Source organism: Guyanagaster necrorhizus, assembly GCF_019112545.1.
Source record: "Guyanagaster necrorhizus MCA 3950 unplaced genomic scaffold BT62scaffold_19, whole genome shotgun sequence".
NCBI classification, from domain to species: Eukaryota; Fungi; Basidiomycota; class Agaricomycetes; order Agaricales; family Physalacriaceae; genus Guyanagaster; species Guyanagaster necrorhizus.
Window position 1 is genome coordinate 12,411 of NW_025064898.1, and position 138,719 is coordinate 151,129.

A 138,719-nucleotide genomic window follows, 5' to 3' on the forward strand; every position below is an offset into this window, starting at 1 on the left:
TCTACTGGCTAATGATTCTCAGTTACTAGCATATTCTAGTGTGTTATGCAGAATTTGCAAATTATAGGGCTGGACATGTAGCCTGCATATCACCAGGATGGAAGGTTCTGAGTGGAAGCCGACTCCAGTGAAGGCACAATTGGAGCCATACTTTCACAGGAACAGGACAACAAGTGGCAACCAGTCGCCTTTATGTCAAAGGCACTCATGGTAACAGAGCACAACTATGAAATCTACAATAAAGAACTCCTTGCTATAATGCTCGCCCTTGCTGAATGGCGGCATTACCTCATTGGAGCCAATCAAACCTTCGAGATCTGGACAGATCATCAGAACCTTCAATACTTCCATCAACCCCAAAAGCTAAATCGCAGACAAGCCAGATGGGTCATGGAACTATCACAGTATGATTATACACTCCATCATAAGGCTGGAGTGGCAAACAAGAAAGCCGATCTTCTCAGCCGCAGGGTGGATCACAACCAGGGAGAAGATGACAACAAAGAGGTCGTATTATTACGGCTGGAGCACTTCCAGGCAATGATTATGCCAACGGAAGAAGAGATGCATGAACACATCAAAAGCGCCACTTGGGATCCCCACAAGTGAGATCAAAGAATCGCCCCATCACTCAACCATGAGCACGAGCTAAAGAAAGAAGGGGGATTGATCCGTTATGATGAACGAATCTACATTCCGAGGGATCAAAGGCTTTGAGGTGATATCATCGCTATCTGCCATGATCATGTGACTGCTGGACATCCTGAGATCACAAAAACCAAAGAACTGGTCTTGAAGAAATATTGGTGGCTAAAAATGGACTATGATATCACCCAATATATCAAGGCATGCGAGGTTTGTCAGTGTGGCAAGACTTCAATACAACTCTGAGCAGCCCCATTACACCCAAATGAGGTCCCTTTATCACTATGGACCCACATTTCGGTAGATATGATAACCAAGCTTCTCAAAAGTGATGGCTATAATGCTATCATCATCATAGTTGATCACTTCTCTAAGGTGATCATTCCGATCGCCTGCTCAACAGAATTAACATCTGAGGGATGGGCAAAAGTACTGTGGGATGAGGTCTATGCAAAGTACAGCATGCCTCAAGTAGTAATTTCGGACAGAGGACCACAATTCGTCTCCAAATTCTTGGATGATTTATACTGACTCCTCAATATCAAACGAAATGCTTCAATGGCATATCACCTACAGACAGACAGCTAAACAGAACAGGCCAACCAGGAAATAGAAAAGTACCTATGACTTTTTGTCAATTACTGACAGGATGACTGGACAGAATGGCTAGCGTTGGCTGCATTCCAATACAATAACAGAATTCACTCGGCAATGAGTAAAACACCATTCTTTGTGAATTATGAACAAAATCCACCAGTTGCACAAGTGGAATGGCCACACACTATAATGCCCACCTCAACGAACTTTGCAACAATGATGACAAAGATCCACAAGGACACCAAAAAGGCCCTTGAACAAACTGCTTCAACAATAAAGAAGCAGTATGACAAGCACCGATGCCCATCACATGAATATTCAGTCAATGACAAGATATGGCTGGATACGACAAACCTCCATCTCTCTAGACCAAAGCAGAAACTGTCAGACAAACAAACAGGCCCCTTCAAAGTGTTACATAAAATCGGAAACTCTGCATACAGGTTGCAGATCCTCATAACCTGGAAAATTCATAATGTCTTTAACGAAACATTATTGACATCATATGTGGTGTCAGCCTTTCCAAACCAAGAAAAGCCACCACCACCTCCACCAGACCTCATTGACAATGAAGAACACTATGAAATCGATGAGGTTCTAAACCACAGAACTCATAAGGTTTGAGCACATAGCAGAGACATGAAAACAACTGTTGACTATCTAGTCAGCTGGAAAGGATATGGACCAGAATCAAACCAATGGGTCAATGAAAAATATATGAATGCGGAGGACACCATCCAAGACTATGAACACAGAATCAATACATTAGATGTGAAGGGGGTCATGTTCAACATTATGTCAAAAACATCATCCGACAAGAGGTCAAAGTCAGCAATCATGGGGAATGTCTCAATGACAACAGGAAGAGAGATGAGATCTAGTCAGATATACATCAACCAATCTTCCTCCAGCAGAGAACATGTTAACAAGGACGATGAAGATGACTCTGCGACAAGCGAGCTACAAATAATGGAGATGGTGACACCTTTGACTCGTTGGAAGCCTACATGGCAAGTGCTGATGGGTCCAGCAGATCGGCCACCTCCTTCTGGCGAGGAGGACTTACCCTAACTTAACCATCAGGATGATGATCTTAAGAAGAGGGTAATGTTACAATTTTTCCTATTTTTTCCTATTTTTCTTTTTCTTTCTCTCAGAAATGACCCCTATTTCACTTAGTCAGGGGGCTTAGGCCAGCACTTAGAACCATGGGAATGCTTAGCTCAGCAACCTAAGTTGGTCATTCTCCTGTTGCATTGCTGTGTGCTGTGAAGGGAGAGACAATATCTCTTTGGTCGCCAACTGGCAGTGCAACGACCACAGCACAACAGCAAGACAACAGCTTTTGTGGAGAGCCTGGCAATGGTGGGGGGAACAGCTCTACAGCAGACAATATCTTTTGTGAATGTTTATTTATAGCACAATAACAGAACAGTATATAAGTAGTATAGCTCTTGCTGTAATACCCCAGCTTCGAGCTAAAGTTTATTCTCTACCATCCTATCTTGAGCGACTTGCAATGCCTTGACCACACATCTCTGTTAACACATCAGTGAACTCAGTCAGACATACCCGAAGTGCGAGGTACCGAACTGTTTATCACGTGTTAATAGTCACATAGAGTTTGGGCTTAACAAGAACATGCCAATTGAGTGGGCTTGAGTGCACACATAGAGTCCAGCAGAGTGTGTGGGCATCGATGAAGCTATTGGCAATGTCACCCTTGAGTCAGAGCCCAAGGATCTGGATGGACAGAACAGAGTTCTGTCAGAAAAGCAAACTGGAGTGTCCTTTAGAGTGTCATCTGATGGATGAGATAGGGAGGAGTTGAAGTGAGTGTGAAGTGTAGATGGCTTATCCAAGTTGATATTTGAACTGAGTAGTTATGATGATATACATGGCTTTATATACTAATGGTAGCTAACTCTGAGTCAGGTTCCATTGGGTTCTAGTGTCAATATTCACTACCAAGTTCAGAGTCTAGATATTACAATATGAAATATGAATGTGAAATATGTTAGACCCAAGTTGCACATGATTATAAACACATGATAAACTGACATCACTTCACACTTTGAGTAGAATGTCAGAGTTCACTGTATGTGAATGATAGTCTTTGTAGTAACAAGGCTATAGAAACTGGCTTGAGTGGAAATGATGTAGAATAAACTTTAGCTTGAAGCTGGAGTTATACCAGTGAGAGTGAGCTTCTTAAATACTGTATATCATAAGCTAATAATACTTCTACCTATTGTGTCTTTCTGTGTTCATTACGCTCTTTGTTCTTGGGCATCATTACTGTACATAAAAAGGTGATTGTGCATCATCAGGCAATGTCATTGCATTAAAAGACAATGATGGACTCAGCTAGTTGTGATAATGTAAGCTTCATTCCACAGTCTTAAGCACTTACCCCTAGTGCCCTGACTAAGTATGAATAGGGGTTAGGTCGAAGAATAAAAGGAAGAATAAAAGGAAAAATCATAACATTACCCTCTCCTTAAGACCATTGTCCTAATGGCTTAATTTAGAGATAATTTGTAGTCTCATATAGCATCATTGGTGTTCATATACTTTTTGTTAACCCACTGGTTGGATTCAGATCTGTAACCCTTCCAACTGACAAGATAGTCCACAGTGGTTGTCATGCTGCCCCCTTTTACTCTGATTTTTTGAAGTTTGTGATATAAGACTTGGTCAACTTTATAGTGTTCTTTATCATTGATTAGATCAGATGGCAGCAGGGGCAGGCACTCCTGATTGAGAAACACCAATGTGATATAGAGGGATAGTAATAATTCATTAAAGACATTGTGGATTTTTCAGGTAGGTGGTAAATAAAGTTTATAAGTGCTAGCCCTGACTTTGAAGGTTATTATAAAGGGGCCAATGCATTTGTTAGCCAGTTTGCACTTTGGGCAAGGTAAATGGAGGTTGGTGGTATCCAGCCAGACTTTATTATTTGGTGTGTAATTATGTGCTGGCTGGCAATGCTTGTTGTAATGCTGTTTCATGGTTGTTGCAGCACATTCAAGCACTGTCTTGGTTTTAGTGTGAATTTTTGTCATAGTAGAGACAAAGTCTATGGATGTGGGGGTTGTCATATGATAATGTTCAGTTTGTGTAACATGTGGATGGTGGCCATGATTAATGAAGAAGGGAGTCTTCTCTGTCACAGAATATACTCGGTTATTGTGTTGAAAGGTGGCAAGGGCCAGCCACTCCATCCGGTCATCCTGTCAGTAATTGATGAATAAACAAAGGTATTTTTCTATCTCCTGATTGGCATGTTCTGTCTGTCTGTCTGTTTGTGGATAATATGTGGTTGATGCATTGCATTTAATGTTTAATAGGCAGTACAAGTCATTGAGGAACTTGGAGACAAATTGAAGTCCCCTATTTGAGATGACTACCTGTAGCATCTCATATTTGGTGTAGACCTTGTTGTGGAGGATCTTTGCCCATCCTTCTGAAGTCAGCTCTGTTGAGCATATGATCAGAATGATCACCTTTGAGAATCAGTTGACAATAACAATGATAGCATCATAGCCATTACAGTCTGAAAGTCCAGTAATCATATCAATGGAAATGTGAGTTCATGGTGATGATGGAACCTCATTTGGATGTAATAGTGCTGCATGGGCCTGGATTAATAATTTCCCTCATTGACAGACTTCACATGCTTTGATATAAGCAGTGATATCATTATTCATTTTAGGTCATCAGTATTCCTGCAGAATCAGTTCCTTCATTTTGGCAATGCCAGAGTGTCTAGTGATTGCATGGTCATGACAGGTGGCAATGATCTTGCCATATAGTCTTTGATCATGCAGAATATAAATTTGCCTATCATAGCAAATTAGACCCTCATCCTTTGTCATGCCATGCTTGTAGTTGAGAGAAGGGGCCACCTGCTGATCCCACTTGTGGCTGTCTCTAGTGGCACTTTTAATGTACTCATGAATCTCCTCTTCTGTTGGCATTATCATGGCTCAGAAGTGTTCAGACTATAGGAGTGTGACACTTTCATTATTGGTCCCCTCTTGATTGTGATCTGCCCATCGGCTTAGAAGGTCAGCCTTCTTGTTTGCCATGCTGGCCTTGTAGTGAAGAGTGTATTGATATTGGCTGAGTTTGGTGACCTATCTGGCCTGTCAGCAATTCAGTTTTTAAGACTGATGGAAATAGTGGAGATTTTGATGATCTGTCTAAATCTCAAAGACTTCTATGGCCTCAATCAAATAATGCTGCCACTCTTCTAGGGCAAGTATGATGGCAAGTAGTTCCTTATCATAGATTTCATAATTCTGCTCTGTAACCATAAGCACTTTAGAGAGGAATGCAACCAGTCACCACTTCTTATCTTGCTTCTGAGAGAGCACTGCACTGATCACGCCCTTGCTGGAGTCAGCTTCAACCCAGAATTTTCCTTCCTGAGTGGGAATAGTGAGAACAACATCCTTGGCTAGTCATCATTTCAGGTCATTGAATGCAGTCTGTTGGGAGAGGCCTCAGAGCCAAGAAGCATGGTCAGTTAGCTGAGTCATCAGCCAGACTATCTTGCTGTAGTTCTGTATAAATTGCCAGTAGAAGTTTGTGAACCCAAGGAAAGATTGTAATTCCTTTTTCTTGGCAGATTTGAGCCACTCTGTTACTTCTGCCATCTTGATGAGGTCCATGTGGATACTTCCCTTGCTGATAATAACTCTGAAGTATTCAGTTTCAAGCACTTTGAATTTGCACTTCTCTGCTTTGAGGAATAGTTTGTGTTTCCTCATGAGAGTTAATACCTGTCGAATCAGCTTTCAGTGTTTCTCCTTCATTTTTGATATAATCAGAATGTCATCAAGATAGATCATGATCTTTCCCATGGTGATGAGATCTTTGAAGATGTCATTCATCATCCATTGAAAAGTCATGGAGGAGTTGGTGAGACTGAAAAACATCACAGTTAGTTTGAACAATCCTCAATTGGTTCTGAATGCTGCCTTCCACTCATCCCCCTTTTTTATTTGGATGTTGTTGTACCCCTATTGGACATCAAGCTTAGTGTAATATTTGGCACCATAGAGTTTATTCATCAGTTCTGAGATTAAAGGGAGAGAGTATTGATTTTTGATGGTCATTTTATTAAGCTTTTAGTAGTCCTAGACTGGCTGAAGCTTTCCATCCTTCTTTTTAATAAAGAAGAACAGCGATGCCATAGGAGATTTGGATAGTTGGATCCATCTGCTGGATAAGTTTTTGTCTAAAAACTTATTGAGTTTCTGCTGTTTGTTATTGCCAAGGGGGTAAGTTTTGCAGTCCAGATTGGCATTGGCATTTGAGATTAGCTCAATAGCATGATCTCAGGGTTTTAGCTATGGCAATTCATCAAAACACTCTTTTTTGAACAGGTCCCAGAAGTCTCATGCTTATTCAGGCACTATTTCCTTGAATGTCTTCTTCTCTTTGTGCTCATTGGCCCTGGCAGCTAAATCATTAGCATGGTGGATGGTCCAAATGTGAATCTCATATTGCAGATTGATGGTGAGGATGGTTTCTCCATCCTTCATCTCCTTGTCCCATCGATCTTCTGAATCTTCATTGGGCAATTCAAAAGAAAGTTTTTGACATTGGCATCTAGCAAATGTGATTCTTCTGGTCTTCTAATTGATCAGTGGGTTGTGGTGTATGGGCCAGTTGTGACTAAGGAAGATTTCCTTGGTTCTGAGATCTGTTACTGCTAAGTTGATTCATTCAGAGTGATCTTTGATGGTGAGTTAGAACTCAATGAACTCAGTGATTGACTCAGCTTGATTTTTGGTTCCATCCACATTATATACCAGAATGGGGGCCACTGTGGCCTGGGTTGAGAGTTTATGCTTGTTGATAAAAGCTTGATTAATAAAGCTTCTGGTGCATCTGCTGTCAATTAAAGCAGTTACTGTGTGCACTGCTTGGGATGTGAGAGTTTTGATTTGGACTTTAGTAATGAGGTCCCATCCTAGGACCTTAGTTCGATGGATAAATTTTCATGGCCTGCAGAGTTCATCGAGCCACTCAAGGGCCTGGCATCATGTTGCCTACTTTATCCTTTCAATTACTTCATCAACCACTTCCTTGGTCTGTGTTTGATGGACTCAGTTTTGAAGAATGGCTGCTGCTGCAGCCCTATCTTTTGTGTTTTTAATGACTCTCCAGGTCCACTCAGTGTCAAAGGGTTTGAGCCAAGTAGTGAGGCTCTCTGCCCTGGTTTGGCCCTTAGGCATTTGAGGTTTTTGCTTAGGCAATTCTTTGATGTGTAGGCTAGTTCAGAGTATATTCGAATGCTTAGAGGACATATGTGTAACTACAAAGATACTATCAGTCCAACTAGCAGCTGGAGGTTGCATACCGTTAATTTCTTTGGCCAGCTCAGTGGAATTGCTCACTGACTGGCCCTGTCTTTTACCTCCTCAACCTTCATTTAATTTTCTAGTTCTTTCTCTTCTTTCTGTAAGTCCATGATCTGGGCTCAGATGTCTTCATGAGTTCACTTCTTCTTTGGACAATCCTTCACTATGTGCCTCTTTTGTCTGCAATTGAAACACTTTCCTTCCTTCTTCATACAGTCTATGTCTATTGGCTTCCTGGCTCTAGTATATGTAGTTCCCATCCCTGTCTTCTGCATGCTGTAGGAGGGGGCCATAGAGGATTCTGATGATTTTCTGGCAGTTGTCCCTGATGACTTATTTGAGGTTGGTGGGGTCAGCTTTTTTGAGTAATCTTGCAGCATCAATGATTCCACTTTCTGCCTTTGTTGTTCCTTATATATCTCGATGATCCTCTCCTTCCACTCATCATAGCCTATAGGCATGAGGGCTTGCATGCTGATTGCTGAGATCATCATGATGTAGGAGGAGGAGATGCCTTGCTTGAGAGCCTTGACCATTCTCTCATTATTGGCAGTGTTGTCCTAAATTCCAGCAAGCTTTGCTAGTCATTCCAGCTCATTGAAGTAGTCTATTGCTGCTTTATTGGCCATCTTGTACTCTTTGATCTTCTGCTTATGTACTTCTTATACTGCAGAATCAATAAACTTGTTATGGAGTATTTGTTTAAATGTAGGCCAAGAAGAGTAGTGGTAATGCCTTTGGATTGTTGATTGAAAGTTTGGAAAAATGAGAATCTACTACATTTTAGCCTTCTCCTTCAGGTAGAAGGTGGCAAAGGCTATCTTGTTCATGTTCATTTCCAGATATCTGATGTAGACCTTGAAATATTATTCACAGTCCATAAGAAATCTGTCAATATCATCAGAGGCCTCCTTGAAAGGGTGAGGCTTTCAGAGCAGATCTAGTCAACACTGTAGGACTGCTGCATCATTTGGTAGTGCACCCATCAGGTTGGGCCATTCAGAGAACAGGGGTCATCACCACTCTTGGAGTGGTCCAGGAAAGGAATAGAGGGATTTATTATCAGCAACTGGGCTCTCATCAGAGGGTTCTTCTTTTCAGACTATAACTTCATCTCTGATCATAAACCCTAGGTAAACTACCTCAGAGTTATCTTGAATTAGCTCTTTTCCAGTCCCACTTCCCATTGCTTCATCAGCCAGAGGCTGGATCCCAAGTATTCAGCTTTCTTTGCTAGTCCAAGAGTTTCAGTAGAAGACTGGGACCTCTGTTGGTGTGGCCCAGGACTGTGTCAGCTGAGTTGCTGTTGATTGGAAGGAGATGGCAGAGTGCAAAAATATGCTTTGGATCAAGGGGGCTATGTATACAGCTTGTTTCAAGGTTATGGGTGGTGACCACAGCATTAGTTGGATGGGTTTTGGTACTTAGTATGCTGGTGGTTGTCAAACAGAGTCTTTGGGATGTTTTTTACTGTATTGCACAGTAGTGTAGTTGGTAGCTGCATGCCTTAGGATTTCTGTCTTTCCATCAGTTGTGAAATGTAAATATAATTGTCTCATCTGCAATACCAACTAAGTGGCATTGTGCTATAAGAAATTTATCCCCCACAGGTAAAGCTTCTGGTACTGCTGTACTTGAGCCTCCTGTATTGCCTGCTCCAGCTCTTCTTCATCAGTATCTTCTGTTATTCCATATGCAAGTTTCTCTCCAGTGTGGGGCAGGTCACTACTCTCAGTTTCCTCATCCTGCTTATCCTCAGCATCCTCTCCTTCCTTGAGGAGAGAAGCAGCAGGCAGGTCATAGAAACTCTCTCCATCTCTTTGAGGTCATATTGTCATCCTGCTGCCTTGACTGGGTGCTTAGCCCAGCAGTGGGGCTTGAAGGGCTAGCAGTTTAGAGGTAGCTGGCAGGGGGCTGGCTTCTGATATCAGAGTTATACTGATTCCCTCTGTTGCTTTTGCCATCTCCACTTGCTCATGATAAAGCTAGATGTTTCTTCGGTACCTGTCATTGAGAAGTTGCCTGACCACTTGGCTTCTAAGGAACCCTCAGAGGGCCCAGGCAGGGATGTGGGCAGTGCCAGAGACTCGTAGCCTGTAGTGTCTGAGGATGGACTCATTGTCCCCAAATATGGTGTTGATGCTGGGTGTTTGCTGGAGAGAGAAATATTGAGGGGTTGGGGGGTGAGAGAAAGATTTAAAGACTGATACCCCAGCAGTGATGGTCTCATTTCTCTAGCAGTTTTCACTCCATGAGTTGAAGTTGGTACTTGGCTCCCAGAAGATAGGGGTTGAGAGAGATGGGTCAGCTTGTACAGATGCAAGTATGGATGTGATCTTAGGCTAGATTCTATATTAGTTGGTGATATTAGCCCTCTCCAGTTGAGCCCTTTTGATGGCCCACTGCTCTTTCTGATGCTTCCTGTCATACTCAGTGGCTTCCCTTCTTTGTCTGCCACTCTTGATGATATACTCCTCAAGCTGGCTGCAAACTGACTGCAGTGTGGCTCACTGCCTTTCTCCTTCTTGTCAGATGGCTTTGTCATAGTTAAAGAGAATGTTGGAGTTCTAGGTGGGGAAGTACTGATAAATGATTTCATTCCTTGCTTCTCAGTTTTGCCACTCATCATTGAGCCAGTCTGAGGGTGCCCTCCTCATTCCACTGCTTGTCCTGACTGAGTGGAAGGGTGAAGAGGCAGGGCTATGAGGCTAGCTACTAGGTGGGGTGGAGTGGGGTCTTAGAGCCATCCAAGTGGGACTGAGGGAGTCCCTGGCATAGTTATCAATCCCAAGGGTTCAAGAGGCCCCAGAAGAGTCAGGAGAGGGAGACTGCTGAAAGAAGTCACCTGGGATGTTCTCATCCTCATAGTTGGGGGCAGAGGTTTATTGCTAAGGATTCCTCAATCCTGTGAGGTGAGTGTTGCTATTTCAGCTGTTGGATCTTAGAGGGTATTGGTGTCTTTCTTCTTCTTAAATGTCCCCTTGATTCATGCTGCTAGGTCTGGCTTCAGGTAAGAGGCTTGTTGGGGTCTGATAGGATGCTCATTGGAATTTGGGGATATCATGGAGTGAGAGATCTGGGGTTATGTTTCATAGAATGTGTCAGATGTGTTGGAACTCATTATAGTGCCTGATTGCCCAGGCAGTAATTGAATAGTGTCCTCAGCATAGCTGAATGATCATCAACAATCCTAGTAATGTTCTGATGATAGAAAAAAGGAGTTCAAAGAACTCACAATCAAAGTTCAGGTCTGATGTGTTGATAGAGGGTATTCGGTTTCCTCCACACTATGAGATGTGAGAAAAGAGAAGGGACAGCTTTAAGCTAATTGTTAGATCCAAGTTGCATATGACTATAAATATGTGATAAACTGACATCACTTCACACTTTGAATGGAATGTCAGAGTTCATTATATGTGAATGATAGTCTTTGTAGTGACAAGGCTGTAGAAACTGGCTTGAGTGGAAATAGTGTAGAATAAACTTTAGCTCAAAGCTGGAATTATACCAGTGAGAGCAAGCTCCTTGAATACTGTACATTGTAGGCTAATAATACTTCTATCTATTGTGTCTTTCTGTATTAATTATGCCCTTTGTATTAAGCCCAAATTCCATGTGACTATTAACATATAATAAACTGTTCAGAATCTTGCACTTCAGGTTAGACTGACAGAGTTCACTGATGTGTCAATAGCATTGTGTAGTCAAGGTGTTAGCAAGTAGCTTGAGATAAGATAGTGGAGAATAAACTTTAGCTTGATGCTGGGGTTTTACAATGAAAGCTAAGCTACTTAAATACTACTCAGCTATTAATAGAAGTTCACAAAAGATATTGTCTGTCATAGAGCTGTTACCCCTGCTATTGCCAGATTCTCCACAAAGGCTATTGTTCTGCTGTTGTGCTGTTGCTGCTGTGCTGCTGTTTAATAACAAAAGGAGCATTGTCTCTCCCTTCATAGCACACAGCAGCGAGTCAGAATAATGGCTGACTGTAGTTGCTGACCAAGCTTTTCCATGATCATAAGCATTGGCCTAAGTGCCCTAACTAAGCAGAGATAAGGGTCATTTCTGAGGAAAAGAAAAAGAAATCAGAAAAAATCAGAAAAAATCATAATACTTTGTCCTTAGGCATCATTACCATACATAAAAAGATGATTGTGCATTTTTGGACAATATCATTGCATTGAAAGACAATAATAGACTTGGCTAATTGTGATAATATAAGCTTCATCTCACAGTCCTAAGCACTTACCCCTAGCACCCTGATTAAGCATGAATATGTTACGATTTTTCCCATTTTTCTCTATTTTCTTTTCCCTTTTCCCAGAAACGACCCCTATTTCTGCCAGTCAGAGCGCCTAGACCAGCGCTTAGGACTGTGGGAACACTTAGCTCAGCAACCCAGTCGGTCATTGTCTTATCGTACGGCTGTGCGCTGCGAAGGGAAGACAATGCTCCTTTTGTCACTAAACAGCAGTAACAGCAGCAACAACGATTGACCAGACAACAGCTTTTGTGGGAGGTCTAGCAACAGCAGGGGTAACAGCTCTACAGCAGACAATATCCTTTGTGAACAGTTATTTATAACGCGATAACAGAACAGTATTTAAGTAGGCAGCTTTCACTGTAATAGCTCAGCATTAAACTAAAGTTTATCTTCACCAAACTACTCTCGAGCTTCTACTACTTGCAAAGCCTTGTCCCACATTAACTTTTGCATCAGTGAACTCAGTCGGACATACCCGAAGTACAAGGTACCGAACTGTTTATCACGTGTTGATAGTCATGTGGGGTTTGAGTCTAACAATTAGTTTAACGCTTCTACATTCCCTTCCTTAAGCCCAATTGTGCTAAGGAACCGAATGCCCCCTGCCCTCAACTCATCCGACCCAAATTTCACCCACGAGTTCTTTGAACTCCTAGCCTCTATTATTGGAATTCTGATCGGCTTACTGGTAATCATACAACTGTGTCGAGGAAGACAATCGATCACAGCTTGGGCGATCAGGCACTATCATGAATTCCAGCGCATCAGAACTATTCTCCGCAATGTCACACCCGACCTCCCCCTCCACGACATCCCTGCCTCTACCTGACCCTCAACGTCCCGACAGCCCCACCAGCCAGAAGGACACGAACCCGAAGATGTCTCTGGGAGAACGTCTGAGGAACGTACTAGGGAAGAGGAGGAGCAGCAGCAGCACACATACCCCCCGCGACCCTCGCCAGCAGTCATCCGAGACCCTGGGAACCCTTGGGCCACAGGCTTCCGGCGACCCCGACCCGACACTCCCATCCCGTCCCCCCAGCACAGCATCCCAGCAACCAGGACCGCAACTCCCGTCCCTAGCACCGGCATTGGGCGCCGTGCTAGAGACTCCCTGGATGCCTCACGGGTGGCTCGAGGAGCCAGTCCTAGGGGCCGAGGACCCCATCATACAACGTCAGTACGAAACCCAAGCACTGACAGCAGAACAGGGGTCAGTAATGACCCCTACTGGAACGACGACGACAGCGAGCGCCACTGGTGGCGATCCGCTGCCGTCGAGGCCGACCGGTTGGAGCGCCGCGCAGCTAGCGGTAATCCTAGCAGAACAGCAAGCATACGAGCGGTTCCAGAGGGAACACGGGGAACCCAGGCCCCCGATGCGGTCCACCCCCGAGCGAACCAAATTCGACCTACCCGTGACCTTCCCGAGTACCTCGCCGCCCAGACACGTATCAACAACGAAATCCATAGGGAGAACCGTCTCTTTGGAAGGTACCTCCGGGCGCGAGAAGCAGAGCGGCGAAGGGAAGAGGCCGGCAGCAGAGGAGGGACTAGTACCATCGACTCACCCTTCCGAGAGCCCAGCACCCCCCCCACCGAGCCCGACCCGTGGGCAGAGCCCACCCGGACCACCAACGTCCCGAGGGAGGAGGCACTCAGCGACAGCCGACCGCTATCATTTGGGACCGATACCATCGCAGAGACTGACAGTATCCCCGACAGGGGAGATGGTATACCAGCCGGCCGCGGAGCGATCGGGGGAGACGACGAGCACATTGACCCAACCGGGGATCTCAAAAGGATCCTTGACAGGCCCATTGCCGCCCTCTTCCTTCGACCCCGATTCTATCGAAACTTCCATCGATATAGCAGAGCAATGGCGGCAGACGCAGCAAGGAGAGAGGCCCAGCAGCAGCAACAGCAGCCCGAGCGAGAGCCTTCTCCTCGCCCCGGGCCAGAAGACGCCGGAACCAGTACTCAACCTCAGCCCGACCGCACCAGAGGCCTACGACCTGCTCGACAGTTCCCTCCTCGAGGGGGAAATACTGAGCAAGGACGGCGACGCGGATGACGAAGCAGAGGAGGAGGACCCCCTCTCTGAGTATGGGAGGAGTTTCGACCCAATGCCAGAAGAAGTATTGAGGAAGGGAGCACGCGAGGTACGCGAGCAGGAATTTATTCGACTGTATCAAGAGCAGATGGCCGAACTATGGAGGGACGACATGTGGTTGAAGTCGTCCCTGGGACGAAGGTATACTCTTGCCGACCATGTCGAGCAAGAGGAGATTTTGCAATATGCGGCCACTGAGCGGGCCATTTTTAATTTTAATCAAAGATTTTTACATTACCAGATGGGACCGTTACCGCCATACAAGCCGAAGACCGGCAAACGCTCAGCCCCAATGCCATGGACGCCGAGTGTATTACTGCCCAAAATGGCAAACACGGCACCCTCAATCCGAACGGCAACATCTCGGTATTCATACGCCACCTCTGCCATCCTCAGTACGGCATCTCGGCTGACCAGAAGCCGACCACAGGCAACCTGGCAACATCCAGAACGATGGAGACTGCCGCCAATCCCGCGACCATTTGCCGGACAGCCGCCACCAGACGAGGCAGAAGGCAGCGGGGCCCAGGCACCTCCAGTACCCGAGGCACCACTGCCCATGGAAGACGACCCTGAAGCACTCGCCCAAGGATGGATGGTCCGGAATGGCTGCATTGTGCGAAAACAAGCACTGAAGCCAGGAAGCCCGGTGGCCGATGATGGATCCCTCCATTCATTCCCAGGACCCCCGAGCGGGTGGGCACAACCGCCTGATGGCGGGATTCCGAACCCGATGATGGTGCTCGCCACCGACGCCCAAATACTCCAAGTCAAGCCTATCCTTTGCGCCGAGCCCCGACTCTTTAAGGGGGCCTCGGACGATATTGACCGATTCCTGGTCGACTGTGACCAGTATTTCCAGGTCTTTGCTGTGTACTTCCTAGCCGACATGTACAAGGTAACCTTTGCTGTCACCCATATGGCCGACAAGGCGAAGGTATAGTGGGTTCTAATCGCCCTCTCCTTCTGGTCAACGACCAGGGACCATCACCGATACCCCGTGTGGCCCGTTTTTAAACAAATGATTAGGGAGAAGTTCACCGACCCCACGGTTCAGGAGGTACATAAACAGAAGATGAAGGAGTACAAGATGGCCGGCAAAGCGGCCACAGACTACTTCGATGAACTGGAACGACTTGGCAGGCTTGCCGGAGTACGAGATGACGTAGCCGACACCGGACGCATGGTCGAATACATGAAGATGGGATTACCATCCAACTACCTCATCACCATTTCGGACCTGGGGCGCGACATCCCGGTAGGGTACGACGAATGGAAGGCCCGGATTATAGGAATGTACAAGGAACGGCAGCAGCAGAAGGCAGAAGCGACCACTTTAGCCTATGGCTATCAGCGTCAGGGACAGGGCCAAAAAACTCCCAGTACGATCCCATCCGCCAAGCCCGGCGGCTCGACCCCAACTTCTTATGGAACGAAGCAAACCGGTACGGGCACAACATATACCGGAACGGGTCAGCCAATGGACGTTGATCGACTCAAGAAGGGGGGGAAATGTTTCAATTGTGGTCAGAAGGGCCACATGGCACGAAACTGCCCTCAGAAGAAGAACAAGCGCACTAGGGAAGACATTCGGGCACAGATTGCCGAATTGATGAAGGAAGACGAAGACCTCGGGCAAGAAGATAAGCCCGAGGAGGTAAAAGGCGAGGCCGAGCAGTGAGCGATTCCACTGACTCGGCCAAGGACTTGAGTAATAGGTCACAACCTGCTGGACAGACTGACAATTCTTCTTCTGTAGTTACACCCCCTATGTCTAAATTATGCATGCATTCGAATATACCCGACCAAATTACTCAGAAACCGGAATCGCTTCAGGAAATTATAATCAGAAAACAGAAAAAAGGACCCAAAGGTGCGTCATCACCAGCTCGCCCCACTAACTCCGTAGGACAAGCTCAATCGCCGAAAGGCCGAACAGGGGCAGAGAGTCCCACCGGTTGGCTAAGCCCATTTAATACCGAATGGACTTGGCGAGCCATCAAAGACGCTAAAGATGAAGCCGCGGCAAAGGCGGTGCTCAAAAATTGGGTACACCGAAGCCGAGCTGAAGAAATAATCGACGAGATGGTCAAAGGGATGCAGGAAGCCCAACAAAGTAGGGCCCTCGAATGGCTCGACAAACTGCATGGACCACGGAGATATATTCAATGAAGCAAGACTTCGGGACAAGATTTATTAACCGAGGCCCGAATCGAAACACTTACTGCTCGGAAAACGCACAAAGTCACTGCCCTAATAGACAGCGGGTGCACGGGAAGTTCCATAAATCGTGCTTTCGTCAACAAGCACAAACTCCCTACTCGTGCCACTGCAGCACCAATTCCAGTCTATAATGCAGACGGAACAAAGAACCAAGCAGGATCAATTACCGAGTATGTTGAACTTCGACTCACAATTGGGGATCATTCCGAATGGATCGACTTGGCGGTAACTGACCTGGGAACAAAGGAAGTGTTCCTAGGACACGACTGGCTGATCCGACATAATCCCCTGATTAACTGGAAAACCGGACGGATCATTTTCGCGAGATGCCAATGCCGGAAAACTCCATTCGTATTGCCGGACGAAGATCCCGAAGACCAGTGGGATCAAGAAATGGAAGACGGAGAAACCATCCTGGCCGTGGACCTGGAAAGGGCCGTTAGCATTTGTGCTATGCACCATGCCAACGACCTGGCTGCCAAAGCCAACACGGGAAAGAAGGAGAAGACATTTGAAGAAATGGTACCCAAATGGGCACAGGACTTTCGGGATTTATTCGAAAAGGACAGTTTCGATGAATTACCCGAACCCAAACCTTGGGACCATGCCATCGAATTAATCCCCAACGCCAACGCCAATTTGGACTGCAAAACCTACCCACTCAGCAGCAACGAGCAGCAGGAGTTGGATAAATTCCTTGAAGAGAATTTGGCAAGCGGAAGGATCCGACCGTCAAAATCACCAATGGCATCCCCTTTTTTCTTTGTAAAAAAGAAGGATGGGAAACTTCGACCGGTACAAGACTATCAGAAACTCAATGAAATGACGATTAAAAATCGTTATCCACTTCCCCTCATCTTGGAGTTAATGGACAAACTCAGGGGCACCAAGTACTACACCAAATTGGACATTCGATGGGGGTATAACAATGTGTGAATCAAAGAAGGAGACGAATGGAAGGCCACCTTCCGAACGAATCGCGGACTATTCGAACCAACAGTGATGTTCTTCGGACTCACCAACTCACCAGCGACCTTCCAATGGATGATGAATGACATCTTTAAAGATCTCATCGCCACTGGAAAGGTCACGATCTACTTGGACGATATCCTAATCATGTCCAAAACCAAGGAAGAGCACCGACAACTAGTGCGACAAGTACTCACTCTTATGAGGAAGCATAAACTCTTTCTCAAAGCTGAGAAGTGCGAGTTCGAGGTCTTAGAGACTGAATACCTCGGGGTTATCATTAGCGAGGGAAATATCAGGATGGATCCTGTCAAAACAGCCGGGGTAACTGAATGGCCGGAACTGACCAAGAAAAAGGAGTTACAATCATTCCTCGGGTTTACCAACTTCTATCGGCGGTTTATTCGAGATTACAGCAAAATAGTTCGACCAATGACCCAATTAACCGGAAATTCCCCATGGACCTGGGGAATTTCCCAACGGGCAGCGTTCGAGGACCTGAAACGATGATTGGCAACAGATATCGTCCTCGCTATTCCAACCGAGGATGGGAAGTTCAAAGTAGAGGCGGACTCCAGTGAAGGCGCTATGGGAGTGGTCCTCTCACAGGAACAAGATGGCAAATGGCGACCAGTCGCCTTCATGTCAAAGGCACTCACAGTTACGGAACGCAACTACGAAATCTACGACAAGGAACTACTCGCGATAATGCTTGCCCTATCCGAATGGCGGCATTACCTTATTGGAGCAGCCCAAACATTCGAGATTTGGACGGATCATCAAAATCTGCGATACTTCCGACACCCACAAAAACTTAACCGAAGACAAGCAAGATGAGTAACGGAACTGTCACAATACGAGTACACATTACATCACAAACCCGGGCCGGCAAACAAGAAAGCCGACCTACTTAGTCGCAGAGCCGACCACGACCAAGGAGAGAATGACAACAAGGAAGTCGTTCTGCTCCAACCAGAACACTTCCGCGCCATGATCATGCCCACGGAAGAAGAGATGCACGAACGCATCAAAAGTGCCACTCGTGATCCATCCAAATGGGATCAACGGATAGCTCCATCACTCAATCATGAGCGGGGCCTAAAGAAGGAAGGGGGATTGATCCATTATGATGAACGAATCTACATCCCAAGAGATCAGAAATTACAGGGTGATGTCATCGCCATTTGCCACGACCATGCGACTGCCGGCCATCCCGGAATTGCAAAAACGAAGGAATTAGTACTCAGAGAGTACTGGTGGCCTAAAATGGACTATAATATCACCCAATATGTCAGAGGCTGTGAGGTCTGTCAACGAGGCAAAACTTCAACACAACCCAGATCTGCCCCCTTACACCCAAATGAGGTCCCTTCGTCACCATGGACCCATATTTCGGTAGACATGATAACTGGACTCCCCGAAAGTGACGGCTATGATGCAATCATCGTCATAGTCGATCGCTTCTCGAAGGCAATCATCCCGATCGCCTGCTCGACGGAATTAACATCCGAGGGATGGGCAAAAATACTGCGGGACAAGGTCTATGCAAAGTATGGCATGCCTCAAGTTATCATTTCAGACCGGGGACCACAATTCGTCTCCAAATTCTTGGATGACCTATACCGACTTCTCAATATCAAGAGAAACGCCTCCACAGCATACCATCCACAGACGGACGGACAAACAGAACGGGCCAACCAAGAAATTGAAAAGTACCTACGACTTTTCATCAATTACTGACAAGATGATTGGACGGAATGGCTAGCACTGGCTGCATTCCAACACAACAATAGGATCCACTCCGCAACGGGTAAAACACCATTCTTTATAAACTATGGACGACACCCACCAGTTGTGCAACCTGGAAAGGCACATACAACAACACCGGCTTCATTAGATTTTGCAACAACAATGGCGAAAATCCATGAAGAAACGAAGACCGCGCTTGACAAGGCCGCAATCGCCATGAAGAAACAGTACGATAAACACAAGCGCCCAAGCCATCACTATTCCACCAATGACAAAGTATGGCTCGATACAACAAACCTGCACTTGCCACGACCGAAGCAGAAATTGGCAGACAAATGGACCGGACCATTCAAAATCATCGCAAAAGTCGGCAACGCTGCATACAAATTACAACTGCCACATACGTGGAAAATCCATAATGTTTTCAATGAAACATTGTTAACACCGTACATCGCACCTGTATTCCCAAACCAACAACGACCACCACCTCCACCTCCGGAACTAATCGATGATGAAGAACACTACGAAATCGATGAAGTTCTGAACCATAAACTCCGAAAAGTCAAAGGACGAGGCGGAGGCATGAAAACAACTGTTGACTACCTGGTCAGCTGGAAGGGATACGGACCAGAATCAAATCAATGGGTCAACAAAAAATATATGGACGCCGAGGCAGCAATCCATGACTATGAACAACGGATCAACAGGGTTGACAACAGGGTGGTCATGTTCAACATTATCCCTAGGAAATACACCAACCTACCATTGCCGCCAAAGACGACAAACGGGTCCAGCAGATCAACCACCTGCAGTCAATGTCTTTATGAATCTGCAGAACCGACGGACGGGTCCAGCAGATCGGCCATCTCCTTCCGAGGGGGGGGGTCTACCCTAACTTAACCATCGGGACGATGGTCTTAAGGAGGGGGTAATGTTACGATTTTTCCCATTTTTCTCTATTTTCTTTTCCCTTTTCCCAGAAACGACCCCTATTTCTGCCAGTCAGAGCGCCTAGACCAGCGCTTAGGACTGTGGGAACACTTAGCTCAGCAACCCAGTCGGTCATTGTCTTATCGTACGGCTGTGCGCTGCGAAGGGAAGACAATGCTCCTTTTGTCACTAAACAGCAGTAACAGCAGCAACAACGATTGACCAGACAACAGCTTTTGTGGGAGGTCTAGCAACAGCAGGGGTAACAGCTCTACAGCAGACAATATCCTTTGTGAACAGTTATTTATAACGCGATAACAGAACAGTATTTAAGTAGGCAGCTTTCACTGTAATAGCTCAGCATTAAACTAAAGTTTATCTTCACCAAACTACTCTCGAGCTTCTACTACTTGCAAAGCCTTGTCCCACATTAACTTTCGCATCAGTGAACTCAGTCGGACATACCCGAAGTATGAGGTACCAAACTGTTTATCACATGTTGATAGTCACGTGGGGTTTGAGTCTAACAGAATAGGGGTTAGATTAAAGAATAAAAGGAAAAATCATAACAAAATAGTAATAGTGAAATAAAATTAGTAGGTAATGAGAAGTCACCCAAGTCCAGTGGGTAGTGTGATTAGATTCATGGTTGATGGAGATGACATAGAAGCTGGCAGCATGCACATAACAGTATCTCCTCTTTAGCATTCTTGCCCTCAAGAGCACAGATTCTGATGGCCAGTGGGGCCACATAGAAGATTGTTGATAGCTATAGGAGTTTTGTGGCTTAATCTGAAACTACTATCATTGCCTATATCATCGCTCATGCACTCCCAAGCCTCTGGTGAGAGGGTCTACCTCTGATAGTCCTGAAGAGGCTAAGAAATTATTTCATCTGAAATGGCAAGCTGTAGAGGAAGAATATGCAGAGGCTGTAGAGAGCCATTTGGAATAGCAAGAGGAGCAGGAGTGGGAGAGAAAGATCCAGGCAGACCATTTGGCCTAAGAGGCATGAAAAAAGGAGCAGAAGGAGGAATTAGAGAGGAAGAGGAAGGAGATCCAGCAGGCTGTGAAGAGATGAGTGAAGGAGATGGAGAAGGTGTTGAGAGAGGCAGCTTAAAGAGAGGCAGAGGAGAGGGAGGCCATGGTGAGAGCTGAGGTCTCAGAGGTAGAGCCAGAGGGCATGGTTACAGAGGATGGATTGCAAATGATCTCTATAGAGGCTGTTGATTTTTGGCTGCATCAAGTGTTGGCAGAATGATTTGGTTCTGGCCCCAGTCTTTGCTTCAAGAAGGTGGCTCATCATATGCTTTTGGAGTCTGATAGTGAGCAGGACAAGAGAACTGAGAGAGACAATGAGTCCAAAGAATCTGAGGGGATTCTGGAGAGAAGGAAGAGGGTGTGAGAGGAAAAGAGAAGGGTGGCAGATCTGGCAGAGAAGGGCCATAAGTGTAAGTTCAGGTTGAGAAGCATAGTGGATAGTAGTGGGATAGAGGTGGTCATTAGTCCCAAAAAACAGGCAAAGTTAGAAGTGGCAGGGCCAGTGGAGGGTGAAGAATTGTTAGATGGTGAAAGTAAGTGTCTTGATTTTTCTTGTTTGATTTGACTTAGCTTTTTTTGTTTTTCAGGAAGTTGTATATGCTGTTGTCAAGATGGCACATGGTGTTATGTGTGACTGGTCACTGAAGGTGCTAGTTGAGGGTGGACTTGTGCTCACTGCAAGGTTAAGAAAACCATCTGTTCATTCAACAAGGGTGTCACCACAAGTGAGGTGATCAGTAATGTGAAAGTCTCTACTGGCCTCTACCAAATTTCAAGATTAGTTCACAAGTTGATGCATCATGTAGATAAGTTGGCAGAAGAGCTGGCAGATGTCTATGGTACAGTAGCAGATCTCCAGGATGACTATAGTTCTGATAACATATTATCTCCCTTAGAGCTGTTTTCAGAATCTGAGGTGGAGGCCTGGAAGAAGGCCTGACTGATTTTCAAGGATGAGAGGGATCAGAAGGTGGAAGATCTTCAAGAGGCAATACTGAAGAGGCTGGATGAGGATGTGGAGAAATTGAAGAAACAGAGAGAGAGTTCAGGTTCTGCTGTGGGTCTATTGGATTCTACTTCTTTGTAAAGATTTGTATGAAATGTATATAGAAAGATGTCGAATGTTGGTAGTGGAAAAAGAAAAATGTAATTACAGGATTTTGACTTTGAAAGTGTAAATAGGGTGATCAAAATAGTAGTAATTAGTTGTTAAAATTGATATAGTAAGGTGGAACACCAGTGGTGTCTGGAGTAGTGTTGTATTTAGAGATGGAATATTTGAATGACTTTGGATAAGAGTCCTGGTTTGCCTGGGTATCAACAGTGGAATTCTTCAATAAATTTATTGGTGGAGAACTTAGAGGCCAGTAACCAAGCAAATTCTTTATTAGTATCTTCATATTCTAGCCACTGGATTTTGTACAACAGTGGGCAGCAGAACTAGTGGTCCAGTTTAGAGTTGAGGATTTAAGCTATTTTGAAATATTCTTCTCTATTGACTTTGACTGGAGGTGGTGGTGGTTGGATTCAGTTAGGAATGGTGTTTTCTTCTATGGATTCCAATTGTGACACATAGAAGATAGAGTGAATGGACTGGAGATCTGGTGGAAGCCTCAGAGTAAAAGAGTGGATATCAGGTTGGGCTATGATTTTGAAAGGACTAAGGTATTTCTCTGAGAATTTTCTGGTCAGGAAGGTGGTTTTGATATGTTTGAAGCTAAGGTAGATCTTGTCCCCTACTGTGAATGGGGGTGCCAGAATCTGATGCTTGTCTGCTTGGATCTTATAGTGAGACTGAGCTTCAGAAATTTCATCCTTCAGTAATTGATGGAGTTTGTCAAGGTCAACTGTGAAATCTCAGGCCCAGGTGGAGGTGATGTCTCTTTCAGGGTGAACAGCAATATTGAGGTGGTAACTCTTATTAGCAAAAAATGGGGAAATTCCAGTGGATGCATTAGGGGCATTATTGTAGGCAAATTCAGCAATGAATAAGAGGGTGTCTTAGTTGTTCTGCTGATAGGAGCAGTAGATGTGGATGTATTGTTCCAGAGTTTAGTTTGCTCATTCCATTTGTCCATCAGCCTCTGGATGGTAACCAGAAGTAAGGTGGAGTTCTATGTCAAGAGCTATAGCTAAGGTGCAAGCAAATTGGGAAAAAAATTCAGAGCTGCAATCTGAGATGATATGACTGGATACTTTATGTTTGGAGAAGACATGGATAAGGAAAAGTTGGATGAGCTCCATGGAGTTAATGGTGTCATGAGTGAGAATGAAGATGGCTTACTTGCTAGCTCAGTCTATGACTACTAAGATGGTGGTAAATCCATTGGAGTCTGGTAGTTGTTCAATGAAGTCCATGGAAATAGAATCCCATGGCTATTTGGGAACTGGCAGAGGTTTGAGTAACCCATAGGGGCAGTGTCTAGATGCCTTATTGCACCCACAAACTGTGCAGGACTTAATATAGTGTTGGACATATTCACACATCTTTGGTCAGGTATAGTCCTGCCAGACTAGTTCCAATGTCTGGTTTTGACCAAAGTGGCCTGCCAAGATGTGATCATGATTGTTTTGTAGTATATAGAGATAGAGATCATTTGAGTCTGAGATGTAGATGTAGCTTTCAAACCGAAGGATATTGGATTTATCAATGGACCACTGAAAGGAAAAGGACTTAGGAGTGGCCTTAACTTGGTGGAGGCCATTAGAGCATATGAGGTTAGACAATTGTGCTTGTTTGATATTAGTGTGAAGTTTGTCAATATTTATGATGGCACTAGCTCATAGAGTAAGACTCTCAAGATAGATTGCATGGAGTGATGCAGAGAGTTGTTCTTGGGAGAATATGGGTCAGAAATTGTGGGGGTTGATTTAGGCATATTGGCTATCCCCCTCTTTAGAGTAAACATTCTATTGTCTAGTGAGTGCATCTAGTTTTTCACCAAGTTTTTCAGGGCAGAAACCAATTACTAGATTGAACTGAGATAGGTATTCAGATCAGCAGACTTGTCTGTGTATTAGAATCTTAGTGGTGGCAAAGTATTCAAGGTTTTTGTAGTCTGTTATGACATTGATGGAGTCTACAGAGCCTTCAAGATAGTGCCACCAATGTTTAAAAGCTTCAAAAATGGCCAGGAGCTTCTTGTCATAGGTGTCATAGTTGAGTTCTGCATTATAGAGGCTCTGAGAGTGAAACACAATCAGGTGAATTTTACCATCTTTGAGGTAGATGGAGAGAATAGCTGTGATGGCATAATTAGAGGCATCAGTTTCCACCACTATCTTTCAATTGGAAATCCAGTGAGTAAGGATGGGAGTATGTGTAAAGGCCTGTTTCAATTCATTGAAGGCAGCTAAGCATTTGTCATCAAATTTCCATGGAGTTCTCTTGCAGGTGAGTCATGTAAGAGAAATGATGATGTCACTATATCTGTGTATGAAGTGATGGTAGAAGTTGGCAAAGCCAAGAAAGGATTGGATGTCCTTGACTTTTTGCAGCACTGGCCAGTCAACAATGGCTTTGACTTTTTCTTCAGACATGCAAAGTCCTTCAGATGATAGGATGTAGCCTAGATACTCCATGGAGTCCCAGTTGAATTCACATTTGGAGCCTTTGCAATAGAGTCCATTAGCTCTAAGCCTGTGTAAGACCTCATAAACATGTTTCTGGTAATCTTCTAGATTGTCAGAATATATGAGGATGTCATCAAGGTAGACTACTACTGATATGTTAAGCATGTTAGAGAATATATCATTCACAAATCATTGGAATGCAGCTGGAGCATTTGTGAGGCCAAAAGGCATGACATGCCATTTGAAGGAACCATAACAGGTCTGGAAGGCTGTTTTTCATTCATCCCTCTTAGCTATGTGAATGAGATGGTAGGCATGCTGAAGGTTAAGCTTAGTGTAGATGCATGTGGAGTGGGTGGAGTCAAGGGGATCAGAAATGAGGGAAAGAGGGTAGCAATCTTTCTTGGAGATTTTGTTTAGGCTATGGTAGTTGATGCAAAGTTGGAGTTTACTGGTCTTTTTCTTGACAAATAGAACTGGAGCTCCATGTGGAGAGTGAGATGGAGTAATGAATCCATTGTCCAGATTATCATCAATAAACTTCTATAGGGCCTTGAGTTCAGATTCTAAGAGAGAATAAATAGGTCCAAGTGGCGGAGATGTTCCTTTCTCAAGGTTAATTTTAAGGTCATCTGGCCTGTGTTTGGGTAGCTTTTCAGAGAGGGTATTGCTGAAGACATCTGCAAAATCATAGTACTCTACTGGCACTGATGAAAGATCTGCTGGTTCTGCAGATGCAGCTTTGGCTCTAATATTAGGCAAGAAAGGCTGCAGTGTGAACTGCTGGGTGCCTTCTTCTGCACTGTCTTGGACAAATGTGGCAGCAGATATGAGGGAGATCTTTGGATGTGCTTTCATAGTAAAAGATTCTGAAAGAGGATAGGAGTAAATGGGTTCATATGGGAATGGAGTCCACCAGCTATCTGGAGTCAATTTGAAATGAGATAAAGCCCCAGGAGTTGGACTGATAGAGTCTAGTGAGCACAGAAGTCCTGAATTTAAGCTGGAAGGCTCAGAGAGAGGTGGACTGTTGTCCTGTGGGCACAAAAGTCCCTGGGATGCAATGGAGGCCACAGAATTAGTTGGAGTGAGATCTTGGTAGCTTGAGCAGAAAATGATACTGTTCTTAGCCCAGTCAATCAGTGGATTGTAGCAGGAGAGCCAGTTGTATCTTAGAACAAGATTGCAAGACAAATCCAGAGGAGTGATATAGAAGTTGATGGAGAAGGTGTCTCTAGATGGGAAACAGATGAGGATGGTTGCGATTTGAGATATATGGCTTCCAATGGAGCCATCAAATAATTAAAGTTGCATACTAGAGATGGTTTTAGTGGAAATTTCATTGGCAGCTATATACTTAGTGTCAACAAAGCAGTGGCTAGAGCCAGAATCAATAAGAGCAAGAAAATGCAGAATAATACAAGTGAGGAACCATTGGATTCCATAGTGGTCAGTAATTCTGCTGAGAGGAGAATGTAGAAGGAGTGATTGGAAAGGGATGTTGCATTGAGAGTGATGATCTCTAGTGTGTGAATAAAGTCAATGCAACCCTAAACTCACATGGAGGAAACAGGATTACTTCTTAGTTTTCTGACTCTATTAAGGCTGGTTCCACAGGAGCAGTGTCAACTTCTGCTGCACAACTCTTGGCAGAGGCTGCTGCCTTCTGCTTGTTGCAGTCCTTGGTCTTGTGTTTGGCTCTACAGAATATGCAAAGGTTGTTCTGATGCTGGCAGTCTTTTTCTTTCTGAGTAAGATGGCCATCTTTGCCTAGCTTGTCAGCATAGGGCTTAGAGGTGGTAGATTTCAGTGTAGAGCTAGAGTCTGAGGAAGAAGTGTTAGACCTCTTGGATTTAGAGTTGGAGGATTTATTGTCCTGGTTTTCACAGGCAATTTCAGTCTTCTGGATCCAGTAGTGAGCATCAAGTTCTTGGGCAAGGAAGTGCATATCATGAAGGTTGTTTGGCTTCCCATGGTGTGCCATGTCATCTTTGATACAAGTGCAGAGGCCATGGTAAAAGGCATAGCAGAGGGAGTTATCTCTGTACCCAATTTGTAAAGCATACTGGTTGAATTAGACCATATACTTTATGATCTGATCTCCATCATACATCCAAAGGTGTTCTAATGCATCTTCAGCATCTCTGATAGCATCAAAGGGGCCAAAGTTGCTATGAAGCTCATCTAAAAAAGCCACATAGGAGAATTATGAGGCTGGTGGATTCTGTAGATTGGGGTTAAGAATGTCTGGTTTGAACCAGTTAAGCATAGTGCCAGCCAGGAATGAAATGGCATAGTTAACTTTGTTAGCATCTGTTGCAAATACAGTAGGTCTGTCATTGAAGTTCAGCTGAAAGGAGATGATGAAAGCCTTCAGTTTGCAAGAGTCAGAGCCATCAAATAGTTCCAGTTCCTTGACCTTGGTATAGATAGTGGCTGGTTTAGGGTTGTTGAGGAAAGTAGAGACTCCTCATAACAGGTTCATGAATTCTAGGAACATGTCCTGCTAGTTTGAATTGTTACTTCCTGTGGGGCCATTGAAGCTGCCTAGACCATTGGGACCATCTGGTTCTCCTGGCCCTTCTGATCCACCTGGAAAAGGGCTTGGTGGATTACCACCTAGTTTCCATCAGATAGGAGTATGAGTAGGGGTGTCTTCATCTCTGTCCTCTGAGTCTGGGCTGTCTGAATTCCCATGCATGTTGCTCAGAGATAAGGAGTCTATTGGGGAGTCAGTTTGGGCACCATACATCAGGCTGGCTCATCAGGCTCTATTGGTTGGGATGCTGGTGGCATTGAAAGAGTTAGGGGAATCATCATAATTATGTTAGCAGGCAGTGAAGCTAGAGTGATTGTAGGTTTCCCTATGGGAAGGTTGTCCTCTACTGGAGGCCAATCTGAAAAGGCCTGGTTGTTCCTTTGAGGCAGAGGCTGGAATGTCTTCTATAAAAAACATGTTTGGATAGATGAGCTGGATTTGTTCAGGATCAGTTTCTGTGGGTTCAGTAAATGTGGTGGACATGATAAAATTTTTAACTCAAGGGTTTGAGTTTGAATATACTGTTAGGAATATGCTAATTGAGTGGGCTTGAGTGCACACATGGAGTCCAGGGGAGTGCATGGGCATCAACAAAGCTATTGGCAATATCACTCTTGAGTCAGAGCCTAAGGATCTGGATAGACAGAATGGAGTTCCATCAGAGAAGCAAACTGGAATGTCCTTCAGAGTGGAATCCAATGGATGAAGTAGAGAGGAGTTGAAGTGAGTGTGAAGTGTAGATGGCTTATCCAAGTTGATATTTGAACTGAGTAGTTACGATGATATACATGGCTTTATATACTAATGGCAGCTAATTTCAAGTCAGGTTCCATTGGGTTTCAGTGTCAATATTCACTACTGAGCTCAGAGTCTAGATATTACAATATAAAATATGGATATGAAATGGTAATGGTGAAATGAAATTAATAGGTAATGGGAAGCAGCTGGAGTCTGGTGGGTAGTGTGATTGGATTCATGGTTGGTGGAGGTGACATGGAGGCTGGCAGCATGCATATAACAGTCTCAAACTATTCTTTATTCTATCACTTTATCTTGAGTCAACTACTTGCATTGACCTTAGAATATAACAGCTATAAACACATCAAATAGACTTAAGCATTGAAGAGGATCTGAGTGTGCTGTTAGGAATGTGCCAATTGAGTGGGCTTGAGTGCACATGTGGAGACTGGCAGAGTGCATAGGCATCAATGAAGCTATTGGCAACATCACTCTTGAGTTAGAGCCCAAGGATCTGGATGGATAGAACAGAGTTCCATTGGAAAAGTGAACAGGAGTATCCTTCAAAGTGGAATCCGGTGGATGAGATAGAGAGGAGTTGAAGTGAGTGCAAAGTGTAGATGGCTTATCCAAGTTGATATTCAAACTGAGTAGTTACAATGGTTATGCATAGCTTTATATACTAATAGTAGCTAATTCTGAGTCAGATTCCATTGGGTTCTGATATCAATATTTGCTACTGAGTTCAGAGTCTAGATATTACAATGTGAAATATAGATGTGAAATGATAATGGTGAAAATGAAATTAATAGGTAATAGGGAGTGGCCAGAGTCTGGTGAGTTTCTGTGATTGCATCCATAGTTGGTTGAAGTGACACAGAGGCCAGCAGCATGCATGTAACATGTGCACAAGGTGAAAATAGATACAGCAGAGTACTATCTACTGACTATACTCACACTAACACACACACAAAACTTTTAGTTCATGAGAGGGATTATAATGCAATAAAAGTAGTAATCAACAAATATAATTGTCTTCTTCAATGGATCCACAGTACATGAACAGTAATAGCATATGTACAACAGTCTTAGATCTCTCTAAGTCTCAAAGCTTTTCATTTTATTAAAGCAAAAGGTGGCAACAGATGTTGCTGAGTCTCAAGGCTGTTAGACTCAAGCATCACATGAACACATACATGTGATAAACAGAAGTTTCCTTGCACTTTGAGAAGTCATCTGAGTTCACTTGATGCATATTCTGCTCAATGTGTCACAAGACCTTTGAATTGGTTTGAGTATAGAATGGTGTAAGAATAAACTTTAGCTTGAAGCTGAGGATTACCAGTGAGAGCAAGCAGTCTTAAATACTGTATAAGGTCTGCTAATAATACTACTATCTATTGTGTGTTTCTGAGTCTATTGTGCCTATTGTTCTTAGGCATTGCTATCATATACAAAAGGATGATTGTGCATCATCAGGCAACATTGTTACATTGAAAGACAATGACAGATTGGCTAGTTGTGATGACTAAGTCTTGTCTCATGGTCTTAAGCACTCATTCTAGCACTCTGACTAAGGATAAATAGGGGTTAAACAGAGAAAAAGATAGAAAAATTGTAACATTACTCTCTCCTTAAGACTATCATCCTGATAGCTTAATTTAGAGATAATTCATAATCTCATATGGCATTGTCTATATTTATTTGTCATTCATTGACCCATTGGTTAGACTCTAGTCTATAACCTTTCCAGCTGACCAAATAATTAACTATTATTGTTATTCTGCCTTCTTTTGCCTTGATTTTTCATAATTTGTGGTTCAAGACTTGGTTGACTTTATAATGTTCCTCATTATTGATGAGGTCAGAAGGTGGTAGCAAAGGACATTTCTGATTAGAGAATGCTGGAGTGACATATAGAGTCAGCAGTAATTCATTGAAGACATCATGGATTTTTCAGGTTGATAGAAGACAGAGTTTATAAGCTGATAGGCCAATTTTGGCTAGCACTTAAAATGGGCCCATACATTTGTCTGACAGTTTGCACTTTGAGTGTAGCAGATAAAGGTTGGTGGTATCCAGCCACACTTTATTGTGGGCTGAATATTCATGCAGGGCATGATGGTGCTTGTTATACTGGTCTTTTATTATTGTTGCAGCCTTTTGAAGGGCTATTTTTGTTTCATTATGGATCTTTGCTATTGTTGCCACAAAGTCCACAGAGGCTGGTGTCATAGTGCAATGTCATTCAGTTTGAGTGATTAGAGGGTAGCATCCATGGTTGATAAAAAAGAGGGTTTTGCCAGTAGCTAAATGGGTTTGATTATTGTGTTAGAAGGTGGCAAGAGCCAACCATTCAACTCAGTCATCTTTTCTGTAATTGCTGAAGAGGCAGAGATATTTTTCTACCTCTTGGTTGACCTATCCCATCTGTCCATCAGTCTGCAGATGGTATATGGTGGATGCATTTTGTCTAATGTTTAGGAGTTGGTACAGATCATCCAGAAACTTGGAGATGAACTGTGGGCCTTGGTCTGAGATGATGACTTGAGGCATGCTATATTTGGTGTAGATCTTGTCATATAGAATCTTTGCCCACCCCTCAGAGGTCAGTTCTGTGAAGCAGGCAATCAGGATGATTGTCTTGGAGAAGCAATCAACTATGACAATAATAGCATTATAGCCATTGCAGTCTGATAGTCTGATAATCATGTCTACTGAAATATGAGTCCATGGTGATGATGGGACCTCATTTGAATGGAGCAGTGCTGCTTTTGGTTGTATTGAACTCTTGCCTCATTGGCAGATCTCACATGCTTTGATATATTAGGTAATGTCATTGCCTATTTTAGACTATCAGTATTCTCATAGTATGAGTTTCTTGGTTTTAGTGATGCCAGAGTGTCTGGCAGTTGTGTGATCATAGCAGATGGTGATGATTTCACTATTCAGTGTCTAATCTCATAGAATGTAGATCCATCTGTTATAATGGATTAATCCCTCTTTCTTCATTATTCCTTGTTCATGATTGAGTGATGGAGCTATTCATTGGTCCCATTTTCGATTATCATGGGTTGTGCTTTTGATGTATTTATGAATCTCCTCCTCTATTGGCATTATCATTGCTTAGAAATATTTGGGCTTTAACAATATTACTCCTTTATTATCACTTCCTCCCTGGTTATGATCTACTCATCAGCTAAGAAGGTTGGCCTTCTTGTTTGCAGTGCCTGCTTTATAGTGTAGTGTGTATTGGTATTGACTGAGTTTGGTTATCCAGTGGGCCTGACAGTGGTTTAACTTTTGTGGTTGACAGAAATATCACAAGTTTTGATGATCTATTCAGATCTCAAGATTTGGACCATGCCTATTAGGTAATATCACCATTCTTTCAAGGTGAGCATTATGGCAAGTAATTCCTTGTCATATATCTCATAATTGCATTTGGTGATGGTGAGTGCCTTCAACAAGAATGCAACAGGGCACCATTTCTCATTTTGTTCTTGGGACAAAATAGCACTGATGGCTCTCTTGCTTGAGTTGGCCTTGACATGGAATTTTCCTTCTTGTGTTGGAATAGCAAGGACTACATCCTTGGTGAGTTGTTATTTTAGGTCATCAAATGCTGCCTGCTGAGAGAGTCTCCAGATTCATAGTGTTGCCAGTCAGCTATGTTATTGGTCAGACAATTTTGCTGTAGTCTCAGATGAATCACTGATAAAAGTTTGTGAACCTGAGAAAGGATTGTAATTCCTTCTTCTTGGCTGGCTCTAGCCATTCCATTACCTCTGCTACCTTGATGGGATTCATTTTGATGCTTTCTTCACTAATGATGACTTCAAGATACTCAGTCTCAAGTATCTTAAACTCACACTTCTCTGCTTTGAGGAATAACTTGTGCTTTCTCATAAGGGCTAGTACTTGTTGTATTAGCTATTGGTGCTCCTTCTTGGTCCTAGACATGATGAGAATATCATCCAAGTAAATTGTTACTGTTGGGATAGCAATCCCAAGTGAGTATGAGAATGTACTCGAAGATATGATGCCAGTCAGTGGCAGCTAACTTAGATTATGATCCAGACTTATTTAGTATCTTGTAGAAAGATCTCAAAGTAATACAAAATGTATTTAAGTAAAATGTCTCTCTCTCAAGAGGCTAATTCTAATCCTCTGTACATTACTCTGCTCTCTACTTACAACAGATTATGAGCCTTGGCTATAACTGAATTTATATCACTACTCACTTCACACCCTTTCATACTTTACATATACATGTAGAACCACATGAATAGCCAGTCCATGTATAGAATTGACCTTCTTAAGGGTTCAGAAAATTATCCAACATGAAAAATCAAGATGATTGATATTCTAACCAATTTAAGACTAATTGATTATGCAGGTGGAAGCATCTCAGTCCCAGCAGACACAACACTGGTGGCAGATTAGAAGAAGAGCAATAGAAAGGCTCTTTCAACAATAAAATTGCAGGTTTCAGATGGCCTGCTAGTATATATTGCTGGTTCAAAGACTTTGGCAGAAGCCTGAAAAGCTCTGGAAGATATGTATGAGTCCAAGAGACTCATGGGAATTGTCTTTGTTAGAAGGAAATTCTTCAGAGCTCAGTATGAAGAAGGAGAAAACATAGAGAAGCATATTAGGACTTTGAGGTCCTATCAGAAGGAGCTGACATCTCTTAAGCAGAAAGTTGAGGAGGAGGACTTTTCTATTACACTGCTTATATCACTCTCAGAATCATGGAATTCATTCATCTCATCAGTAGATACTGCTGACTCAATTACTGCCTGAGCAATTCGACACTATAATGAGTTCTAACATATTCAACAAATCCTACACAACATAACCCCTGATCTTTCTCTCCATGATATTTCAGACTCCTGACAAATGTCCCACCAGCTCTCAACAAGCCTCTTACCCAAAGCCAGGCCTAGCAGCTCACATCAGAGAGATGATTAAGAAGAAGAAAGACACAGATACCCTCTCTGACCTAATAGCAGAAACAGTGATCATCACCTCACAGAGTTCAGAAACCCCTGGTAGTATACCTCTATCTCTGACCATGAAGACAAAAATCTTCTGGAAGACTTCTTTCAGCAGTCTCTCTCCCTTGACCCTTTTCAGACCTCTCACATCTATGGGATTGGCAACCATGCCTGGGACTCTCTCAGTCCCACTTGGATGGCTGCAGCAGGCTGACCCTCAAGGACTAGAAGCCAGTCTCACAGCTCCACCAGTCACCCCTCAGTCAGGACCAGCAGCTGGCTGGAGAGGTCACCTTCCAACTATCTCAACAATGAGTGGCAAATTCAGAAGAGTCAAAACAAAATCATCCACTGCTTATTCTCTGCATGAGACCTCAATGTCCCCTTCAACTATGATGATGCCCTTTGACAAGAAGAGCAGAGGCAGTGAGGCCTCCTCCAGCCACTCTATAGTGAGCTTGAGGAGCACCTCATTCAGGAAGGACAGGCCCAAAGGGCCACTAAGCATGATCAGCAGAATTGAGAGCAGCAGAGGCAGATTGAGAGAGACTGACTCATCTGAGTGAATATATTCAATTGGTATGGGCTCCAATCAGAGGTTGCATCAGTCTTTGCACTGGTACAAGCTGACTGGTCTCTCTCCACTTCTATTTTCTGTGAACCCAGCACTTTGGAGTCTGACTCATAGGCTTCAAAAGCTTAGGCAGATGCTGAAACCCTCACTGTCAGTGAAGCTGGATGATGAGGAGACAGAATCCCTCCACTGCCCAGAGATGATACTCTAGGACCCTTTCAATGCCCCTCAACTCTCCAATATCCCCCTCTCCAAAGAACCCCCAGTGTTGATACTATGTTTGGTGATGATGAGTCTGTCCTTGGACACTACAGACTATGAGTACCAGAGACTGCCTATATCCCTGCTCACACACTCTGAGGTTTCCTCAGGAGTTGAGTGGTTGGGCAGCTTCTCAATGATGGATACTGAAGAAATGTCCAGCTCTATCATAAGTGAGTGGTGGTGGCAAGAGCAATAGGTGGGAACTGGTATGACTCCTATATTGGAAGTCAGCCTGCTTTCACCTACCTTGACACCTTGGACTTTTTGGGTCCCACTGCTAGGCTCAGCATCCAATTACAGCAGTGGATCAATGACAACAGTATGACCACATGAGAGTGAGAAGAGTTTTTATGATCTGCTCACTGATTCTCTTCTTGAGAAAGAGGAGGATGAAGGGCTCAAGGAGGAAGAGGGAACTGAGAGCAGCAGACCATCTCAGGCAGGTAGGGAGCTTGCTATAGGCTATAGAAGGACACTGACAAAGAAGAACTGGAGAAAGCAATACAGGAGGCAAAAGTGCAGGAGTATCAAGAGTACTATCTGCAAGGAGTAAACTTCTTATAGCACAACACTGACTGGCTAGCATCGTGACTTGGATAATTATATTTACATTCAGAAACTAATGATAAAACAGAAATCTTGAGGCATGTGGCCACTGATTATGCTGCCCAAACCTACAATCAATAGCATCTGAAAGACCAAGTCAACTAGCCACCAGCATATCTGATATTGCCTAGTCACTGGCCAATGCTTTAGTCATCCCTGACCACCCTGAAATATGCTATATACATGGCTCTGTCTATCTAAAGCACATTTTCATGCTCTGCCTCTTTATTCCAATCAATGACAATCCAGCTATTAAGGTCTCGACCTCAGCTAGACAATTTGCCAATCTCATACTAAAACCCATAGACCAGCAAAGACAGCTGGATGTTAGGAGTGCAGCCTCTCTCTGACCAGGCCACCAAAAGTAGGAAAGGAAAGAAGCTGATATAGGATGATCCAGAAGCAGTCAGACTGAGATTCACTATATGAGATGAGATCATCATCCAAAAAGAAGCTATCCCACAAGGCAGCCTGATGGCAGATGACAACTCTTTACACTCATTTTCCAGACTGCCTACTGAATAGCAATGCCCTCTATTTTCAGAATGACCCAACCTGATGGATACTCTGCCAGCAGACACCACTGTCCTGCAGTGTCAATCAGATCTGGTAAGGAAGCCTCAACCTTTCAAAAAGGCTTCTGATGATATTGACTAATCTCTGATAGACTGTAAATAATACTTCAAAGTGTATATCAAGTTCCTAGGAACTGACATGAATAAAGTTGTATTTGCCACCTCTTACCTTGAAGAAAAAGCAAAAATCTGATGAATCTTGATCTCCCCAAACTTCTAATCATTGACTTGGGAACATTACCAGTACCTGTCATGGCCACTGTTTAAACAGATGCTGCATGACAAGTTCATTGATCCCACAGTACAAGAAGTATATAAACAGAAGATCAAGGAATACAAGATAGGAGATAGAGCAGCAATGGACTATTTCAATGAGCTCAAAAGGCTTGCAAAGCTTGCCAGGATCCAGGATAATACTGAAAATAAAGGAAGGATAGTGGAGGCCCTCAAGTGAGGAGTCCTCTCTTCATATGTCATGATGATTTCAGCTATTGGCATCTGAGCCCTGATACTGGTTGGCTATGATGAATGAAAGGAAAGAATCATCAAGATGTACAAAGAGTGACAAAGACAGAAAGCAGAGTCTATGATCCTGCAAGATAGTATGAAGAAGTCAAACCCACCAACTCTGAATAGCTCTAAAATGCCAAGGACAACTGCTGGAAGATCATCAGGACCCTCTACAGCTCCTGCCTACAGCATGCAGAAGACTGGGATGAGAACTATATATACAGAGGCAGTGAAGCTGATGGATATAGATCAGATGAAAAAAGAAGAGAAATGCTTTAACTATGGCTAAAAGAGCTATATGGCGAAGGATTGCCTAAAAAGAAAGAGAACATGTGAAGACATACAAGCACAAATCACTGACTTACAGAAAGAAGAAGAAGAACTTGATATAGAGACTAAAGTAGAAAAATTAAAAAAAGAGGCCAGTCAGTGAGTGATTCCACTGAACTGGCTAAGAAACATCATGGTGTGCCTCTCCTAGCCACTAGTTGGACTAATAGTATCCCTGTAGTTACTCCTATGTTAAATCATATGCATTCAAATATACTTCAGATTTCTATCCTGCACACCAAAGAATCACAGAAAAGAAGAACTCAAACACTTCTGGGTCAAACAAGAGCAGAGAGCCTCAATAGCTGGCTAAAACCATTCAATACTGAATGGACCTAGCAAGCTATTAAAAATGCTAGGGACAAAGCTGCAGCTAAAGCAGTTCTAAAAAACTGAATCCACAAAACCAGAGTTGAAGAAGTGATAGATGAAATAGTGGAAAAGATGAAGGAAGTGGAATGCTGTTAGATCTTGGAATGGCTTGACAAACTCCATGGACCACAAAAGTTTATACAACAAAGTAAAACCCCAGGATGGGACTTGCTGACCAAAGTCCAAATCAAAACTCTCACAACCTGATCCAATTATGCTGCCACTGCCCTGATTGACAGCAGCTGCACTGGGAGCTTGATCAATTATGCTTTCATCAACAAGCATAAACTGTCCACCAGAGCCACCACCACCTCAATCCCAGTCTATAATGCTGACAGAATAAAGAATCAGGCAGAGTCTATCACCAAGTTCATAGAGCTAAGACTCACTATTGGTGATTATTCTGAAAGAATCAACCTGGCAGTCATAGAGCTAGGAACTAAGGAAGTCTTCCTTGGACATGACTGGTTGATCAGACACAACCTGCTGATCAACTGGAAAACCAGGAGAATTATCTTCACATCATGCAAATGCTGAAAACTATCATTCAAGTTGCTGGATGAGAATCCCAAAGATCAATGGGATGAAAAAATGGAGAAAGGAGACATCATACTCACTGTCAACATACAACAAGAGATCCATATCTGCACAATCCACCATGCCAATAACTTGGCTGCCAAGGCCAACAAGCAATGAAAGAAAAAGACATTTGAAGAAATAGTACTCAAATAGGCATGAGATTTCAGGGATTTATTCAAAAAGGAAAGCTTTGATGAACTCCCAAAACTCAAATCCTGAGACCACATGATTGAACTTATCTCAAATGCCAATGGAAAATCTATCCACTTAGATACAATGAGCAACAGGAACTTGACAAATTCTTTGACAAGAACCTATCTAGCAGGCAAATCTGACTATTGAAATCTCTGATGGCAGCACTGTTTTTCTTCATCAAAAAGAAAGACAGAAAGCTATAGCCCATCCAAGACTACTGAAAGCTCAACAAAATGACTATTAAAAACCACTATCCATTGCCTCTGATCTCAGAACTGATAGACAAACTGCAGAGAGCTCAGTATTACATCAAACTTGATGTATGATGGAGGTATAACAATGTGTGGATAAAGGAAGGGGATGAATGGAAGATGGTCTTTCGAACCAACTGAGGACTCTTTGAACTGACAGTGATGTTCTTTGAACTCACTAATTCCCCTGCAATGTTTCAATAAATGATGAATGACATTTTCAGAGATCTCATCTCCACTGAGAAGGTGACCATCTATTTGAACAACATTTTAATCATGTCAAAAACAAAGGAGAAACACAGGAAGCTAGTGTGCCAAATGTTAGCCTTGATGAGGAAACACAAACTATTTCTCAAGGTGGAGAAATGTGAGTTTGAGGTGCTCAAGACTGAGTATCTCAGGGTTATCATCAGTGAAGGGAGCATACACATGGATCTCATCAAGATTGCAGAGGTGACCAAATGGCTCATTCCAACCAAGAAAAAAGAGTTACAGTCCTTTTTGGGGTTCATGAATTTCTATCAACACTTCATCTGAGACTACAGCAAGATAGTCTGGCCAATGACACAGCTTACTGGCAATGCCCCATGGACCTGGGGGCCTTCTCAACAGAATGCCTTCCAGAATCTTAAGAAGCAGCTAGCTGAAGATGTAGTCCTCACTATACCAAACCAGGAAGGAAAATTCTGAGTAGAGGTGGACTCCAGTGAGGGGGTGATTAAGGTGGTCCTATCTCAAAAACAGGACAGCAAATGGTGATCAGTTACTTTTCTTTCAAAAGCACTCTCTATCACTGAACAAAACTATGAGATATATGACAAGGAGCTGCTTGCCATTATGCTCACACTTGAGAAGTGGTGACATTATCTGATCAGCACTATTAAAATCTTTGAGATATAGACCGATCATCAAAATCTTTGATATTTTTGACAACCTCAAAAGCTAAACTAGAGACAAGCCCAATGGGTGACAGAGCTTAGCCAATACCAGTACACTCTTCACCACAAGGCTGGTACTGCTAACAAAAAGGTGGACCTGCTCAGTCAGCATGCTGACCATAGCCAAGGTGGCAGCAACAATAAAGGGATTATTCTATTATAATCCCATCACTTCAGGGCTATGATAATGCTAACAGAAGAGGAGATTCATAAACAAATCAAAAGTGTGATATGTGACAATCACAAATGGAACCAGCAAGTGGCTCCATCACTTAATCATGAATGAGGAATAGCAAAGGAAGGGGAGATGATTCATTATAATAGATGAATCTATATACTACAAGATCAAACTTTATGTGATGAGATCATCACCACTTGCTATGATCATGCCACTACCAGTCACTCTGGTATTGCCAAGACCAAGAAACTCATATTACATGAATATTGGTGGCCAAAGATAGGCAAGGACATCACAGAATATGTAAAAGCCTATAAGACTTGTCAAAGGGGAAAGTCATCAACACAATCCCAGGCTGCACTCCTGCATCTGAATGAGGTACCATTAGTACCATAGTCCCATATATCAGTCAACATGATTACTGGACTGCCAGATTGCAATGGTTATAATGCCATCCTTATTATCATAGATTAATTCTCTAAGACAATTATTCCAATTGCCTGTTCTATAAAACTAACTTCAGAAGGATGGGCAAAAATCCTCCAAGATGAGGTATATGCCAAATATGGCATGCCTCAAGTCATCATCTCTGACCATGGCCCTTAGTTTGTTTCCAAATTCTTGGATGACCTATATTGCTTACTGAACATCAAATGAAACATGTCCACCATGTATCACCCACAAACTGATGGACAAACTGAATATGCCAATCAGAAGATTGAAAAATACCTCCAATTGTTCATCAACTACTGTCAGGATGATTGAGTAGAATAGCTAGCCCTTGCAGCATTCTAATATAATAATCATGTTCATTCTACAACAGGAAAGACACCATTTTTCATCAACTATAGGCAACACTCAAATATTGCCTAAACCATGCATGCATAAACAACAACCTCTGCATCCTCTGACTTTGCCAATGTCATTGCAAAGATTCATGAAAAAACAAAAATGACACTTGAGAAAGTGGCAACATCCATGAAAACTCAATATGATAAACATTGATGCACCACTCACATGTATGCTGTTAATGACAAGGTCTGGTTGGATACCACCAACCTTTATCTACTATGCCCAAAGCACAAACTCACTGACAAGCAGACAGATCCTTTCCCAATCATCAAAAAGATTGGCAAATCAGCCTACAAACTCTGCCTATCAACAACTTGGAAGATCCATGACATGTTTAATGAATCCCTTTTAACTCCTTATATTGCCCTCACCTTCCCAAACTAAGAACAACCCCCTCCTCCTTTCTCTGACCTCATTGATGATAAAGAACACTATGAAATTGATCAGGTCTTAAACCATAAACTGCAAAAGGTCAGAGCAAAAGATGGAAGAACAACTACAACAGTAGACTACCTCATCAGCTGGAAGGGGTATAGCCCAGAGTCCAACCAATGGATTAACAAAAAACTCATAAATGCCAACACAGCAATACATGATTATGAATTATCTCTAAATTAAGCTATCAGGATGATAGTCTTAAGAAGAGAGTAATGTTACAATTTTTCACTTTATTTTTTGGTTGACCTCTATCTATGTTTAGTCAGGATGCTAGGAATGAGCACTTAAGAGCATGGGATAAGGCTTAGTCATCACAACTAGCCAAGTTTGACATTGTCTTTTGATGTGACAACCAGGCTTGACAATACACAACTATCCTTTTGTGTACTATAGCAATGCCCTAGGACAATGGGCACAATGGACTCAGACACATACAATAGGCAACAGATATTCTTAGCATACTATGTACAGTATTTAAGAAAGCTTGTCCTCACTGGAAACTCCAGCTCTGAGCTAAAGTTTATTCTTACACTATTCTATACTCAAGCCAATCCTTAGGCCTTGTGACACACTAACTAGAAACTGCATCAGTGAACTCAGCTGATCCCTCAAAGTGTGAAGGGACTTCTGTTTATCATATGATTCTGCTCATATAATGCTTAGATCTAATAGACAAATTGCCCAAATAGGAAAAAGAATTCCAGAAAGTCATGGAAAGAGAAGAGAAAGGGCCAGACTCAAGCACATGTTGCCAAATCAGACTCAGACTCAGAAGACTATATATTTTGTGCAACAGATATTGCACTTATCTCACTCTCAGGAGTATCATGGCTAGGGGACTCTGACACTACCAGACATATAGTCAAAAATAGATTATATTTTTCTGACTATGTTGAAACTCCAGGACATGAAGTCATTGGTGTAGACAAATCCAAAGGCTTAGAAAGGGGAATTGCCAAGATTAAAATGGTTGAAGGAGAAAAGATCACTCCAGTCACACTAAAGGAGTGTATTCACTACCCTGATACACCATTCAATCTTATATCAATAGGATGCATTACAGATGCTGAATTTGAAGTCAAATTCAAAGAGTCCAGAATAGATATTATCTCACCACATGGCAAGATAATTGGCCATGGAGATAAAATATCAAAGCTGTACAGCCTTAATATCATTGTTCCAGAAATAACTCAGGCCCATGCTATGAAATCAGCCCAATCATGATAAAAGTGGCACAAAACATTAGGCCACTTAAATCTGAGATCAGTAAAGAGACTATTTAGAAAGAAAATGGTTAAGAGGATGGATATAGATGAGTCAGCCAAGCCTCAGACAGATTGCATAGCTTGCATAAAAGCTAAACATTATATCAAGCCATTTCTACAGAAAGCTGAAAGAGACTATACTGAAATAGAGGAAATAACATTTTTGGATCTATAGGGGCTGGCCCAAACTCAGAGTATCTATGGTGAAAGATATTATATAAGCTTCACAGATAGAAAATCCTGGAGGACAATGCTGTATTTTTTGAAGTCAAAGCAAGGTATGAAAATTCAAAAGAAAATCCAGCAGTATCAAAAATACATCAAAGTCCACAAAGAGAAGAATCTGAAGTTTATAAGGATTGACAATAGAAAGGAATATGTCAATGAAGAAGTAAAGAAATACCTCTAGAACAATGGCATATAGTTGGAATTGACTGCAGCATACTCCCCATCTCAAAATAGAGTTGCTGAGAGAATAAATCAGACTCTTGTAGAGCATGCATGTGCTATGCTAGAAGAACATCACTTACTGAAGTTTCTATAGCCTGAGGCAGTGGCATATGCCACATACCTGAAGAACTGATCACTAACTAGGGCCATCAAAAATGATCTAACCTCAGAAGAAGTGTTTCAGAGCATGAAACCAAATATTTCAGCACTCCAGGAATTCAGAGTAAAGTGCTGGGTGTTGCAACAAGATAACAAGAGGTCAAAACTGAACCCAAAGTCAAGGGGATTTATTTTCACAGATCTTACAGATAAATCCAGGGCCTGAAGATATTACAACCTTCAAACCAGATAGATTCAGATCTCAAGAAATGTTATATTCTCTGAAAACAACACTACAGAGCCTATAGACACTGACTATATAGTCTCCCACTCTTTGTCACTCAAGAAGGAGTCAGAGAGCAAAGTTGAGCAGACTCTGGATGGAAATAATGGCATTTTGGATGATTTCATGGATGCTGAGAATGCCAAACCAAAAGAGGAAACAGCCTCTAATATGTCATTGATCAAATCAAGGTTTCCAATATAGCATGGGAAAATGATCAAGCCACATGACAAATCAGCTCAGATCACATCAAAGACCCAACTGAATTACTGGACACTTTATAATCCAAGTGCACAAGCTGTAAAAACATTGGAATAACAGGATACCTCAGAAGAATCATTTTTGGAAGCTGTAAATGTTGCAATAGACTATGCATACATTGGAAAAACTGCAGACAACCTCAGTGATAAGCTATTAAGCCTTGAAGAAGCTAAGATAAGGCTGGACTGGTATCATTGGAAAAAAGCAATAGATGAAGAATACAATCTATTGACTTTACTAGACACATGGCAGCTGGAAGAATTACCCAAAGACAGATCACTTGTAGACTTACAGATTAAAAAAGGATGGTGATAGGAAAATCACCAGGTATAAGGTCAGACTTGTTGCAAAAGGATTTTTACAGGTACCCAGCATTGATTTCTTTGAGACATATGCACCAGTTGTCAGGCTGGACACATTTTGCCTACTCATGGCAATTGCCACTCAAAGAAACCTAATCATTCATAGAATAGACATTGTTAGAGCTTACTTAAATGGTAAACTCAATAAATCTATTTACATGGCACAGCCACCTGAATATTCAAATGAGAGTGGAAAAGTGGCACACCTCAAATTAACATTGTATGGACTCAAGCAATCTGGCCAAATTTAGAATGACAAATTAAATGCTATATTTTTGGGACTTAGATACATCAGATTGATCAGTGATAAATATGTGTACATCAGACAAATGGGTTCTGGTCCCATAATCATAGCTGTACATGTTGATGATATGACATTGCTTGCCCCAGATGATGAAACCATGTCTAAAATAAAAGAAGAGCTTAAAAAGAAGCTAAATGTCACAGACACAAGAGAGATTCAATATATATTGGGCATGAAGATAGACAGGAGTTGAGACAAGAGCACTATAACTCTATTCCAGAAGGCATATATTCTCAAAGTACTTGAGTGAATGAGCATGAATGACTGCAAACCAGTCAAAATGCCTATGGACCTGAATGTATAGCTAGAGAAAATTCTGACAGAAGATCCATGAGATATTGACACAGCCACCAGATAATATTACTATACTGGTGTCAGATCACTAATGTATGTGGCCAATGGATTCCAGCCTGACATTGCAATGCTGTCACCAAATTAAGCAAGTAGATGCAGAATCCAGCTGCTGAGTATGTCACAGCCTTGAAGCAAGTTTTTCACTATCCAAAGGAAACTCTAGACTTCAGAATCACATATAGAGAGACTATAGATGAGCTGATACCTTATTCAGACTCAGACTGAGGAGAAGATAGAACAGATAGAAGATCAACATCTGATTATGTCTGTATCTATGCAGGGAGAGCTGTTACTTGGAGTTTAAAGAAACAGCCCACTATAGTCTTATCCACTATGGAAGCAGAATATATGGCCCTCACACATACAACCTGAGAAGTAATTTGGCTATGAGCACTCTTAACTAAATTAAGATTGCCACCTTATGAAGCAATGACTATTTTTGTCAACAATCAATCAGCAATCAAATTTGCTGAGAACTCTATATTCCATGCTCGATCAAAGTATATAGACATATGGCACCACTTTGTTTGTGAGCACATAGCTTCAAACAAAGTCAAAGTTCAGCACTGTGCATCAGAGGAGAACTTAGCAGATATATTCACTAAAGGCCTACTAAGACCATTATATGAGTATCTATCTGCAGATATTCTAGGAACTCAAAATTGAGAGGGAGTGTTGAGATAGCAATCCTGAGTGAGTATGAGAATGTACTGGAAGATATGATGCCAGTCAGTGGCAGCTGACTTGGATCATGATCTGAACTTATTTAGTATCTTGTAAAAAGATCTTGAAGTAATACAAAATGTATTTAAGTAGAACATCTCTCTCTCAAGAGGCTAATACTAATCCTCTGTACATTACTCTGCTCTCTACTAACAACAACTACCCTCAGAGATGAATAGCATATATACTGCTCAGAGACTTGCATATGTACTTACAGTGTCTTAGCACATATAACACAGCAAGAGACTCTGCATCATACTGAGATATGACACATATCATATTGGGTAGGTTAATTGATGCATATTAGGCCAGAAGCAGTGCATTTTGTGAGCCAATGTTAGGAATGTGCCAATCAGTTGAGCTTGAGTGCATGTGCAGAGACTGATGGAGTGGATGGGTGTCAACAAAGCTATTGGCAATATCTCTCTTGAGTCAGGCCCAAGGATTTGGATAGACAGAATAGAGTTCTGTTGGCAGAGTGAAGGGTATCTTTTAGAGCAGAGTCTATCAGACAAGATAGAGAGGAGTTGAAGTGAGCATGAAGTGTGAATGGCTATTCAAGTTGATATTTGAACTGAGTAGTTATAATAATATACATGGCTTTATATACTAATAGTAGCTAATTCCAAGTTGGGTTCCATTGGATTCCAGTGTCAATATTCACTACTGAGTTTGGGGTCTAGATATTACAATGTGAAATACAGATGTGAAATGATAATGGTGAAATGAAATTAGTAGGTAATGAGAAGCAGCTGGAGTCTAGTGGGTAGCATAATTGAATTTGTGAGTGGTTGAGGTGACACAGAGGCCAGTGGCATGTGCATAACAGCCAGAGAGAATATTGAGACACTGAAAAAGAGAACATAACCATTGTGGCTGACTTCAGACATGGGAGATAACCCTGGAGGTCTGGAACAGTTTACTGCTGTCAGAGATATGTCACCAGAGAAATAACAAAGTGAGCAGACCTGGCTAGACAAGCTAGCCAATGTCAGCTAGCAAGGAAATAGTGGGCAGTTCTGGTCTGGAAGAGAATAAGCATGGCAACTGTGATATGCATGCAAATAATACCCACAGAATCTGGCACAGAGTCTCATGCTTTGAAGATACTATAGTAGGATTGTATTAGTAAGTACCACAGTAGAGTATTTAAATATGGCATTGTATGAGTAGAATACAAGTTTTTGACCACCCACAGTTGCAGTTTATTGGGCACAGAAAGCCTTGCACTCTAGCTCTGGGTTTGTGTTTGTAACTTTGGGTGAGAGAATAAACACATTATTGAATATCATTGAGAGAGCTTTGAGAACTGAGTGAGGCATCAAAGCTTGTAAAGAACTTGAGCCCAGTTTGATAAGAGGTTTTAGATTGTGCTCTAATCTGAGAATAAGAGAGTGGTGTCTGAAGGACATCATCTCAAGTTTTTGAGATATTTGTGACACATGGCACTACAGGTGGCAGAGGTTCAAATCCTTTGGCTTGATTAGTGTGTGCTCTTTGATTATTTCTGCAGATTGGTAGAGGTTCAAACCCTTTGGTCTGTCAGATGGCATTTTATCATGTTTTGTGTCTCTGGATCACATAGGTTTGAATCCTGTGGGTTTATGATCAGTTTGGAAACTTGTGAACAGAGATCTGTACTTGTTGGCACTTGCAGATATGTTTGTGATTGGTTTTTGCTTAGAGCATGAAGCTCTGAGTCATGTATTGTGTGTTAGGGATTTTGAGGTGATCTGAGCTGTGCTTAGAATCTTTTGAGAGTTTTGTGGGAGTGTTTTAATGTATTGTATTGAGCTGCAGTACCCTTTGCCTTGAGGCCTGGCAACACCTGTTGCCACCTCTTGTTTTGATAAAATGAAAAGCTTTGAGACTTAGAGAGATCTACAACTGTTGTACACATGCTATTTGTTAGATCCAAGTTGCATGTGACTATAAACATGTGATAAACTGACATCACTTCACACTTTGAATGGAATGTCAGAGTTTGCTTAATTGTGAATAGTAGTCATTATGTGGCAAGGCTGTAAGAATAGACTTGAAGAGGAATAGTATAAAATAAACTTTAGCTCAAAGCTGGGATTATCCAATGAGAGTGAGCTCCTTAAATACTGTACAAGTTGTTAACTAAATATACTACTACTAATTGTGTACTGCTAAGGTTTTTATGCTCTTTATCCTTGAGCATCACTATCATTCATAAAAGTTCGATTGTGCATTGTCAGACAGTGTTATCACATCAAGAGACAATGATGGACTCAGCTTGTTTGTGATGATTAAACCTTATCCCATGGTCTTAAGCACTCATTCTAGCACTGACCAAGCATAAATAGGGATTAAGTTCAAAAGGAAAAGGAAAAATCATAACATTACCCTCTCCTTAAGACCATCATCCTGATGGCTTAATTTAGGGATAATTCATAATCCTATATCGCATCATCAGTGTTCATAAGTTTCTCATTTACCCACTGGTTGGACTCCAGACTATAACCTTTCCAGCTAACTAAATAGTCAACTGTGGTTGTCATCCTGCCCTCTTTTGCTTTGATTTTTTGTAGTTTATGATTTAAAACCTGATCAACTTCATAGTGTTCTTCATTGTCAATGAGGTCTGGGGGAGAAGGTGGTGGTCAGATCTGATTAGGAAAGGCCAGTGCAATATAGGGTGTTAATAGTATCTTATTGAAGATATCATGGACTTTCCAGGCTGTGGGTAGCTAGAGTTTGTAGGCACTGGCCCTCATTTTCATGACTATTTGGAAGGGGCCAGTCCATTTGTCTGTCAGTTTGCACTTGGGGTGTAGTAGATGAAGGTTGGTGGTGTCCAGCCAGATCTTGTCTTTGATAGAGTATTTGTGGGCCAGACAGCGATGTTTGTTGTATTGGATTGTCATTGTTGAGGCAGCTCTTGAAAGAGCTGCCTTAGTTTCTGTGTGGATCTTTGCCATTGTCATGGCAAAGTCCACAGATGCAGGTGTGGTAGTTCAGTATCATTCTATCTATGCGATGTTGGGATGTCATCTATAATTGATGAAGAATGGGGTTTTTCCAGTTGCTGAATGGACTTGATTGTTATATTAGAAAGTGGCTAGAGCTAACCATTCTACTCAGTCATCTTGTTGGTAGTTGATAAATAATCAAAGGTATTTCTCAACCTCCTGATTAGCATGCTCAGTTTGCCCATCAGTTTGAGGATGATAGGTGGTTAATGCATTGCACCTGATGTTTAAGAGGCAGTACAGGTCATCTAGAAATTTAGAGACAAATTGGAGTCCCCTGTCTGAGATGACCACCTGTGGCATGCTATGTTTGGCATAGACTTCATCCCATAGGATTTTAGCCCATCCTTCTGAGATTAACTCTGTTGAACAAGTGATTGAGATAATCACCTTTGAGAACCAGTTGACTATGATGATGATGGCATCATATCCTTGACAATCTGGTAACCCAGTGATCATGTTGACAGAGATGTGGGTCTATGGTGATGACAAGACCTTGTTTGGGTGGAGCAGTGCCATTTGAATCTGAGTCGACAATTTATCTTATTGGCAAATTTTGCATGCCTTAATATATATGGTGATGTCATTTCCCATCTTAGGCCATTAATATTCTCATAGTACCAGCTCCTTAGTTTTGGCAATGCCAGAGTGGCCAGCTGTCACATAGTCATAACAGGTGGTGATGATTTCACCATATAATCCCTGATCTTAGAGGATATAGATTCTCCCATCATAGCAGATCATTTCATCCTTCTTCATCATTTCCTGCTCCTGGTTGAGCAATGGAGCCACCCACTGGTCTCATTTATGGTTATCTCAGGTTGCACTCTTGATATGCTCATGGATCTCCTTCTCTGTAGGCATTATCATAGCCTGAAAGTGTTCAGGTTACAGTAGCATTATGCTTTCATTGTCACTTCCTTCTTGGTCATGATCTGCCCTTTGGCTCAGAAGGTCAGCCTTCTTATTGGCTGTTCTGGTCTTGTGATGAAGGATGTATTGATATTGGCTGAGCTCTATAACCTATCTGACTTAGCAGTGATTTAGTTTTTGAGGTTGTCAGAAGTATCAAAGATTTTGATGATCAGTCTAGATTTCAAAAACCTCAGTGGCTCCAATCAGGTAATGTCACAACTCCTCCAATGCAAGTATAATTGCAAGCAGCTTCTTGTCATAGATCTTGTAATTCTGTTCTGTGATGGTGAGTGCTTTGGAGAGGAATGCAACAGGCCATCATTTTCCCTTCTGCTCCTGCAACAGTATGGCTCCAATAGCACCCTCACTAGAGTTGGCCTCAACTCAGAATTTTCCATTTTGCATGAGGATAGTGAGCATTACATCCTCTGCCAACTGCCATTTGAGGTCATCAAAAGTGGTTTGCTGAGATAGCCTCCAGATCCATGGGGCATTTCTGGTGAGCTGTGTCATCAGGTGGACCACCTTGCTGTAATCTCAGATGAATCGACAATAAAAGTTGGTAAATCCCAAGAATGATTGGAGTTCCTTTTTCTTGACAGGTGTGGGCCACTTGGTGACTCCAGCGACTTTAACAGGGTCCATGTGTATGCTCCCTTTGCTGATGATAACCCTGAGGTACTTGGTTTTGAGTACTTCAAACTTGCATTTTTCTGCCTTAAGAAATAATTTATACTTCCTCATCAGCATCAGTACTTAGCATACTAGTTTTCTATATTCCTCCTTTGTTTTTGATATGATGAGAATGTCATTGAGGTATATGGTGAACTTCTCAGTGGTGATGAGGTTTTTGAAGATGTCATTCATCATCCACTGGAAGGTGGCTGGTGAATTAGTGAGTCCAAAGAACATCACTGTTGGTTTAAAGAGTCCTCGGTTGGTTTAGAAGGCTGCCTTCCACTTGTCTTCTTCCTTGATTCATACATTGTTATACCCCCACTGCATGTCAAGCTTAGTGTAGTATTGTGCTCCCCACAGTTTATTTATTAATTCTGAGATTAGAGATAGCAGATAATGATTTTTAATTGTTATTTCATTTAACTTGTGATAGTTCTATACCAGTCATAGTTTTCCATCCTTCTTTTTGATGAAGAAGAAGGGGGAAGCCATGGGGGATTTAGAGGGTCAGATCCTCCTACTGGATAGGTTCTTGTCAAGAAACTTATCGAGCATCTGTTGCTTGTTGTTTCCTAGTGGATAGGTTTTGCAGTCAAGATTTGCATTTGCATTTGGGATTAGTTTGATGGCATAGTCCCATAGTTTGAGTGCTGGGAGTTCATCAAAACTCTCCTTCTTGAATAGGTCCTGGAACTCTTGAGCCCATGTCAGGACTATTTCTTTGAATGTTTTTTCCTCTTTTTCTTTATTGGCTTTAGCTGCCAAGTCATTGGCATGGTGGGCTGCTTGGATGTGAATTTCTCATTGGATGTCAATAGCTAAGATGGTTTTCCTATCTTCCATTTCCTCATCCCAACAGTCTTCAGGATCTTTGTCTGGCAATTTGAACAGGATTTCGCAGCACTTGCATCACATAAAGGTTATCCTCTCAGTCTTCCAGTTAATCAATAGACTGTGTCTGATCAGCTAGTCATGTCCAAGGAAGACCTCCTTAGTGCCTAAGTCTGTGACTGCTAGGTCAATTCTTTCTGAGTGGTCCCTGATCATGAGCCAGAGCTCAACAAACTCAGTAATTGAGCCAGCTTGATTTTTTATTCTATCAGCATTATAAATAGGAATGAGTGCTGCAGTGATTTGAGTGGAGAGTTTGTGCTGGTTGATAAAGCTTCGATTGATCAAGCTTCCCATATAGCCACTGTCAACTAGGGCAGTTACAGCATACATGGAGCAATTCATGAGTGTCTCAACTTGGGCTTTAACAAGAAAGTCCCATCCAATGTTTTTGGCCTGTCTGATGAATTTCTGTGGTCCCCAGAGTTTGTCCAACCATTCCAGGACTTGAATCCTTCCTGCTTTTCTGATCCCATTGATTACTTTATCAACTATCTCTTTGGTCCTGGTTTTGTGGATTCAGTTTCAAAGTATGGCTTTCACTGCTACTTTGTCCTTTGTTTCTGTCAAAGCCTGCCAGGTCCACTCAGTTTCAAATGGTTTGAGCCATGTGGTGGGACTCTCTGTTCTGGTTCAGCCTATAGACAGTTGAGTCTTTTTTTGTGATTCTTTGGTGTGCAGAGTAGAATTTCAGAGTATATTTGAATGCATAGATAATTTAGACATAGGCATAGCTACAGAAATACTATTAGTCTGACTAGCAGCTGTTGGCTGCATACTGTGAAGTCCTTTGGCCAGCTCAGTGGAATCACTCACTGACTGGCCCCATCTTTTACTTCTTTCACTTTGGTCTCCACACTGAGTTCTTTTTCTTCTTTCTGCAAGTTGGCAATTTAGGTCCTAATATCTTCTCAGGTTCTTTTCTTCTTCAGGCAGTCTTTCACCATGTGGCCCTTTTAGCCACAGTTGAAACACTTGCCCTCCTTCTTCATCTGATCTATGTCCATCAGCTTTCCTGCTCCCATATAAGTTGTTCCAGTTCCAGTTTTCTGCATCCCATAGGCAGGGGCTGTAGAGGGTCCTGATGATTTTCTGGCAGTTGTCTCTGATGGTTTGCTTGAGGTTGGCAGTGTCAACTTCTTTGTATAATCTTGTAGTGTCATAGATTTCACTTTCTGCCTTTGTCACTCTTTATACATCTCAATGATTCACTCCTTCCATTCATCATAGCTATTAGGCATGAGAGCACAAATACTGATGGCTGAGACCATCATGATGTAGAAAGAGGGGACCCCTCACTTGAGGGCCTCAACCATCCTTCCATCATTGGCTGTGTCATCTCTAATCCTGGTGAGCTTCACCAGTCACTCTAATTCATCAAAGTAGTCTGTGGCTGCCTTGTTGGTCATCTTATACTCCTTGATTTTCTGTTTGTGCACCTTTTGTACCACAGGATCAATGAATTTGTCATGCAGCATTTGTTTAAACACTAGCCAGAATGGATAACAATAATACTTCTGAGTTGATGATCAGAAGTTTGAGAAAATCAGGATCCACCACATTTTGGCTTTCTCTTCTAGGTAGGAGGTGGTGAATATGACTTTGTTCATGTCAGTTCTGAGATACCCAATGTAAACCTCAAAATGTTGTTTGCAATTGACCAGAAATCGATTGATATCATCTGAAATCTCTTTGAACAGTCAGAGCTTTCAGAGTAGGTCTGATTGATACTGGAGGACTGCTGCATCACTTGGTAGTGTGCCCATTGGGTTGGATCAATCAGAGAACAGTGGCTGCTGCTATTTTTGCCATAGTCCAGGGAATAAATGAAGCAAGTTGTCATTAGCAACTGAGCTCTCTTATAGCAGTTCTTCCTTTTGAATAATGACTTTGTCTCTGATAGTAAATCTGAGTCACACAGCCTCAGGATCATCTTTGACTGGCTCTTTACTAGTGCCACTTATTATTGCCTCATCAGGTGGAGATTGTGCCCCTAACATTTGGCTTTCTTTGCTGGTCTAGGGGTTTCAGTAGGAAGTTGGCACTTTCTTAGATAGAGATCAGATCCATGACAGCCAGGTAGCCATCAATCAGGAGGAATAATTGGAGTATGAAAATGTGCTCTGGATCAAGAGGGCCTTGTATACAGCTCATTTTGGGGTGACAGATAGTGACCATGGTATTGATTGGATACTCTCAGATACTAGGTATGCCGGTGGCCACCAGACAGGGTCTTCAGGGTGCCTTTTATTATATTGTAGGCTTATGTAGTCTATAGCCATATGTCTCAAGACTTCTGTTTTTTTATTAGTAGTGGAATGCAGATATAACTGTCTCATCTGTGACACTAGCCAAGTAGCATCACACCATAGAAAGTTCACCTCTTGTAAATATATCTCCTGATACTCTTGTGCTCAGGCCTTCTGTATCACCTGTTCCAGTTCTTCTTCATCTATATCTTCTGTTCTTCTGTAATTCCATATGCAAGCTCCCTTCTAGGTTGAGGCAGATCACTTTCTTCAGTTTCCTTATCCTGCTTGTCCTCATCACCCTGGTCTTCCTTGAGGAGGGAAGTGGTGGGCAAGGCATAGAAACTCTCCTTATCTCCATGTGGTTGTATCATCATTCCACTGTCATGGCTGAGTGCTTGGTCCAGTGGAGAGGCTTGAAGAGTTGGCAGTTCGATGATAGGCAGCAGAAGGCTGGCTTCTGATATTGGAGTCATACCAGTTTCTCTCTGTCACTCTCACTGCTTCCACTCACTCATGATAGAGCTGGATGTTTCTTTGGTACCTGTTGTTGAGGAGCTGACTGACCACTCTGCTTCCAAGAAAGCCTCAGAGGGCTCAGGTAGAGATGTGAGCAGTGCCAAAGATACATAGTCCATAGTGTCCAAGAATGAACTTATCATCCCTGAATGTGGTGTCGATGCTGGGTGTTTGCTATAGAGGGAGATATTAGGAGGTTGGAGGATGAGAGGAGTTTTCAGAAACTGTTCTGCCAGCTGTGATGGTTTTATTTCTCTAGCAGTTCTTGCTCCAAGGGTCAGAGTCAGTGCTTGGCTCTCAGAAGATGGGAGTGGAGAGGAAGGGGTCTGCCTGGATGGATGCAAGTACAGATGCAACCTCAGGCCAGATTCCATACCAATTGGTGATGTTAGCCCTTTCCAGTTGAGCTCTTTCAATGGCCTGCTGCCCTTCTCAGTGTTCTTGATTATACTCAGCAGCCTCCCTCCTCTGTCACCCACTCATGATGATATGCTCCTCAAACTTGCTGCAAACTGGCTGTGGTGCAGTTCACTGCCTTTGCTCTTCTTGTTGGATGGCCTCATCATAGTTAAAGGGAATGTGCAGGTTTCAAGCAGGAAAGTATCATCTGATGACTTTATTTCTCGCTTCTTGGTTTCACCTCTTGTCATCAAGGCAGTCTAAGAGTGCCCTTCCCATCCCACCACTTGTTCTGACAGAGTGCTGAGTGAAAGAGGTGGGGCTGTGAGGCTGGCTGTTAGATAGCATGGATTAGGGTCTTACAGCCATCCAAGTGAGACTGAGGGAGTTCCAGGCACAGTTACCAATCCCAGGGGTTCAAGAGGTCCTGGAAGGATCAGAGGAGGGAGACTGCTGAAAGAAGTCTCCCAAGATCTCTTCATCTTCATAGTCAGGCAGGGGTCCAGAGACTCATGGGTTTTGGAATCCTATGAGTTGAGAGTTGTGGTCTTGGCTGGGTCATCAGAGAGGGTATCGGTGTTCTTCTTCTTCTTGAATGTCCTCTTGATGTGAGCCACTAGGCCCAGCTTCTAGTAAGAGACTTATCAGGAGCTGGTGAGATGTTCGTCAGGATTCAGGGATGTCATAGAGCAGGAGATCAGGGGTTACATTTCATAGAATATGTCAGATGTGTTAAAACTCATTATAATGTCTGATGGCCTAGGTGGTAATTGAATGGCATCTCCTGCACAGCTGAATGATCACCAACAATCCCAACAATGTTCCAATGATAGAAGCAAGGAGTTCAAAGAACTTATGATCAAAGTTCGGGTCTGAGGGGTTGATAGAGGGCATTTAGTTTCCTCTGCACTAATAGGCATGAGAAAAGGAAAGATACAGCTTCAAGCTAATTGTTAGACCCAAGTTGCATGTGACTATAAACATGTGATAAACTGATGTCACTTCACACTTTGAGTAGAACATCAGAGTTCACTTAATTGTAAATAGTAGTCATTATATGGCAAGACCATAAGAATAGGCTCAAGGAGAAATGGTATAGAATAAACTTTAGCTTGAAGCTGAGGTTATCCAGTGAGAGTGAGCTCCTTAAATACTGTACAAGTTGTTAACTAAATATACTACTACTAATTGTGTACTGCTGAGGTTTTTGTGCTCTTTATCCTTGAGTATCACTACCATTCATAAAAGTTTGATTGTGCATTGTCAGGCAGTGTCATCACATCAAGAGACAATGATGGACTCGGCTTGTTTGTGATGACTAAGCCTTATCCCATGGTCTTAAGCACTCATTCTAGCACTGACCAAGCATAAATAGGGGTTAAGTTCAAAAGAGAAAGGAAAAATTGTAACACTATTGCTGTTTGCATGCTGTGGATTCATTGAAGAAGACAATTATATTTGTTGATTACTACTTTTATCACATTATAATCCCCCCATGAACTAAGAGTTTTGTGTGTGTGTTGGTGTGAGTGTGGTCAGTGGATAGTGCTCTGCTGTATCCATTCTCACCTTATGCACACTTAGGGCCTCTTCAACAGTGTTGCGGCGATTCCTGTCTGGAGCTTAGGATTGTGATGGTCTTAGTCAAGAATATCAGTAACTTACAAGATTCTGCAATGCACGACGAGCTCAAGCACCTGCCGTGCTCATATAAATTAGCAGAATACAACGATCACGATGTAGCATGCTGTTTAGGACAGAAAACACTTAAACTGGTCCTTATCTCAGCATCATTCTGCATTAAATAGCAGGGAAGAAATGCACGGATTCTTCTTTTTGTCTCAGCTAAAGCGCTGGTCTTACGCACAGGAAAAGAAAGAGTCACGTGGCTTGGAACGACGATGCAGATCCCCAGTGACTTCTGCCATATATCGGAAGCCCAGCATCAGTAACTGATGAATTTGAGGGATGTCAATATTGAGGCATCCAATTTTCAAAGATTTTCTTTTCTTTGCAAACACGTAGCATTCAGAGAGACTGTGTTTCGGATGAGTGTACAATATAAAGTAAAAGTCTGAACTTACCCTCTTGTAAGTAAAAATAACTGTGTATATGAGTCCTCATTCGGCCTCCCCGGTCTAATCCCTACCTCTCAACCTCCCAAATTATTACAGGAGACTCCGAAGATACACCGTAGAAAACCGCGGGCCTTGAGCGTGTCATCTACCACGGAATGCGCATCGTTGTCAGTGTGAGTGAATTCAGAGCTTGCGTCAGTTTTGTGGTCCGCACAGTTGCTGATGTGGTGGTTGCGGTGAATGAAGAAGCGGTATTTGCCGAAAGAGGACGGTCTCAAGCACAAATTCTGCTTTTTGTGTAGTTCTATACCACTATAAGAAACAAGCTTTTGACTAGGACATCAAAATGTTTAACAGCCAGAAGGAGTACTAGAATTGCGAGCTCGCTGAACAGAAAAGAAACAACGGCCAGGAAATCTGCGAAAAGATGAAAGAAATCAAGGACTTTATGCCGAAAACGTATTTATGGTAGTCTGAGGGTGTAGACGGCACAATGGAATAGCTCAACGCCCGACCAACCGACCAACCGACAACACTAATCCTCCTCAAAAACCGCCCTCTCCTCGTCTGCCGGTCGACTTGCCCATACAACGTTGAATTATCAAAAATCCAATAGTCGTCCGCTGGGCGTAGTATTCCCCTTGCCTGGCAACTTGACAACTTCTCCATGAACCTTGTGATACTGTGCACCATCTCAATATGGGATTTGGATCCATCATTGGGCCTCTCGTATCGTACACGCTTTTTCGCAATATATTCAAGACCATAATACACCTTGACGGAGATTTCGATCTCTTTGAGCTCACAGAAGTAGGAATACTGGACGATCTCATCGAGCTTTTCCGAATCCAGATCATGCTCGGAGAGATAGGAGATGCCCAGCGTCTCTAGCGTTGCAATCGACCAGTCGGACTCGGTGAGCCGTTTGAGGAATGGAATGAGGTACTGGTTGTCTTCAATCCATAGTGCGATCTGCCGAAGATTGGAAAGTCGGGAGAGGTCGATGTCTTTGAATCGGATATGAGAGCTGGTCAGTGAATATGTAGGGGGACTCACCAAGGTCAACACCGTCGTTAAGGGACGCTGCAGCCTGGATGGTGAACCCGAATTCCTCCAAGCGCTCGCCAGAAGATAACAAAAGCCGTCCAAACTCTTTAGCCACTTTCGGCCCAAAGTTACCAAAATTTACACAGTGACATTTGAATACTCGGAGAGACAGACATGGGATCAGAAAGCGTATAATACGAGGGTTGGTCACGTCGTTGAGCGAGATGGTATGTAAGTTGGCTGATAGTGTGTGCTTGGCGTCTGAGTGATCTTCCTCCGAATCCTTGGCCCGGAACCATATCGCCCGCAAGGACAAGACTTCAGCGCCTGGATCGAATTGATCAGAGCTTGGAACTCTTCATCCGTCTGGAAAACAACCATCCACGACCGGAGCTCGGTCACACTCTTGAATCGATGTCCAATACTCAGTTTCTCTGCATCGGTGAGTGTCCACCGGCCAACGCAGGTCACCGACAACTTCTGCACGTGCTCAAAGACATCTGCAGGACATCGAGTCAAGACTCCCTGGAACGCCCGACCATCAAGCAGATCGCCTGCGACACTTCCACCTTTAGTGACGGAATTCTGCGCGACATCAAGCTCCCGTATATGGGCTGAAGCGAGGGTAGCATGGGGGCTCTCGAACAGCTGGAAGAACGAATCAGCTGTGTCGCGACAGAGCTGGACCTTGTGGAAGAGATGAAAATGACTTTCGGAGTCCCATACGCGGCGGACGAGGGAGCATGTTAAGAGGGATGGCTTGGTGTCATGGAAATGGTCGATGACGAGGTTACACAGTTCAGTGGGGAGCATCGTTCTTGTGTGGAAATCCGGCTGATACGTTTCATGAAATAAAAGGGTGGGCTAGCACAGCCCAATGTTGCCAAGGTAGCATGACTTTGGCAGGAGGACAAAAGCTAGTAACCGTCCGGTTAGGTCTATAAACGTAACGATGGTTCGATGTCTTACCCTCAGAGATCATCTTCGAAAACACTAAGCCCGATGGTAACTTCGGTCCTCTATATGTAAGATAAGTTCAAGTTCCTTTGACATCCTAGCGGGCAAACCATCGAGCTGCCAATCTTGGATTGAAAAAACCAACCGCTGGTTGGGGGATCGTTTACCCTTAAAACGGTTCTATTTCGCGTCACAAGCTATAGCATGCAGGATGGCATTCCTGTAGGTACATTTGCTCCGTCATATTAGAACACACGCCGAACAGCCGCCACATACAGGAGACTGTGCAATCGATTATTGTTATATGCCATCCTGTGTTAAGCCAGAGTTCCAAATGGTTTTTGTCCAGTAGTCTAGAGCGTCGCTAATCTGCTCCGTCAGTAAGACACGAGATTATACTAGTAGTGCTAGCGTTAGCCAAAGTAGAACATGAAATATATGATGGGTATGAATATGTCTCGAAAGGACATGTATGGCATCTAGACGTTGAACCAATTAACGAGGAACCACTATCCAGATGAGAGATAGGTACCTCTTCAACCAGAGAAACATGGATTGAAGGGAATCTTCTCCATCACCTATTGATGCCAATTATTCAAGTTCAAACTTCAAGCTTCATAGTTCTCACGGTCCAGAACGACAGAATACGCGGCAGACATGGATGATGATCAAAGTAGGAACGAGTAACAAGTGTGACATTGTGACTTACCACGGGTGGACCAAATTACCATGCACATTCTTCTGAGTCAACGACTCGCAAGCCTGTACTCAGTCAGAGCCTTGCGACCAAGCCTTGCTGTGAGTCTCGCCTTGAATCAAAAATAAATACTAATTGACATTCATCGACATCTTTAGTTTCTAATAATTCACTGGTCCAAAGATATGGCACAACCTCAAAGAGCCATTGACCATCGGTAGGCATCGTGCAATCGGCAGTGAAAGCAACTAACGTAAAGTATAGAATCTCAATACCTCTCCAAAATAACGACTTGTGCAATCATCCCCGTCAGCCCTCGGCTGCTGACCTTTGCCCTTCAGAGATCATTGAAAAGATCATATCAGGCTTGGACAAACCAGACGCTGCATCCACTGCAATTGTCTGTAAAACCTGGCTTGAACCATCCCGCATATGCCTGTACTCCAGCCTGCAGTTCATATACCCTGCTCCGCTACTCGCCTCTACACTACGGACATGCGCGGCTGCACGATCATACATCCACACGCTGTCCTTGAGAATTGTACCATATCCCTTGCCAGACATCCCACCTCAGACACCTGCAGATTATGACTGGCTTCTCCTTCTCCCTCCGGGAAACATCTGGTCCTTCCATGTCGCTTTTTGGTCATTGGGAGAAATGATTCTGCCAGATGTCCTCAGGCAGCTCTGTGCGACCAGCCTTTCTGCGCTTGAATCTCTCGTCATAAGCAGTTCCTTCATTGATCGAGAGACGATCAATCTCTTCGCTTCTCTTCGTTCTTTGAGAGAAGTATGCCTTTCGGCACCACTGACTGTAGTCTCGAATGCGGAAGTCCCAGTTTTACCTCCGTTGACAAGGCTCGGAATACATGCCGGCATTCTAGGTGACCTGCTACTATCACTCCCAATTAGTTCCTTGTCATCGACTCTGACACGATTCGACTTCCGATTGCCTCGCGAAATCAGGAACACCCTATTTTCACGCCTTCCCCCGATTCTCAAGGAATTCAAACTTCTCCGTCGTTTGACCGTCGAGGCAGATTTGAAATGTCGTTCCATGCCCTTTATGGACGACATCATCGGACATCTCCCACGGTTGGAGTACCTTCATGTCTGTAGTGGTATATGGAGCTCTGTCCTACTCGAACGCTTACCACCTTTGGTAACATACTTGAGCTTGGAGAATCGAGCTATCGCCATGGCCTCACCACAGCCATTTCCCATCCCATCGATTCTGCAAATGCTGGATGAGCACGTCGGTGTTCTGCAGACGCTAGTGTTGCAAATGTACAGTCAACGGGAGATAAGTCTGGAGCCGTTACGAAGGATTTGCCGCTTAAGTAACATTAACCTCATTGTAAGATATTATAACGACGATCGACGCGACTTCATCTTCGACTGAGAGTCATATTCCAAGACAAATGGTAGATATTCGAGTAACTAGAGCACATACAGAGGCCTTTCTTGGTAGTAACAGAGAAGGAGCCGAGAGACGACATACCCGGCATGTGCTCGGCACCGCCTTCGGGACTCGATGCTGGCATTGCCGGGCGACTGACGCGCACCTCCAAGTCTGAGAGCGACGCATTGATATCTGTCCGCGTAGCCTCGCAATGGTTTCAATGGCTCCCTGTAAGTACTAATTCCGAAACTTTTGTGCTGACCAGCTAGTCATTCTCTACATACAAAGGTCTTGTTTTTCTTTATGGCCAGCATCGACATCGTCGACCCGCCACCTTTACAAAAAGACGGAGACAGCAACAACAAAGTCTCCTTCTTTGAAATTGGGATCTAAATGTAATGTTCCTATTCACCCACTGCCGGTGCTTCGACCGTTCAACTGTCTTGTGTTTCGATAACAAGACCAAGTGCAAGATCCCGGAACCTTTTTATTCAATGTTCGGCTCTGAAATTTTTGGAATTCACCGGATCTTTCAAACTTTGTACAAGGAAATTCTTCGCCTGGTTACCTTGCAATTCACATGTGTGCATCTCTTTAGCAGTGAGTGATATTGTCCACAGGGGGTCGGAGCTCAGCAAAAGAGCTCTAGCAATGGTTTTCTCTTCAGCCTTTGTCAGACTCTTTGGCCGTCACTGTGCTTTGTTGGTTGTCTTGTATCGGACCGCAGCCCTGTGGCCTTCATTCATCGCCCACGACATATAAAGGGATGCAAGTGGTTCTTGCGACCATCTCACACTTCCCGTTCTCCAACCCCCTCACCTATTAAGAAGCCTCTTCCTTATATACACCCTGTAAGTTATGAATTCTTTCCCCATGGTATGTGATGACTAATGTATATACAGAGCCATGGTCAAACCCTTCCATGATATAGGACCTCGTCGCCTTCGGTCCTTACCGACTTATACTGAGATGTGCGAACGCCAACATTGGGTAACTTATGACATCAGCCGCATCTATATCTGCGGCAAGATAAGAAATGGTGTTTATGACGGGGGCTTGTCTCGTTTGCTACGGCACCTTGCGGACGTACGCGGACAAAAGCCTGTGGAAACTATGGCCATCAATGGAGTTGCGTGGTCCGCCTTCGGGGAAGACCGCTCCGAGTACCACACAGCGCTTATGTCCTTCCCGACTATCAAGAAGCTCTTTCTAGACAATGTTACTTGCAGCCAGAATGAATTTGTTACTCTTCTGAGTTCCTACTCCCACCTCACCATAATATCCATCGAAGGAGTGACATTCGACGACTTCCCCATAGTGTATAACAGAATCCCAGGCAGACTGAATCCATCAGTCAGTTCTCTAACACTTCATCTCGACAACTCTTCGACGCCCCTCCTCCGCTTTCTGATGGCCCAAAACCGCCCCTTTTCGCTGTCGTCGGTGAATTGTCTGGAAATTTCCGGCTTGAACAATCCTATTCCGGGGACGAAGGATCTCTTTGCTAACCTCGCTCCTGTCATTGCCCGACCCAGAGAGATAACATTCAGGTGCATAGCCATGCGTACGTTAATCTTATACTTTTTGTGTTCTTCAATCGCTGATTCATGATATGGCAGATGAGGAACTCCCCGCCCTCAAGATGCCATATGTTTCCAACCTCACGTTTACCCTCGTTCTGGACAGGCGGCGCGACTATATACATTCTATCAAGTGGTGGGCCAAGACACTCAGCCATCCCAGCTCACTCTGGAACCTAAAAATCCGCATTGATAGCAATGCCTCTCTGTCTGATAGAGACCATCCATATTGGACCGACCTAGACAATGCTTTGTGGATGAACAATCTTTCCCGGCTGCATGTTCAGATTTCCCTTGGATACAGCATCATACAAAGTTGCGTGCTCGTAGGGATGGCAGTGCGTTCGCGACTCCCCCGTGCTACTCATCAACATGGATCATTGGGTCGGTTAGCTTGGTTGAACGAAGAGGGGAATATGCTGGATTTGGACTAAAGACTTTCATGATTTTGATATATTATGGATAGAATTTATGCAAATTGAATACTACATTGAGTTAATATCTAGGATGCGCTGAAGTGCGAAGTGCGTTTGGTACGGCGAGACAGCGCCGAAGGCAGCCGTACAACGCCTGCAAGCCCGGGGCCCACGTCAAGGGAGCACCCGAACGGAGGGGAGCGCACCCACTTCCGTTCTATCCCCCAGGGGACAATACTGCGTATTGTCGTTGTGTTGGCGCCTCACGCAGAGGCTATCACTCGCTTATAGAGCACTTCACACAAGAGTTGATAGTTTGTCTGTCCCTTAAAAGCACCACGATCAGATAAAGAATAGATCAAAACAAAAGGTCGACGTACTTTTATTGTTCTTGGGATGCGAGCTCACTCGATGTGATGATGTTGGCGTTTCATTGAAAGCACTCACTCGCCTACAAGGTGGTTGACATAGCAATACTTTTGGCGGCCGACGTGAGCGATATTGTGTTGCCAGAGTTTAGCTTGTAAGCGGCTGGACGAAAGATGTGATCGACCTTCGATTGAGGTGTTTGATTCTTAATGTCGTGAAATCGTGATGTCGCAGTTTGAGGATCTAGGGAAAAAATCGTAAGAGAGACAGAAGGAAGGAAGTGTAATAAATGAACATACGCGTGGAAGATACCACCAATAAAGCAAAGGCAGAACTGAGACAACTGATTTCAATAAATATAAGCACAGCAAAGAGTCGTACCAACCTGATTATCCAGATCGAAAGGAGGGAAAGAAGCAAGGTCGGTACGGCGAGTAAGCCTTCAAAGGCTTCTCTGTGTACGGACAACTTCCAACCGGAATGAGGTGACAAACCGGACGCGATGGTATAGGTGCGTTTGGTGGAAAGCCCGGGGCCCACGGCAAGGGAGCACCCAGACGGAGGCAGCGCGCATCTGCCCCCGTCTTATCCCCCGGGAAATGCGTACCTTTCAAACCGAGGTCTTGCCTCGCTATTGACCCTGATATTTAAATGGATGGCAAGTCGGAATATATGAATGGCATGCTGCAAAAAATGTCAGACGGCGAGAGAATGGTGAGTTGAATAAATGTATACTCAGCTCTTTCCACTGGACGCGTCGGCGCATTTTGACAGCCTTGCGACGCCTACGCATTATTAATCGTCCAAACTCCTTTTGATACCTGCTTCGTCCGCAGGTATTTCTAGAACAATGGATACACATTAGTATCCGCAGCAAAAGACGAGGGGGAGGGATGTACATGTATGTTATTTGGTGATTATCACTGAAAAGAAAAACAGTCATATCGTCATGTCCAAGTCGTGACGCCGAGTGACGCACCATTATTTTTCTAGGGTGGGTGTATTGGAGACCACCTGCCATCCCGTGGTCAACGTTCAATACCCCACCCCGTCTTGAAGGATGCAAGCGAGTCTTAGGACCTCGCGCAATTCTGAAAAGATAATCATCAACAACGGAGACAGAAATCAGGCAGGAAGACGACCTACCATTTTTTTTTTGGCAGAAAGCGAACCGAAGCTACGAAATCTCCTTGTTAGATCAAAGTTGTCTGATAAAGATAACAACTCACTGCGGAGATTTCAATCAATGCCATTGGCACTGAAAGAGAGGAGCAGCCGACGCCTCAGAGAGATCCGACTACAAACTCCTCACCGATTCGGTCGCTTGCTCGAACGATGTACTCAGCACTACGTCGCCGGAAAGATGGATGCCGATCCAAGGCCGCCATCAGCCCTATCGAAGGCGGATGACCGGCCTGTCCAAGGAAGGGTCATCAATGCCGTCGGATCACGAAAGGGAGAGGGCACAATGGCCAAGGATAGTCGTCGAAACGACCGCACGCATCTACCACGACGCTTGACGTCGCTCACCGTTCGAGTCGGTCAACGACCTCATTGGGAAGATGGATGGGTATCGTTACCCATCGCTGCGTGCCGATCCATGGCCTAGCCGATCATGTTGAGATTGACCTTGGTCACCAAGTCGCTCCATTCACCCGACGGTGGGTTCGCTCGACTGAAATCAGGAGCACCATGATTCGCCAAGTAGGAGGAGCGATATGGTAACCGACAGTGACCCGGATAGTCGCAGAGCGACCGCACGTATCTCCCAGGGCCTAGAGAGACGTTGACCCAGGAAAGCATCAGCAGACGAACTGAAGAAGCGGTAGGGAAGAACGTACACATATGTTGCCGATTAATGATAACATCGACGCGGATGTGGCACGATGAGCCACTCAAGTTGTGACGCCGATAGTACGTTCACTAAGTAGATTCTACGTAGAGGAACCTCGTAGAATCAATGACTATGTGTAGAGTGAGGGAATTGCTCGCTCGCAACGACGTCGGTAACCTACCACAGAGGGGTGGCGGGGAAAGGCAGCCACACACGAGGATCGCCATCCACGTCCTCTGACGAGAGGGCGGGTGGCGTCGTCGTCTCAAGAGTAGCGTTGAGTATGATAGTTCATTGCTCAAAGGCAAGAGAGGATGGGAACCCAGAGAGAGAAAGCGAAGCTTTTATACCTTGAGGACCAGTTGTCGCTTGTTTGCCTCATGTTTTCGCGCCGTGTCCGAAAGGATCAATCGACCAGCGTCTATCACGGTTTTTCCATCTTCAGACAAGTCTGGACTCAGGGCAGTCGGCTGATGAAAAAAATAAGCCATACAGGCTGTATCTTCGGACTGCCCCGAGGAACAAAGGCAGAACCCAAATGGAGGGAACGCGAGTCAAGGCGGCCGTCGTGGTAGAAAAGAAGGAACTCCGAATTGGGCGAGCCGAATTGGCATCAATTCGTACACGTGATCGCATGTTGACTGGAATGGACGACAGGCCTCTATGGTCGATCCTTGCCACTTACAACCAGCATATCGATCTGGTCCTCGAATTTGGAGACGGTTGGTTCTTGTGATGGTTCCAATATATTTTCATTTTAATGGCGACTTTCTCAAACATATTCCACCCAAGAGCCACTCGGGCTCCAGCAATTTTACCGGTCGCCATCACCAAGGATATAACACCTGCTATCGATGGCACATTATGCTCCGGAATCAGGCACTGCCTGTGTCTACCCTGAATTTAGTGCCTTCGATTCTGCTTCCAATTTGGCTGTGAATTCATGGAGGTGTATTTGTCTGTCGGGGTTGAACTGGGCGCTGTAGAGCCTGACCAGATTCTAGAGGCTGTCAAGACATATCCATCAAACTGTATCTACACGTTTCAATCTTCAAAGGACTAAATGTCACACGGCTCCTGACAACGGTTATCAATTCTGAGTCATGACTCGGGAGTCATTGAGTAAATAATAGTTCCCCCTACACGCCTCCCGCCACTGATAATCTTTAGCCACGATTCTGTCGACCTCGACTAAGCGACCAAAATACGGAAAGGCCATATCCTTGGATGCCATAACTTGATTCAGGATCTCTCTCAATGCACTCACGTAAACTCACACCAATTCTCTCCCACAAAGGACCGCCACACCGACTCGGAGCCACAGTGACCTTCGAAGAAGAGACGAACACCAACATATGATAGGTTGTTTACTTTCGTTCCGAACAAGTTGGTAACTCGTGCAAAAACTCGCCAATATAGTACTGAAACTTCCCGTATTTCTGTGCTCTTGTCGCTTGAATGACCTAGCCTAGGAAATCCGATTTAAAACCAAGCTAAGCTGACGCGCTCCAAAGTACAAAATCATTTTACATTTCTCTGTGCGAATCTGTACAGCTTCAGTAACACAATTCACTTACAAATCAGCTGGAACTTTGACGTCGTTCACGACCATGATTATCCTACCGAAGGAATATTGACGGGCCTTGAACGTTTTGACAGGTATAAATGAGGAAAGCTCTTCTGCGAGAGCAGGACACCACAACTCATATCAAATGAAGAGGGCAATGACCAAACACAACAACCGAATGCGCGAAATCTACGTATTTGCCACCATATAACGTCATATTATTTAGGTCGCAGTGAGAACTACTACCCTCTCACCAAGTCATCCGATCTTCCCGCGTCATCGATCTTTACTGGCTTCCATCAGCAAAAGAATTCAGTGTCCATCAGCACGAGATATTGGACATGGGCCACTTCCTCACAGTCTTTATTTACGAAACAGTTGGATCAAATTCACACTTCAGCGACTGAATGCCAGTTGCCGTGTTTCTACCATCTCGGAGATGCGTATCGCCGCACTGTCTGTTCCCCAACGCTTAAGAATGTATCCTTTCCTTGATGGATGATATCGTCAGACTTTTGTGTTGTACAATGCCGAGCCCGCGAATTCTTTCGTTCTCAGCATAGCGATAACAAAAGGCACAATTGTCTTGTATCCGTCCTCTCCAGTACTCATTACCATATAATCGCGGCCGAACAAGGGGACTGAACAGCGTTCCCTACAAGAGCTTATTGATGGTCGCAACAACTGGATTTTTGGTGAATATAACAGACATCCAAGGAGGAATGGCAAGCGCGAAAGGAGAAACGAGACAAGCATTTGAAACACAGCAACGCCAGAGCTAAGCATCCGGAACAGTAGCACCTCCGTCAACAGGGCCACCCGCCCATATAGTCGCATCCACCCACTCACTATCATCCGCATCCGGCCGTTCGAACCCAGCAGGAGGAAGCGCATTCAGCGTCTTCCACGACCCATAAATATAGTACGTCTCCGACGTCCCGTCATTGTACGCAACTAGCAACCCGCAGCGAGATAGACCCTACTATCATCTCTAAGGTTCTCCCCATCCACAGCGACAACACTCACACCCGGATCCAACTGCAGAATCGAATACGCCTGCATAGCTGTCCAATCCGACCCGGTCCCGATAGGCTTACCATTGACGTAGAGCGTGTAGGAGCCCTCCCTAGAAAGCATGATGAAAATCCATGAGGGAAAAGGAAAATAGGAGACATACATGGAGAGGACGACCGTGCCGCAGACGGCAGCTTTCCCATACGGCGAAGTGAAAGTCTTGCGGAAGGGTCTGTGGCCACGAGGAGGGCTCCCACTTGAGACACTCTCATTTGTCTGGAGCCAGTCTGCGGTCGCCATGTTGATCGCAGGTGGGAACGGCGGAGTTCCCCAGGGCGAGGCTTCGAAGGTCCCTCCACGTCCGCGGCAGTCCAAGCCGAATCATCAAAACTCGGGCTTGTCCAGCCTCCAGGTGCTACAGCTTTAAGCGTCTTCCAGGAAGAGTCGCTGACAATGGGTACAGGTAGATGTCTTGACATTACCAGTTCAACGGCCTTCTCAATAGGTTCAGGATAAGGATATTCCGCATACATCAGAGCCATGGTAGCCCAGCAAGTCTGCACGACTTGCGTTTCAGCATGTTCGTCTCGGTTGTGCCATCCGTGTAGTCGACGAGGATTGTGGCGATGAGTCCGGCGGAGCCTACGGTATTGTTCACGCCGATGGCGAAGACGTTCTGGCCCTCAGGGTTCAGGCCAGCCGTGTAGATGACGGCTCCGTTCTGAGGACTTCTCCCAGTGCCGATTTGGCCACCATTGACGAAGATGGGACACTTGTCTCTATATATGTGTGAGTACAATGTACATAGTAGGCGATGCAAAAAACCTACCACGCACGCAAATGGGACATTTCGTGGCTGAAGAAGGGGTTTCCCTGCGGAATGGACGCATGCCGAGAGGCGCAGTATGGGCAGACCCTGTCTGCTCTCCCGTCCAAATGTAGCTCGACTGGCTAAAGTCGAGAACTGGCGCGACGGCGTGTGCATCCAATAGTCATGGCAGTAAGGCGCCGGAAGAGAGACCGCCACTGGCTACATTTCCATGAGATAGGTGGGGAAAAGCAAAATATGGTATATCTGACCTGACGCAGGCTGGAGCACGGTGGACAAGATAGCGAGTAAGAGGAGTAAAACTAGATGGTATAGATTTGTCGCCTGTACTTCGCGATGTCAACAAGTGAGAGGTAATCCTTGAAGAACGCCATAAGAATGAGCTCGATGGTGTCTTTGAGAAATGCTTGAGTCCTCTTATACCGCCAGAGCTTCCCGTAAACGATTGCAGAACTGACAGGAAATATGGAGCTCCTCCATGATCAGCTTCCTTTGCTGTCAGTCGCAAAATCCCAAGAGGCGTGTCTTGTAGTGTCAGAGTTTTCCGGAAATTGCGATTAGAACCATGACAGCGAAGATGAATGGTGACAAACAAAGTTCCTCGCGTGACCAGTTCAAGTGTCCATGCAAGAGAACGTCGTTTAGGATGGAGACTCGTGATGAGCATCGTCCTGCAACCCATAGATTTAGTACCGGCACACAAAAACAGACGAGAGACAAACAGACGAGAGACACACAGATTATTCTCTTTGCTTGAACTAGAGCGCCATTCTCATCCTAGAATCGGATGCAGACTAGTGACTCCAGGCGCGGCACCAAACGTTGTATGAATGTTTGATAATGACGCGTCCAATCATTATGCATCAAGGGCTTAGTATGTAGACTGCCTATGTTTTGAATGAGTATCATGAAACAAAGGTAAGAAGCGCGGCCTACTGCAATGCAAGAGAAAGATACGATGAGAGCCTGGGCGCCTAAATTATCGTAGTAGCGAACGTTCGCGAATCCTGGAAATTCCCTCTACAGCTCGATTTCCGAGCCGTGATAGAATTACCGGTGACAGTAAATGCTTCTGTGTTGGTTGAAACCGATTCAACTTGAAGTTCGCGTATGCGTTGCCTGCCATTTACTAGACTCGCCACATAAGTCGAAAAGAATCTGGAAGAATCGTCATTATTGTGGCCGATAAGATGTAAGTGAAGAGCAAGCATTATTTACTTATTTATTTATTAATATTTTTTCATTATCGCGGATACTTACACTTGTGCGTAGCCATACGAAATGTATACAATGGAAACAAGAAAGGAAACAGAAGGAAAAGAATATCTTCAGGGTATATATTGTCCATATTTGCTCAAAGGGTAGATACGTCCAACGAACATCAAATTATAAGCATTTCATGGGCCAGCGAGGTTGACTGTTTGGATGTACAGTTCAGTTGCGATGTTAGCACCCTTGACAACGTAAGTTAATCATATTCGCAAAAAAGACCCTCATGCTCACCCCATACGCCTGATAGGTTTCAATGATAATAATATCAAACGCTCCTGTTTCGTTGTCGTTATAGAAGTATCTGGGTGCCAGCTCGGCAGAGTACGTCTTGATACCCGGGTCGTTAGAGACGAGGCCCTCGACCAACACTACCCCGTTAAGGCTGCTGGAGAATGGACTCCTAGCGAAGAGGACGGTGATGTTTAACGAAGTTTCTTTGAAGTACTTCCCAGACACCCATGTGAGATTAAAAGGCTGAAACGTGTAGAAAAGTGAGGGGACGAAGACGAGAGAAAGGTGAATACTCACGTCAGTGGAAGAGATTGTTTCGCCTGCAGTGGGAGATATGTATTGAGCAGAGGCTAAGGTGGAGAGGACGAACGCTGGAAGGATGTAGAGGAAGAAAAACTTCATTGTAGAATCTGGGGGATCAAGGCTAACGCACAGGGCTTTATATATGTATACGGATCTCCACACCACGGGTTGTTGAAACCGCCAAGATAAAACGCGAACCTACCTCAGGCTAGAAAGAATTAGATATCCAATGACTGAGGCCCCCGACCGTGGTGTCCGGAGATCATGTGGTACGGCAGTGCGAAAGGCAGAAAAACTCCAAAAAGCAAGGTCCAAGCATCGCGGATGCGGAAGACATTGTTGGGGTATGCAGGTGCCTTCGAAGTATGATTTACATCACACGGTAGGGGGATCAAAGATTATCCAATCGAGTTCGCTTGATGGCCGAGCGTTGGAAAGTTGATGAAAAGCATCTGGGACAGAGGGTCGAAAAGAGGCCAACACCTGGAGCGAGATCGAGTGCATTCGTTTATGTCGAGCCGAATTAGCTATATTCTCGGTATCCACCGCCGAGCTTCAGAAAGATGGAAATAATTGCCATTCTGTAAGTGAGGTTTTAGTGATACCTGCACAAGGGAACAGATCCTGGATTGGGCGTAGTGTTACTGTTACAGTGTTATGCGGGTCGCGCGATAGTTGCCGAAGTCACCATAGTTACAACACGGGCAGCAAAAGACATGACTTTACCCACGCCACCGCAATCTTGCCCATCCAAGGACCATAAGGCGACGAAATGGTGACAAAGCAGTCGGGATTTGGTCGGGATAGAAGACAAACAAAACCACAGCACAAGAGTCAGGGTCGAGGATAATAAATCGGCAAGAGAAACAACTGGAATAGAGGCGAAATTTTGACTAGGGCCCCTTGACCACAGCAAAATCCATCAGCTTTACTATGGACGGGAATTCCGGCTCATTTTGCTGTGCTTAAAAGCCTGACTCAAACATTTATCTGTCATCCATAATTTTCGCCGGTTTTTGCCTGAACCAAAATAGTTGCTTACCAGGAGTGATCATTTAATTTTGCGCGACTGGGAACCGTTACCCCGAAGTTTCGCGACCCGCAACCTTGACTTTGCCTCAAGGTCGGGCGACCGCACAACACTGGTAGAGTAGAACGAAGATGTGTTTGGAGAGGAATATGGAAGTTGAAATGCGTGCCAATTGCACTTTCAGGTGGCCAAGGCGTCAGATATTTCTCCGTCCCTGCGGCATACAATACTACACCTTCGTCGATGCCTGGTATTCGAGAGAGCCACGGTAGTGCCGTCGATCCTTGTATGAGTTGCAGTCGCAAATACAAGTGCTTCTTTTTGATTGAGCAGGCAAAGGTGGAGCGAATGGAGCACACATTTTCAGCCCCGAAAAGCATAGCATGGGTGGGCAAGATCCTTTCCTGTTGGCACGAAGGAATACATGACGCCGCTGTCAGCCAAAGAATATGAAGATTCAGCTACTGGCTGAAATAAAACATAAACGTACATCAGTCCTACGACTTGTAGGCTGGACCTAATACGACGCACCTTCTCCAACTTGTCATGACCAGTTAAGTCATACTTCATTCTCCAGTTCGTTCAGCAGTCCGCACCAGAAAAGCATATCGCTCAAGCAACGCACGCGACTGTTACGGAGCCCTCTAAGATTCATGAAGCAAAAATAAGATATAAAACGAGGAATGAGGGGGGAGACGATGAGAACTCGGAAAGTTGAAGCCAGCATATAAGCGCAATCTGAAAACTGTGATGGCCGTTCCGCGGCCGTCCCAACTTGAGGGCCTTCCTAAGTTCATCATTCTAATTTCTTTAACTTTTAGTCCAGCAGCCTCATCAATGCAACAGCCCGCTCGCGTGCATCACTAAAAAGTTCAGCGCATTAATATTGTTTTCAGCGTAAAGTATTTGCGGATTCCTATTCGGAGAATGAGTAAGCTGAGTTGGCACCCCGCGCTTATCATAGAAGTCGAAGCCTCTGTTGATGTAAAGATTCCAGAAATGTTAGACTCGAACATACCGTTGAGCTGACAAGTTGCACAAAGGGTACATAGATTGGCGAAATCTCTCTCCCGGTAGGCTTCGATGATCTATGTTTTTCAATAACGGGTACTCCATCTCATCTAGGATGTTCAAAGTCTGTGCATGGTCACCTGAATGGGCACGCGTGTTGCTCTCCGTATTGTCCGTGATGACTAGACGTCGGTGCGGCATATAGCAGACAGAGCAGTTCTAGTGCGCTTTGCGTGTCGCAGTTCAAGACTAGCTAGTGGCAAGTCACGGTCAAAACGAAAAAAGATCGGTGATTCTCCGGATCGTTCCAGTAAAGGTCTATACGCATAATAATAAGTTTTAAGCACCAGCACAAACATGAGCAACAAAAATACGATACATGAACCAAATTTCAGTTACTGCTGTCAAAGCTAGAAGGCGCGTATTTGAACACTGAGAAGCAAGGAAGAGAAAAAATGCACCTTCAAGTTGACAAGCTCCACGGCTTGGCACTTCTAAATATTTTCCATATGGGAGCAGATCATGCATAAACGGAATTCTGAGCGCGGCTATGTCATTTTACACCCACTCTAGCGCCCTCAGTCGAGACTCGGATGCTGGGGAGGGAGAAGGAAGGAAATTTGCCAGGTTTCCACGTGGCGTCTAGTTGTAGCCACGCGAGATGTTGCTAAATATATCTTTTCGTCTGAATGACTTAAGTTTTCCTGTGTTTTCTTCTTCAGCTGACTCCGACCTACATCATGCGGAATAATAATTGGGCAAGACCTTTTCTGACTTAGTATCAGCAGCTCCAAGTTCGAGTTTGCCCGATAAGTCTCTGCAGTGTCGTTTTACATGAGCACCGGGATAGAGTCAGGAAATTTTTCGTGGTCTGAAAGGGATAATCTACCCTTTTATAACATAAACAGAATTAGTTCCTGCAGGCGCCTATGGCGGAGCTCACGCTTCCGAATCCTTGCAATTTGCGACCTATTATTACACAGACATAATTCATCGAAGACTGCAGCTATTCTTTCTCCTCTGGACAACTTTCCATTCAATTTTGGCTGTCAGCTTTGGTGAATGTCTTCCTGTTGATGCCAGTTCTGTGAGGTTACTTCCGTATAAAAGGTTTTGGGTTATAGTGAATTAACTCATCGTGCTCAACTTTACGATGTTTTCCAAGGGTGAACACTCTTTTGCCTATCTCCGAGTACGAACCCCTGCTCACCAACTGTTTAGTTGTTTTCCTGCTACCCTCTTTTCTGTGCGTTGTGGCCGGAAGTTTGCTGCGATCTACTCCAGGTCAGACATTCTGCCGCCGAAAATTAATCTCTCTAACGGTGTCGCAGATATCTCTGCGGACACCGCCACCAGTATAACTGCAGGTGTCGCTGCCAATGTTGCTACTTCAGATGTGTTACACCTTCGTTCGCTGGATTCACGCGCCGTCGCTCCGACACTCAACTTTGACGACTCGACCTGGATCTGGACGGGAGAGACGACCGCCCACCTCGGAGTGCGACCATTCCGCAAGAGAATCCCCTCTTCGAGTACCAAATGCCCGGTCTGTGCAACTATCATTCTATCTAGGTAGGGTTTTTGTATCGAATACAAGAATGTTGAACTCACACGCTTGTAGTGATGACCTCTACTCCCTCAACGTCAACGGCGTGGAGATTGGCACGGGGGAAGGATGGCGGAACACTGTTGTCTATACAGTCGGTCTGAACCCTGAAAGTGATAACGAATTTGCCATTGCCGTGAACAACACCGTAGGAGCCGCCGGACCGCTCATCGCAACGATCCTCGTTGACTACAAAGATGGAACTACCGAAACTGTTGTCACTGACACGACCTGGAAGACTCTCCAAACCGTGCCGCCAACTGGTTGGACGAGCCCGAGTTTTGATGACTCAGAGTGGCTTGCAGCTGTCAAGGTGTTGCCCGGAACCCAGACGCCTTGGGGCACTCCGTTCGTGCTCCCGCCCGCCATCAACATGACTGATGCCTATTGGATCTGGACTAATGAAACCGATGCTAAGGGCCAAGATCCTGTAGGTCATAGGGCCTTCAGAGACACCATCACTTCCCCGTACGGAAAGGCTGCTGTTTGTGGCAAGGTAGTTATCGGCGCGTTAGTCTATCCGTCTTTCTCCATCTATTATCTCTGATTCACATATTATTTCCGTAGAGATAACAACTATACTTTATTCGTCAACGGTGACAGTGTCGGGGTTGGAGGCAATTGGCACGCCATGGAGGCGTATTCGATCCCTAACTTGGATCCGGATGTGAACGTGTTCGCTGTTGATGGGGAGAATGACGCACCTGTGAGCCCTGCTGCGATCATCGCTGGAATCCTCATTGCGTACAATGACGGGAGTTCGGAGACGTTCTATACTGATGACACTTGGAAGACCATTATTGGATTGCCGGGTGGGTTCCAGGAGCCAAGTTTCGATGATAGCGCGTGGAGCGATGCGTCGGAATATGGTACATTCTTGAACGCCCATTGGAAGAATGTCACTATTCCGTTGGCCTAGGACTGGGATTCTCCCCAATATTTCAAGACCTCGCGTCCTTATATATTGATACCTTTCTCCGCTCTTGTTATTCCTTTTTATTTGATTCCCTCTTTGTTCCAAGTCTATTTTTTAATAGTCGTTTTATCAGTTCTAACATTTATTCTGTCTATCTCTACAAGCTGTGGTCCGCCGCCCATCTCGGACCCATCTTCCAACCTTGCTACAACCAGAAATGGAGACTTATTTTAATATTCTACACAGGTCAAGATCCTCTTTCCAAATGAAGTCTTGACATTTCGAAGTCTTATCATGAAAATACTGGTCAGGCGTTGGCCCCAAGTTCGGTTGCTGCAATACCAAAGACCATTCAGTGGGGTTGAGCAGGAGGATGTTGAACATGATGTACGAACTTGCGAAAGGGAAGAAATTATTAGGAGGGCTAGATGGTAATCAGGCGAAAGGAGAAGGCGAAATAGATGCAAGGGCTTGAGGTCAAGTTGGACGGTGAATGTTCCCACAAATATCGGATCAACAATGCTTAGCTAGGCTTCATATGCGAGAACTATATCTACACTGCATCATTTAGCTAGGATGTGGACACGGACGGGTGATCGTTGTTAGACAAACACTCGTTCGGTTTTTCAGGCCGACTTCTCTACCTTCAACCGTCATGTATCCGCGATCCAAGTAGGACGACTGCCGCCACTACTCGTGTTATTTCCTTCATTAATACAGCATGGCAAGATTCAGTAGGCTAATATATGCGCCAACCTCTCTGTACAACTCATATTTTCAGGTAGATGCTATTTCTCAAACTTTGAATGTCACAGTTTTACGTAGAGACGGAATAGCGTCAAGCAGTCGAGAATTTGGTTCTATGGAAGGTAACGACAATGATTCCGGTGTGACGTTACTACTTTGACCTTGAGTGCTATTATTCTTGCCCATCACAGATTCCCTGTCGAGCAGAAGGAATGCAGTATCAATGGCCCGAGCTTTGTTAATTGCCAAGTACCTTTGTTTTTAAGCGAAGGACAGATTGTGAATCACAATTCAACGCCCGCCTTTCCTCCGGTAGTAAGTGGACGAACTCCGAGGAACTAATCGTCACAATATGAAAGATACAACAAGATTTCCCGCACGGTGGTGAGTCTGGCGACAAAGTAAATAGAGTTTGCCTTACATGTGAATCAAAACTAACGATACTCGCATGCCAGTACAATATGCCTTATAATTGCAACATCAGGCGTTGAAGTGACGACCAGCGGAAGCAGAAGCCGAAGAACTCCCATACCCGACATATATCCGTGTTCAAAAGGTCTTGAACGGTACAAACCACAGAGCAATGGCTTCTCGTTTCGCCAACATCATACTCTCTGTCCTAGGAGCGTCTGCTACCATTCTCTATGATGGCAGAGTCCCAGTTGGCATGAGCAACTCTATTCTCGATACATCTGTAGGTCCTTTTTCAATGTGCGTCCGTCTATCGGAGTCATGAGATTGCTGATACTATTCTTGGCGACGAACAGTGCTGTCAAAGGGCTTGAAAGTGCATCTTTTGTATCGCATTCAATATTCTTCGTCATCGTCAGAAGTTCATAACCTACTTCTAGTACACTAGCTTCGTCCCTTACTCATCAACGGAGCAAGCTGTCTCTATAACGATTGACTGGACGTCGATTTTCACTCCGGGAGGTTCCTCGCCACAGTATGGGTTTCGCCGGACAGAACTTATAGCCCAAAAGGATGGAAAACGCGACTGCTCTGAATGAGGAGATGGACACTGGCGTGTCGGTGTTTCACTTCTCCATTAAAGCTGATGAGAGTCATCCGTTGAACTATACGCACGAATATCAGGTAGTCTTTATCGAGCCAACTGATGGGTCGCATGTGTTCGGACTTCAGCTCGGTAAGTCAGTCAAGATATGACGCAAATTATCTCTGACAGTATAACAGGTTCGCCATTCACAAACCCTACAGGCGTAGTCCCAGCACCGAATGCTACCTCATTTAAAGTGCTCGATCACGATTTGAACATTCTGTTTACTATACTTTTCACGAGCAAGACATGGCATAATTTCGCTGTGCAAGTCGATTGGGGAAATCTCACCTTCCAAGTGTTCTATTCCACAAATGAGGCTCCCCTTGATGCTGTCACCGACGTGATGCCAAATGATTCTGCAGGTGCGGACATCGTTGGGGATTTTCATTTTGGGATCCTAAAGGTAAGGTTTATATGATTCCGGGAACAGGATCCTATTTAACTAATCAAAACAGCCGCCTCTTGTTAACCCATTGGATTCACCGGCTCAACAGGCAGATGTGGTGCACTACGGTCTCCAGGAGGGAAGTCTTGAGGGATTACTCTATTCCAGCGTCTTTATGGAGACCGGCCCACTTGAGTGAACATGGTCGTCTATCAACTACAAAACTATTCTAATGAAAAGACAATCATGCTGCTGTATATGCACATTATTAATAGTGCTGCTAATCGTGGCTTTTCTCTTCAAGTACAGTGTTCCTTGTGTTCCACCCAATCACGTCTTTGACATTCCACAGAACAATAGAATACTTTCTTGCACTTACTGCACTGGGATCTAGTGGGGAGATCGGAAGCCCCACAACGGGCGCATAGCTTCGATTCGAATTTGTCACACCGGACGAGGCGCTTCTTTTCTACGAACAAAATATATCAGCCCCGAATTCGCGAGAAAGCTCATTTTAGGTGCACCATCTGCTACGACTCTCTCATAAATCTTCTCCTGTTTTCCTGTTGGCCTGTCAACGCAGTATATTTCACGAGCTGATCGACATACGTCGTTTTTTCTCGTCCGTCACCAATTCGTATGTGCCCAAATCCTTCAGCAGCTTCAATCGAGGATCTGTAGGCTCCTCATTTGCTAAATGGACTGTATACAGGCGCACCACGCGAAAGCGGCGTCAACCGGACCATGCAGAGCATAACTAATAAAGGAAAACGCACAGTCAAGAGACTCGTGTTGTATTCTTGCATTCGGCGCCCACATATCCGAGTTGTACCACCCGCGAATCGTTTTCTCCGCAATTCCCTGAATCGCCATGGAGACATCGAGGTAGCTCACTGATTTGGGTTCTTCGCTCTCCATTTCCGGCTGCTTCTTTATGATAACAACGTCGCCTTTCCACATCGGCCGAGAGCTAGGTCTTTTAGGATCTACACCCACGATTCTGGCCATTGCGTGGTTGACAGGGAGACGAGGACTAATATTGTAATACAAATGGTACCGGCCGTCGAGGGGTTCTTCGTGGTCTTGGATATCGAATCTAAGCAGCCGCGTATATCCTGCTGTATATTTTCCGTATAGTCCTCGCAGGTCGACTGCTGTACTGTAGAAACCGCGCGGATGGGATTTGGCTCCAGCCTCGCTGAAAACCATGTCAACGAGATGGGGCTGGTCGCCGTTGACTGGGAAGAGGAGGACCTTGAAAGTTGTCGCTTTCGGAAACGTGAATATTGTGACGCGCTAACGACTAGGGGGGGGGGGTTTACTTTTTATTTCGTGGTCGCGAACTTGTACTCGACAGTCGTCTACCATTGCGATATGGAGGACAAAGATTGAGGCGAGGCGCCGTGTTTGCCCCGCGCATTCTCACCAAGCTAGTCATGTGGAAAAGAAATGAGAAAGATGCCATATTTACTCGCACAAAAATAGCGGTAATATGTCCGTAGACGAACCGAGCTGAGATGGATTCCCTGTGAATACGCAAGTATTAGTAGTACTAGTATGATTCTTTTATCCCTTTGAATTGAACGAGAAGCATTCGGGTCAAAATCTTCAGAAAGGCGCATAGCACTAAGGTTCATAGCAGAACGTATTGAGCAGCTCCTCCATCTTTGGAATGGTCTCTGCCAAATAAAGAGCTAAGGGCAGTCTAGGCCTCGCTCGAGAGAAATCTTCATTGTAGCAACTCATACAGATTTCATCTGGGTAGGATCCCGTCTGAATCGCATGAACGGGAATTGACGAAAAGATCCGATATACATTACGTCGAGGTCGGAGTTAGACGACAGCGGCTTTTGTCATAGGCGACGAATGAAAGCCTTGAAGAGAGGTGAGCCCCCCGTTGAGGGATAGGATCGTATGCGCAAGCTACGTGAGTCTTTCCACTAAAGAAGAAAACGATGTACCAATGTAGGACCGCATGTGAACGGCTCGGAACGTTAAGTGCCCCCCCGTACAGGACAAGTATCATCTTCTGAGCGGCGTTTATCTGCAGTAAATACTACGATAAGTAGTATTACACGGCGCAGTCAAACGAAGGATGATGCCGGGCGTAGTCTGTAGATGTCACATACGTCTTGCGCGGAAAAAAATCGACAAGTCCGTAGTAAGAGTGGTCACAACCTCCGCTATACAGAGGCCGGCAGAAATTTCAATGTTTCCAAGGTATCGAGGAATGATTCACATGGCATGGCATACAGAGGGTCAGAACTCAACGCAATATAGAGTCGCTAGGTGAACTTCTGATACGGGGCAATTGGAAAAACACACTGGCAGGACCTAAGTACGAGGGCATGCAACCTGGTAAAGATACATTTCCCACTGTAGATCTCAAGAACGCGATTTCTGCAAGATTTCTGTGGCAGATACTATGAATGGGAAAGCGGGCAGGAGCTTGCGGGACAGAGCACAACTCGAATCAAAAGAAGTCCGAGAGGTCGCAAAGCCGTTTCCGTCCTCGCCGTTTAAAGATGATTTTCGTGCATGATCAGACCGCTTGCCTATATTTTTACGATTTTGAAGCATTCTCGAGTAACTTTCGGAAGGTTGAAGGATTGGATTGGTAATAAAGCATTTCAGAACAACATGCATCAACGGCGTCCTAGAAGAGATTTGGGAGAGAAATAATTCAAAACCACCGGCACAAGTCTGTCAAGACAGCAGACGAAGACCAATCCCATGATAAGTCTTTGAGCCACTCAGACAGCCCAACAGAACCAGGGGTTGAAGTCATATTACCGTCCGGAGAATTTCGTTTCGCAGCCTCTTGATGATCAAATGATCAACCAGGACACGTTGCTCATGTCGACGTTCTGCTTGGAAGTTAATAAAACAGGGTGAGAAAAGATAGCGCGTTTGTATCGGGTCCCGCGTTAAATCTCTTGGCTTCTTTTCGCTCAAAGTAACACCGAGTCCCGGTGTTTTGCGCACACGGACAACCCAACTGCCGGAAATGTCAATCCATACTCTTTATCCCTCTCTCCTTGTTGCACCATAACATTGGTCAATGCTCACGCCTTATCGAGATTTCATATTAGATTCCTTCCACCATCGGGTCGTACACAAAAATGATTTGGCGATCTAAGTAGAGGGCTTAGGTCGGGGTTTCTGCATGGGTCGTTTGAGGCCTCCACCGCCAGTCATAGGGATTCCAATGGGTCCTCTGAATCCCCTACGTTCACCTTGGTCAAACAAACGCAAGGAGATATTCAAAAAACTCACATGCGCGACATGTCCCATTCCTCCTCCTCCTCCTCCTCCTCTGAATCAGAATCGGCCGCAAGCTGTTGTCCAGCATTACATCCAGCTGCCTCGCCGCCAGGGGTACTAGCTTCGTTCAGAGTTCCAGATCCTGTACCGGGCTGAGATTTCTCCTCTGATGTGTTGTCGTTACTCGCTGCTGCTGCTGCATTATCCACGACCGGCGTCTCCGATTTGTTCTCATCCGGCGAATCGGCGGCCGTCGGTTGTTCTCTAGAAGTGCCAGGGTCAGAACGTACGTACAATCCGGAGAAATAAACAAACGTTTTGTCTGATGAAGCCATTCGTTCTGTTGTGGATCGATTGCAAGAACAAGCGGATCGATACCCGGATTCAAATATAACTGTTAGGGCATATGCCATAAGGGTGAAAGTCCGACTCGGGATATCCTTTCAGAACTGCGATTGTTGCTTCTCGGAAGGTTGAACGAACTAACGTTGAAAACCTCTTCCCGATTGACATCCTCTGCCTCCAACTTTAACGTCAGATATAGTTAAGCGCCCAGTGCCGGGATTCCGGCTTATTATCCTTTTGACGCATTGAGAACAAGGGTATGAAGAAGCTTGGTCGCTAGACCTGCCTGACTATACTATCACCCTAACACACAGTCGGAGGCTCGTACAAGGACGTCCTACTCCTTCCCCCGATAGTTCTCCATGGTAAAACTCTCCACGTCATAGGCTTGGTTTAGGTCTAGCCGGTGGTCTAGTCGGGGGTTTCGGTCGAGCAATCCCCCCTCCTGCAATGGGACCATTAGGACGTCCTGCCAACCGCACGACACTATAATAAGAGTTATGAAAATTAGAGTCTCTCATAATCTGCAAGCCACTCACGCCACAGATGTTACAATCGTTCTTCTTGCATGCCCAACCTGTGTCTTTCTGAGAACTTGGATCATCATCATTGGGGCCTTGAGGACGAGCGACAGTAGTGGGAGTTGCCTGCAAATAGTCCTGCATAAGGCGCAAACAACTTCGATCTCTTAAGCGCCTATTCCCACAAAGGTCAATCAGATTTTCTTTCTCTTGCGGCGTTAAAGAACTCGGCAGCTCTTTAAGGTTCAATGACGGTCAACGCTCACTGAGAGTATGAAATCATCAGATGGACTCCAATATACAATCAAGGATAGCGCATCGGCGTTCCTTCACAACAACATTGACTGCTTCTTCCAAGACCTCTTCCAGAGCTGTAGCATCACTGCCAGCCACTCGCCTACCCCAAGCCCAACCGCCGGAAGCGGCTATAGCAATCTGCGAAAAGTCGGGGCTATCCGGACCGAATCCTACAGAGAGTCGCTCGCCAATAGCCTGACTACCTAGACCTGAGGGGTATACACCCAGCATAGAGAGCTTAGGAGACTAAACGAGGAGACTGCGTTAGATGTAAGGACAAGCAGCAAATTCCAATGCAACGTACCTTCCAACCGCCGTTGTTCAAAACGATGGTCAGAAAAGGCTAACATCCATGATCAGTCAATGAGTGCGCAGCCAGTGAAATTGCCACCCACTGTGTCATACTTTCGAGCCATCCAGTAGACAGAACTGGGAACACCAAACATAAACGATCCGTCTCCTACAATTGCCACAACAAGTTCGTATGGCTGAGTTCCTTGGACCTGGTAGCTTTTCACCTTGCCTCCAATATAAGCGCCGACGGACGCTCCCAAAGCCCAACCTAAAGACGAACCACCGGAAGTCAGCACACTGCCTGGGACCGTCGGGCGTAGATGCTCCCATACTGGTCCAAAATTGCTTATGCTTTCATTTAGGACCAGCGTTTTCATCCCACGACTTGGTGTATGCAATTCGATGGCTCTTCTCAATCCCCCAATGACGTTCGGAACAGTCAAATGGTCTCCCGAAAATTCCCGCTCTCGATTGACCAAAGTTTCAAGCCATGCAGCATGGGCATCTTTGAGCTGCTGCCCTCGCTCTTGCACAATCCTGCTCCCAAGAATCTGCTCCCCAACGCTCCCTCTCTGTTCGTCAAGCTGCCTGACGCGCTCCACTATCTGCGTAAGGGCCACTTGGGCGTCCGCCTGGCAGATCATTTCTGCTGCAACGTGCCATGAGCCGATGGACGATGCTTTGAGTGGGTCCGCACCCGAGACAACGAAGACCCGGGCTTCGTCGTTGGGTTTCGCCAGAGCAGGAATCCATGGTAAGTCCGAGTCGATAATAAGGATGGCATCGGCATTCGCAAGATGGCTATTAGAAGTATTCGATTGAAGGTACGAAATGCCGGAGAGGAAGGGATGAGAGAAAGGGACGCTGACGGCTGAAGGGCAAGTGACAGAAATCGGAATCGCAAGAAGAGTCGAGAGAACGAGCAACGGCTCCACAGCATTCACATTTCGGCCGAGAGAAGAGGTGATGATAAGAGGATTCGCAGCAGTCAAGAGGGTAGTAGCAATGGTGGCCAGCGCTTTTGGGGCCAAAGCAGTCGCCTCAACGGACGGCCACTGGTGGAGATCTTTTCCTGTAGCATCCAGTACGAAGGCATCGACTTCAGCCTCCATGACTTCTCTCCGGCCCCACAAATAAACGGGCCCTTTCGGATGGCTGGTCGCACTGCAAAAGTGTTATCGTAATTCGCTGGAGACAAGAACGCACACACATTTGTACGGATCGCTTGACAACCTCAGCGACAGTGTGACTGCTATTAATTTGCGCTGTATAACGCATATACTGGCGGACTATCGCTGCCTGGTCCGGAACATCTACTCCATTTCAGAGGTCGCGCGTCGCTAAGATAAGAAAGCCTCCACACCTTGAATCCACATTATCCATTCATTCCTTGATCCTTTCAATTCTCCATCGCTGGAGAATGCCGAAGCACCCGCATATATGAGGACGGGCGTCTGCCCGCGGTCGACATTGTGAATAGCACCGGCTAGAGCCTGCCGCACTCAATATGCATGAAGGCCGAAGGGGGGGCGCGAAAAAACGGAAAGGTGAACACTCACCTGGGTGCCCACATCGACATGCACAATAACCACAGCTGGCTTCCCAGTCACCTGCGCATATCCCTGCGCCGAGCTCAGCGCGACCATTTCATTCGGACACGTTACGATAAGCGGTGAAGTCTTCCCATCCTCGATTCGCTGTCTTTCGAGTTCTTCGAGCAATGCCGGATGGTCAGAGCCCCAATTCACGAACGCATGAGTGATACCACACTCTGCGAGGGTTCGCAAAAACACTGAAGACGTGGTCAGCATCGATGAGGAAGGACGATGGGAAAAAATATGTACAATTTCATCCGCTTCCAGGCCCTTTTATCATGAGTGCGAACAGGTGATCAGTTTGTCATCGCTGGATATCGACATCGGCCGAGGCGAAATGAAGGTTGTGGTGGTGGTAAGAAAGCAAAGAACGATACGGTTCAAACTGAACAAACATAATTTTTGCCATAATAATTTTCATCAAAAATTCTAGCGTTAATGCATTGTCCACGGAACATTCATCGTCCATAATTAAATAATGTCTAAAATGATAGCACCGTCTAATTAGAGACGGCTAAGTAGGTCTAGTATCTATAAGTCGACTAAGTGTTACAGTATGAGTCATCACTTCTACTTAATGCGTGTTACGTCCACGGCCACGAATAATGTCTAGTACGCTCCGGGTACGGATTCTAAACCAGAAAGTGAATGCGAAAGTTGCTACAATCTATAAAGCATAGGTTCAACCTCTAAACAAATCCTCAAAAAAATGGGAAAGCTTACGTTGAAGACAATGAAAGCGGCCATTAGTCCAACGTTCCGCCAATGATGTGAGTAGAAAATATTGAAATTGTTGGACAAGAATTCATCAGTGGTGCGAGTCGAGCAGAAGCCACAGGCTGACGAAGCATCGGGATTGGTGAGGTACCCACCCGCTCTTGCAATGTAGGTTTGCATGTACTGGCTGCATGTTTGTCCAGCGGGGGGATTGAGGGTGACCAGTTCCACTGACGAGCACGTAACATCCTGGTGACCGACGGCTTGGCCCAGCACACCCTCAATAAGATAAGTGTACGGGGAGAGACGGTACCTGCAGGAACTGTGAGATACATGCACTCGAGAGCATAATTTAAACTTACATCCACTTCCACCATCCGAGCTCTCGATAAGGCTGCACAACACCATTACTGTCCGATATATAAGCCAATAGAACAAAGGAAGAGCAAAGGAGCTTCACTTACAACGTGAGCACGAACGAGAAGAGGAAACTAAAGAGAATAGCAGCGATCTCCGCATTGGGACTCATAGCAGCGATGCTCTGCCCAATCGTAGTATAGTACAACGGGAATATCAAGCACATCATGAGATAGCTGTATCCCGCACGATCACTGGTAAACCCAGACGTCCAGTACCAGCAGAAGAAGTATAGAGATGACCCGAGGATATTCCAGGGTACCTCGACGAGGATCTGCGAAGTCACCAAGGCAGTCCAAGTGTACATGCGGCTTGGACGTTCGCGAATTTCGTAGATGGAGCGCATATTGAGGAAGGGAATCTGAAGCTGATTCGCCAGAGGAACACTAATGATGGTGGACATGAAGATAGACTGGGGGCGCGCGCGCGGGGGAGGGGGGGAAAACAAGATGTTAGCTGTAGTAATGGCGGAAAGAACGACAAGAGAAACGCACGAAGAGTTTGTTTTGTGTACCCTGTTGCGTATGCTTTGACTTGAAGAATGAAAATCCAAGGAAAAGACCAGCGATAATATTCAGCATCATCTTGGCCATCATGTAGCTAGGATCGCGGAAATGGTCGGAAGCATCACGCTTAACGAGCTGTACCACTTGATGGAACCAAGATGTGGCATACTCCGAATGCAAGGTAGTTCCCACCGCAGGCTGCGAACGCCCTTTGGCGTGTATTTCCTGGATCTGTCCCTGAACCTTCGTGAATTCGTCCGAGTTACACCAGATCTCATGCCAATCCTCTCTCGTGGTCGCAGATGCACCGGCGCCGATGACGTCAAGCATAAACTCAGCACTTGTAACACGTTGTAAGTCAGAAACGCGTTATAATCACATATGAAGGCGAGACATACGGGTTCTCCTCCGGCTCACATCGACGTGACCCGTGAGCATGGAAGTAGTCGATGAGGGTCGTGGCATTGTGACCTAGATCGCCAAAATAGACGGTCTCACCACCTTTCCGGAGAAGCAACAGACGATCGAACATTTGGAAGAGTTCTGCCGATGGTTGATGGATGCTAGTAGGGGATTGTGTCAGCCCAGAGTAGGTATCCACCTAGAAATCCGATGACTTACGTGCACAAAATGGCTTGTCCATTGTCTGCAAGATCACGAAGGAAAAGCATGATTGCCCAAGCGCTTTGGGAATCCAAACCAGAGGTTGGTTCATCAAGAAACAACAGTAGTTTGGGCTGTAGCAGAGGCACCGAATTATTCCCAAATAAATCTGCTGATACATTGACCTTACCTTCGCTGCTAGTTCCACGCCGATGGTCGTCCGTTTCCGGTTTTCAATGCTCAAAGAACCGACAGTCGCGTCCCGATACGGTTCCAAACCACAAAGCTGGATACATTTCTCCACACTAGGAACCGAAGTATGAGAGAACATCATCGATCGGATAAAAGCACCACGTACTATTCCACTTTTTCACTCAGAGGTACAGATGAGGGCTGACGCAATTGCGCGGAGAATAAAAGCGCCTCGCGGACGGTCGCCGATCCAACATGAGTATCTTGCTGTTGACAGTATCCACTATAACACCGGTCAATCGGCACGCAAGGAAGTCCAACGGAAAATAAGTCTAGACATACGTTTGAGATTGGAAATCCCTTGGGAGGGCATGTCCATTAACGAACCGGTCGCCAGTAATGACACCAACGTTGGCACGCTCCGCCAAGACATTAAGAAGGGTCGTCTAACACAGAATATAATCAGCCGGGAGTTCACATTTGCCGCCTAGAAATAGACCAAAATCGCACTTTACCAGCACCCGATTCCCCCATCAGTGCAGTGAGTTTTCCCGGGGCCACAAATCCAGAAACACCATTCAAAAGTCTTCGTTTTCCGTCCGCAACTGGAACGGTGTAAGTCAAGTGCTGCCAGGAAAACACATCCGTCACAGAAGGCGTTGACTTAAGCGCCTTATCGTAATCGCCAGACTTTTCCTCGTCACTCAGACCCCCACCTCGTGTTGTGGTTTGAGAAGCCTTCTCGGCGTCATCATTGTCGGAGCTTTTCTTCGGCACTGCATCGGTTTTTGCCCCACGCTTGAACAAGACGACGGAGTTTGCCGAAGTTAACTTTGTATTGACTTCAGTGAAAATGAGGAGAGCTGAGGTATACACGACAAGGAAAGCGATGATGATGCCAAAATTCTATGCCAAACTGATGAGAAATCGGCGATGCATGTCAAAACAGACACATACCCGCCAAGTGTGACTGAAACGATAATCAAATGAAAGGTACGCAAAGGTGTTTCCATCAACGAAAGCCTGGCCGGATTGCGCTCCGACGACAGGGCATACTTGATTGTCCAAGGAGACATTCTCGTATCCTGCTCCACGCGGAACCAAGGAACCACAGCTGCCATTGATAGAGCGAAATTCGTTGGTCATGACTGATTCGAAACCCCACCTCAAAGGCTACATACGTTCTCTGTCAGTAATGACATAAAAAGTACGTCACCAAGACATACATTGAGATACGATATCCATTTGAGAGCACCGATCATCGATGGTAAAGGCAGTGAATACCCGGTATAGACAGCATAAGCCAATACAGAAATACCAGCAAACGTTTGGGCAAGCGCTAGTTCAAAATAAGCACAATGACGAAGCAAACCGGCCGAACCTTCCCACCTTCTGCCGCGAAAGCGGACGCGACGGCACGGAACCAACTCTTCATCGTAATGGAGACGACGAACATGAACAAGAAGAATATGCTGAAAGGGGAGAGATGAACGATAATGTTCCCACAGATGAAAAAAAAGTACTCACAAGAACTGTCCCGCTGACTGCTGTAATTGCGCCATCTCATAGATTAAGACCGAAAAGATCACCGACGATGCAAAGGCCATGGGGATATCGACCAGAACCAAAGCCACTTGATCGATAAAGGGATGATATAGCGCCCACGAGTGTTGTCGAAGTATGATAGGCCGTTGAGCATAGAGTGCAGGGATTTCGGCCATGGAGATCAAAGCAGAGAAAAACAATGCACTAAATAAGCGTTAGATAATCCAAAATGAGCCAGGACATCACTTACAAGAACAAGACACCCCCACGAGAAAAGTATGCATTCGTGGAAGTAGAGATTTTGAGATACACGGAGCCAATAATGATACCTTGGAAGAGGAAGGAACTATCACTCTCATGAGCAAATGTTTCCGGAATTTCATCACCGTGGCATCGCTTACAAAAGATTCAAAATCGTCGCCAACAAGTTCCCTCTCAGGATCTGTATTCGCCGTAGCATGACCGCTCTAGCCTGCATCGGCAGTGATGTCAAGTGTGAGGAACCCAATCGTGTATGCTTCGAATGATCCTCTCGTGCGCTCTCCTTGTACGACTGAACCATATCGGCTTTGCCTACACGTTCCGCCTTGAAAAGCTGAATCTCGGCCTTGTTCGCTTTGGAAATCCCCGAAGTTTGGAAGTGGGCTGCAAATTCCGCCGCAGTCCGGGGAAGATGCAAGGCGTCTGAACGCGGTATCCGGCCATTGGGATCGGTAACGGCAACGAGAAAATCCGCAGTAGTTTGACGATTGGCAGGCTCATAACCCATATCGATGAAATAGGAGCGCGCTTCGTTAGCAGGGCCGTAATATGCCATCTTGCCTTCGTAAATCACGCAGACCTGTAATGTGTCATCAGATGAGATACACGCCAGTAGGTCAGCGGGAGCTATCTACCTTATCAAAAAGTTTGTACAGTGACTCCCCGGCTTGATACAGGGAAACGATGGTTGTCATTTTCGCAATATCGGTGGCAATGCGAAGGGCACGGACGAATTCAAGAGCGGTGGACGCATCAAGACCGCGAGTAGAGCTGGGAATACATCAGATCCTATATTATCAAAGCAATATAAAGCCACTTACTTATCCCAGGACGCCACGCATGCCCGGGTTGCAAGAACCTCTGCAATGGACACGCGTTTTTTCTCCCCACCAGACACACCACGAATAGCAGCATCGCCGACAAGGGTCTTTCTCACGTGTTTCAAACCAAAGACGGTGGTCAATAGTTCAGTGATGTGTTCGGCATAATCCTCTCGAGAATATCCCAGACGAAGGTGAGGCGCACGCAATTTAGCCGCAAATTTAATTGTCTGCTCGACAGTAAGGGAAGGGAAATGGACGTCATCTTCGGGACAGTAAACAACGTCGCCGCGATAATTCTTGTAGACATCGCGATGGCTAAGAGAGTCGAAATGGACATCGCCCTCGAAAGCGTGATATTCACCGCGTTGATTAGCCAGAGTCTTGAGCAGGGTCGTGCAGCCTGACCCGGGGCGCCCCAGTACCACTAAAAATAGAAATATTAATAACAGCTAGCCTAGGGCAAAAAAAAAACAAGGCATACACAACATTTCACTCGGGTTCACAACTCCCTCGAAACCTGATAGAATGTCGCGCGTGTGGGGATGTCGAGCGGCCTGGATGCCTTCCACGATACCCAAAGGGTTGAGAGTCGATCCCAGAGTTGGTTGATACGAAGCCGTGGCACCGAGTCCGATGACTCGCAAATTTTCAAACATGACTCCCAATTCTCGTGACTTGATATTCGCTTTTTCACGCCTAAGAAGAAATTGGTGAACACAACTCCAGACCCAAGGAGAGATTGACATACTGTTCAGCTACTTGTTCCAATACTTTTCGTAAATCAAAAGCGTGGAGCGTATCCGAAGATCCTGTTTCTTCGATATTCTGGGTCGCCGCCGACATTCGACTGAGAGACCTACGCAATTCTCCGTCGCCATCAGGATTGAAGTAGTTGACATCAACGTGGGAAATGGCCGACTCCCCAGAAGAAGGCGCTTGAGTCTCTTCCCCGGGCATGATATGGATTGGAGGAAATGTGGAGATGCGGTTAATTTCACAGCGCAGCCATCCATAAATATATATCTTAACCAAGATGTAATCGGCTCGATACGCGTAACACCCCAAGGACGTGTCAACGAAACCTCCCGCAATCATCAGTTTCCGAGACTAGGCTGGATAGCCGGATAAACTGATGGGGTGCTTTACGTGGGCGCCGTGGGCCGCCCCTATATATTCCTGCGCTCCAGGCAACGCGCTAAGGCACTTTGCTGACAGTTGTAATGGTATCTGACATAGCAAGAACCATAATAAGAAGAGTGAAACGCCTGAGTAAAACGATAGATTTGTCAGAATTTGTCGACGGCATCATACGCGTACGTACCGCACAAATTATTAATTATTCAGTCACGAGAACTGATATGAAAAGTACTGTATTTTTTTTGGCGCGCCCTTCGGAAGGCTTAGTGTAGATGGACCCAAGGAAAGGGTAGAGCCTCAGTGAAGATTCCCGGCGCGTGACAGATGTTGAGCGTGGCGCTTGTCGACATTTGAACAAGAAGAGTTTCCGGGTGACCCGATGCTACAGTAATACATGAGCAAATAATAATGACGTAAGATTTATCCGACCCGGAAAGGCACTTCCGTTTATAGCACTGAACGCCATTCGCCCGACGCCAACCGTCGTAACACACTAAGCAGTGTTTTATCCCGTCAGTTGATCTAATCATACAATTATTCAAGCACTGTACTATCAACACATTTGGTGGTGACTCTATGGAGTCAAGGACATCCGTACCCTCATTTCCACGCCATGAATTACAGCACCACTTTTGAAAGTCTCAACGATGACGGAAGAACTCGAGGCTCCCTGACTTTTCGCTTTAGCGGGCTATCCATGCCTACAGTTGTGAATCAGTTCTGATGCTCTCATTACAGATGATATATATTGCACCGCATCTTCGTAACGTCCGAGAAAGCTTACCCAATAAATTCCGAACTGGAGGATAGATCAGAGTATCTTTAACCGGCGTATCACATACTCATTACGTTACCTTCCATGTTATCACACTTCTAAAAGAGTATATCTCTGCTCCCTGAGACAAACTTGGCTGTGAGGAGTGGGCTGACGACCTGACCGAATCAGACTTATGGGCTTCTGATGAGTGCGTCAGTTCAATGTTTTGATTCTAATCCTTTGTGAGTAGCTTCGCTGTTTCTGCTGCCATCTCCTCGGCCCGTGGGGTGTCACTTGACACAGATATCATTTCTTTCGCTGTTTGGGTGATGACGAATCCGTCGCGTACAAATCTCCAGAAAGCTCACGTTGCAGGGTCCCAACAAGTTACCGATCTGTCGGTGCAAAGTTTGCGAGCATAAGTACAAGACCCACTATAACCCTAGCAAAAAAAAGCAATTACATGTCTCCTGACTTGGAATGATCTGCGGCGTGCGGTGGGTGGGTGAACACAACTGTACCAAGTATTCATGCCTTGATGCAACAAGTGCAACCGTTCGCTGACTTGGGTTCTCACAAAACTCAATGTCTTGCAGGACCGTGGATACGATCAGGCACAATGGCTCGACGTCAATGTCGCGAAACTCTCAACCTGACGATCCTCTGCGATCCTAGTGCTAGAACGTAAGCATAACGAGAATTCACACCCTTAAAAGGCAACTCTTACGAGGCCGCTAAAAATAACACCTACATCAGGTGTTTATGTATCACGATTGAAGTTGCTGGATGCAGGGTTTTAGTTGGTACCTGATAGCTTATGATGCTAGATTTCCTCAAGCTTTGATCCGTGTGCGTGTTGGAATCCTTCCTGGACGACAGACGTCCTTGCGTAAAAATATCTTTTGAGAGTTTGCATTTTAAGCACCATGAGTAGTACTTGTACATCCAATAAACAAATCAACATCCGGTGGTACTACAGACCTCCACGGAAACACAAGTCTGGGCGCGCCCAAGAGTGTACGTAAGGACCATCGAAGCAATGACTCCCACTAACTATTTTGGCTATGAACAGAGCCCGCTCGTCTCCAGCAGAAAAGAAGCCAAGAGACACGTAGACGGTCTGTGTTTCATAGAAAATAGTTAAATGAGAGTGATGAACGATGGTCACTCAGTATTCACGGGCCGACATCGCAGAATATGAATGGAATGACGTGAATAAGAAAGAGGTCATTCGAGGAAGCTGCAGCCAACTGACGCGCTAACTGCACGTACAGGCATTCGCTGATACCCCGAAGACAGGGAGGGACAATGAGGAGAGGACAGTAGCTACGTAGAGATTGGGGGATGAGGGGAAGGAAAAAGAGGCGCTGGATGACAAGACTCGCAACTACGGATCTCTTTATACTGGCAGATGGTTTGTTATTCTATATTTTGATTGTTGCCAGTACTGAGTAGCTCGTAGCTCAAAACACACGGATCTACATTAGACTGTCCGAACCGAATCAGGATCCCCGAAAGGCCACCGAACCTCCTAATCGAGTGAACAATGTACAATCAGCGGACATCCAAAAAATCCTATCGATCCGCCGCTGGTGCGCCCGGGGGTCGGCCGATAGTAACTACACGGGTTGAAATACCAACAGCCTACGAGATGAAATTAATGACCGAAACTTGGACCAGAGGTCGTTCCATTTTTGTCCCTCTCAAGGTCATACATGGCCAAACGTGGCCTATAGGATTCCTCAACGTGAAGGAAGTACCAGACGCGCGTCTTCTCCAGAACTCTAAGGGCTGCCACGTGAAAGCTTGTAATTGACCGCACTGCGGTATTTGTCTGATTGTTCCGCGGTTGGCACCGTATTGATCCTTCCTTTCCGGTTTAGATCACAGTCGAAACTCTGCCATATCACTCACAGCTGATAGGGCCAGAGCAGGTATTATTTACTGACGCCGGTCTGTCACAGTGATAAGACTCAGACAGGTATTGAAAAAAACCAAAGAACGGATGGGATTCGCCCTTGGAGCCATGACGTAGAAGCATGAGGATTCCGAATTCCGAGATAAAGACATACGCTTGGCGAACAAGCTTCGATGGAAGGATAAAATATAATAGTGATGAATTTGAGAGATATATAAAACTACTAGCTATTAGAAGACCGTCTCGAGGCGACGATTCATTTCACAACGGTCCATGCGGTTACAGTGAATTAATAAACTGTTGGTTTCCGAGAGACCTGGCCAAAAAAAAAAAAATAGCCGCACTTTTGTCTGCCGGTTTTGATAATCAGAAAAAGGCCCCATAATCACACCGGTATCACACTCACCTTCAGGCCTTGCGTTCAACCTCCTGTAAGAGGTTCCAAGTCAATTCTCATTCGAATATACTCCACAGCCCCCTTGTAAAATGGATCCCCGAATGAAACCATTGACCGCTTCCTATACCAAGCGGACGCAGACACCCTTGCATCACACCATACCACTCTCGCGTGCAGATCTGAACGCGCAAAGTGAAACACGTATGTCAGCAATTTTGTTCCGACTCCGCATCCTTGAAACAAAGGATCGCAGGCAAATTTGCGGAATCGTGTAGCCATGCCTTCTGGCATTGCAGGGTCATCGGTAGCGGGGACCCGATCCAGAGGACCATCGATGGATTTCATGGGAACCGGTTCAGCGAAAAGGGAGATGACGGCAATTGGTTCGACACGAGACGGTACGAAGGCACCAAAATGCCAGCCCAGTTCGTCTTCCGGTAGTAACACTTTCGTGACGTTTTCTCCAGGCCAAAGCACGGAATGGCGTAACGCTATCGTTTGCTGCCTTGTTATCGGTTTACATATCACATCGGAGGGAACTGGTGCGAGTGATACTGAGCCGGAAGGGTCAAGGATGAAGCTGGGGAAAGACGTACGGAGCTTGAAGGTTTCGGAGTTTGAGATGGCCATATCGTTGGTAGCGACGCAGTACTACGTCGAGACCTACGCTCGAGGGAAGAAGGTTCGCCAGCCACGTGGCCACTCCACGCTGCCAGCTGACTTGCTCTAGCGCCTTGAAACTGAATCGCCAATGAGACCCCAGAAAACTTTCTAAAGCCAGCCGCGCCCTTTTAGAACTATGGGAAGCATGCATGTGGCGGTCATCATCGAATATATCACTCACACACGGCAAAGACGATTGAAAGCACGGCTTACTGATAATTGCGGCAGGAATCGATGAAGCGCTGGTCGAAGGTGAAATTCTAGGTCGTTGTCAACGATGCCGTTAAAATTTCAGACACCACGGGTAAGTAGGCTCTTTGGAAATGCCTTTTGGGTAAGTGGTCCCGTCCTAAGAATCCAACAAAAGAAGGGGTTAATTGGAACCATCTGAAAACACTAGGAAGCAGTGGAGTATGAACCCACAGTGACGTTGCCGCATCATGATACGAGATAAAGGTTGTTGCGCACGACTACGAGCGTTTGTTGCAATTATTGAAGTACCCTTACGACGAGCTCGTAGTTTTGCAAAAGAAAACTGACTCGTAGACGCAGCTGGGGCCATAAGGCTGGGCCTCCCCATCGTTACCAAGGTAGTAGCCTACGCATTCGATTATACCACCCGGCTGCCGGAAAATGGCCCGATGTCTGAAAGCGAAACGTGCATTGTTTTCCAGGAAATAGGCTCACCGGAGACATTGACGTTGAATGGAAAACACGTTGACTTTTGACAGCAACCAGAACAATGGCGATGCACTCTGTGTACATTACGCCCGCACATTTTGGCCGGGTTCTCCTGTAGACTGACCAATCAAAAGAGTGATGGTTTTCATGCTGGGGGCGGAATTCAAATTATCCTCAACACGAGGCCATCATCACCCGCACTGACATAGACGCCAAGAACTCGAGGAGGAGCTGGAGGAGTAGTCAACGGAGGTACCGGAGATCCGCTACTCGCATTTCAATGAAGTAGTCTTATCGAACACCGCAGGACCTTTGTTTGGTGACCAGATCTAGTAGATATGTATTCACTGACGCTGACATTTCAATCCTACGAGTAATGTAAATGCGTAATAAGACCATCCAAAAGAAAAACACAAAAAACGCAACAACAACCACCCCACCCCATTCAGCCTCTCTCAGACATTTGAGCTAAGTAATCGGAAAGCTGGAAACATAAGCATCAAGATATGATAGAATCCTCAGGAGACGAGGCTCATACCTTCAAAGCGCCTGTTCGGATGCTCTCTCCAACGTTTTGCACGTCAGGATTTGCCAGAACACGGTTGAGAGCATCACGTGCGGCAACCTCCAGGCCAGCGAGGCTACCATCTCCAAGCAGCCCTTCATCACCCCTGCGACCCATACCCATTTCCTCTTCCTCTTCACGACCAAAGTACTGATTTGACGATATAGAAGTTGCACCTTGGAAGGATTGCAACCGCGTCTGTGCTTCACTGACGGCTGCGGGATCATACGCGTTCCGCCCGAAAAACATATCAGAAGAAATCGCTTTTTGATTCCCGAACTTGTCACGAGCAGTGGTGGGAGAGTCATCAGCAAGCGAAGAAGTACTGATTCGTGTGGAGTTGGCAGCAGCGGTAAGGTTCGCAGCGCCTGTACCTGGCACGGCACCAAAACCAAGTCTTGGAAATGCTGCAGCCTTCTGAGCTTCTGCTGCAGGGTTGGGCTTTTTCACTGCAGTGGTGGTAGATCCAGACCCTTTCGTGGGGCCTATCTCCAAGGCTGTTTTGGCAGCGGCAGCTTCTTTCTTGGCCTTTTCTTCCTCCTCTTCTCGCTGCCGATCATAACCTAGCTGCCTGACTCTTTCCGCCTCTTCAAGGGCCTTCCGCTCTGCTTCGGCAAAGTCGACCGGTTTCGCCTTGGAAGCACCGAGTCCAAGTCTAGACTTTTTCGCAGCAGATGAAGTAGAGGACGTAGACGATGCAGAGTTGAGTCGAGAGCTGCCTAGTTTATTGGCGCGACTGGCAGCAGATGACGTGATCGTTCGGGGAGCAGATGAACTAGGCGTTGATGCTGGTTGTGCTGGAGAAGGCGTACCAATGATAGGTGGTGTGGAAACTCTGGGTGTGGCGGGCGCGGATGGTTTGGGCGTTGAAGGCTTCGACCATGATTCGAAAAAATCGTCCTCTGTCTGCTCTTTTGGCGTGGGAGTAGCAACATTTTCGACTCCATCAAGGACGATTCCATTCGGAAATCTACTCCTGAGTAAGCGAGAGTAATTAAAAGTCTTGAAAGGCATCGAACCTAGCAACATCGTCCTTGACCCGTTTCGCCAGCTCCTCTTTATACAGCTCTGCGACGCGACTAGAGTACTTTTTCTTGGTATCAGCGTCGTTCAAGAGAGATGCGCCGCCATGCTTTGTGAAGAATTCCGTTGCGAACGCATTCCCTCCTACTTTCATGTTCCTAAGCTGTGCTAGTTGCCACGAATCGAGGTTCGTCGACCTAGGCCGGCTATCAGTGGTCCGTTACGCCTTCTGATACGAAGAGAACCGCACCGAACGAACGAAATATGGACGCCCATATTTCTGTGGTTGCTAGAGCAATCTAAACAGATATATACTCCAAAGGTAACGCTGGACCACGTTGGGTTACGCGCATTGCAATCAAAGCAGGCCTATTTCCCAGTGAACCCCTGGCGTCGTATCTGGGAATTTTAACGGACCTTGTTGCCTTTCTGCACTCTAAGGACCTTGAACACTTGCTCTGTTTCCTGTTTCGTTGGCTCTGCCATTTTTTTCGGTAATTTATCCTCGTGGTCGGAGGCGAAGCGTGTGTCGTGGCCGGCGGCGTTCAGTGTGTCCCGTTTAGGCAGCGCACAGCCACTAGCCCCGCGTTGCTGAAATCAAATCGGATTTTTGTTCTTTGAACTGAACCGTTCATCAAAGCAATGATGCTTGGAAAAAGTGCAGACGTATGAAAGTGCGGCCTCGTTCTTCCTTCAAGTTCCGACGACTACTATACCATACAATAAGAGACCGAGGGCATCCCACGTTTTACGGGGCCCTTTCAGTACAGAATCTGATCATCAAGGTCAGCTTCATGGGAATAGTCATATTGTGCGAAAAAAAAACAGGTAACAACCCGTTCATTAATATTCCGAATTAATGGAACAGCAGGTACACCTTTCGGACCATCATGGAGAGGTTCTTGTAGTATGCCTGCCAGTGGAAAGCCCTGTGATTTGACGCCCTGTGATTCGATGCCTGATCACAAGGTACCCGCGAAGCACTACACAATGTCAAAACACCCTGTTTCCGTGCTTCAACTGGACAGATAGCAGATTTCTCTTGTCTTTGCCGCCCTATTGACGATGCACAGGTTCTCTCTCCCTTGCCTGACCAAGCAGCCAAGGGATGTTTGACTAGGGCTCACGCGACCTTTCGTGGCAATTCAGTAGCCACATGTTTACAGACCAGTTGATCCTCACCAGAGCATGCAGCAGTTCTTCGAGAATACAGCCTGATGTCCTTGGTAGCATGTGTTATAGCGATGGGGAGGCCATTTATCTCTCTCGTCAATATTCGTGAACTCTTGGCGCTCGACGATGCTGAACCTGAATCATATTCTTACCTTCTTTCTTACCCTCTCCCTTTTCTCCTTGGTCGCTGGTAACGTCGCCGTATTTTCTGCACCTTCTGTCCCTCGAAATTCATCTCTCGCGCTAGCTGAACCTTACAACACCTTCGACGGACCCGGGTTTCCCGCATGCAATGCCGTTTCGCAAGTCTATCAGCCTTCCACGGTTGACGAGATAGTCAGTATTGTCAAGAATGCCAGTGATAACGGCATTCCTGTCCGAGCCAGTGGCGTAAGTAACTCATTCTGACGTCTTACAATTCACTACTGAATCATCAGTTTCACAGAATGGGCATATGTGGTGTGTGTATCACACTTTCTAGCGTCACTATAAAGACTTTTTTTTTCTGAGAATCCGTCTTGGCTCTAGATGATACCATGTGTTCAGACGATCCTAACACAATCATAATTAAAACCGACGCTGTTAACGGCATCTCCGATCTCCAATTGACAGATGGTGTCGGAAGTGTAGTTGTTGAGGCCGGCGTCACGTTTCCACAATTGTAAGTCCAACATTGGCTCACATTTCTTGGCATCATCGCATTCTCCTAGGGCAGAATGGCTACATGAACGTGGTGCAGCCCTTGGATATACCCTAGGTCAGTCCTGTATTCTGTACTGTGACATCGGTGGCTTTATCTACACACTCTGCAGTTAATTGGAACATTACTATCGGTGGGAGCTCATATCTGCCTCGATCTATTCCGGTGGCGTTGATACGTTTGAATAGCCGGCGCCGTTGCTATGGGTGCCCACCGGTCCTCTTTACGTGAGGACTCTCAGGTTTCTAGTGCCGCGATGGCCCTAGACATCATCAACGGACAGGGTTCTTACTTAAAGTTGGTCCGGTCGATGCTAGTGCTGATAATTCTATTGAACAGGTGATCTTGTTCATCTTGAGAGGGACCAAACCAATGACACCTGGCTGGCCGCTACCACATCCCTCGGACTGCTTGGAGTCATCGCCCGAGTGGAGATTGCGGTCGTCTCAGATTACAAGGTGTACGCGAATCAGACCATTTTAGATGAGGACGATGTCTTGAATGGAGATATATACGCGCAAATTTCGCCCTATGTGACTGCAAACTATTGGGTTTGCTTTGTTTGCGTTGTGAAACGGGATCAGTACTGACGCGAATGTAGTGGTGGCCAGGACTGAAAAAGTTCCATCTTCGAACGTATGGTGTGGTTGATATTGATCAGCCAGAAGACGCTTTTCAGGTTGGTCTTCTCGGCTAGGGTCTGGTTCCAGTGTCCGATCCTCCCTTAGTCAACCTTTTCTGTGACAGAGATCGAAGCGAACCTTGCACTTACCCTACTCAACGCCGGTCAGAACCTCAGCCTTCCCAACTTCTTTAGTGAGAGCGTGTTGTACGCCATCTGGACAGCTCCAAACTTCCATGGTGGGTGTTAACTATCGCTAAGATCTCGTTATAGTCACTGATTAGTTGGTAGAGAAAACATATAACGTGCCTCTTCTAAGCTGGCCTGTTTATGGAACGGCTTATGACGTCCTCATCGGAGGCCTGTATCCAAACGAGGAGACGGAGTGGTACTATGGCCTGCATGGCCTGACTTTGGAGTTCGCAGTTCCTGTTACACAAGCCAATCAACTCCTGAAGCGCGTTCGTGAACTATTTGACCAATCGGCAGCTGATGGCGAAGCAGTGACGTCGACGTATCGAAGGTGAATTACCCATCGTCCTCTGCGTTGGTAGGTATTCATTAAACCTTTTATTCAGTGGTATCAACATCAAAGTAAGCTTTCTTATCGTTGTCTATTGTATGGACGCCGATATCGTCGGCTACAGTTTGGGAAACCATTCGATAGCCTCTTGGGTCAAACAACTGAACGTGCCGGTGAAATTCCCGGTGATTGGTCAAAGGCGGGTGTTAAGCTGGACTTCCAGTTTCACGGCTGACGAGTACATAGGGTGCCATTATGTTTGACTTCCCAACCTTTCGCCCAACCTTGGGTGACCATCATCGCTATAACGAAGAATGGTAAACGACCTCTTCTTCCCATTGTCCTGAGCTGATACTTTGATAGGTATGCGACTTTGGCCACTACGCTTATTAATGAAGTGAGACAGCGGCTTTTGATCTTGTCGAGGATGATACTCATGTCTCTTCAGTTCCCAGTCCGTCCTCACTGGACCAAGAATACTCGTTCCATATTCCAACAGGCTTTGAAGAATCTTGATCAGGATGTAAGCTCTACCTAGCCTAATACACGTGGGTACTGATGTACACGCAGAGCCTGTCCCGATTTGCGGAGGTCAGAAAACAGTTTGACCCGAATGGCACATTTAAGAGTATCGTTGGAGAGATTATTGGAGTGATGTGAACAGACTTCATGAATATGACCTCGTCGAGTCTGTTTCTATCTCGTGATGACTGTTGATACCTAAAGCCGGCACTTCAATCGTTGTACTAAGCCTATAAATCTATATAACATATAATGAGTACTTGTAGTTCTGCTTTCTCGTATCTCTGTAAAGAAAGATTAAGTATTCACTTTTACCGCTTTCATTTTCAGGTACAACAAGATCAAAAGACTTGAGTTAGCGCTTGGTGAATTGAGCGTCTTCTAGACCGCACCGAGGATTATTACTGCAATGTTGGCATAGGTGTAATAGTCCTTCCAAAAATCACACCCTCATCTTGATCACGCACAGTAAGGTAGCTGCTACTGTATCGCGCGACTTGACGATCACCACCTTGGAGTAGCCAACACTACCTACTAACCACCCATATATCTCTCTGCCAACATGTCGACCCGACCTCTTAACGATGATGAAGTCCTCACTGAATTGAACAAAATGGTACCCGGCGGAACCCTTCCTAATGGTGGTTGGCTAATGGACTGGATAGGTCGCTTTCATCAAGCGGGAGGCACTAGAGAAAGCAAGAGAAATAAAGATAAAGGCAGATGAGGAATTTGCCATTGAGAAGGTGCCCATCCTGCACCTGGATGATGCCCCTAACTAACAACGTCATAAGGCAAAACTGGTCAAGCAGGAACAGCAAGCTGTTTGTTCGCGCGATGTCACTCAAAACTCCACGTGTAGAATTCGAAGTGGTAGGTATATGAACTAGCAACTACTTCTAACGTCCACATGCCTGAGAAAGGGCCAGAAGAAAGTTAGAACATGTCCCTGAATGAAGAATCGATTCCCAGAAGATATAGATGGGAAGAAGACCTGTTTGGGAGGCAGTGGCAGCGGCATCTCGGAGATAGGCAGTAAATGCGTGATTGGAAAGGATGAATGCTTCTCCAGGAAGAACACTTCTTTCAGCTGTGAGATATCAAGGAAGTCTGAGTGTCTGGAATCACCAGTGACAGCTCTGAGCTCGTGTCTGGATTGAACCATATATTTATCTAGGGAAGCCGTGCCTGAATAAGCCTAAAGTTTGCAAGTGACGAGGGAATGGGAAATGGGATAGCATGCGGATGTTCTTCAAAAAATCTCATTCCACCGCAAGGACAAGTTCAGCGGGTCATGTTGCCCGTATTTGATGCATGTCAAACAGAGAGATATCAATTACTCGGATAAGGCGTTTAGTACCAAGGTCACTTGGTTCGCTGGCTGTAAGATATATTTTCTACAGCGGTGGCAGCTTGGTTCGTGCTGCGGATATGTCTGGGAAAGGTTGTCTAGATTTGTGCTCCTTTGGTGTTCGTGCTCAACCACAGCTTGAAGGTCAACACAATTATGAGAGAATAATTCCTACTCCGTAGGTTAATGGGTGCTTCATGCTTTGATATAAGCAATGACATTGAACGGAATGGAAGGTGAGCTGAAAATACGACCAATATTTAACGCATTTTTCTGATATTAAGGTTGCTGTGGGAGATATTGCAGACTGCTGATGAATATATTTCCCGAACAGGCGCAACGTTGATCTAAGTCTGCAGTTAACAACCGCGCAACAATGCATCTGATGTACCCCAAATCAGTCTCCTTCGTGGTAGCAGCAGCAAAGGAGATGTTCTTATTATCCAGAGTAAAAGGGTGATCTAGAACCTAGGGAACAGGAGAGGCCTTTGCGGGCCATTGGAAAAATATCATCGCCAATATATCCAGGACCCCCAATTCAGGTACCGTACCGTGTAACCGTGCCGTGTAATAATGAGATGTGAGAAGAGATGTCCACAGAAGTGCGCAAAGTTCGGACATAATTACTCAAGGTCTGAAAGTTCTCACGGGTTTTGACTTTTGTTTTGAGCGTTGTAGGCAATTCGGGCCAATGATGCGAAGATTTTCTCATATTTTGACCCAAATATGTCCGAACTTTTTGTCCGAACTTTTTTGGGTCCTGCATATCCCGACCAAAATATGATTCGGGATTGCCAAAAACGAAGCCGAGGCCCGAGGGACAAAGGGGCCGACTGTGGCTGTGCACAAGATTTGATTCAGGGCCGGAAAGAATATTCCCGCTTTAACATTTCACCGTCATGATCAGGTTCATTCTTGTCCAGGTACGGCATCCGTCTGCAACGCATTCCCTGACGCTCAACGCACTTAGAATCGTCAAGGAAAGACACGATTGTCGAAGTGGTATGTCCCGTATGATGACGACGAAAAGGTCGGTTCGTTGCCCTTGGACGGATTCGCAAGCTACAATATCAATGTTTAGGTCAGATTGCGCGGCGACGTCCACAGGCTTGTGGCTCCCCGGGATCAGAAGTACCAATCGAATTTTGTAGAGGTGAAGTTCCTTGTACTACCTTTGTGGTCAGATTTGCTCAGACAGCCACCGATAGTTCCGAAACTACAAGATTGTCTATCGTCGTTATGCTGGCCTGTTCTTCTGTGTATGTGTAGATGCCAATGACAACGAGTTGGCGTATCTGGAAGCCATACATCTCTTTGTCGAAGTTTTGGGTGCGTGCCTCGTCATCAGCGCTTACTCGACGGCGCTGAAAGTACCTTGCAGATTCGTTCTTTGACAACGTATGTGAACTTGACCTTGTGTTCAATTTCTACAAGGTATGTGTCCATCCATATCGTCGCCGTGTTCAGACCCTCAGACTGTACAGGTGTATGCCATACTTGACGAGATATTCCTGGCCGGAGAGATTGAAGAGACCAGCAAAGACGTCGTGCTGTCGCGGTTGGAGGAACTGGAAAAGCTAGAGTAGTGTATCAGTGAGTAATAATTCTATTGAATCCGTGGTATAAAGATCTCACATGGCGGTGTGTAGTATGTCTGTATCTCTTTGTATATTGATAAAATACCATGGGTCTGGACTTGGCAATCTCAGGTATGCGGTCGTCTTTTAGTCTTCGACATCATCTTACCCCAGATGATATCAGAGGTGATAATAAAGAACTCGGTGTACTTCAATTCAGTCTTTTCACCTGATGATGATAATTGTCAATGTGGTCCGAGTCTTTGCCGCATGAATATAATTTTAGCCCCCGTTGGTTTCTATTCTTGACCGAAGCACGCAAGACTTCTGTTGCGATCTGAACATGGCAGTTGTTGTCTATTGTCAACCCGTTTCCACCCTCTTGCGCGCTCTTTCCTCGTTGGATTGAGGCTGTACGAAGACCATGTCAATTTACCGCACGTAGGTTCTCTCATATCTACTTGCCAGCACTGACAATGTTAGATGGAGATGATGGCTGCCTGTGCTCTCGCACACTTCTGGGAACTGATAGAGCTTTTTCAGCACATAAATTGGGACCGGAAGTCTATGTACGAGAAGTGGCGCATCTGACAATGGCCCAGCCTGTCCCCCCTGCCTTATTGTGCACCGGTTTTTGCGCCTAGCGCTGCTAGTTCCCCCGAGCTGTGAAGGTCTTGCTCTATAGGTTAGGTCACGCTGCAGAACGCACATATTCCAAATGACCTGCTTACACTGCGTACAGACATGCATACTGTTTCACGTCGGCTTCGGATGCGATCATGGGTAACCGTGCGCCTTTTATTAGGAAATTTTTTCCCACTTCAGCTGTCCAGCCCGCTGTGCTGGCCTCTCTATAACTGCCGGGGCCCTCGCCGACACCTGTGGAAGATATTTGTTGGTCGTCGTCAAGAAACCACAGACCGAGGATGCCGATTTTGCTCGCACATGGCTTTCGCGTGGTCGAGTAACTAGTACCTGACTGTCTTCGATGTTCATCAGCAGGGGGATATATATCCCATGGGCTTCAACGTCTACTCTCATTGTAGCAGAGATAGAGATGGGAATTTTGCGGAACCAAAACGCGTACCCGGAGATCTCCCCCTAGGTTCCGAAATGCCTCCGTGTCGTTTTCCACGGTGATAGAACATATAAATGAAGGGTCTATCTTAGCCGTGAGGTGATATATTTCCGATTACAACACCGTCCCACAACGCGGAGACTAATAACCTACGTTCTTTATCTCCTCATAACGATTTCATTACAGCTCATTCCGGGTGCGTTCTTGCCGTGTGCTTCACGTTGTTCCATTGATTGCCGACCCTGGGCAGCTCCAGTCCTTGAGTCTTTCGCGTTTTTGTTCCTTTACGTCGCGCAGAAATTTGCTCAACTTTCGTTCCATCCTAATTCAACTCCCGCACCGGGAGGCCGTAAGTAGCACGCGTTTTTCCGGCAGCCTAAAGCTAAATGTTTCTTTTATAGGTTATGCTCGTCAGTGCATGTACTTGTCATTGGAGGCTTATCGCAACATAGTTAAAAATGTTGGAAGCCGTGCTGATATCGCGGCTTTGTGCAGGGTCTCGAAAGGTTTTCAGTACGCCGCGGAACGTGCGCTTTATAACACGTTGTACATGCAGGATATCGGGACAACAATGCTTCTTTGTGCCACTCTGACGGAGCAACCGCGCGTCGCGGCATGTGTGGATGCCCTCACCTTGCACGCAGGAGCGTCCTCAGAAGACGAAAGTGAAGAGGAGGGGGAGGAAGTTCCACATGTCGAAGAGCTTCCGGAGGGGTACTGGCCGACCATCTCTCTCGCATTCCGAAAGCTTTCGCGGCTACGGTACCTCAACATTCATATAGGTCGTGGCGTTCCATCATCGAACACCTGGATTCTGGACGACTGCCCATTCCATCTCAGGAGCTTCCATTGTGATCTCGACTGGGACGCACACCTCGTCAAGTTCTTAGAAAACCAACAGGATCTCGACGATCTGTACATCATAGACTACAAAGATTCTCTTATGGATGCATCCGTTGCTCCACCCACCACCATCTCCCCTCTCTCCGCCAACTCACTTCCTAACTTGGCCACTCTAGAATGCACCTTTACCGAAGCTGCTGCGGCTTTGGCGCCTCGGCGTCCTCTCATACGTCTCAAAACGTGTTTCTCACGCTCAGACCCCGACGCGAAAAGGGTCGAAATGACGACTCTGTTTGCTAAAATCCAATTATCTACCGCTGAACTCCGTTCGCTAGATATAGCGGATTCGACGTATGAAGAGCCTTTCTCGGTCGAGCTTCTCAGCACCATCGTTGGCATGTCGAGGACAGCACGTCAGCTTCGATACTTGGGCACTCTAGCTTTGCCCGTCGCTGGCCGAGAGGTCAGGACCTCTTTCGCCCATTATCTTTCGTTTTTTGACGGTTGCCTTTGTGTTCGATGAAGAGGTTGCGCTTCTACGGGATGCTGATGAGGCTTCCGAGGCTTGACTGCATCGAGGTGGAGGTGTCTGGGTGGCAGCCGGTTCCGTCGACCTTGGCCGCGTTTAGGGCGCTGGCGAGTGAGCTGCGCTTGTATTGCCCGACGGTGGTGATGGTGGTTTTTGTACATGAATTCGAGAGGACGGTGATCACGTATGTGGATGGGTTGTATAGAATTGATGAGGAAGTTGGTCCTGAGCTGTTGTGGAGGTCGGACCTCTAGGTCAGGGTTTTGTGGTATGACTCGTTGTGGTATGGTGTACCAGGGATGCACGTTGGACTATCGACTCGTCAAGCATCGCTCTTGTATTTCATGTTAATGCTCGGCTATATACCACTAATTGCTGTAGCTTCCGCGAACATATACATATGTAGGTTATCGTTGGGATGGGCTCGCCATGCCACGTAGGGCATATTCGCCCCCCTTCGCCATACAATTCTTTCTCTACACTTATTTCATCCGTTTGTATCTTTACCCCCCTCTGATGTAGTCCATCTTCTTTCGGCTGTAAACGACCCTAATATAGTACGAGTCTTGTTGTACCCTCAGTGACGCCGGGGGATATGACTACCAGGGGACAAATGTGCCTCAAGAAGTTGATGGTACCATCTCTTCCTTCTCGCCCTTACTTTAGTCCTAGAAAACGGGCTGACGAAGCAGCATGTGTGAAGAAGCGGCACACCGAGACCTTGTCCAAGACGACTATTTTTAGTTCCCTGAAGACATGACGTCGACTACATCATTTGTGTCTATTTTAAGCACGCTTTTCATCGCAGATCATATTTTTGACCAAAGGTTGGACCAAATAACCAGGGTATATAAGGAGGGGGTCACGTCCATGACTTTCGCGGCCACCACTTTTCTTCACTAACTCATTCTTCGCCATGTCCAACTCTGTTTCCAACATGATGTCTGGTGACTCCAGGTACGTTGTCGCCGTCGTTGGGAACATCAGACGCGTCACTTACCTGCTGCCCCTACAGCAAGGCCAGTTACCATTCAACTTTGCAAAGGGGACCGTGAAGGAGGTGGTACGTCGCGCAGACATGCGCTTTTCTTCGACACACGATGTCGACATCGTCTGCACCTTGCTAACGTCAGTTTTAGATAGGCAACGCCGTTGGATCCGACTCCATGGCTCGCGACGGCAAGAAGGAGCACACCGATGGTGAAGCTGAGACCACCGCCACCAAAGTCCAAGGATACGCCAAAGCGACTGCCGACTGCGTGATCAGATACGGTCAGTTCGTTGTAGGTTTGGTGACCGGCAACACCAGCGACAAGATGGCTGGTATGTGAATGGAGGTGACGTCAAGACCGAGAAGGCCAGGGCAGAGTAAGAGATGAACAAGTAGACGTGGTGCTTTGAGGTTGGGTTGAATACTATTCCAGTTTCAATATCTCAGTTGCATGTATATAATGTTATAGATCACCATTATAATAATGTATATGTAAAGCATTCACGATCTAAGCATCTGAACATATCAAACCGATTTCTAGTCCGTCATCGCTGTAGCTCATTTTCACATTTCTATATGTTTTTCCTCATTGTATTCCTCAAGACTTTGGGAATATCTACAACTCGACATCTCGTGTTCTGGGTAGACATACTACTTATACTGTCGAGAGGTTCTGCCAACACCCATTGTCAGACCTTACAGATTCCCTCTATTTGTTGGATTAGCAAGCAGGAGCTCTGTTGTATCCTGCTGGTGGAGCTTGATATCCCTTTATGTCAGGATGGACTATATATATTGAATACAGTCCATCAAACACCCTCACCACATTTCTGCTTATTGCTATGCTGTGTGAGGGTGAGTATCTACTTATATTACTTTGTTTATGTTACTGATTGGTATCCTGTAGTCTACATTATAGCTAACAGTGTACTCTATTAGGTGCTATGAACACATGTCACTTTCTTAGAGGTTATACAGCCCTGAGAATTACTCTATCCCATCCTTCATACTCAAATGACTTCTGCCATTGCTGCCTTGACTACAGGCCTACCATTGAATGTTCCCACACTGAACACATCTGGTGACAACTGATCCATCTTCTACCTCTGCTTTTCCACTGGTGTTCAAGCCAAAGGGAAATGGGATCACTTTGATGGATCAAAGCCCAAACACTCTCTCATTGCACCCACAACAGCTCTCATGGCTGAGCTAGATGAATGGGAGAAAGATGAGGCTGTAGCCAAGAACTTCCTGCTCTTGAAGATCCCTGACTCAGTTGCTATGAAGATTCAGCATCTTCCCACAGTTGCTGTAGCCTGATCAAAGATCAAAAAAGAGTTTACCAATAAGAGCAGCTATGCACAAACCAACCTTCAGCAGCAGTTTATGGAGTCACATTGCCCAGCCAAAGGCAATGTTCATGAGTTTCTTGACAGTCTGTCAATGAAATGGGAGTCATTAGCTTTCATCAGTATCATCATCTAGGAGAAGGATTACTGCTCAATGATTTTCACCTCTATTCCTCTCTATCTTTGTTATGATTTTTCCATTCTTCTCCTTGATTAACCTCTATTTATACTTAGTCAGAGTGCTAGAACAGGCACTTGAGACCATGGAACAAAGCTTAGTCATCACCACTAGCCAAGTCTGTCATTGTCTTTTGATACAACAGCATTGTCTGACAATGCACAACTAGCCTTTTATATATGATAGTGACATCCTAGGACAATGGGCACAATGAACCCAGAAACACACAATTAGCTGTAGTATTATTAGCAGACCTTGTACCATATTTAAGACTGCTCACTCTTGCTGGTAATCCTCAGCTTCAAGCTAAAGTTTATTCACATCATTCTACTCTCGAGCCAATTCCCTTTGGCCTTGTGACACACCAGTTTAGAATCACATTAGTGGACTCAGATGACTGCCTGAAGTGCAAGGCAGCTTCTGTTTATCATGTGTTTCTGTTTATGTGACACTTGGATCTAATAATTAGCTTGAAGCTTCTCCTTCTCTTTTCTCATACACATTAGTGTGGAGGAAACTGAATGCCCTCTATCAACACAACAGACCCGAACTTTGACTGAGAATTCTTTGAACTCCTTTTTTCTATCATCAGAACATTGTTAGGATTGTTGGTGATCATCCAGCTATGCTGGAAATGCTATTCAATCACTGTCTGGGTGTTAGGCCCAAGCATCATATGAGCAAAACCACATGATAAACAGCTGTCCCTTTGCACTTCAAGGGATCAGCTGAGTTCATGGAATTGGCCTTCCTTCTGTGTGACTTAAGGTCGGTTATTAGACTTGAGATAGAATGGTGGTTATAAACTTTAGCTCAAAGCTGGGGTATACCAGCAAGAGCTATGGGTCTTAAATACTGTACAGGCTATGCTAATAATATCCCTACTAATTGTGTCTGTCTGTATCCATGGTGCCTGTTGTCCTTGAGCATCATTACCATACATAAAAGGCTGCTTGTGTATTGTTGAGCATTATTGTGTGAATTGATTTGATGGGTGGGTTAGTTGTGATGACCAAGCCCTCCCACTGTTCCATGTCTCCTGACTAAGCATAAATAGGAGTAAGGTCATAAGAAAAAGGGAAAAAAGTGGAAAAATCATAACATTACCCCCTTCTTAAGACCATCATCCCGATGGCTTAATTTAGGGATAATTCATAGTCATGGATTGTGTCCTCTGCCGACATTTGTTTTTTATTTACCCATTGGTTGGATTCAGGTCCATACCCTTTCCAACTGACAAGGTAGTCCACTGTAGTTGTCATACCACTGCCTTTTGCTTTGACTTTTCTGAGTTTATGGTTTAGGATTTGGTTGATTTCATAATGCTCTTCATCGTCAATTAGGTCAGGTGGAGGTGGAGGAGGGCGTTCTTGATTTGGGAACACTGGGGCAATGTATGGTGAAAGAAGACTTTTGTTGAATATGTTGTGCACCTTCCAGCTGGCTGGCAGGTGAAGTTTGTAGGCACTTTCTCCTATTTTTGAAATAATAGGGAAGGGGCCAGTGCATTTATCTGCCAATTTTGGTTTTGGTTGTGGTAGATGTAGGTTTGTCATGTCTAGCCAGACTTTGTCATTGGGAGAGTATATGTGCACTGGCTGTCGATGCTTGTCATATTGGGTTTTTATTGTCGCTGTGGCCTTTTCGAGGGCGGCTTTTGTTTCGGAATGGATTTTTGCCATGTCAGCAGCAAAGTCTGTTGATGCAGAGGTCGTTGTTCGGTGATATTTGGGGTGGGCAATATTGGGATGTCACCCATAGTTGACAAAGAATGGGGTTTTCCTGGTTGCTGAATGGATGTGATTATTATGTTGAAATGCTGCAAGTGCTAGCCATTCGACCCAGTCGTCTTGCCAGTAGTTGATGAATAGTTGTAAGTATTTTTCAACTTCTTGGTTCGCCCACTCTGTCTGCCCATTGGTTTGTGGGTGATATGCTGTGGAGGCATTCCGTTTGATTGCTAATAGTTTGTAGAGATCATCAAGGAACTTAGAGACAAATTGTGGTCCTCTATCCGAGATGACCACTTGGGGCATGCTATATTTAGTGTATACTTCATCTCGCAAGATTTTTGCTCACCCTTCCAAGGTTAACTCTGTTGAGCAGATGATCAGAATGATTGCTTTCGAGAACCAGTCAACAATAATGAGGATGGCATTATACCCATTGCAATCAGGTAACCCAGTGATCATGTCGACTGAGATATGGGTCCATGGAGATGATGGAATCTCATTTGGGTGAAGGGGGGCCACTCGGGATTGCATTGAAGCCTTTCCCCTTTGGCAAGTTTCGCAGGCTTTGACATATGCTGTAATGTCATTCTTCATCTTGGGTCACCAATATTCTTGTAGGACTAATTCCTTGGTTTTGGCAATGCCTGGGTGTCCTGCAGTCATGTGATCATGACTTATGGCGATAATTTCCCCTCGGAGATCCCAGTCCCTAGAGATATAGATTCTCTCATCATAGCAGATTATTCTGTTCTCTTTTGTCATCCCCCTTTCATGGTTAAGGGATGGGATGACCCTTTGATCCCATTTATGGCTATCACGGGTTGCACTTTTGATCTGTTCATGAATTTCCTCCTTCATGAACATTATCATTGCTTGAAAGTGTTCGGGTCACAGGATGGTGACTCCCATGTTGTCATTTCCTCCCTGGTCATGATCTGCACATCGAGATAGGAGGTCAGCCTTCTTGTTGGCTATTCCTGCCTTATGATGGAGGGTATATTGGTATTGGGTGAGCTCCATGACCCACCGGACCTGTCGGTGATTTAATTTTTGGGGCTGTTGAAAATATCAGAGGTTCTGGTGGTCAGTCCAGATCTCGAAGGTTTTGGAGGCTCTGATCAGATAGTGCCACCACTCTTCTAAGATGAGCATTATTGCTAGTAGCTCCTTGTCATAGATCTCATAATTCCTTTCTGTTGTGGTTAGTGCTTTTGAAAGAAATGTGACTGGTCACCATTTTCTGTCTTGCTCCTGAGAGAGCACCACTCTGATCGCCCCCTCACTGGAGTCAGCCTCCACTTGGAACCTCCCTTCTTGAGATGGTATAGCAAGGATGACATCCTTGGCTATCCACTGCTTTAGGTCAGTGAATGCAAGTCATTGGGAGCTTCTCCATCTCTATAGGGTATTGCTGGTGAGTTGAGTCATTGGTCTGATGATTTTGCTGTAGTCATGGATAAATCATCGGTAGAAGTTGGTAAAGCTGAGGAATGACTGCAATTCCTTTTTCTTCATTGGTTCTGGCCAGTCCACTATCTCTGCCACCTTGACCAGATCTATCCTGATGCTCCCTTCACTAATGATTACTCCAAGGTACTCTGTTTCCAATACCTCGAATTCGCATTTCTTAGCCTTGAGGAATAGTTTGTGTTTCCTCATTAGGGCAAGTACTTGTCATACCAGGCTTCTGTGTTCCTTCTTTGTCTGGGATATAATTAAGATGTCATCCAAGTAGATTGTGACTTTTCCAGTGGTGATGAGATCCCTGAATATGTCATTCATCATCCATTGAAATGTGACAGGAGAATTGGTTAGTCTGAAAAACATGATGGTGGACTCGAACAGCCCTCAGTTGGTCCTGAAGATGGCCTTCCATTTATCTCCTTCCTTGATTTGTATGTTGTTATATCCCTGTTGGGATAGCAATCCCAAGTGAGTATGAGAATGTACTTGAAGATACGATGCCAGTCAGTAGCAGCTGACTTGGATCATGATCCAGACTTATTTAGTATCTCATAGAAAGATCTCGAAGTAATATGAAATGTATTTAAGTAGAATGTTTCTCTCTCAAGAGGCTAATTCTAGTTCTCTGTTACATTACTCTACTCTCTACTTACAACAGGTTATGGGCCCCGGCCATAACTGAACTTACATTGCTACTCACTTTGCACTCTTTCATACTTTACATACACACGTAGAACTGCATGGATAGCCAGTCTATGTATAGAATTGACCCCCTTAAGGGTTCGGAAAATTATCTGACATAGAAAATCAAGATGATCGATATCCTAATTGATTTAGAACTGATTGATTATGCAGATGGAAGCATTCCAGCCCCGGCAGATACAACACTGGTGGCAGATTAGAAGAAGAGTGATAGGAAGGCTCTTTCAACAATAAGATTGTGGGTTTCTGATGGTCCACTGGTATATATTGCTGGTTCAAAGACTTCAGCAGAAGCCTGGAAAGCTCTGGAAGATATGTATGAGTCTAGGGGACCCATGAGAATTGTCCTTGTTAGAAGGTGTTAAGCCCAAACTCCACGTGACTATCAACATGTGATGATAAACCGATAGAACCGCGCACTTCAGGTTAGACTATCAGAGTTCACCGAATGTCAATGATGTCGATGTGGACCAAGGCGAAGCGACTGGCTTTAGCTCGAGGTAGAATGGTAGTGTATAAACTTTAGCTTAACGCTGATCTATCACAGTGAAAACTGTCTACTTAAATACTGTTCTGTTATCTCGCTATAAATAAGTATTCACAAAAGATATTGTCTGCTGTAGAGCTGTTTCCCCTTATCATTGCCAGACTCCCACAAAAGCTGTTGTCTTGCTGTGGAGCTGCGGTTGTGCACTGCAATTTGAGGACAAAACGAGCATTGTCTCTCCCTTCACAGCACACAGCAGTGTGGCGGGGATATGACTGTTTTGGGTTGCTGAGCTAAGCATTCTCTTGGTCATGCGTCCTGACTAAGCGAAGATAGGGGTCACTTCCGGAGAAAAGGAAAGGAAAATAGAAGAAAAATAGGAAAAATCGTAACATTACCCCTTCCTTAAGACCATCGTCCTGATGGTTAAGTTAGAGTAGACCCCCCCCCCCCTTAGGAAGGAGGTGGCCGATCTGCTGGACCCGTCCGTCGGTTGCAGGTTCATAAAGACTTTAACCGATTTGTCGTTCATATCCTTGTCGCAGGATCTCGAACTGCGAGAGCCCTGATTGTTTGGACATTGCTCTTCACTGTATGTTCCCACAGAGTTATCTTCATCGTCCTTTTCCAGTTGTCATCTGCTGATGGTAGGTCGATGTATTTCCTCAGGGGTAACATTAAATGTAACCACCCTGTTGTCGACCCTGTTGATGCGTTATTCATAGTCCTGGATTGCTTCCTCGGCGTCCATATATTTTTCGTTGACCCACTGGTTTGATTCTGGTCCATATCCCTTCTAGCTGACTAGGTAGTCAACAGTTGTTTTCATGCCTCCGCCTCGTGCTTTAACTTTTCAGAGTCTATGGTTTAGCACTTCATTGATTTTGTAGTGTTCCTCATCGTCGATTAGTTCTGGAGGAGGAGGCGGTGGTCATTCTTGGTTTGGAAAGGCTGGTGTGATATAGGGTGTCAACAATGCTTCATTAAAAACATTATGGATTTTCCAAGTTGTTGGTAGTTGCAATTTGTATGCGGCATTGCTGATTTTTGTGACTACTTTGAATGGTCCGGTCCGTTTGTCAGCTAGTTTTTGTTTTGGTCAGGGTAGATGGAGATTTGTCGTGTCCAACCAGACCTTGTCATTGGTTAAATAATTATGTCCTGGATGCTTGTGTTTGTCATACTGTTTTTTCATCGTGATAGCAGCTTTGTCAAGTGCTGCTTTGGTCTCCTCATGGATTTTTGACATCATCGTCGCAAAGTCCATCGAGGCCGGTGTTGTCGTATATAGACGACCAGGTTGCACAACTGGTGGGTTCCATCTATAGTTCACAAAGAACGGTGTTTTGCCCGTTGCAGAGTGAATCCTGTTGTTATGTTGGAATGCTGCTAGTGCCAGCCATTCCGTCCAGTCATCTTGTCAGTAATTGATGAAAAGTCGTAAATACTTTTCAATTTCTTGATTGGCCCGTTCCGTCTGGCCATCAGTTTGTGGGTGATATGCTGTTAAGGCGTTTCATTTGATGTTGAGCAGTCGATACAAGTCGTCCAAGAATTTGGAAACAAATTGTGGTCCCCTGTCTGAGATAACCACTTGAGGCATGCCATACTTTGCATAAACCTCATCCCGTAGTATCTTTGCCCATCCTTCAGATGTTAATTCTGTGGAGCAGGCGATTGGTATGATTGCTTTCGAGAAGCGATCGACTATGACGATGATCGCATCATAGCCATCACTTTCGGGAAGTCCAGTTATCATGTCTACTAAAATGTGGGTCCATGGTGATGAAGGGACTTCATTTGGGTGTAGTGGGGCTGCTCTGCGTTGAGTTGAGGTTTTGCCCTGTTGGCAAACCTCGCAAGCTTTGATATATCAGGTGATATCATGGTCCATTCTGGGCCACCAATACTCCCGTAGAACCAGTTCTTTGGTTTTTGCAATTCCAGGATGTCCAGCGGTCGCATGATCATGACATGTGGTGATGATATCTCTACGTAGCTTTTGGTCTCTGAGAATGTAGATTCGTCTATCATAACGGATCAATCCCCCTTCCTTTTTTAGTCCATGCTCATGATTGAGCGATGGAGCGATCCTCTGGTCCCATTTGTGTGGATCCCAAGTGGCGCTTTTGATGCGTTCATGCATCTCCTCTTCGATGGGCATGATCATAGTGCAGAAGTGTTCTGGTCGAAGCAGAATGACTTCCTTGTTGTCATTCCCTCCTTGGTCATGATCAGCCCTTCGACTGAGTAGATCGGCCTTCTTGTTTGCCATCTCGGGTTTGTAATGCAATGTGTATTCGTATTGCGTCAGTTCTGTTACCCATCTCGCTTGCCTTCGATTGAGTTTCTGTGGATGTCAGAAGTAATGGAGGTTTTGGTGATCTGTCCAAATTTCAAATGTTTGAGTCGCTCCCACGAGATAATGTCGCCACTCAGATAAAGCGAGCATTATGGCAAGTAGTTCCTTGTCGTAAATCTCATAGTTCCGTTCTGTGACTGTGAGTGCTTTCGACATGAAAGCGACTGGTCGCCATTTGCCTTCTTGTTCTTGTGACAGCACGGCTCCGATGGTGCCTTCGCTGGAGTCTGCCTCCACCCTGAACCTCCCTTCCTGTGTCGGAATGGCGAGGATAATATCCGTCACCAGTCGCTGTTTCAAGTCATTGAATGCCGCTCGTTGAGAAATTCCCCAATCCCATGGGGAATTTCCGGTTAATTGTGTCATGGGTCAGACTATCTTGCTGTAGTCTCGAATAAATCGCCGGTAGAAGTTTGTGAACCCAAGAAATGATTGTAACTCCTTCTTTTTTGTTGGTTCTGGCCATTCGGTTACTCCAGCCATTTTGACAGGGTCCATCCTGATGTTTCCTTTGCTGATTATGACTCCAAGATATTCAGTTTCTAAGACCTCGAACTCGCATTTCTCGGCCTTGAGAAAGAGTTTATGCTTTCTCATAAGGTTGAGCACTTGCCGTACTAGTTGTCGGTGCTCTTCCTTGGTTTTGGACATGATTAGGATGTCGTCCAAGTAGATTGTGACCTTTCCAGTGGCAATGAGATCTCGGAAGATGTCATTCATCATCCATTGGAAGGTTGCTGGCGAATTGGTGAGTCCGAAGAACATTACTGTGGGTTCAAATAGACCGTGATTTGTTCGAAATGCGGCTTTCCATTCGTCCCCCTCCTTTATTCGTATGTTGTTGTATCCCCATCGTACGTCCAATTTGGTGTAGTACTTGGCACCTCTGAGTTTATTCATTAACTCAGAGATCAGGGGCAGTGGATAACGATTTTTAATCGTCATTTCATTGAGCTTTCGGTAGTCTTGTACTGGCCGAAGCTTTCCATCCTTCTTTTTTACAAAAAAGAATGGGGATGCCATTGGCGACTTGGACGGTCGAATCCTTCCACTGGCCAAATTCTCCTCGAGGAATTTGTCTAATTCCTGTTGTTCATTATTGCTGAGTGGATATGTTTTGCAGTCCAGGTTGGCATTAGCATTCGGGATTAATTCGATGGCATGGTCCCAGGGTTTAGGTTCGGGTAGTTCGTCGAAACTGTCTTTTTCGAATAAATCCCGAAAGTCTTGTGCCCATTTGGGTACCATTTCTTCGAATGTCCTCTCCTCCCTTCCTGCATTGGCTTTGGTGGCTAGGTCATTGGCATGATGCATAGCACAAATGTCAATGGCCCTTTCTAGATCCACCACTAAGATGGTTTTCCCATCTTCCATTTCTTGATCCCATTGATCATCAGGCTCTTCGTCTAGCAGTGTGAATGGGGTTTTTCGGCATTGACATCTTGTGAAGATGATCCATTCAGTTTTCCAGTTGATCAGCGGGTTGTGTCAGATTAACCAATCATGACCTAGGAACACCTCCTTTGTTCCTAGATCAGTTACTGCTAAGTCAATTCATTCAGAGTGATCCCCGATTGTGAGTCGAAGTTCCACATACTCCGTGATCGATCCAGCTTGGTTTTTGGTTCCGTCTGCATTATAGACTGGGATGGGTGCCGCAGTGGCGTGAGTAGGGAGTTTGTGCTTGTCGACGAAAGCTCAATTTATAGAACTCCCGGTACATCCACTGTCTATTAGTGCGGTGACCTTGTGCATCTTTCGAGAAGTAAGTGTCTCGATTTGGGCTTTAGTTAAGAGGTCTCTTCCAGACATCTTAGCTCGTTGAATGAATTTTCGTGGCCCATGTAGTTCGTCGAGCCATTTGAGGGCCCTGCTTCGTTGTGCTTCTCGCATCCCCTCGACCATATCGTCGATTACTTCTTCTGCTCAGCTTCGGTGTACCCAATTTTTGAGTATGGCCTTGGCTGCGGCTTCGTTTTTTGCATCTTTGATGGCCCGCCAAGTCCATTCAGTATCGAATGGACTTAGCCAATCGGTGGGGCTCTCTGCCTCTGTTCGGCCCTTCGGCGGTTGAGCTCGCCCTATAGAATTAGTAGGGTGAACAGATGGTGACGACGCACCTTTGGGTTCTTTTTTCCTTTTTTGGTTGGATGAGATAATTTCCTGAGGCGATTCTGGTTTCAGAGTAATAGGGTTGGGTATATTCGAATGCATGCATAATTTAGACATAGGGGGTGTAACTACAGAAGGAGAATTGTCAGTCTGTCCAGCAGCTTGTGACCTATTACTCAAGTCCTTGGCCGAGTCAGTGGAATCGCTCACTGCTCGGCCTCGCCTTTTACCTCCTCGGGCTTGTCTTCTCGCCCGAGGTCTTCTTCCTCCTTCATTAGTTCAGCAATCTGTGCTCGAATATCTTCTCTAGTGCACTTGTTCTTCTTCTGCGGACAGTTCCGTGCCATGTGGCCCTTCTGGCCACAATTGAAACACTTCCCCCCTTTCTTGAGATGGTCCACATCCATCGGCTGACCCGTTCCGGTATATGTGGTGCCTGTACTGGTTTGCTTCGTTCCGTAAGAAGTTGGGGTCGAGCTGCCGGGCTTTGTGGATGAGGCCGCGTTAGGGGTGGAGGGCTTCTGACCCTGTCCCTGGCTTCGATAGCCGTAGGCGAGATTTGTCGCCTCTGCCCTCTGCCGCTGTCATTCCTTGTACATTCCGATGATTCGGACCTTCCACTCGTCATACCCTACTGGGATGTCACGTCCCAGGTCCGAGATCGTGATGAGATAGTTAGACGGCAATCCCATCTTCATGTATTTGACCATGTGGCCGGTGTCGGCTACATTGTCCCATACCCCAGCAAGCCTGCTGAGTCGTTCTAGTTTGTCGAAGTAGTCTGTGGCCGCTTTGCCGGCCATCTTATACTCCTTCATTTTTTGCTTGTGTACTTCTTAGACCGCGGGATCGGTGAATTTCTCCCTGATCATCTGTTTGAAGACGGGCCATGCAGGGTATCAATGATGGTCCCTGGTTGTCGACCAGAATGAGAGGGCAATTAAGACCCACCAGGTCTTCACCTTGTCTGCCATGTGGGTAACAGTGAAGGTTACCTTGTACATGTCGGCCAGAAAATACGCAGTGAAGACTTGGAAGTACTGGTCACAATCGACCAAAAATCGATCAATGTTGTCTGACACCCCCTTGAAAAGTCAGGGTTCAGCGCAAAGAATGGGTTTGACTTGAAGTATTTGGGCATCGGCAGCGAGCACCATCATCAGGTTCGGGATCCCGCCATCAGGCGGCTGCACCCACCCGCTTGGTGGCCCTGGGAACGAGTGAAGGGATCCGTCATCAGCCACTGGGCTTCCTGGTTTTGGCCTCTGCTTTCGCACGATGTGGCCATTCCGGATCGTCCACTCCTGCACCAGTGCCTCGGGATCGTCTTCTGTAGGAGGCGGTGCTTCTGGTGCCTGTAGTTCCTGGGCATTACTGCCCTCAGCCTCGTCTGGTGGCGGCTGTCCGGCAAATGGTCATGGGATTGGCGGCAGCCTCCATCGTTCTGGGTGTTGCCAGGCTGCCTGGGGCCGGCTCCTGGTCAGCCGAGATGCCATGCTAAGAACGGCAGAGGTGGCATATGAATATCGAGATGTTGCCGTTCGGATTGAAGGTGCCGGGTTTGCTGTCTTGGGCGGCAGTACACTCAGCACTCACGGCAATGGGGCCGAGCGTTTGCCATACTTCGGCTTGTATGGCGGTAACGGTCCCATCTGATAATGTAAAAACCTTTGATTAAAATTAAATATGGCCCGTTCAGTGGCCGCATATTGTAAAATTTCCTCTCGCTCGACATCGTCGGTGAGAGTATACCTTCATCCTAGGGACGACCTTAACCAAAGGTTGTCCTTCTATAATTCGGCCATCTGTTCCTGATACAGTCAAATAAACTCCTGCTCGTGCACCTCGCGTGCTCCCTTCCTCAATACCTCTTCTGGTGTCAGTTCAAAGCTCCTGCTATACTCAGAGAGAGGGTCCCCTTCCCTCTTGTCGGGGTCCCTCTCCTCTGCCTCGTTGTCCGCATCGCCGTCCTTGCTCAGTATTTCCCCCTCGAGGAGGGAACTGTCGAGCAGGTCATAGGCCTCCAGTGCGGCCGTGCTGGGGCTGAGTACTGAGTCCGGCATCATCTGGCCCGGGGCGAGGAGAAGGCTCTCGCTCGGACTGCTGCTGCTGCTGCTGCTTGGCCTCTCTCCTTGCTGCGTCCACCGCCATTGCTCTGCTATATCAATGGAAGTTGCGATAGAATTGGGGTCGAAGGAAGAGGGCGGCAATTGGCCCATCGAGGATCCTTTTGAGATCCCCTGTTGGGTCAATGTGCTTGTCGTCTCCTCTGATCATTCTCCGGCCGACCAGTATACTATTTCTCCTGTCTGGGATACTGTCAGTCTCTGCGATGGTATCGGTCCCGTATGATAACGGTTGGCTGCTGCTGAGTGTTTCCTCCCTCGGGATGCTAGGGGTCCGGATGGGCTCGGCCTATGGGTCGGACTTGGTGGAGGGGGTGCTGGGCTCTCGGAAGGGTGTGTCGACAGTGCTGGTGTTGATGATGGTGCTGGTCTCGTTACTGCCAGCTTCTCTCCTTCGCTGCTCCACCTCTCGTGCCCGGAGATACCTCCCGAAGAGGTGGTTCTCCCTATAGATCTCGTTGTCGATACGTGTCTGAGCAGCGAGGTACTTGGGAAGGTCACGGGTTGGTCGAATTTGATTTGCTCGGGGGCGGACCGCATCGGGGGCCTGGGTTCCCCATGTTCCCTCTGGAACTGCTCGTATGCTTGTTGTTCTGCTAGGATTACCACTAACTGCATGGCGCTCCAACCAGTCGGCCTCAACAGCAGCGGTTCGCCATCAGTGGCGCTCGCTGTCGTCATCGTTCCAGTAGGGGTCGTTATCGGCCCCTGTTCTGCTGTCAGTGCTCCTGTTTCATACTGACATTGTATGATGGGATCCTCGACCCCTAGGACTGGCTCCTCAAGCCATCCGTGAAGCGTCCAGGGAGTCTCTAGCATGGCACCCAATGCCGGTGCTAGGGATGGGAGTTGCGGTCCTGGTTGCTGAGATGCTTCGCTGGGGGGACGGGATGGGGGTGTTGGGTCGGGGTCGCCAGAATCCTGTAGCCCAGGGATTTCCAGTGTCTCTGATGACTGCTGTCGGGGGTCGCGGGAGGTATGTGTGCTGCTGACACTGCTCCTCTTCTTCCCTAATACGTTCCTCAGACGTTCTCCCAGAGACGTCTTCGGGGTCATGTCCTTCTGGCTGGTGGGGCTGTCGGGACGTTGAGGGTCGGGTAGAGGCAGGGATGTCGTGGAGGGGGAGGTCGGGTGTGACATTGCGGAGGATGGTTTGGATGCGTTGGAATTTGTGATAGTGCCTGATTGCCCAAGCTGTGATCGATTGATGTCCTCGGCACAGCTGTATGATCACCAGTAAACCGATCAAGATTCCAATAATAGAAGCCAAGAGTTCGAAGAACTCGTGGGTAAAGTTTGGGTCGGAAGGATTAAGGGCAGGGGGCATTTGGTTCCTCAGCACAATTGGGCTTGAGAAAGGGAATGTAGAAGCGTTAAGCTAATTGTTAAGCCCAAACTCCACGTGACTATCAACACATGATGATAAACCGATAGAACCACACACTTCAGGTTAGACTATCAGAGTTCACCAAATATCAATGATGTCGATGTGGACCAAGGCGAAGCGACTGGCTTTAGCTCGAGGTAGAATGGTAGTGTATAAACTTTAGCTTAACGCTGATCTACCACAGTGAAAACTGTCTACTTAAATACTGTTCTGTTATCTCACTATAAATAAGTATTCACAAAAGATATTGTCTGCTGTAGAGCTGTTTCCCCTTATCGTTGCCAGGCTCCCACAAAAGCTGTTGTCTTGCTGTGGAGCTGTGGTTGTGCACTGCAATTTGAGGACAAAACAAGCATTGTCTCTCCCTTCACAGCACACAGCAGTGTGGCAGGGATATGACCGTTTTGGGTTGCTGAGCTAAGCATTCCCTCAGTCATGCATCCTGACTAAGCGAAGATAGGGGTCACTTCTGGAGAAAAGGAAAGGAAAATAGAAGAAAAATAGGAAAAATCGTAACAGAAGGAAATTCTTCAGAGCTCAGTGTGAAGAAGGAGGAAACATAGAGGAGCATATTAGAACTTTGAGGTCCTATCAGGAGGAGCTGGCATCCCTTAAGCAGAAAGTTGAGGAGGAGAACTTCTCTATCACACTGCTTACATCACTCCTGGAATCATGGAATTCATCTCATCAGTGGATACTGCTGACTTGAAAGATTCTTACAAGTTGATTTCTCAAATTCTTCAGAAAGACATCTGACTAAAGAAAAAGACTTCTGATTGGACCATGACACTTGCAGCATATAACAAGAAGTCCAATTCAAAAGTCATATGTTACAGATGTGGGAAAACTGATCACATCAGAACAAATTGCCCAAATGGGAAGAAGAATTCTGGAAAGTCATGGAAAGGAAAGGGAAAGAGCCAGACTCAGACATATATTGCCAAATCAGACTTAGAAGAAGATGACTATGTATTTTGTGCAACAGATGTTGCACTTACTTCACTCTCAGGAGTATCATGGCTAGGGGACTTTGGCACCACCAGACATATAGTCAAAAATAGATTATATTTTTCTGACTATGTTGAAACCCCAGGACATAAAGTCATTGGTGTAGACAAATCCAAAGGCTTGAAAAGAGAAACTGTCAAGATTAAAATGGTTGAAGAGGAAAAGATCACTCCAGTCACACTAAAGGAGTGTATCCACTGTCCTGATGCACCATTCAATCTTATGTCAGTAGGGTGCATTACAGATGCTGAATTTGAACTCAGATTCAAAGAGTCCAGAATAGATATTATCTCACCACATGGCAAGATAATCAGCCATGGAGATAAAATATCAAAGCTGTACAGTCTTGACATCATTGTTCCAGAAATAACTCAGGCCCATGCTACAAAATCAGTCCGATCATGGCAAAAGTGGCACAAAACATTAGGCCACTTAAATATGGGATCAGTAAAGAGACTATTTAGGAAGAAAATGGTCAAGGTGATGGATATAGATGAGTCAGCCAAGCCTCAGACAGATTGCATAGCTTGCATAAAAGCCAAACATCATATCAAGCCATTTCCACAGGAAGCTGAAAGGGACTATATTGAAATAGGAGAAATGACATTTTCAGATCTATGGGGGCCAGCTTGAACTCAGGGTATCCATGATGAAAGATATTACATAAGCTTCACAGATGAAAAATCCTGGAGGATAATGCTGTATTTTTTGAAGTCAAAGCAAGGTATGAAAATTCGAAAGAAGATCCAATAGTATCAAAAATACATCAAAGTCCACAAAGAGAAGGATCTGAAGTTTATGAGGATTGACAATGGAAAGAAATATGTCAATGAAGAGGTAAAGGAATATCTCCAGGATAATGACATACAGTTGGAATTGACTGCAGCATACTCTCCATCTCAAAATAGAGTTGCTGAGAGAATAAATCAGACTCTTGTGGAGTATGCATGTGCCATGCTAGAAGAACATCACTTATCGAAGTTTCTATGGCCCAAGGCAGTGGCATATGCCACATATTTGAAGAACTGATCACCAACCAGAGCCATTAAAAATGATTTAACCCCAGAAGAAGTGTTTCAGGGCATGAAATCAGATATTTCAGCACTTCAGGAATTCGGAGTAAAGTGCTGGGTGTTGCAGCAAGATAACAAGAGGTCAAAACTGGACCCAAAGTCAAGAGAATTTATTTTCACAGGTCTTACAGATGAATCCAGGGCCTGGAGATATTATAACCCTCAAACCAGACAGATTCAGACCTCAAGAAATGTTATATTCCTTGAAAGCAACACTACAGAGCCTATAGACACTGACTATGTAGTCTCCCACTCTTCATCACTCAAGGGGGAGTCAGGGAGCAAAGTCAAGCAGACTTTAGATGGAAATGATGGCATTTTGGATGATTCCATGGATGCCAGAAATGCTGAACTAAAAAGAGAAATAGCCCCTGATGTGTCATCAATCAAATCAAATTTCCCACTATGGCATGGGAAAGTGATCAAGCCATGTGACAAATCGGTCCAAATTACATCAAAGACTCAACCAAGTTACTGGACACTTCATAATCCAAGTGTATGAGCTGTAAAAACATCGGAACAACAGTGTACCTCAGAAGAATCATCTTTGGAAGCCGTAAATGTTGCAATAGACTATGCATGCATTGGGAAAACTGCAGACAACCTCAGTGATGAGCCATTAAGCCTTGAAGAAGCTAAAATAAGGCCAGACTGGCATCATTGGAAGAAAGCAATGGATGAAGAATACAATCTATTGACTTCCCTAGGCATATGGCAGCTGGAAGAATTACCCAAAGACAGATCACTTGTGGATTGCAAGTGGACTTACAGATTGAAAAGGAATGGTGATGGGAAAATCACCAGGTACAAGACCAGACTTGTTGCAAAAGGATTTTCACAGGTATCTGGCATTGATTTCTTCAAGACATATGCACCAGTTGTCAGGCTGGACACATTTCGCCTACTCATGGCAATTGCCACTCAAAGAAACCTAATCATTCATGGAATGGATGTTGTTGGAGCTTACTTAAATGGTAAACTCCATGAATCCATTTACATGGCACAGCCATCTGAATATTCAGATGGGAGTGGAAAAGGGGCACACCTCAAATTAACATTGTACAGACTCAAGCAATCTGGCTGAGTTTGGAATGACAAATTAAATGCTACATTTTTGGGACTTGGATACATCAGATTGATCAGTGATCAATATGTGTACATCAGACAAATGGGTTTTGGTCCCATAATTGTAGCTGTACATGTTGATGACATGACACTGCTTGCCCCAGATGATGAAACCATGTCTAAAATGAAAGAAGAGCTTAAGAAGAAGCTAAATGTCACAGACATGGGGGAGATTCAATATATATTGGGCATGAAGATAGACAGGAATAGGGACAAGAGCACTATCACTCTATCTCAGAAGGCATATATTCTCAAAGTACTTGAGTGAATGGGCATGAATGACTGCAAACCAGTCAAAATGCCTATAGACCCAAATGTATGGCTAGAGAAAATTCTGACAGAAGACCCATGAGGCATTGACACAGCCACCAGGCAATATTACTATACTGATGTCAGATCACTAATGTATGCGACCAATAGATCCCAGCCCAACATTGCACATGCTGTCACCGAATTAAGCAAGTATATGCAGAATCCAGCTGCTGAGCATGTCACAGCCTTGAAGTGAGTTTTCCACTATCTGAAGAGAACTCTAGACTTCAGAATCACATATGGAGGGACTATGGATGAGCTGATACCTTATTCAGACTCAGACTGGGGAGAAGACAGAACAGATAGAAGATCAACATCTGGTTATGTCTGTACCTATGCAGAGGGAGCTGTTACTTGGAGTTCAAAGAAACAGCCCACCATAGCCTTATCCACTATGGAAGCAGAATATATGGCTCTTGCACACACAACCCAGGAAGTAATTTGGCTATGAGCACTCTTAACCAAATTAGAATTGCCACCTTACAAAGCGACGACTATTTTCATTGACAATCAATCAGCAATCAAATTTGCTGAGAACCCTATATTCTATGCATGATCGAAGCATATAGATATATGGCACCACTTCGTTTGTGAGCACATGGCTTCAAATGAAGTCAAAGTTCAGCACTGCACATCAGAAGAGAACTTAGTGGATATATTCACTAAAGGCCTACCAAGACCATTACATGAGTATCTATCTGCAGGTATTCTAGGAACTTGGAATTGAGGGGGAGTGTTGGGATAGCAATCCCAAGCGAGTATGAGAATGTACTTAAAGATATAATGCCAGTCAGTGGCAGCTGACTTGGATCATGATCCGAACTTATTTAGTATCTCATAGAAAGATCTTGAAGTAATATGAAATGTATTTAAGTAGAATGTTTCTCTCTCGAGAGGCTAATTCTAGTTCTCTGTTACATTACTCTGCTCTCTACTTACAACAATCCCCATTGAACATCAAGCTTAGTATAGTACTTGGCACCTCAGAGTTTGTCCATCAACTCTGAGATCAGGGGTAGGGGGTATCAGTTCTTGATCATCATCTTGTTTAGCTTTTGGTAATCTTGAACCAGTTGAAGCTTACCATCCTTCTTCTTTATGAAGAAGAATGGTGATGCCATTGGCGATTTGGATGGTCATATACATCCACTGGACAAGTTCTCATCAAGAAACTTGTTGAGTTCCTGCTGCTCCTGATTGCTAAGGGGGTACATTTTGCAGTCCAGATTGGCGTTGGCATCAGGGATCAGTTCTATGGCATGATCTCAGGGTTTCAGGTCCAGGAGTTCATTGAAACTCTCCTTGTCAAAGAGATCTCTGTAGTCTCATGCCCATTCTGATACCATCTCTTTGAACGTTTTTTCTGCCTTCCCCTCATTGGCTTTGGCTGCCAGGTTATTGGCATAGTGAACAGCCTGAACATGGATCTCCTTTTGCAAATCCACCACTAAGATGGTTTCTCCATCCTCCATTTCTTCATCTCATCTATCTTCTGGGTCTTCATTGGGTAATTCAAATGGGATTTTCTGACACTGACATCGGGCGAAGGTAATTCATCTGGTTTTCCAATTGATAAGCAGATTGTGTCAAATGAGCCAATTGTGCTCCAGGAACAATTCCTTTGTTCTGAGGTCTGTTACCACTAGATCAATTCATTCAGAATGATCCCTGATGGTCAGGCAGAGTTCGACAAATTCCATGATCAAACCAGCCTGGTTCTTTGTTCCATCAGCATTGTATACTGAGATAGGAGCAGCAGTAGATCGGGTTGGAAGTTTGTTCTAGAGGACAAAAACCCTGTTTATTGAGCTTCCGGTATATCCACTGTCGATCAAGGCAGCTACTGAGTATATGGATTGGGTGGTTAGGGTTTCGATTTGAGCCTTCATTGTCAAATCCCTCTCGGGAGTTTTAGCACACCTAATAAACTTGTGGGGTTCTCATAGCTCATCTAGCCATTCAAAGGCTCTGCTCCATGAGGTGTTCCATATCCCTGTTATTATTTCGTCGGTTACTTTTCCAGTCCAGATCTGATGTATCCATCCTCCTAGTACAGCTCTTGCCATGCTGTCATTAGCTGCTTCTCTGATGGCTCTCCAGGTCCATTCTGTGTTGAACAGCTTGAGCCAACTAGAGGGGCCCACTGCCCTGTTTTGGCCCATAGACAGTTGAGTTTTTTCTTGCGATTCATTGGTATGCTTAGTGACTGGTCATGGTATATTCAAATGTGTATATAGTGGTAATATAGGTGTAACTACAGGGGCATTGTCAGTCTGACTAGTGGCTAGAATTGGCACACCATAAAGTCCTTTGGCCGATTCAGTGGAATCGCTCACTGATCAGCCCCATCTTTTACTTCCTCAACTTTAGTCTTCTTCCCGAGTTCCTCATCTTCCTTTTGTAGTTCGGCTATCTGCACCCATATATCTTCACAGATGCATTTCTTCTTTAGGCAGTCCTTAGCCATGTGTCTCTTCTGTCTGCAATTAAAACATTTGCCTTCCTTCTTCATCCAGTCTATGTCCATTGGTTTTCCTGCTCCCATGTATGTAGTTTCTGTGCCTGTCTTCTGGCTGCCATAAGTCATTGCCATCAAGAATCCCAGTGATTTCTCAGCAGTTTGCCCAGGCTTGTTCTGAGTTGGCAGGGTCGGCTTTTTAGTGTAATCCTGCAGCATCAACGATTCTGTTTTCTGCCTTTGTCATTCCTTATATATCTCAATGATTCACTCTTTTCACTGGTCATAGCTGACGGGCATCAAGAGTTTGACACCCATAGCAGAAATCATCATGAGGTATGAAGAGGGGACTCCTCTCTTGAGGGCTTCGACCATTTGGCTGTCATTTTCTATGTCATCTCTGATTCCGGCTAGTTTGGTGAGCCTTTCCAGCTCATCAAAGTAATCTGTAGCTGCTTTGTCTCCCATCTTATATTCCTTGATCTTCTGCTTATATACTTCTTGCACTGCAGGATCAATGAATTTGTCATTCAGCATTTGCTTGAACACTGGCCACAAGGAATATCGATAATGGCCCTGAGTGGAGGATCGGAAGTTCAGGGCGATAAGGATCCACCAAGTCTTGGCCTTCTCTTCTAAGTAGGAGGTGGCGAAGATGACCTTATTCATGTCAGACCTCAAGTATCCAACGTACACCTCAAAGTATTGTTCACAGTCTACAAGGAATCTGTTGATGTTGTTGGAGGCCTCTTTGAAAGGGTGGGGTTTCCAAAGCAGGTCAGGACAGCATTGGAGGATATTGGCATTTTCTGGTAATGCTCCCATGGGGTTAGGCCACTTGTTGAAGGGTGGCTGTCTCCATTTAGTGGGTGGCCCAGGAAATGAGTGGAGGGAGTGATCATCGGCCACTGGGCTTCCCTTTGGTTCTTCTATTTGAACAACAACCCCATCTCAGATTGTGAATCTGAGTTGTGTGGCTTCAGGGTCATCCTGTACAGGTTCCTTTCCAGTCTCACTGGTTGTGGCTTGATCAGGGGGCAGTTGCCCCCCCAGGAGTCAGCTTTCCTGACCCATCCAGGGATTTGGATGTTTCACAGTCAGCTGGGCTTGGGTTATGGTGAGCTAAGTTGCTGTGGTTCAAATGGAGTAGTCGGAGTCTGTAAAGGCACTCCAGGATGACAGGGCCTGATACATGGCTCATTGCGGTATGATGGAGGGGGTTCTCAGTATGGGTTGTATGATGTGTGGTACCAGATAAGCTGGAGGATGGCTGATCGGGTACTTGGGATGTCGATGGTTGTATTGTTAGGCAGCATAATCGGTAGCTGCCTATTTCAAAATTTCTGTTCACTTTTCAGTTTCTGAATGCATGTATAATTGTCCTATCTGTGATGCTATCCAGATAGCATCACACCATAAGAATCTTACCCCCCACAGGTAGTGCTCCTGGTACTCTTGTATCCTTTCTTCCTGTGCTAGTCTTTTTACTTCTTCTTCATCCATTTCCTCCTGTTCATCATATGGTGGGCCCCTGGGGGACTCACTGCTCTCTGTTTCTTCCTCCTTGTCCTCCTCGTCTTCCTCAAGGAGAGAACTGATGGGCCAGGTGTAAATGCTCTCTATGACCCCTTGTAGTATTGTTGTCTCACTCCTCTGGCTGGGTGCTCGGTCCAGCGACTGCAGTGGCTTCGTATGCTGCAGTGGGTCAACTTCCAATGGACGATTCATATCAGTTTCCTCCCATTGCTCTTGCTGCCTCCACTCACTTGCAATAGAGACAGATGTTGTGTCAGTAGTCGTTGTTGATAAGCTGCCTGACCACTCGACTTCTGAGAAAACCTCAGAGGGCATGGGCAGGGATATGAGCATTTCTGGAGACCTGTAGTCCATAATGGCCAAGGATGGACTCATCGCTTCTGAAGGTGGTATTGGCACTAGGGGTTTGAGAGGAGGGGGGATACTCTGGAGTTAGAGCCCTTGGATATCTGCATGTCCTGGTGCCATCTGCCCAGTGCTCGGGGAATCCACTACTTGGAGTGCTGGGCTCATAGAAGATGGGGGCTGATGAGGAGGGGTCAGCTCATACAGGGGTGAGGATACTGATACCCTCAGGCCATAGTCCATACCAATTGCTAATGTTGGTCTTTTTCAGTCTGGCTCTCTCAATTGTTTGCTGCTCATCCCTGTGAAGCTTGTCATACTGAGCCACCTCCTGCCTCCGCTGCTCATCTTTCATGTTCATTCTCTCTGGCTCATGATATACTGGCTGCAGCTCATTCTGCTGCCTTCGCTCCTCCTGTCAAACAGTGTGGTTGTAGTCAAATAGGATGAAGAAGTCTCAGGCTGGGAAGTACCAGTGGATGGTTTCTTCTCATACCTGTCATCATCGTTCTTCTTTGGTGAGAGCCTGCCCCACCCTGGAGCTGACCCTGGTGGAGGAATGGAAGCTACGAGGCTGGCTTGAAGGAGTTCTGGAGTGGGATCATTGAGCCATCTGAGAGGCATCAAGAGAGTCCCTGGTATGGTCAGCAATCCCATAGGTACAGGAGGTGGAATCAAGAGAGGGAGACTGCTGGAAGAAGTCCTCCAGGAGGTCTTTGTCTTCATGGTTGGGGGATGGGCCTCATATGAGTATACTGTTCCTTTCTGGGATGCCAGGGTCTGGGTTTCCAAGTCGGAGGGAGTATTGCCCTCCTGCTTCTTCTTGACCATCCCTTGGATGCATGCTGTTAGGCTCAGCTTCTGGGGGTTGGTAGGTTGTTCTTCAGGATCCAGGGATGTCATGGAGGAGAAGGTCGGAGGTTATATTGCATAGTATTTTATGAATGTGTAGGAATTTGTTATAATGTCTGAGGGTCCAGACAGTGATTGAATGGTGTCTCCGGCACAGCTGGATGATCACCAATAATCCTATTAATGTTCTGACAATAGAAGTGAGGAGTTCAAAGAACTTGTGATCGAAGTTCAGGTCAGTAGGGGTTGTAGAGGGCATTTGGTTTCTCAGCACAATTGGGCTTGAGAAAGGGAAGAGGAAGCTTCAAGCTAATTGTTAGGCCTAAGCATCATATGAGCAAAACCACATGATAAACAGCTGTCCCTTCACACTTTGAGGGATCAGCCAAGTTTATGAAATTGGTCTTCCTTCTGTGTGACTTAAGGTCGGTTATTAGACTCGAGATAGAATGGTGGTTATAAACTTTAGCTCAAAGCTGGAGTATACCAGTGAGAGCTATAGGTCTTAAATACCATACAGGCTATACTAATAATATCCCTACTAATTGTGTCTATCTGTGTCCATAGTGTCTGTTGTCCTTGAGCATCATTACCATACATAAAAGGCTGCTTGTGTATCATCAAGCATCATTGTGTGAATTGATTTGATGGGTGGGTTAGTTGTGATGACCAAGCCCTCCCACCATTCCATGTCTCCTGACTAAGCATAAATAGGGGTAAGGTCATAAGAAAAAGGGAAAAAAGTGGAAAAATCATAACACTGGGCAATCAGGCATTATAACGAGTTTTAACACATCCAACACATTCTGTGAAACATAACCTCAGACCTTCCACTCTATGACATCTCCAAATCCTGACAAATGTCTCATCAGCCTCTGACAAGTCTCTTATCTAAAGCCAGGCCTAGCAGCCTGCATCAAGGGGACATTTAAGAAGAAGAAAGACACTGATACCTCTCTCAATGACTCAGCAGAGACTGCAACCCTCACCTCACAGGATTCTGAAACCTGTGGGTCTCAGAACCCTTGTCCAACCATAAGGACAAGGAGGTTCCAGGAGACTTTTTTCAGCAGTCTCTCTCTTCTAACCCTATCACTGCCTCTCAAACCAGAAGGATTGCTGACTGTACCAGAGATTCTCTTGATGCTGCTTGGTTGGCTACAAGATCCTGTCAGACATCTCCTTGAGGACAGTCTTACAGCCTCACCCTCTCTATTCCCTGCTCAGTTGGGACTAGCAGTGGGCTGGAGAGGACACTCTTGGACTGGCTCAACAATGAGCACTGAAACCAGGAAACCTGAGACAAAATCATACATTGGTATTTTCCCATTTGGGACACCAACATTCCTTTCAACTATGATGAGGCCCTCTGACAAGAAGAGCAGAAACAGCAAACCATGCTGAAGCCAGTTCACAGTGAGCTTGAGGAGTGCATCATCAAAAGCAGCAGGTGGAGAAGGGAAGCTACAGAGTATGACAGACAGCACCAAAGAGAGCAGCAGAAAGTTGAAAGGGCTCAACTGAAAAGGGCTAATATCACCAACTGGTATGGACTCTGGCCTGAGGTCACATCTGTACTTATGCCAGTATGCACTGACCAGTCCCTCTCAACCCTAGTATTCTGAGAGCCCAGCACCAACTCCAACCTCTGGAGTGAAAACTGCTGGTGAAATGAGACCATCACAGTAGGAGGGACCCTTCCATGCCCTTCAACCTCATAATATCCCCCTCTCTGACAAACCCCTAGTGCCAACACAACATTTAGAGACAATGAGTCTGTTTTTGGACACTACAGACTACAAGTCTCTGGGACTGCCCACATTCTTGCCCACACACTCTGAGGATTTTTCAGTAGCAAGGTGGTCAGGCAGTTACTCAATGATGAATACCAATGAAACATTCAGCTCTATTGTGAGTGAGTGGAGGCAGCGAGAGTGATAGGAGAAAACTAGTATAATCCCAATATCAGAAGTCAGTCAGCTTCTATTTACATCAACACCTCTGAAACCTCAGGCCCTACAGCTGGATCCAGTATCCAGCCAGGACAGCAGAATGACAATATGACCACAAGAGGGTGTAGAGAGTTTCTATGACCTGCCTACCGATTCTCTCCTCAAGAAAGAAGAGGACAATGGGGACAATGAGGAAACTGAGAGCAGTGATTCACCTCATATGAGTGGAGAACTGGCTTACAGACTACAAGAGAACACAGATGAAGAAGAACTGGAAAGAGTGATACAGGAAGCAAAGATGCAGGAGTATCAGGAGTTCTATCTGCAAGGAGTAAACTTTTTATGGCATGATGCTATATGGGTAGCATCACAAATAGGGCAATTATATCTTTATGTCACACCTAATGAAAGAACAGAAATACTGAGACATGCAGCTACTGACTATGCTGCAATTCAGTACAACAAAAAACACTCCAAAGACCAAGTTTGGAGGCCACTGGCATATCAGATGCTGATGCCAATACAACCAATGCTATGGTCACCAACAGTCACTCCAAAATGAGCTGTATACACAGCTCCATCAGTGCAAAGCACCTTTTTGTACTCCACCACCTCTTTTTGCTGTACAGCAACCTGGCTAATACAATCTCAACCGTCATCCAACAAACTGCTGACCTCATACTGAAACTCATGGACCAGCAAGAGAAGTAGGATCCTAAGGGCTCAACCCCCATCTGATGAAGCAAGTGGCAGCAGAGGAAAAGAACTGATCTGAGATAACCCCAAAGCCATATGACTAGAGTTTACTATCTGAGATGGAGTAATAGTCTGAAGGAAAAAGGCTCCATGTGGTAGCCCAGTTGTAGATGATAATTCACTCCATTCATTTTCTGGACTGCCAGCCAAATGGTGGCACCCTCTATTCTCCAACTGGTCCAACCCAATGGGCATCTTGCCCAATAATGCAGCAATATTACAATATCACCTGAATCTCTTACAAAAGCTCTGTCCCTTCAAGAGAGCATCTGACAACATCGACAGGTTTCTCATGGACTGTGAACAATATTTTGAGGTCTATATTGGATACTTGGAGACTGATATAAACAAAGTAGTCTTTGCTGCTTCATATCTTGAGGAAAAGACAAAAACATGGTGGATCCTGATTTCTCCAAATTTTTGATTGTCGACTCAGAAACACTACTGGTACTCTTTCTGGCTGATATTAAAACAGATGCTACATGACAAATTCATTGATCCTGCAGTACAAGAAGTATACAAACAAAAGATCAAGGAATGCAAGATGGCCAATAAGGCAGCTATAGACTACTTTGACAAGCTAGAACAGTTGGTCAAGCTCACTGAAGTATGAGATGATATGATCAATGATAGCTAAATGGTTGAGGCCCTCAAGCAAGGGGTCTCCTTCTTTTACATCATGATGATCTCTGCAATTGGCATTCGAGCCTTCATGCTGAATAGCTATGATGAATGGAAGAAATAGATTATCGAGATATACAAAAAGTGACAAAGGCAGAAAGTGGAATCCATGATGCTGCAAGACTACATGAAAAGGTTGACACTGCCAACCCTGAACAAATTGTTGAGGACAACTGTCAGGAAATCATCAGAATCCTCTATAGCCTCCATCTATAGCATGCAGAAGACTAAAACAGAAACAACCTACATAGGAATAGGGAAGCCAATGGATATAGATCAGATAAAGAAGGAAGGCAAGTGCTTCAACTGCAGCCAAAAGAGCCACATAGCAAAGGATTGCCTGAAGAAGAAGAGGACTCAAAAAGATATCAGAGCACAGATTGCTGACTTGCAGAAGGAAGAAGAAAAACTCAGCACTGAAACCAAAGTGGAGAAAGTAAAAGATGTGGCCAGCCAGTGAGTGATTCCACTAAGCTGGCCAAGGGATCTTATAGTGTGCAATTTCCAGCTGCTAGTTAGACTGATAGTATTTCTGTAGTTACTCCTATGCCTACTATGCATTCGAATATACCTCAGATTTCTACCACACATATCAATGAATCACTAAGAAAGACTCAAATGCCTGTGGGCCAAACAGGAACAGTGAGCTCTGCTACTTGGCTCAAACCATTCAACATTGAATAGACCTGGAGAGCCATCAAGGATGCTAGGAATGAAGCTATAGAAAAAGCCATACTAAAAAACTGGGTACACCAGACTCAAGTTGAAGAAGTCATTGATGAAATAGTGGAAAGAATAAAGAAGACCAAATGATGCCAAGCCTTGGAATGGCTTGATGAACTTCAAGGACTGTGAAAATTTATTTGACAGTCCAAAACCCCTGGGCAGGACCTACTTGCCAAGGCCTAGATTGAAACCCTCATATCTTGAATGACCCATGCTGTAACCACCCTGATTGACAGTGGCTGCACTAGGAGCTTGATCAATTGAGCTGACATCGACAGGCATAAGCTCTCAACCTGAGCCACAGCAGCATCAATCCTGGTTTATAATGTGGATAGAACTAAGAATCAGACTGATTTGATCACCAAATTCATGGAACTCAGGCTCACAATCAGGGATCATTCTGAGTGAATTGACTTAGCTGTAACAGACCTCAGGATCAAGAAAGTCTTTCTCAGTCATGATTGGCTAATACATCATAATCTGCTAATCAACTGGAAGACTGAGCAAATCATATTCACAAGATGTCACTATCAGAAAATTCTATTTGAGCTATCCAACAAGGACCCAGAGGATTGGTGGGATGAGGAGATAGAGAATGGGGAAACTATCCTCACTATAGATCTCTAATATGAGATACATATTCAGGCAGTTCATCATGCCAACAACTTGGCCACCAAAGCCAATAAGCAGAAGAGAGAGAAAACCTTTGAGGAAATGGTGTCTGGATGAGCATGAGACTTCAAAGATCTCTTTGAAAAGGAGAGCTTTGATGAACTACCAGAACTAAAGCCATGAGACCATGTGATTGAACTAATCTCAAATATCAATGCTAACCTAGACTGCAAAACTTACTCTCTCAGCAATAATGAGCAACAAGAGCTCAACAAGTTCCTGGAGGAAAACTTGTCCAGTGGGCAAATTCAACCATCTAAATTGCCAATGGCTTCTCTCTTCTTCTTCATCAAAAAGAAGAACAGCAAGCTCTGACTAATCTAAGACTATTGGAAGCTTAATGAAATGACAATCAAGAATCGCTACCCCCTTCCTCTAATCTCAGAACTTATGGACAAGCTTCAGAGTGCTAAGTACTACACCAAACTTGATGTTCAATAGGGGTATAACAACATCCAAATCAAGGAGAGAGATGAGTGGAAGGTGGCCTTCCAAACTAACTGGGGGCTCTTCAAATCAACAGTGATGTTCTTTGGACTCACTAACTCTCCAGTAATGTTCCAATGGATGATGAATGACATCTTCAAGGATCTCATCTCCACCAGAAAGGTCACTATCTACTTTGATGACATCCTAATCATGTCAAGGATGAAGGAGAAGTATCGAAAACTAATACAACAAGTACTGGCCCTTATGAGGAAACACAAACTATTCCTTAAAGCAGAAAAATGTGAGTTTGAGGTGCTCAAGACTGAGTACCTTGGAGTCATCATTAGTGAAGGGAGCATTCAAATGGACCCCATCAAGATAGCAGGGGTAATGGAATGGCCAGAACCAGTCAAGAAGAAGGAATTGCAGTTGTTTCTCAGATTCACAAACTTTTACTGATGCTTCATCTAAGATTACAGTAAAATCATTCAGCCAATAATGCAGTTGACTAGCAATACCTCTTGGACCTGAGGACCCTTCCAACAAGACACCTTTAATGACCTAAAATGACAACTAGCTAAGGATATTGTATTCACCATTCTGACCCAAGGAGGGAAATTCCAAGTTGAAGCCAACTCCAGTGAAGGAGCAATCAGAGCCATACTTTTCCAAGAACAGGATAGAAAGTGGCATTCAGTTGTGTTCCTCTCCAAAGCACTTATCATCACTGAGTGGAACTATGAGATCTATGACAAGGAGTTGCTCACCATCATGCTCATCTAGGAGGAGTAGTGGCACTATCTGATCAGGGCTACAGAAGTTTTTGAGATCTGGACAGATCATCAAAATCTCCACTATTTCTGACAGCTCCAGAAGCTCAATCATTATCAAGCCAGATAGGTTACCAAACTCAGCCAATATCAATACACCCTCCATCATAAAGCAGGAATGGCAAATAAGAAGGCCAACCTTCTTAGCTGAAGGGCAGATCATAATCAAGGAGAGACTAATAATAAGAGAGTCACATTATTACAGCCTGAACACTTTAGAGCCATGATAATGCTAACAGAAGAAGAGATTCACAAGCACATTAAGAGTGTGACTCAAGACAGTCACAAATGGAACCAGTAAGTGACCCCATCTCTCAACCATGAATGGGGAATGACAAAGAAAGAGAGACTCATCCATTATGATGGGTAGATCTATATTCTCCATGACCAAAGACTATACAGCAAAATCATCACCATCTGCCATGACCATGCAACTGCTGGTCACCCTGGCATTGCCAAAACCAAGGAGCTGGTACTGCAGGAATACTGATGGCTAAAAATAAATAATGACATTATCGCATATGTCAAGGCATGTGAAGTTTGTCAAAGAGGCAAAACATCAACCCAAGCCCAAGCTGTGCCACTCTATCTAAATGAGGTCCCATCATCACCATGGACCCATATTTCCATTGACATGATCACTGGCCTCTCAGACTGTAATGGCTATGATGTAATCCTCATCATAGTCGATCAATTCTCAAAGATGATCATCCCAATTGCCTGTTCAACAGAACTAACTTCTGAGGGATGGACAAAAATCCTACATGATGAGGTTTATGCTAAGTATGGCATGCCTCAAGTAGTAATCTCAGACAGGGGATCCCAATTCGTCTCAAAATTCCTAGATGATCTCTATTGCCTTCTGAATATCAAGTGAAATGCATCCACTGCATACTATCCCCAAACTGATGGACAAATAGAACAGGCAAATCAAGAAGTGAAAAAGTACCTTTGTCTCTTCATTAACTATTGGCAAGATGACTGGGTAGAATGGCTGGCTCTCACTGCCTTCCAACATAACAACTAAGTTCACTTGGCTACAGAGAAGACACTATTTTTCATCAACCATGGCAGACACCCAAATATTATACAAACCAAATGACATCACACCACAACTCCTGCATCCACAGACTTTGCCACTATCATAGCCAATATCCATGCTGAGACAAAAATAGCACTCAAAAAGGCAGCCTTGATGATGAAAGCCCAATATGATAAATGCCACCAGCCTGCACACATATATACTGTTGATGACAAAGTGTGGCTCAACACCTCCAACCTTCACCTCTCACATCTGAAATGCAAGTTGGCTGATATGCACACTAGCCTATTTCTGATCATATCCAAAGTCAGGGTCAGTGCTTATAAACTCAAATTGCTGACAACCTGGAAGATCCACAATGTCTTTAATGAGATATTACTGACCCCATATATTGCACCAGTCTTCTCTAATCAAGAATGACCCTCACCTCCACCCCTAAACCTAATTGATGATGAGAAACACTATGAAGTTGATCAGATATTAAACCACAAAGTACAAAAAATCAGAGTAAAAAGAGGCAGAATAATGATAACTGTTGACTACCTCATCAGCTGAAAGGAGTATAGACCAGAATCCAATCAATGAGTAAACAAAAAACAGATAAATGCTGATACTGTCATATACAACTATGAACTATCCCTTAATTAAGCCATCAGAACAATAGTCTTAAGGAGAGAGTAATATTATAATTTTTTCATTCTTCTCCTTGATTAACCCCTGTTTATGCTTAGTCAGGATGCTAGAACAGGCACTTGAGACCATAGGACAAAGCTTAGTCATCACCACTAGCCAAGTCTGTCATTGTCTTTCAATGCAACAGCATTGTCTGATGATGCACAACTAGCCTTTTATGTATAATAGTGACACCCTAAGATAATAGGCACAATGAACTCAGAAACACACAATTAGCTGTAGTATTATTAGCAGACCTTGTACTGTATTTAAGACTGCTCACTCTTGCTGGTAATCCTCAGCTTCAAGCTAAAGTTTATTCACACTATTCTACTCTTGAGCCAATTCCCTTTGGCCTTGTAACACACCAGTTCAGAATCACATTAGTGGATTCAGATGACTGCCTGAAGTGCAAGGCAGCTTCTGTTTATCATGTGTTTCTGTTCACATGACACTTGAGTCTAACAATCTTGTCAAGTATGCATCGACTCTTCTTATAGCAGCAAAGCTTTTTAGTTCCAACAAAAAAGTTGATTCCAATGACATGCCCTCTCCATGTTCATGTTAAGCCCAAATTCCACATGACTATCAACATATGATAAACTGTTCAGAATCTTGCACTTTGGGTTATACTGACAGAGTTCACTGATGTGTCAATAGAGTTGTGTAGTCAAGGTATTATAAGTCACTCAAGAGTAGATAGTGAAGAATAAACTTTAACTTAATGCTGGGTTTACTACAGCAAAAACTATGCTACTTAAATACTGTTTTGTTATCAGATTATTAATAAATATTCACAAAAGACATTGTCTGTTGTAGAGCTATTACTCCTGCTGTTGCTAGACTTTCCACAAAAGCTGTTATCTTGCTGTTGTGCTGTTACTGCTGCACTGCAGTGTAGGTAAAGGCTTGGCTATTACACTTTAAGATTTGGACAGACACCAGAGAAGATGGGGGGAGATAGATTCCATTGGTATCAAGTAGCTATGTACTTATACTATTTATAGAGTGGCATATAATAAGACAAAAGTAACTGGCAAAGACAATGTAAAATATTGAAAGAAAGGAGAAGGCTAACTAATGGTGACAAGTAAACACTGTATAGACAAAGAAAGGTAAAAGCAAGATAAGGTAACAAAGAAAATAGTCAAAGAAATGATCTAGAGTGGGTGAATCCTCTACATCTCATACAAACTTCAATTTTTGGCCTCTGGGTCAAAACATGCATTATATTGTGTGTTGTTGATGGCATCATCAAAAAGTCCTATGAGGTGTGATGTGTTCATGAACTCAGTGACCTTGAACTCATTTCTTGATCTTGTGTAGTAGGGTACAAGCCAAAAAGCTGCAAATTTAAGCTGAGATACTGTGTCATCCAGCTCTACAAGGTAGTATGCTCCTCTTTAAGTGTGCTGAACTACAACCATAGGACCGAAGTAGTGAGGATGAAACTTCCTGTTGGTGCTGACTTTGATTTTCTTGTTAAGGACAAGAACTAGGGCACTGAGCTTGAAGTTGTAGTCATAGATAGTGTTCATAAATTGCTGCTGGAAGTCCTTAATCAATTGGAATCTGGCTCTGATGATGCAGTGCTCAAGGTTAGCCAAGTCTTCATCCTATTTCTCAAGTTGACATGTGTGCATGTACAACAGCTCAGACTCAGATACTTTTCCAGTGATCTCAGGGAACAAGAACATCATGAGCAGAATGTCAAATGGGAGAAGTGGTTTGACACTGTGGGCTGCAAAGAAGGGGAAAGTGTGTGTACAGTGAGACATCATGATTCAGTCAGCCCAAAAGACCAGATAAGCTTTACTTGGCCAGGCTTGTTCATTCTCTTCACACAGCTTCTTCAGTGCATCATGGATAGGCTGGTGTGCAACCTCGACAAGACCATTAGCTTGAGAGTTGTAGGCTAAAATGTGGATGTGGTGGATGCTGTACATCTTGGCCAGATATTCCACTGCAGTGACCATTGGAGGTCTATTATCTGTGATAAGAATCTCTGCAATACCACCCCAATGACATAAGATTTCTTCAAAGATGAATTGACTGACTATTTCACCTGTCTCTGCTTGAAGCATCTGGAATTCAGACCAATGAGTGAGGCTACACCCCTCTTGAATGATGTATTGATATCCAGAAGCCTTCAGTAGGTGCATAGTGTCAATATGGCACTTCTGGAACAGACCTGCAGGTATGGAGATCTTTGGAGATAAGCATACATGTTCTGTGGACTCTAGTTGACACTCATAGCATGTCTTCAGATATCATCAAATGTCATCATCCATTCCTGGCCATCAAAAACAGTCTTGGAGCTGCCATCAGATTGGGTAGAACCCCTTTCAATGATCTAGTTTATCATGTCCAGCATAGAGGATTGCCAGCCATTCAGAATGCAGAATGACAAGCTGATGTTGATCTTCCAGATTATAGTGGAACAGTTTCTCTCTAAGGATGAAGAACTGGTGGGCTTGCTGCTAGAGTGCTGGAAGTCTTGTTTGTGAGACTGATAGTGGGCATTTGAGCTTCATGAGATAGTGCTGAATGTGGGCTATAGCAAGTTTCCATAGTGCATGCTTCTCATTCCATGAGGGTAGATCTTCATTGTTGATTCTAAAAACAGTTGCTGTGAATGCCTGTGAAGACAGAGTCCCCTGTGATGGACTATCAGATATGCTAACTTTCTCATACAGAAATGTCACTATCCAAATGTTGCAATCTAATATGTCATCATCAATCCAGTCTTCTATCTCATCATCTGATATATCCCCTATGTCCTTTGTATGCTTGCATCTTGATAAACTATCAGGTCCTTTGAAGCATTCTGCTGGGATGTGAATCAAGATGAAGTTGAACATGAGAATAGCCACAATCCACCTGTTGACTGATGCATTTGGGTGTAGGTCAGGATTATTAAGCATACCCTTAATATACTTGGCATCTATTTCTACAATAAAGTGCTTGAGGCTGACCAGATAAATTTATACAGCATGCAAGGCATGCCACAGCCCATAAAGTTTGATCTTTGCCTGTGAGTAGCATAATTCGATGTTGGACTAGGCTAATGATCCAAAACGAGTGATGCATCAATGGTTGTTGATCCCTTCTTGTTGTAGCAGGAATCCACAAGCAATTTCCAATGAGTCCACAGAGAGTATGACATTTTGATCAGAAGTATAATTGATAGGACATATTGCTGGGCAGGTGGCAATGGCAGATTTCAAGGTATTCATAGTGTTTTGCTGCTCCTGGGCCCAAGTGAAGGGGATCTCACAGATAGTGAGCCTGATGAGTGGCTATGCAATAGCAGTAAAGTCCTGAATCTATATCCAAACAGTGTCTGAAAGTCCCAAGAAGCTGCAGATCTGTTTGACATTACAGCAAGAGGACTAGAACTTGATCTTCCATACTGCAATGTTCTCAGATAGATGCCCATCATAGCTGCAAAGTTGGCCAAGAATAACAAGTTTGAGCACACCAATCTGGAGCTTCTTTGCTGATACTGAAGCTCCTGCATACTTGAGGCAATAGAGGACCCAGTGTATATTCAGTAAGTGCTCCCATACAAACTTCTGGATATTGCTATTGTCTGGATGCCTCTCATAGTCATTGCCAGAGAGTTCATAGCAAGTTCGCATACCCAGGACATTGATGTTGTCAATGAAGTTTAGTGCTATGTCAGTTTTATGTTGCAGGATAAACATAATATCATGGTGGAAGATGTTGACAGAGCTTGTCCACTCCTGGGGCAATGTAGTGAGATGCATAGAGCCAAGGTGGATGTCAATAGTGGTAACATCATGTGAGGAGATGTCCAGAGTGTGCTGATCATAGCCAGATAGCAAGTCAATACCTGTATAGATGCTATAGCTGGCTGCATGCTCACAGTATTAGTCTGAGAGAGAAGGTTGTCCAGTAGTCTGTATGGTATGTCTGTTCATTTCATCTGGGTTGATGATGATCCTAATCTTCTCATCTTTCTTCGAAACACAGAACTACTGTGTCCAGTATGAGCTGTCAGAAGGTTCTCAGAGATCTTAGCACATCTTTTCTTCTACTTATGCAATAACTTGATTTTGGATGCCTGGAGGCATAGGAATAGATTGGTGTGCCCAAGGTTCATGTTTGACAAGTGGGATGATAACCAAGCTGACATAGTCATCTTGTAGATGACCATGTTCTTCATTGGTAAATGTGATAGCATCTTGATTGTATATCAGAATATTGACTGCCAAACAGCATTCCTCTGGCTATAAAAACTCATTTGTCAAGATTCCAAGCATATCTAGATGTTGGTGTGTGAGGCAGGAAGATAGTTGGAAGTCAGTCAGGAAAGGGGATAGCAGTGGCAAGAATAAGAGGGGATCTTTAGAGAATTGTCTTTGGATTTTTGCATGTTTAGACAGAGTAGCAGATATGGGATTGGCTTTCTTGTCCATGCTTTTGTACAGAAGACAATGTGTATCTGTATTGAATGTGAAGATATCAGAAAGTATATGGTTGGTGAATGCATAAGTTTCTGTGATTGCCAGATCTGCATTTGGTTCTTTGTTTAGGCAGGCATTCAGGTTCTGCCACCATTCCTTCACCACATCGTCCAAGGTGTTCAAGATGCTAAATGTCCTTCCTGCTGGTCATTCCTGTTCCTTTGCCACTATTTTTCAATGCTGAGGGTTGGTGATAGCCAGTTTTCAGATCTTGATGGTCACTCTGGTTGCTATTTCTCACTTCTGCAGACAGACTGCTCTCTGCTATAGGCAATCCAAAAGGACATGGTAGAGAGCCTTCAGGACTATAAAGGCATGTGCAACAGTTGTCAAGCTATCAACTACAATCTCTAGCTTCTCAGCACATCCAAGGAGTTTGTCTTATGCATCTGCTGCTGTTTCCATCACCATGCTCCTATGCCTATTAATGTTGAGGCTATATTCTTCTGCCAGGTTCTGGCAGATGACCACTATTCCAGAGCCCTCATCTAGCAGGGCAGGTTCTGGTTGTTTCTCAGCAATGGTGATATTTATGGTGTGCAATGGCATGGCATATTCAAGTATGGGAGGAGTGGGAATGGCCTGAGTAAGAGTGGTTGTTGCCTGGGTCGGTACATGACTCATCTTCTCATGTGTTATAGCTTCTTTTGCCAAATCTTTGCTGATAGCATATAGATCTTGTACTGGAAGTGTGATGGGTGTGTCTAGAATCTTCTGGTATACTTGAGAAACAGCTGTTGGATCATCCAATAAGGAATCATTTCTATATGCAAGCTGGTATTCATTTGGTAAGGGAGCTTCTTCTCATATTTTCTGGTCTGAATTTCTTTTGGTAAATAAGGCTTTTTCATTCTTCTTCTTCTGGGTTGTCATTGCTGCTATTCCTATGCATTTTTTGGAATTCTCT

The 138,719-nt window shown here is 44.9% G+C and overlaps 21 protein-coding genes across 21 annotated transcripts; 9 read left to right on the plus strand and 12 right to left on the minus strand.

Moving 5' to 3' along the window:
• Positions 1-54,553: 54,553 nt before the first annotated feature.
• On the minus strand, positions 54,554-56,109 carry BT62DRAFT_1029978 (uncharacterized protein; the record flags this gene model as incomplete). The annotated part of the gene is made up of 4 exons (XM_043178321.1): positions 54,554-54,666; positions 54,777-55,256; positions 55,306-55,623; positions 55,701-56,109. 4 exons carry the CDS (start codon positions 56,107-56,109, stop codon positions 54,554-54,556), a joined length of 1,320 nt encoding a protein of 439 aa, XP_043037546.1.
• A 159-nt stretch (positions 56,110-56,268) lies between these two features.
• BT62DRAFT_934227 (uncharacterized protein) lies at positions 56,269-56,934 on the minus strand. The gene is made up of 5 exons (XM_043186693.1): positions 56,882-56,934; positions 56,786-56,831; positions 56,530-56,732; positions 56,364-56,473; positions 56,269-56,315 (listed from the first exon to the last, which is right to left on the minus strand). The coding sequence occupies exons 1-3, from the start codon at positions 56,910-56,912 to the stop codon at positions 56,618-56,620; spliced, it is 192 nt and encodes a 63-aa protein (XP_043037547.1). The 5' UTR covers positions 56,913-56,934; the 3' UTR covers positions 56,269-56,315; positions 56,364-56,473; positions 56,530-56,617.
• Positions 56,935-56,982: 48 nt separating this feature from the next.
• Positions 56,983-59,084, plus strand: BT62DRAFT_1029979 (uncharacterized protein; the record flags this gene model as incomplete). The annotated part of the gene is made up of 5 exons (XM_043178322.1): positions 56,983-57,051; positions 57,109-57,167; positions 57,215-58,307; positions 58,406-58,582; positions 58,641-59,084. The coding sequence occupies 5 exons, from the start codon at positions 56,983-56,985 to the stop codon at positions 58,743-58,745; spliced, it is 1,503 nt and encodes a 500-aa protein (XP_043037548.1). The 3' UTR covers positions 58,746-59,084.
• On the plus strand, positions 59,085-60,686 carry BT62DRAFT_249216 (uncharacterized protein). Its single transcript, XM_043180232.1, has 3 exons — positions 59,085-59,203; positions 59,255-59,916; positions 59,972-60,686. The coding sequence occupies exons 2-3, from the start codon at positions 59,259-59,261 to the stop codon at positions 60,364-60,366; spliced, it is 1,053 nt and encodes a 350-aa protein (XP_043037549.1). The 5' UTR covers positions 59,085-59,203; positions 59,255-59,258; the 3' UTR covers positions 60,367-60,686.
• On the minus strand, positions 60,352-62,778 carry BT62DRAFT_995521 (uncharacterized protein; the record flags this gene model as incomplete). The annotated part of the gene is made up of 10 exons (XM_043190528.1): positions 60,352-60,674; positions 60,729-60,960; positions 61,017-61,051; positions 61,103-61,291; positions 61,325-61,401; positions 61,539-61,559; positions 61,697-61,808; positions 62,248-62,303; positions 62,347-62,492; positions 62,733-62,778. 9 exons carry the CDS (start codon positions 62,776-62,778, stop codon positions 60,800-60,802), a joined length of 843 nt encoding a protein of 280 aa, XP_043037550.1. The 3' UTR covers positions 60,352-60,674; positions 60,729-60,799.
• Positions 62,779-64,625: 1,847 nt separating this feature from the next.
• On the minus strand, positions 64,626-66,335 carry BT62DRAFT_921344 (uncharacterized protein; the record flags this gene model as incomplete). Its single annotated transcript, XM_043184293.1, has 9 exons — positions 64,626-64,759; positions 64,968-65,072; positions 65,102-65,244; positions 65,296-65,419; positions 65,452-65,689; positions 65,779-65,911; positions 65,969-66,162; positions 66,213-66,222; positions 66,292-66,335. The coding sequence occupies 9 exons, from the start codon at positions 66,333-66,335 to the stop codon at positions 64,626-64,628; spliced, it is 1,125 nt and encodes a 374-aa protein (XP_043037551.1).
• Positions 66,336-67,265: 930 nt separating this feature from the next.
• BT62DRAFT_249311 (uncharacterized protein) lies at positions 67,266-68,335 on the minus strand. Its single transcript, XM_043180233.1, has 3 exons — positions 67,762-68,335; positions 67,465-67,707; positions 67,266-67,415 (listed from the first exon to the last, which is right to left on the minus strand). The coding sequence occupies exons 1-3, from the start codon at positions 67,864-67,866 to the stop codon at positions 67,359-67,361; spliced, it is 405 nt and encodes a 134-aa protein (XP_043037552.1). The 5' UTR covers positions 67,867-68,335; the 3' UTR covers positions 67,266-67,358.
• A 418-nt stretch (positions 68,336-68,753) lies between these two features.
• On the minus strand, positions 68,754-69,367 carry BT62DRAFT_921346 (uncharacterized protein; the record flags this gene model as incomplete). Its single annotated transcript, XM_043184294.1, has 3 exons — positions 68,754-68,787; positions 68,810-69,201; positions 69,329-69,367. 3 exons carry the CDS (start codon positions 69,365-69,367, stop codon positions 68,754-68,756), a joined length of 465 nt encoding a protein of 154 aa, XP_043037553.1.
• Positions 69,368-70,782: 1,415 nt separating this feature from the next.
• BT62DRAFT_952437 (uncharacterized protein) lies at positions 70,783-72,570 on the plus strand. Its single transcript, XM_043188234.1, has 5 exons — positions 70,783-70,974; positions 71,030-71,092; positions 71,140-71,380; positions 71,430-71,924; positions 71,982-72,570. Exons 1-5 carry the CDS (start codon positions 70,962-70,964, stop codon positions 72,331-72,333), a joined length of 1,164 nt encoding a protein of 387 aa, XP_043037554.1. The 5' UTR covers positions 70,783-70,961; the 3' UTR covers positions 72,334-72,570.
• A 1,028-nt stretch (positions 72,571-73,598) lies between these two features.
• Positions 73,599-74,762, plus strand: BT62DRAFT_934235 (uncharacterized protein). Its single transcript, XM_043186694.1, has 3 exons — positions 73,599-74,224; positions 74,272-74,540; positions 74,593-74,762. Exons 1-3 carry the CDS (start codon positions 74,062-74,064, stop codon positions 74,719-74,721), a joined length of 561 nt encoding a protein of 186 aa, XP_043037555.1. The 5' UTR covers positions 73,599-74,061; the 3' UTR covers positions 74,722-74,762.
• A 204-nt stretch (positions 74,763-74,966) lies between these two features.
• BT62DRAFT_921348 (uncharacterized protein) lies at positions 74,967-75,890 on the minus strand (the record flags this gene model as incomplete). The annotated part of the gene is made up of 5 exons (XM_043184295.1): positions 74,967-75,085; positions 75,132-75,224; positions 75,299-75,383; positions 75,417-75,790; positions 75,845-75,890. 5 exons carry the CDS (start codon positions 75,888-75,890, stop codon positions 74,967-74,969), a joined length of 717 nt encoding a protein of 238 aa, XP_043037556.1.
• Positions 75,891-77,430: 1,540 nt separating this feature from the next.
• Positions 77,431-78,390, minus strand: BT62DRAFT_249469 (uncharacterized protein). The gene is made up of 3 exons (XM_043180234.1): positions 78,102-78,390; positions 77,799-78,050; positions 77,431-77,748 (listed from the first exon to the last, which is right to left on the minus strand). The coding sequence occupies exons 1-3, from the start codon at positions 78,197-78,199 to the stop codon at positions 77,658-77,660; spliced, it is 441 nt and encodes a 146-aa protein (XP_043037557.1). The 5' UTR covers positions 78,200-78,390; the 3' UTR covers positions 77,431-77,657.
• Positions 78,391-78,833: 443 nt separating this feature from the next.
• On the minus strand, positions 78,834-81,054 carry BT62DRAFT_1029987 (thiamine diphosphate-binding protein; the record flags this gene model as incomplete). The annotated part of the gene is made up of 6 exons (XM_043178323.1): positions 78,834-79,195; positions 79,254-79,292; positions 79,345-80,407; positions 80,454-80,556; positions 80,607-80,736; positions 80,803-81,054. 6 exons carry the CDS (start codon positions 81,052-81,054, stop codon positions 78,935-78,937), a joined length of 1,848 nt encoding a protein of 615 aa, XP_043037558.1. The 3' UTR covers positions 78,834-78,934.
• A 194-nt stretch (positions 81,055-81,248) lies between these two features.
• On the minus strand, positions 81,249-87,378 carry BT62DRAFT_971330 (uncharacterized protein). The gene is made up of 22 exons (XM_043189017.1): positions 87,225-87,378; positions 86,652-87,168; positions 86,385-86,599; positions 85,901-86,327; positions 85,715-85,850; positions 85,220-85,659; positions 85,069-85,164; positions 84,801-85,022; positions 84,663-84,745; positions 84,500-84,612; positions 84,231-84,446; positions 83,784-84,179; positions 83,616-83,719; positions 83,440-83,556; positions 83,272-83,386; positions 83,100-83,215; positions 82,877-83,041; positions 82,467-82,818; positions 82,020-82,384; positions 81,918-81,965; positions 81,562-81,868; positions 81,249-81,505 (listed from the first exon to the last, which is right to left on the minus strand). Exons 2-22 carry the CDS (start codon positions 86,996-86,998, stop codon positions 81,413-81,415), a joined length of 4,473 nt encoding a protein of 1,490 aa, XP_043037559.1. The 5' UTR covers positions 86,999-87,168; positions 87,225-87,378; the 3' UTR covers positions 81,249-81,412.
• A 2,581-nt stretch (positions 87,379-89,959) lies between these two features.
• BT62DRAFT_249897 (uncharacterized protein) lies at positions 89,960-90,973 on the minus strand. Its single transcript, XM_043180235.1, has 3 exons — positions 90,957-90,973; positions 90,122-90,900; positions 89,960-90,065 (listed from the first exon to the last, which is right to left on the minus strand). The coding sequence occupies exon 2, from the start codon at positions 90,740-90,742 to the stop codon at positions 90,137-90,139; it is 606 nt and encodes a 201-aa protein (XP_043037560.1). The 5' UTR covers positions 90,743-90,900; positions 90,957-90,973; the 3' UTR covers positions 89,960-90,065; positions 90,122-90,136.
• An 883-nt stretch (positions 90,974-91,856) lies between these two features.
• Positions 91,857-93,718, minus strand: BT62DRAFT_952446 (ArfGap-domain-containing protein). Its single transcript, XM_043188235.1, has 4 exons — positions 93,462-93,718; positions 93,295-93,413; positions 93,041-93,241; positions 91,857-92,991 (listed from the first exon to the last, which is right to left on the minus strand). The coding sequence occupies exons 1-4, from the start codon at positions 93,528-93,530 to the stop codon at positions 91,989-91,991; spliced, it is 1,392 nt and encodes a 463-aa protein (XP_043037561.1). The 5' UTR covers positions 93,531-93,718; the 3' UTR covers positions 91,857-91,988.
• Positions 93,719-93,872: 154 nt separating this feature from the next.
• On the plus strand, positions 93,873-96,902 carry BT62DRAFT_1077890 (FAD-binding domain-containing protein). The gene is made up of 17 exons (XM_043179342.1): positions 93,873-94,407; positions 94,465-94,607; positions 94,663-94,678; positions 94,746-94,878; positions 94,928-94,974; positions 95,030-95,050; positions 95,106-95,201; positions 95,257-95,468; positions 95,519-95,596; positions 95,646-95,778; positions 95,831-96,062; positions 96,118-96,133; positions 96,187-96,267; positions 96,309-96,379; positions 96,426-96,459; positions 96,511-96,585; positions 96,633-96,902. The coding sequence occupies exons 1-17, from the start codon at positions 94,344-94,346 to the stop codon at positions 96,720-96,722; spliced, it is 1,542 nt and encodes a 513-aa protein (XP_043037562.1). The 5' UTR covers positions 93,873-94,343; the 3' UTR covers positions 96,723-96,902.
• Positions 96,903-97,095: 193 nt separating this feature from the next.
• BT62DRAFT_952449 (uncharacterized protein) lies at positions 97,096-97,411 on the plus strand (the record flags this gene model as incomplete). The annotated part of the gene is made up of 3 exons (XM_043188236.1): positions 97,096-97,200; positions 97,250-97,330; positions 97,379-97,411. Coding segments are annotated over exons 1-3 (168 nt in total), but the record flags the coding sequence as incomplete, so codon positions are not given.
• Positions 97,412-98,834: 1,423 nt separating this feature from the next.
• On the plus strand, positions 98,835-99,521 carry BT62DRAFT_952450 (clathrin coat assembly protein ap17; the record flags this gene model as incomplete). The annotated part of the gene is made up of 6 exons (XM_043188237.1): positions 98,835-98,858; positions 98,906-98,965; positions 99,017-99,088; positions 99,144-99,264; positions 99,317-99,369; positions 99,420-99,521. The coding sequence occupies 6 exons, from the start codon at positions 98,835-98,837 to the stop codon at positions 99,519-99,521; spliced, it is 432 nt and encodes a 143-aa protein (XP_043037564.1).
• Positions 99,522-100,609: 1,088 nt separating this feature from the next.
• On the plus strand, positions 100,610-102,341 carry BT62DRAFT_249998 (uncharacterized protein). Its single transcript, XM_043180236.1, has 3 exons — positions 100,610-100,939; positions 100,992-101,896; positions 101,959-102,341. The coding sequence occupies exons 2-3, from the start codon at positions 101,009-101,011 to the stop codon at positions 102,214-102,216; spliced, it is 1,146 nt and encodes a 381-aa protein (XP_043037565.1). The 5' UTR covers positions 100,610-100,939; positions 100,992-101,008; the 3' UTR covers positions 102,217-102,341.
• A 537-nt stretch (positions 102,342-102,878) lies between these two features.
• BT62DRAFT_921355 (uncharacterized protein) lies at positions 102,879-103,363 on the plus strand (the record flags this gene model as incomplete). The annotated part of the gene is made up of 4 exons (XM_043184296.1): positions 102,879-102,919; positions 102,950-103,025; positions 103,102-103,285; positions 103,311-103,363. 4 exons carry the CDS (start codon positions 102,879-102,881, stop codon positions 103,361-103,363), a joined length of 354 nt encoding a protein of 117 aa, XP_043037566.1.
• Positions 103,364-138,719: the final 35,356 nt, after the last annotated feature.

Coding starts and splice junctions, on each gene's coding strand:
- BT62DRAFT_952446 (XM_043188235.1), bottom strand. CDS start 93,530: ATGGCAGAGCCAACGAAACAGGAAACAGAGCAAGTGTTCAAGGTCCTT. Junction 93,242..93,294: donor GTCCATATTTCGTTCGTTCG/GTGCGGTTCTCT, acceptor TAGCCGGCCTAG/GTCGACGAACCTCGATTCGT. Junction 92,992..93,040: donor GTCAAGGACGATGTTGCTAG/GTTCGATGCCTT, acceptor ACTCAGGAGTAG/ATTTCCGAATGGAATCGTCC.
- BT62DRAFT_934235 (XM_043186694.1), top strand. CDS start 74,062: ATGGAAAACGCGACTGCTCTGAATGAGGAGATGGACACTGGCGTGTCG. Junction 74,225..74,271: donor TGTGTTCGGACTTCAGCTCG/GTAAGTCAGTCA, acceptor ACAGTATAACAG/GTTCGCCATTCACAAACCCT. Junction 74,541..74,592: donor TTCATTTTGGGATCCTAAAG/GTAAGGTTTATA, acceptor TAATCAAAACAG/CCGCCTCTTGTTAACCCATT.
- BT62DRAFT_952437 (XM_043188234.1), top strand. Junction 71,093..71,139: donor TTTGCTGCGATCTACTCCAG/GTCAGACATTCT, acceptor ACGGTGTCGCAG/ATATCTCTGCGGACACCGCC. Junction 71,381..71,429: donor GCAACTATCATTCTATCTAG/GTAGGGTTTTTG, acceptor ACACGCTTGTAG/TGATGACCTCTACTCCCTCA.
- BT62DRAFT_1077890 (XM_043179342.1), top strand. CDS start 94,344: ATGCTGAACCTGAATCATATTCTTACCTTCTTTCTTACCCTCTCCCTT. Junction 96,460..96,510: donor CCACTACGCTTATTAATGAA/GTGAGACAGCGG, acceptor ATGTCTCTTCAG/TTCCCAGTCCGTCCTCACTG. Junction 96,586..96,632: donor TGAAGAATCTTGATCAGGAT/GTAAGCTCTACC, acceptor ATGTACACGCAG/AGCCTGTCCCGATTTGCGGA.
- BT62DRAFT_249897 (XM_043180235.1), bottom strand. CDS start 90,742: ATGGCCATCTCAAACTCCGAAACCTTCAAGCTCCGTACGTCTTTCCCC.
- BT62DRAFT_249311 (XM_043180233.1), bottom strand. CDS start 67,866: ATGAAGTTTTTCTTCCTCTACATCCTTCCAGCGTTCGTCCTCTCCACC. Junction 67,708..67,761: donor AAACAATCTCTTCCACTGAC/GTGAGTATTCAC, acceptor TACACGTTTCAG/CCTTTTAATCTCACATGGGT. Junction 67,416..67,464: donor AAACCTATCAGGCGTATGGG/GTGAGCATGAGG, acceptor TACGTTGTCAAG/GGTGCTAACATCGCAACTGA.
- BT62DRAFT_934227 (XM_043186693.1), bottom strand. CDS start 56,912: ATGTCTGCCGCGTATTCTGTCGTTCTGGACC. Junction 56,832..56,881: donor GTATTCTGTCGTTCTGGACC/GTGAGAACTATG, acceptor TGGCATCAATAG/GTGATGGAGAAGATTCCCTT. Junction 56,733..56,785: donor ATGTTTCTCTGGTTGAAGAG/GTACCTATCTCT, acceptor TTCAACGTCTAG/ATGCCATACATGTCCTTTCG.
- BT62DRAFT_971330 (XM_043189017.1), bottom strand. CDS start 86,998: ATGATTGCGGGAGGTTTCGTTGACACGTCCTTGGGGTGTTACGCGTAT. Junction 83,216..83,271: donor GCGTGGAACTAGCAGCGAAG/GTAAGGTCAATG, acceptor CCTCTGCTACAG/CCCAAACTACTGTTGTTTCT. Junction 83,042..83,099: donor GGACAAGCCATTTTGTGCAC/GTAAGTCATCGG, acceptor ATCCCCTACTAG/CATCCATCAACCATCGGCAG.
- BT62DRAFT_249998 (XM_043180236.1), top strand. CDS start 101,009: ATGTACTTGTCATTGGAGGCTTATCGCAACATAGTTAAAAATGTTGGA. Junction 101,897..101,958: donor TGCCCGTCGCTGGCCGAGAG/GTCAGGACCTCT, acceptor TGTTCGATGAAG/AGGTTGCGCTTCTACGGGAT.
- BT62DRAFT_249216 (XM_043180232.1), top strand. CDS start 59,259: ATGGTCAAACCCTTCCATGATATAGGACCTCGTCGCCTTCGGTCCTTA. Junction 59,917..59,971: donor ATTCAGGTGCATAGCCATGC/GTACGTTAATCT, acceptor ATGATATGGCAG/ATGAGGAACTCCCCGCCCTC.
- BT62DRAFT_249469 (XM_043180234.1), bottom strand. CDS start 78,199: ATGGCATATGCCCTAACAGTTATATTTGAATCCGGGTATCGATCCGCT. Junction 78,051..78,101: donor ATGGCTTCATCAGACAAAAC/GTTTGTTTATTT, acceptor TGGCACTTCTAG/AGAACAACCGACGGCCGCCG. Junction 77,749..77,798: donor GAATGGGACATGTCGCGCAT/GTGAGTTTTTTG, acceptor AGGTGAACGTAG/GGGATTCAGAGGACCCATTG.